Consider the following 144,179-nt stretch of genomic DNA (forward strand, 5'->3'; position numbering starts at 1 on the left):
TTCCAATTAAATGAAACAAAGTTTTATTCGTTTGAAACTATGTTTTTATTAAACGTGTTTTAAATTGTTATCAATCCTTCGTTTCAAAAATCTATTGCTTAAAAATACAAAACGATAATGATTTTGTTTATCAAATTTAAATTTAACTATTAATCAATTATTATTTTAAACGTCGATTAAAACGTTTTAAACGCGCAGTAAAACGATTTAAACATACACGTCTAAAAAGTTGTCCAATCCTGTCTGAGAATAAAGTATAATAGGTAAGTGTATTATTTATAAGCAAATAGGAAATTGGTATTATATAAATATCATACTTATATGTTACGTAAATGGTAGGTATATTATATAATATTTAAATCTATAAAATTGGTAGAATGCTGTAGTAGAAGAGAACAGCTTGTTGAAAAATGTTACGGTCGTACTATTCTTATAGTATATAGACAGTAGTCATATATTATAGACATACAAATAAATAACAAACACAGTACTTTACAACCAACATAAATAAAATCAATTTATTAGTTTATTATTATTTTTTAGGTCTAAATTTGATAATGAAAATAAAGTGAATATCGTATAAAATATTAAAATTGCATATCTTAAAAAAAGTTAATAGTTTCGAAATAGTGATGAGTGTTCATTGTTTAAGTTCTGTCCTAGCTGTATGCTTATACCTATGTTTACGGATCTGGACTTGCTGCGATGGTCAGAACTTCGAGTTTAAATTAAATCAAAAGTAACTTTTAGATTATTTTTTTAAAGTGCTCTTGACCAGATCTTTGTAAAATAGTTCTGGACACGCCTATGTGATATACGTATATATTATACATTATAAACGTCTTATAAATATTTGCTGACTGAATATATTTAAAAACAAATTATTGTCAAGAATTAAACATTCGGTGTGGTTTCGTGATGTTACTCGACGGGAGGCGATAACACCTCCTACCCTCTACCTATAACTACCCCCCGAGAATAAAGAATCTGTATATATTTTGGTTACCGTGTATAAAGCAAAGCCACGCCCTTGCGCACGAGTCGGCCGCCGAGTGCGTTTATTAACTTAAATTGGGCCTATATATATAGAATCAAGGCCCCAGGGTGCTACGATATAAATAAATACCTACACACCCTTAGCGCCTACACGATTTTCACCAACGGGCACCGCCGTAAGTGGTTACACGACTGCTGCGCTGGCCGTAGTTGCTGCGGTCAACGCTACGAAACGGAACCGGAACAACGGAACGGTTCGCTCCGGCGGTGACCAGTTCGGCGAACATGACGGCGGCGGCGACGACGACGGACAGGCCGAGGACGACGAGCAGCCCGCGCACGTGCCCGATGGTCACTCCGATGCTGTCGGCTTCCGTGAACGTCCAGTCGCGAAACTCCCGAGACAGCCATTTCTTTTGCAAGTAGTCCACCACTCCGTTGGTGAGCAGCGACACCATTCTGCGCAGGAATCGACAACGGTTAAAACCATATTGGTTCATAATTATGTTACAATAGCGACACGAATTCATAATAATAATAATATGCACTCGGTAGCTAAAAAAAACATTCTTGGGTATGCGTCTTCTTCACGTATATGTAGGTCGTAGGTGACAATGGTAAGCATTTTATAATAGTGTAAAAAAAAATATATCGCTTCACTTGAAATCGTTATTTTCTCCATAAAAGTTCTCGTAACACAAATTGTAAGTACAACTAGTACAAGACGTATAGTCTGTAGTTTAAGGAGGTCTTTTTCGGATATTTCTCGTAATACTTTTATATGACCAATTTATATTATCCGGATTATAAATACTTGGACTTAAAATATCGGGTATTTTTGTTTGATGGTTTGATATAATCTCCTAACTGAGACTTGAAAATTGTAAATAATTATATGATATAATATTACCATACACTCACGTATCGTCGTAAATTTAGAGAGTATATTATTATAGTACAACATATAGGTTATATTACTTCAAATGCCCAATAATACTTTTACTAATGTAGGATAAACTACATATGGTTTATCATTTAACTATAATTTTGAAAATAAAAACAATGTTTAACAATTAGGCCGACTTTTACGCTGGTAAAATATACTTCATTTATTTGAAAATGCCACAAGCTAGTTGTGATAGTAAGCATAATAAGGGGGGGGGGGGGGTGCTTTGAGTTCTTAGCACGTCTAAGTAAAAATAATCACGCTTAAAAAATCATTAAAAAAATTGAGGCGATTATAATGTGCACTCAAAGTATCCGCAGGTAAACGCAAAACCACACATGTTAACTGAACCCAAGTTTTTATCAAGTGTAAAAAGAAGACATGTTTACTGCAGTGCCCAAGTAAAATTTTAAAAACGTATAGCCTTACATTTTTGCAAAATCAAACAATCAAAATTACAAAATAATCTCTTAAATTAATTACTTTTTTTTTAATATAGCTTGCTTATTTCTTTTTTAACTATATAGGTATAAATATTTTACCATAGAAAATATTTATTGAAGATCCACAAATTTTTATCACAGACCAATGGAACAGAACATAGTAGAACTATTGTAGATACATTTGCTGAGCCTCGGTTTATCTATAATTGAAGAATTTCAACGTATTACTATCCTCGAGTTCAGAAAATGTATTGTTGAATATCTATAGTCTAGTTCCAAATGCTTAAGACACTATTAAAATATATCTGAAAAGTCTCGGCCTTCTGGGCACGGCATGCTTGGGAAATTTGAAAGTGAGTGCAGGTTATCATTGAGCTATGCAACGCGTCTTGTCGTTCATATTTTTGTTTTATTTTTTATTTTTCCATAATCGTTGCCGTCACTTAATTTTGTTGATGCGTCCGCCGCAAATTTGGTTTTGTACTATCGTGGATATTGGTTGGTTTTTTTTTACAATATTTGTTGATTATTATACTACGTAATTTGTCATTATGTCAGACGATTTAATCGATTACATTTTAAATTATGGAATAATAAATTACACATATGAGTTTTAGTATTAAAAGTTTGAAAAATATTTTATATATATGTTTTAAATACATTTTATTTTGTTTCTAGTTTTTATGCACAATATAATATTTTTGACAGTATAGATAAAATAAATTAATAAAATAGTGGGAGGGTAGCGCCATTGTTTTTCAACGTCTACTCGATTTAAAAGACTCAAGCTTCACCACTGTTGATACAACTAGGTATTTCAAATAACAAAATGGGTATATTATGTGATAAATTATAAACTTGGAATTTATAGTGTTTAATGTATCTCATAATAATTGTTTAAATTAATTATCAACTTAACTAAAACATTATGGTCTGGATATCTCTAAAGATGGTAGAACTTTGATGAACACACGCCTAAAAAGCATAACATTCCGTGGGGAACAAAAAAAAAATCGTATTATTGATGGAAATTCGTTAAATAGAATTAAATAAGTGGCTTGGCGTGGCGCGTTGGCTGTTACCAGTCGCGGAATGCGACTGGGAGTAAATAACGGCCACAGCTACTAGCTCCCGGATGGGTGACCGCCCGGGTTCATAGTAGTTAAAAACCTTGCCACACATACACGTGTTTGCTACCTACCGTAACAACCGTTAAAACAATCGTAAAATAAACCTACTGTACCAACCTTACTCCTACCACAGTTCATAACCCCTACAACAGCTAATGGCAATAGTCGCCGGGTTTATTAAATAAATGTGGTTCTAATTTGGTATGGTTCATAAAATTATTTTGATAAACAGAAAATATTGTTACCTAGTTAAATGAAAGTTTCATTGTAGGCGTATAATGCAAATAAATAAAAATGCAATTCGGTAAATAAGTAAATTCTAGATAATTTTGCATATAGTTTAAATATAACGATACTTATTTTAAACAATTATCTGTGTAATAATAATAAAATAATAAAAATACGATCAGAACTGTTTATATTTTTGATGGCTGAAAATGAAAAAAAAACTCGTAGCAAGGGTGATTGCTCGGGTGACACTTTGTCTCTACGTACAATATAATATTCAAATAGTTACCATTCAGTTAAATCTTAATTACAGAATCGTTATTGCATCCGTTTATAAATCCTATTTAAATCGATTTCGTCGCATTTATAATAGTAAGTAAAATACAACGGTCGATCTTTGAATTATGTCTTCTGAAATGAATAATAAAAGAAAAAGGGCATTTTTGGATGATGATGCTGACAATTTTATCAGAAAAATGCCAAAAACTTTTAACATTGTCATAAGTAAGTATATACTAGTAAATACGTTTTCACTGTTCCGTAACTAAATTTTTAATTGCTCAGATAATGTGAAATTCTCTATTATATTATAGTCCGGAATTAATTTCATATACCCATAGAACATCTAGTAACTGGTAACTCTGCAAGTTGACCCCCCCCCTGAATAATAACGAAATATACCGATGTAGTATTATACGGTTTCGATAATAGTGCTTAACTTATTTTTTTTAAATATAATAGTAAATCCTGGAATAATTTATTGGGAGGGGCGCCACTGCGTATACAGCGCGTAAAATCTTAGGAATTTCGATTGTATACATCAATAATTAAGTATATATATTGTACCTATATCTATTATACTTATATAATAATATAATATTAATAATGTTTCACGCAGATACCAAGGAATACAAATCACAGGCTCTTTGTGAAGAAGTAAATACCTATCTATACATATAATATTAAAGTCTAATGATTGGGCAATCTCTGACGTGCTAAGTATAAATTTATTATTATAGCGTACAAAAATTCCGCGTGATCGTGATTGTGCGTCGGTGATTATTATAAGTGACGACGATTCATCCGAGCAAGAGAGTAACTCTAGTCACTTGAACAATCACAACGCCGCGATACGGAATGAAGATCAGGTAACAGAGAAAATATTTTCGGTTAATAGTCTCGGTGTAGTAAATACCGTAAAAAGATATCGGAACTGCTAGTGGGCACTTCTGTAAGGCGTTCACTCTTCGTGGTCGAATCTTCGCTTTCAGATGATTTTCCATGTTTCCGGATTAATAGTAAATTAATACTTAACATATCAGAGTCCACAGAGATTCAACCATGAAGAGTGAAAACGCCTTGCAGAAATGCCCAATAGCAGTTCCGATATCTTTTTCATTAGTGCGTGGCAATCCAATAATTGAAGTATAAAATTAGTTATTTATCACTTTAATACAGGACTATTCAGGACTAGTTAATGTGCACTAAAAATAATTAAAATACGCATTTCTCGTGTACCTATACGTACGAGAAACATTTCCATAGATACTTTTATTCAGTTATGAAAATCAGTGCCTGTTAAAACAATAACTTTAATAATTACTTGTTTAAGGCACGTGCACACTTTGTGGACGGATCGTCTACCCACAAAAAGTTAGAAAATCCTAACTTTAGTAAGTTTTAGGACAACGATATTGATGATGAAACCTCGGCATCAGCGAGTATACCCACCGAAAACCCCGTCCTCCAAAGTACATGTTTGGCAGAGACGATTGAATCATCATATGAGTGTGTAGAACTATTATGTCTTATTCATAAAGTATGTATCTACTTATATATTAGACACTCATCGTCTTTCTATTAATTTATCATTACAAGTTTATAGTTTTGAGTTGTTTTATTCACACTGCTATGCACAGTCTTAGTAGTGAAGTAGAAAAATAGTTGTGATGTATTATGATCACACGGCGTTTAGAATAGGCTTTTTCGCTACACCATTGACGCGTTAGTCTGTTTTCCCAGAATTGTATTACTTTAATTGATCTTTAAAACTTAAAATACAACAAAGTACCATAATATAAGCGAACGAGTAAAACTATTCGTGCAAGTAAAATGTAACAGTTATTCAAATTAGTAACTAATATAATAATATTTAAACAATAAATATAGTATTTTATGGTATGACGAATGATTAATACCTGAAAACATGGTTGGAAAACATTTGTATTGTAATTAAAATAAACAAAGTTTTATTCGGTTGAATACTATGTATTTTTAAATATATTAAACGTGTTTTAAAATTTTTGAATAATTTTCTTTTTTAAATTGTTATCAATGCTTCTTTTTTTAAAAATGTATTGCTTAGAAATACAAAATTATAATGTATATTTTGTTTATCAAATTTAAATTTAACTATTAATTAATTTTTATTTTAAACGTCGATTATACGTATACACTTTATAGTACATTATAATAATATGATATACGAAAATTTATATTTTATTTTTAAATATCATGACCTATACACTACACACGAATTATATATATTATGGCGTAAGAAAAAATATTTTTGAAAGTCGAAGATAATTATTTTAAACACACTGACTAGTGACTAGGTATATATTTTGTTTTCTATTACTCTAAACAAAAATCAATCTGAACTTGTTTAAGACCCGTGCACACTTTGTGAAAAAATCGTCTACCCGAAAGTTAAAAAGTCATAACCGTAACTTGGAGAACTATGATGCCGATGACGAAAACTCGTCATCCGCAAATGTTGAACACGCCGAAAAACCAGTCTGCCAAACATGGAATATAGCAGAGAATCTTGAAACATATGTGGAACATAAAGTAAGAACTTACTTATATATTAGACACTCATCGTCGTTCTATTAATTTATCATAATAGTTTATAGTTTTAAGTTGTCTTATTAACACTGCTGTGCACAGTCTTAGTGAAGTAGAAAAATAGTTATTTATTACTATAATAGAATTCAAGACTTATAATATTCAATTAAAATTATCAAAATATATAGCTAAAATTATTTTTATTTAAAAAAAAAAAACCCATAGTAGATACCTACTTACAAACATGTTAAAAATCTCAAAAATATAATTGATAGGGAGAGATAATAATAACCGGTGGGAACGCTGTAAGATGGGTGAAAATAAATCTCAGCCAAGGAGGAAACCATCCCTGAATATATTGATTCTCTATATTTATATTATACTTTTAATTTCATAATCCGAACTTGTTTGAACAAATTGACGATCGGCATAAATTATAAAATATTAAATAACGCAAACATAAATAAATGTGTATTATATAATATATTGTAATTTGTACATTTTAAACGCATATAAAATATAATATAGGATAACACATAAAATTGCTTTATTGAAAAAAATCGGTACTTACAACATCATTTTGTGATCAATATGTGACGACGATCTAAATTTTCTTATACACAGTATAGGTATATCATCCTTTTGAAATAATTAAATTAGGTACTTCGCTGAGTATACGATATGATGGTAAATCGTAATTTGCAGATGACACGTCTCAAGTATTCATCATTAGCGGATATATTTTATGTTATGACATTTAAACAATTTAAACATAATATTAATATGCTCTTCTATTCCACTGCAAATAGCTAAATATACCCATTTTATCATAGTTCCACACACTCGTATGTTTCAATAGCGTCTCTGCCGAGCTTCATGTTCAGAAGATGGGTTTTTCGGCGGGTACAACACTCGCCGATGACGAGCTTTCATCATCAATATCCCGGTCCTCCAACTTACTATAGCTAGGATTTTCCAACTTTTTGCGGATATATTTTATGTTATGACATTTAAACAACTTATACATAATATTAATATGCTCTTCTTTTCCACGGTAAATAAATAAATATACCTATTTTATCAGGTAGTTTGATTTTAAACACGAAATTCAAAATTGAATTATTATGCCTATTAAACAGATCGGAAAATATTTTAAACGTGATTTAGGCACGAGTACGGAATGTCGATTATTGCGATAAAAGTATGGCTAAAGTAATTGCCTGGGATTGTGATCCGACGTCCAATGTCTCTTACGATTGGGGTAAGATGGATAAACAATTTCCAAAATAAAAATCGTAATCGGCAGAACCTGATGTTTGTTATCGATTTATCCTTATGGACGTAGTAATTCTCTTGTTTATATTGTATTGTTTATATTGTTTATATTATTGTTTATATTGTATCATATTTTGTATTGTATCATATTTTGTATTGTATCATATTTTGTGTTTTATTATATTTTGTATTGTATTAAAATTTATATTATATTGTTACATTAATTGTATAAAAATATATTAAATTTGTTAAAAAAAAAACATGTAAATTTTTTTCTAATGTGGTAATATGGTAAAAATGCAATAAAAAACCATTCTGTTGTAAAATAGGAGACGTGTAGCGTGTACGTACTTTGTCATTAATAGTAGGTACCTACGTACCTACTTCACTGTGATACACGTGTAAAATTTGAATTCAGTGATTTATCAATCATTGCATAATGCAACGTTTCTCAAACTGTTGGTCGCGACCCACTGGTGGGTCGTCAGTCAATTTTTGGTGGGTTGCAATATTTTTGAATTATATAGATTTCAAGACATTTATGTTAAATTAATATTAAATATACTTATTAAATATATTATTATGTTATTAAATATATAATATGTACTCTAATATGTACTTATATTATTATAGTAATATAGTACCAAAAATTACGTGGGCAATAAATAATAATTCGTCGTATATTTATTTATTACGACGGGCCTCATTATTAAAAGTACATTATTTTGTAAAAATATATTGATTATAAACCTATAAAATAATAAATACCCAATAAAAGTAATAAACAAATTTTGTTTTTTATAACTACTTTTTGAAAAGCTAAACCACGTGGGTCGAGAACGATTTTTTGGGGGAAATTTGGGTCGCGGTACAAAAAAGATTGAGAACCACTGGCATAATGCATACGTAAAAATATTCTGAGCGAAGGTCTGCCAGCCTATTTATTATTACTAAGACTCGTGGTTGGGCAAGTTAATAATTTTTTTTAACTCAGTTAAGTTAATATACACCAATAACAAAAAGTCAAAAGTTAAAAGTTAATTTAACTATAGGTTAACTCAGTCAAGTTTAGCCTCATTACCACTAAGTTAAGAAAAAGTTAATTTGTTTATACAACGCTAGCGTACTTAATTTTTTTTCCAACCCAAAACTAATAATTATAGACCTATAGTTTTATATACTTTATACAGTATTTCCATAGAAGTTACATTCGAATGATATACGTTTTTAACTCTAAACAATTCACGGAAAAACATTTTTGACATGAAAACGAAATTGAGAAGTATAATTAAATTAAAAACAAAATAAATTAACTTAACTTACTTCTTAAAATGAAAAATTAATTCGTTGATTTCACGTTAGTTAAAAAATACATTTAGTGCGTTAACAGTAGTTAAGCTAATGAAAAGCCAAAAAAAACTAATTAAGTTAAAATAAAATTAACTTTTTAACTTAATTATTTAACTTTTTAACTCGTTAATGCCCAGTATTGAATTATTATATGCGCTAAAGAAAAACCAGAGACTAACTATATACATTTCATGTACCCCCCCCCCCCCCCTCAATATACCACTGTGTGTACCTACACTGATATTTACTATATATTATATAAAATATCATAATATTATACGGTGATTAATGATTACAAACAATTTATAGACTTATTCAATCGACAACGGATTAGCACACCTCCGTAATTATTTATAATACAACGATCACAGTTTATTCCTAAACAAATATTTACACATTTCTCGTTCATTATTATTTTATTAGTGAATTGTAGCTTTCGTTTTGACGTCATGTCAATTACATTTTAACGGTACACCACACATTGTTATACATAATAATATTATAGCTGGTAAGTAGGTAAAATATATTAAAAGACATTTATTTTGGTTAGCGATAACTACCTACTCTAACTATATACTACTTTGAATTAGAATTCAAGAAGGAAATATCTAAAAAGTAATATATTGCAGTATAAATTATCAAACATGCATACTTGAAATAATAATCAATGTGGAATTTTATAGTATTTTTTTTTTGTTTTTTCACCTGAAATTACCATTGTTTTCGGTGCGTTTTGGAGAGCGAAGAAAAACGATAAGACCATGGCCGCCGATTTCCGATTGAAATTTCGAAACGAACGATCCGTTTTGCAGCAAGGTATAGTAGCGTGTGTGTCGGCCTTTTGCCTTTATAATACGACGTAAACTGCAGAGTTTTCGATATTATATTATATTATATAATATATGGTTCGGCGTCACTGCAGCAGCTGCCTTAGACTTGCGTATTATTATTATCGTAATAATATATTGTAATGGTGTGACACCCGTTATTACCTATTGTAATAATAATATTATAATATCATATGAAAACAGTAACGAAAACGACTGAATTCGGTACTAAAAAAAAACACTAATATAAGCGTGGTCACTTTACAAAGTAATGTTGAATTAGGTAATTTTTTAATTTTCATTGAACCTGCAGATTTCATGAAATTGATTTTGGAATTTTCTCCATTAACGTATTAAGGATTTTAGAAATTCGCAAGACATTACAAGCTTGAATAATAATATTGTTCAATCCGTTAAGCAAATTCATAGAATCGGATTTAAGCTTATACCACCTTTTATAGACGGTTCTTAAATCTATCATAAAATATATATAGGTACCTTAAACGCGATGAGCCAATAACTCGGAAATTTAATTCTACTCTATAAACCTCTTGGCACTTAAGAGGATTTATATTATATACAACTTACCACCCACGCCTCTTATTAAATTGTCGCTTGTTCCGTCGATTATTATTATTATTTGTTGTTATCGGAGAACGTCTTATCGATTAGTCGGCCGACAGGCTGGCGTAGTCCTACGTTACAATAGTATTGTTATAATAATTATTAATCGCACCGCGCAACTCTATCTGGCGGACGGGTGAGGCCCGCGGGCCGGAACCGATAGTCGTGCGACGGATCGCGCCAGTTTCCGCCCATACATACGCGACCGAATTGGTCGTAGACCCGTAAACTAGGTCTGTGGAATTGATGATGCGGCGGCGAACGAAAGGCCGGAGAACCCGTCCGGACGAACCATACCGGTAAGACGTGGTACCTATCCACGTGATATTATTATACCGCAGCATTATATTTTTCGATCGGACGTTTTTTTTTTTTTATCGTCCAGTGTGCGCGATCAGCGAAAAATTCGCGAATTTCCATTCGCCGGTGTACTATGTATTATTATTATTATTATTGCGCAGAGAGAGGTTATTGCAATGTCGAAAAAAAAAATGATATACGATATTTTTTACTCGAATTTTAAACGACGGTGGCGTGTCGTAACCGATAGTCGTGCGACGGATCGCGCCAGTTTCCGCCCATACATACGCGACCGAATTGGTCGTAGACCCGTAAACTAGATCTGTGGAATTGATGATGCGGCGGCGAACGAAAGGCCGGAGAACCCGTCCGGACGAACCATACCGGTAAGACGTGGTACCTATCCACGTGATATTATTATACCGCAGCATTATATTTTTCGATCGGACGTTTTTTTTTTTTTATCGTCCAGTGTGCGCGATCAGCGAAAAATTCGCGAATTTCCGTTCGCCGGTGTACTATGTATTATTATTATTATTATTGCGCAGAGAGAGGTTATTGCAATGTCGAAAAAAAAAAATGATATACGATATTTTTTACTCGAATTTTAAACGACGGTGGCGTGTCGTAGCCGTTTTCCGGCGCCTCGCGACATCGTGTCCCCGTGGGTCGAGTACATAGGTTGACCGTTGATACACTATGTATATATATATAATATATGATATATTGTTTTCTGTATAACGCGAGCACGGGGTGGTTTTAAATTCTCAGAATAAACCCAGTGGGGGGTTGTCTGCATACATAACACGGCGTAGGTATACCTTAGGTGAAATATTCATATTTTTGTTTGTTTTCTTCTTCTTCTTCTATTTCGCTATACGACGTATATTATTATACTGCAGTTTTTCACCTTACTATAACCTTGCTATTAATTTAACACGAGACCCGATCGTCTTTTCAAATATTTCGCATGACGTTTGTTAAGACCATAATATTTTGATTTTCAGCTGCGCGTCTATATAGTATAATATAGTGACCTATGATTTTAGGTTTGAAATCTTAATGCTCTCGCGTTAGTCCGCGTGGTCCGATATCGCACTGCTATTTTAAAACCGGCAGCGTGTATATTATAATATATTATGATTAATGATTATTGTCTATTATTAGAGGTCGTGATTGTACGAGTGTAGATGATATATGATTAAATATAATAATATATAACATAATATTATGCACGAAATAGACGAGAAATGTCAGTTGACGAAATTAAAATTGATAAGATTAATTGTTAAAATACGTAATTATTATATACGCTTTCGTCGAAAATAGTTTCGCGCTTTTTACTGAGATTTGGATCTTCGCGTTCGAAAAAAAAAATTAATTGGAAAATTGGTTTCAAATATTATATTATGATTTCATAGCATTAAAAAGTTTATGTTTCCCTTGGAGGGTTTTTTTAAAAAAAAATAGCAAAAATGTACCTATTTAATATTTAATAAATAAATAACTGTCGCCGTCAAAATATTATGAATTATGATAATAGGCCATATCCATATGGTAGGACAAAAGTACAAAACCAAAAGGTACATAATAGTGTAATACTTTCGGAAAACCTTAGAGGTTTTTTTGTTCCACATATATAGCACATAGGGCTTTAATTTGCTTCTTGGCGATATAACGATATCGTCCATATCGGCTGCCATGACTTTTTTTAGTGTAATGTAATGAGAAAGAACCACATTATTTTGTATTCTATTTCCAAAAAAATGGCACAATATTCTTCCGAAGATTCGTTAATTTTGAATCAATTTATGCAAATAGTAAAAAGTAGGTAAGATTATTTTAAATACACTTATAAACATAATAAGCTATTATATCAGGCTTCACAATTATTTTCGCACAGGGTCTCTCATTTTTTTTTGTCCTAGACCTTAACAATTCTAAAGGCGGCCCCGAATACGGGTATTTAGAGCGTCGTCACCGCGTATATTATAACATAATTTAAGAGAACTTCGTAATCGTATGAGTTGTATCTATCTTACTAACGCATAATATACCAAAATATACGTCCATCAGTTGTCAATTTTGTGTTGTTACCTTAAATATTTGAGTGAAACGACCCAAACTTAAACGTAAGAACATGTTATCCGTATTCAATCGGAGGTGGTTTTTACGATATTTTATTTTTAAGCGAATTATATAACCGTTTTTAAATATCTATATATATAAAAAGACTTGTCCTGGGTGATTCATTATCGTCTAGCCGGAACTGCTGAAGCTATGGATATGAAATTTTCAGTAAATGTATTTATTACTATGTATAGGCGCCCTAAGAAAGGATTTTTCGAAATTCGCATTTTAAATAGCTGCTCAAACAGGGACATTGAGGTTCAAGATGGAAATTGGAAATTTTATTTTTATTTATTAATAGTTGCCATTGGTTACACTCTACAGTAGAAATTAGTAATTATTTATTATTGGTTGCCATTGGTTATTCGGGCGGATCAGGTACAATAGCATCAATTCGAATTATATTATAATATCAAAATTAACTTGGTATAACTTCGATAATTTAGAGTTAAATCCTACACTTACGTACAAACAGCACTGGGTCCGCGACCTACCACAGATAAATTGCCCACCTGATATTGCCTACCCTATTGCCTATACTGCTGCTAGGCATGCTGAGAGTTGTATAGATAAAAATGAATGGATGTGTGTAGATTAGACCTCTGAGAAGAAGATAGGCTAATTTGAAAAGTGTTAAATTTGTTTTTTTTTATTTATCGGATTTTAGTACGGTTGCGTTAGGCTTTTGTATTAATTGATTATATTAATTCACCGTGGGTGGAATTAAGTAAAAATTACAAACTTGGTACAATTTTTATACTTTAAAGTTAAATCATACACTTACGTACAAACAGCACGGGGTCCGCGATCTACCGCAGGTAGATTGCCTACCAGATAAAATACTGCAGCAAATCAGAATTTATTCCGGTCAACAGAAAAGTTAGAATAAATTGTGAACACTATACACCATACACCGAATATTAAATAACGAATTGAACAAAGTTTGAGTCTTATAGAATTGGTGCATTTAACGGGCAACGAAGTGCCAGCGGGATCAGCTAGTTATAATATATATACATATATACCCATAGGTCACTTGAAAATAAAAATATCGTAAAAAACCTAGAACCAACTATAGAACGCGGATAATATGTTCTTGTGCATTTAAGTTTGACAATAGGTCGATTCACTCCAATATTTGAGCCGACAGCACAACATTTGTGACTGCTGGACGTACATTTTGGTATTCATCATAAGCGTTAGTGTGGCGGAGACAACGACGTCCTCTATACATACGTAAAATACTTCAGTCTTCAGTGGCATGGCGAACTTCGTTAACTTTTGAGGCACAACAGTTTATATTGGAAATTATATAAGTAATAACGCATTTACGTAAATGGTAACCGAGAAAGATTGGCTTAGGCTTAGTGTGTACTTAATAAATTATTTATTGCGAAACAATTTGAATTATTTGTGTGAAATAACCCTAGTCTCCGGGACACCCACCACCCTTTGAACAGAGGCGCGTGCCTCAAATTAAGTCCTTCGTCACGCCACTGCGCTATACTTACATCTCGTTTATCGGTGGCGTGTACGGCGATCCCTTGGCCGTCAACACCGATGCGTAAGCGACCGCGTGACGACCGGCCACCGACATGACTCGGCACCCGTTCTGGTGGCTCATAGCCCTGGCCATCACCATGGGCGTCTCCAACACCAATATGGTCTGATGGGTGCACACCGACTTGGCCATCACCTCGATGTCGCCGAACTCGTACTGGGGGCAAGGTGGCTCGTTCACCACTCCCAGCCACCGGTCCATGATGGCCGCATCCGTCTCGTTCGCCTTCGGACGCGTTAACGTTTGACGAAAATCGGTGTACGACACGATGAAACAGTATAACACGACATAGTAATAATATAATAGTATATTATATTATACTGCCGGTGGGAACCATGAACTAAGAAGACGTCTTCTTAGTTCGTGGTGGAAACGTAATAAGTACATAGATTAAACATACATTGGATAGCCAACGGCTGCGTAGAATTTGGAAATCGTGTCCTTGGTGATAACACATTGCTCGGGTTGAGCCGGGTACGGATTCTCGGGTACAATGCTATGATATTAATATGTAGAAAACGTCTAGCAGCGCCATCTACTGTCACCAAATTGTTGTTTCCAAATTCTACATAGCCGTTGGCTATCTATGTATGTTTAATCTATGGTAATTAGTAGTACAGACTGTCGTGGAATTATATAGAAGTGAAAATTGATAAAACATATTGTATACGAACATGCGCATAAAAAATTTAAAATATGCAATCATTCAAAATTCACTGATGTACATATTATAATTTATATTTTTTTCTACCGTTTTTCTAGTTCAATCATACTTACTACTTAGTACGTTGGTCACTGGTAACAACAAAATTTTAGTAAATATAACTATAGGTACTATTATTTTTAGTAAACTAGGACCAAATTGGGGCATGGTGGCTCGTTCACCACTCCCAGCCACCGTTCCATTATGAACGCACCCGTCTCGTTCGCCTTCGGACACGATATTATCATTAATATTTGACGATAATCGGTATATGACACAATGAAACAATATATGACATAATAATAATATATATCATATTACATGTGGGAACGTAATAAGTAGTAGTACTATCGAACTATTATGCTATAAGTGAAAATCGATAAAACATATTGTACATACAAACATGCACATAACAAATTTAAAATATGCAATCATTCAAATTCGCTGATTTACATATTATAATTGATATTTTTTTCTACCATTTTTACGTCATTACAAATAATAGTACCTATATATAGTTACATTTTAGTAAATATAACTATAGGTACTATTATTTTTAGTAAACTAGGACCAAATTTTTTTTTGGGGTGCCTCGCAAATTTTTTGTAATAAATATAAATTTACATCAATATTTATATGAGTATAATTCATCGAGTATAATTCACCAAGCAATACTCATGCACACCACAATTATTATTTATTTTAATAATATGTATTTATTCAAATTCTGATTAAAATTTTTAAATATTCTTCAGTACTTGCCATGTTTTTAAATATTTAGATTTATAAGTACAACATTGTCTTAATAATTGACGGTAAAAAAGATTGTTTCTCATTTGAAAAAAAGAAGTTGGTATCGCCAGGTTAGGACGACGACACCCCTTAAATGATATAACAATTAATCTAATAGCATTTGTCAAAATATTTGAAAAACAGTCGTTCGGCCTACTCGGTTTTAGCTAATTTTATGCCTCCTATTGATAAAAAAATTTTTCGTGACTCGTCATCCAATATTTATATATTATATATTTGGGGGGGGGGGGGGGTAAGCCCCTCGCCATAGCTAGTTTAGCCCGTGCATGCTTATAAACCATATACTATCATAAATGCACAAGAAAATTGAAAATATTATGTACATATATCGACATTTAATGAAACTATACAGAACTTAAATAACTGAATTATTGAATAGAGCACGGCTACAGTACCTACTCAGAAATAACGACTGTAAAAGTTGTATGCACATGCTATGTATATACGCAATGCAGTCATGTCATGTTAAATTATTACTAACGATTCATGCATGGCCATATTTACCTAACCCAACCTAATGGTTAATTCAAAATAATTTTAGATTTTAAAATACTCGAAATTCGTACCGTAATGGTAAGGTCAGGTTGGGTTAGGTCGACTATAAGGCAGTAGGTAACATCTCTGAAATACATCTCTATTATAATTTTCACATATTGCACACGGCATTTATCTCGGATTATAAAGGATATTTATATTTCGTGTTCCATTTTTATACGCGGCACCACATCCCACATATAGATATAATATTATTATGATGGCGGTATAATATGTTCATACGACAACATTTATCTAATTCTAAATTGAAAAAAAAAAAATAATTTTCTGTTTTATATTATACAGGTTAATATTGTATATTTAAAACATAATATTACACAAACTTTAATTTCATATTATCCGATAGTCATAAAGTGCTGGACAAAGTTCTATTATAAGGTAGGTACATTATAGCATTGATTATACATAGTACTATTATACTATGTATAATCAATGGTTATAGGTATATTTACACCAATCAGAAATTCGATATACCGCAAAAGTGCAAAGGAAAGAAGTTATAGGTCGGTAAGGTGATTATAGTATTTTATTATTTGAATTTTAAACTATTAATTTTAGTGTGTTTGTCAAAATCTTTTTTTTACATTTTTACACATTCATCTCAACCGTTTACATGCAGTTGTCACTGGTCATTGATCAAACACTGAAAGAGGAGAGACCTAATATTTTTTAATCGTTCTGTGCGCAGACAGAGATTAATTATACACATTCGCTTTATTTATCGCTCGATTCCTCTTTTTCATTATGTATTTTTAACGGTAAAACTCTCCGAATATAACAACATTTCCTCCAAAAATGTAACATTTTTAAATAAACGTCAATAAATCGATTCCGTCTCGAAAACAACGCGTTCACGTGACCATGTAAAATGTGTGTGCTTTTAAATAAAGTAAAACGTAGGTATAATACAATTAAATATTATTGTTGTATCATGATGTGTTGTAGTACCTAAGTGATGATCATAGCTCATAATATATATTGCAATATCGGTATACATAATGTTAAGTAAATCGTATATTTTGAATATTATGTCGTCGTATGTATATGAGAACTATCACTTCTCATACATTTTTTTTTAAATCTTAGAGTGTCTGATCATGAATATTCTTATATTTTCCTGATGATCACAAGTATAAAATTAAAATTAAATTGTTTCTTTATATTTATAAATACAAAACTAATAAAAATGTAAATTAATTAAATAAGTTTACAATGTACTTCTCAAAGAATATAGCTTTATTCGTTATATTGTTTCTATATAGCCACCAAAATTCAAAATTCTACACACTCTGTAGGCGAGATTTAAATTAGGTCAGTCAATAAGACCAACTGCAGAACCTACCCAGGTTAATGAGTTTTTTTTTTCAAATCAGCGCCACGGTTAATCACTATACGCGATTACGAAAAAAAGCTAGAAAAAGGATTCAGCGTGGGAAAAAACAGAGATGGCCATCATAATTATACAGTTCTAATAAAAGAAACCAATTTTTCGAAAGAAAAATAAGAAAACTTTGATTATGCGTAACACGACGTACCTATTGTTTTTATTTTTTATTCGTTACTTATACGAAAAAAGTTACATTATTTTTAAATTTGTATATTATAACTTTCAAAGTTTGATAACTTTTTTCGTAAAAGTGATATCAAAAAAATAATACTTTTCGGTTATTTTCCCATATGTGAAACCACTTGTGAGTTACTTTAAACTAGTATATTTTATTACTTAAATGCATTTAAATTTTCATTTTTTTTTTTAAAATTTATCTCGGATTGCCGATAACAAACTCCTTGAAAAGCGTATGTTGCGGCGTAGGTATAGGTAGTACTCTTAATATTATTATCATAAATAACATAGTAATATAGTCACTTTGAACAGCAGGTATCCAAAGCTGTTGCGCCGCACGCACAGCACGTGCGTCCGCATCCTGGCCACCGAGTCCAACGACGGTATGACCAAGTCGGACTTGTCAACGGTCAACCGGGAGAACAGGACGGCCGAGTACGACGTGCTAATGCACAGCCCGAACAGTAACGTGACCCAGGATACGACGCGCACGGAACAGGCGTTGATGTTGACGGTGTGAAGTCCTGCGAATAATAATAATAACGGTTTTAATGGATTGCAGTTACGGAGGCGTGTCCAGGACGGAAATTCAGGACAGGCCAGGTTATAGGAACAATTTGAACAATATTATAATATGCACAATTTTTAATTTTTGTGATATAATATAGTTGAATTTGGTGAAAAATAAACGTACGATTTCTTGTTTTTAATTTTAAAATATTTATTTCAATATGGGTGTGTTACCATTTACCAGGCCTACCCGCTGGACATGCATCTGATTGTGTAACCACTAACCACTATATGCACATGTGTAAATGCAGCGAAAACGGTATGAAATATGTTTAGTGGTGCAAGTAAGTAACTGTATGAGATTAGCACTGTTGAAGAATATTTTGTTTTAACTTGCAAATGAAAATTGTTCTCTTTTATTTATAATATACATTTTAAACTGTATGCAATAATCATATTTGGTTATTTTCGACTTGTATCGATAATATTATGCATAATGAAATATTTTCGGTAAACATTATTTTTCTGTAGGTGCGGATATATATCAGATATATCGACAACATAATGTAACTTTTAGTATGATATATTTTTAAATATTGTTGAGCCACTTGGTCACGACACTGTAACGATTCGAAAATCAGCAAGTGGGCGTTTAAACATGGGCAAAAAACCTCGTGACTGAATTTTGGATTTTAATTTATCAATAGTCTTGCAGAGCGATTGTAGACACTTGGAGGTAAAAATATTCCTCTTTCGTGTACAATATAGGTAATATAGGTACTATAGGTACAGTTGACAAGAATTTAAACTGTTGAATTGTGTCACTGCGTTATCTGTGCCAGTGCAGCGTTTATTGTTTTGGAGACAAACTATGCGATTTATCACACGGACGCCGAAATCACCATTTGGGACCTACAGCCGCCGTTTCGATCTAAGTTTGTATACGCGTGTTCATATACACATGTAACAATAATGACTGATGTACCTTGACTGCAAATCGATCCCCATACGACGAAGAAATAGGATATCAGGCTAGGAGATTCGATGGCCGATGGCTGCTGCAATTGTACCTGCTGCACGGGTACGTCGTCCGCCGACGGCATTATATGTCTGAAACACAATAACTACCTATTATATTATTTGTACTTGAATACTTGAGGGTATAAAGGCGATGTGTTTCCGACCATATTTGACACTATGCAAAGTTCAGGTCAAATCGAGAAGATTTCACTGGGTCGTATAATAGACCATCAGTTGCTCCATATTATTATCACCCCTTCTCCACCAAATCTCCTTTAAAATAACCACCATTGTACAAAAAAAGTACGCACCTACATCGATTTCCTTTCATATTATATATGATAATTTTAAACATATATTTTCCGTCTCATTCATTCCTTGAATCGTTGAAAAAAGAGAGAGAGAGCACTCTCAATTGTAAGATCTCGTATTATCATGCCTAAATATATTTATTGATGTCATAAATATTATCATTCTTTCCAATCGAATTCCGCCGTAAAAAACCGTCGTTAAAATATAATATTTGAAATGTCTGCTCGTTTATTGCAAATACGCACGAACTGCAGGACAATAATAATAATATAACATATTATAATGTCAAATTGACAATTTTTTGATAGACGATCTTCTGAAGTGGGTAAGAAGAAATAAAAATTACGGTTTATTAATTTTATTTTCGCGCGCAAAGTTCGAAAAGTCAACCTGGTTGGAGTGGACGTAAAGCCCAACCCAGGGCGTCAAAACGGGTTTGAAAAATTTTACTCGGTTTTTAACATGAAACCCGAAACCCGCATAAAATTGTACTCGGTTTTTAACACCAAACCCGAAACCCGCATAAAATTGTACCCGGTTTTTAACGCCAAACCCGAAACCCGCAAAAAATGTTACCGGGTCTGCAATACGAAAACCGAAACCCGCAAATAATATTACCCGGTTTGCAACACAAAACCCAAAACCCGGAAAACATTTTAACCGGTTTTTAACACGAAACCCGAAACCCGATTTGATTCCATGGTACCTACAAACTTCAATTGACACAACCTATAACCAGAATAGTGAATCATGACAAAATGAATGAAACCCGACAAATATTTGTACCATAAATAAGTGATAAGAAATAATTTGAGTTTGAACCGAACAACGATTTAAGTATATCCATAGAACAATATAGAAGCGAAATTCGATCAGCTGATTAGGGTCTTGGTTACCTATGATCTGAAGTCTGAACCTACGAAAAACATGAAAACGGTTCCACGCACCAACATGATGTTAGACCCATGGTTACCAATATTATGAAAACGGTTCCAAGACTACGGCAGGGTAATTCTACGCGGGATCGGCTTGTTTACCATTTCCCATAGATAATATAAGAATGGATAGGACATGCCTATACCAGTTCCATATGGGGCCGTATGCTTTTTTGGGGAAGAGAGAACGTAAAGAGAGAAAGACGATATGGGGCTTTTTAAGGTTATGTGCAAAACTATTTTATTAAATAATAATGATAACATGATAGGTAGTCAGTTATATTTAGATATTTGTCAGTTTGTATTTTGATTGTTGTGCCACTTGTGCCTGGAAAATTACTCTAAACTTTGTTAAATATTTAAAATATTTATTATTATTTATCAATTATCATATCAATATTTGCCTCATATAACCTTAAAAATAGTATCACTAAAGTTTCATGTGATAAGTTCTTATGTCCTATCCATTCTTATATTATCTATGCCATTTCCCTATTTCACGTATGCCACGCCCGCCTGGCGACCGTGTTCAAGGCCACAATCGCCCGATTCGGCCAATTCGCAGAGTTTTATACCCCTGGTATACCTTAAATGCTGTGTCTAGCACAGATATAGATAATAAACTAGATTGCTAGGTTCCTGATGACTGCTGAACCAAACGGCAAGCACCAAAGCACAACAAGCGCCCAGCAGCGGCAAACGTAAAATGACGAACTGTTTACCGTTAAATAACGGTAATTTTCAACGGATAAATGACGGAATGACGGATAAATAACGTATTTGGACCAGAGTGAGAAATTCATATACTCAAAATACGTTCTGAACTATTTCCAATGCCTGACGGTTGGTATTAAAGTGTATTTTTTTTGATTTGAGGTTAGAATTCGAACTCTTGATTAAGATTATTAATTATAATTTCTTATCACGGGACCCAATTCTTATCACAAGACCCAGCTGTCCCCATCCCTAAAATCATACCTATATAAAAAATGGCAAATTGTACAGGAGACTTTTTTTTTATATTAAATAGCTTACAGACTACCGTAATTTATAAGTAATCTTCGGTCACATATAAGTACAGTGAAACTTCCATATAACGAAGTCGAATAAGCAGCAAAAAAAATTCGTTATATAGAGGAATTCGTTAAATAGAATTACGTATTTTTTTTATTATTTTTTTATTATGTATATTGTATGTATGTAAAAACAACATCAAACATCATATTACAGTTTAATTTAATTTTTAACCTTAAATATAATTTAAAAGAAATAATCAGTAATAGTTTTGTTTGCTTATTATTTTTTAAATTGTCCTTCTTTCGTAAAAAGTTTCTATATCGTCAAGTTTTAAAAAAATCACTTCTCCAAGCTTTCTATACCTCAGAAATACAATCTCGCAGAGTAATTGTTGTTCTCTGTTCAAGAACTATGACATAAACTATCAATTTGATAGTGACAACATTTACAAAAACTGGTTTTTATCGAATAATTATTTCGTTATATAGAAACATCAGATTGGTTATTTGGAGATAAATTTACGTGTAATTAACAATGAAGGTCATAGTTCTTAAAAATATTTCGTTAAACAGAAAATTTCGTTAAATGGAAGTTCGTTATATGGAAGTTTCACTGTATAACAAATTGTATTCGAAAGTTTTTGTAAGTTAGATTATTTTGAGATAAAGCTTTATTAAATTGATCATTTTATTAACTAACTATTTAACATTAATAATATTAACTATAAAAAAGATAAAATCAATGATATAAAGTTCCTAGGTTACCATAGCAACCTCATTATTTTTTTTTAAATTCTGAGCGTAGCGATGAATGTATTAAATTTACAAGATATACACATGTACTGATGTATATACATGCAGTTAGGAGAGTCCTTGATTTTTAAAAATATTTGTGGCAACTCAATAAAGATTATTTACAATAAATATAACGTAAATCAAATTATTATATGTATCTTAATAATTTTTAAATGTTTTAGGTGTCTTAATAAAGAAAGTGATCCGAGTTATTGGAAAATTTAGTTCTGTGTAAATCAACACAAATTTGCCATACTAACTATAAATTAGATGAAACTATCATAGCTCTAAAAAATGTTTCATTAAAAAGTGAAACTGTGAACACATTTTGTAAACATTCAATATTAAATTAGTTCAAAATATTTGGTATGTTGACTAATATTTATATTTAAATTTTTTATTATGGTTTCACTATAAATGTTTTTATGTGTTTATGTGACAAAAGGAAAGAAAAGCAATTTTCTCAAGTTACTCACATAATTGTACCAAAAACAAAAATTAATACTTGTGATGTTAATTTGGAATGTTTAACTAGCATAGCAAATGGATTATTTATAATCAACGAAAATTGTAAGTATACTTCAAATTTTAAAAGCTCTTATAAATAACTAAAAAAATATTAGCTCTGAGTGTTATTGCAGGGTAACTTTCCTCTTCACGTCTTCATGTCTTGTATATATTAATTTTTTTCGCAGATATGCTTATTGTAAATACGATTACCAATTGTATATAATCCAATAAATGTTAAAAAAAAAAATTATTAGCAACTGAGTTTTGGATTTATTAAAATTCAATATGACTGGTTATTCAAAAAAATAATAGTCATTTTTTAATTTATTGTATTGGGATATGTTTATTCACGTTAAAGCTAAATGTTTATAATGTTGATATAACCAATGATAATTCAAGAAATTGTATGGTTGAATCAATAGATTATCTGTTCTGACTAGTATTATATGTAATAATTGTTTAACAGTTAAAAATTATATTATTACAATTTATTACTTTTTTATTAGGGATTTCTGATTCATTAGACAAAAATAAACTTATGATGTCAGAAAATTATGAAGTCAGTGGAACAACATTGTTTACTGAATGTAATGGCCCAAAGATATCACGAATAAGCAAACAAAAACTGGTAAATATATAGTAAATATAACTTAAACATCATTACAAATTCTAACTTAAGACGCACGTAAAACATTAATATGAATTTAGCTTTTTTTTAAGTTCACTTATTACAATTTATGAGATATGAGGACCCTTTATTACATATTCAAGTTTTTTGACACCAAAAAAATTATTTATTAACAATAATTGAAAAAGAAATTGAAAATTTTCTCTTACCAACCAGTGGCGTAGCTATCAGTTATGCATGGTGACTATTTCTCAATGTGGCTTAAGAGTTTGGCTTATGTAAATTTATGTCTTTTTTAAACTTCAGAATTGTTGTATATTTAAAAAAAATTAACTGATATTTTTGTTATACAGTATCCAAAATGATTTGATGGCATGAACATACATGTATGTGGAAGTAATGGTTGGAATCAGTTTACACTTGAAAATTTAAAAAAATTGGTTGCTGAATTTGGAGCTAAACTGTTAATACGTATTACGTATGCCAAATCCAGAAGACTGCCCTACTAATATAATACCATATCATTGCCGTAATAATGATAAAATGTTTCATGTTTCTAACATTATATTTTATGCAATGGATTCAAATAGGCTTATAAAGTACAACATGAAACATTTAAAAGCTTTTCATATTTCATGGTTTATGGAAGCTGTACAAAAGTATAATATTATATAAAATGGTTATCTATATCCAATTGTATAATCATTTGAATACAAGTTTGTTATGTAAAAACAATTAAATTATATACTTTGAAATAATAAATTGTCAAAGAATGTGTTATTAAAATACATAAATTCTTATTGTCTATAATATTTTAAAAACATTTTTAAAAATTTGTTTGTTGATACTTTATTTACATTATTGCTTTTTTTAATTTTAGCCCCACCTCAATATTATACCAAAGGTAATCTGCTTAGCCCCCCCCCCCACACCCCCCATTTATCTTAAAATTTAAACCCTATAAAAATATCAACATTTACTTTTTATTATAGTATACAATAGTTGTTAACATGTTATTCAAGATCCATTTTTATTTTATTCATGGCTGTAACTTGTAAAATTTGCTCAAGTTCAATTTTTAAATCTTTTTCAATACTTGGTATGGATAAGTTACTGAAAAGATCTTGATCCATTGTAGATCTCAAGTAGGTTAGGTATTTATTGGCCTTGTAGCTGAAAATGCACGCTCAGATGTTGTAGAGGAAATTGGCAACTTGAACCATTGTGTACAAGATTGGGATAATTGTTTTGGATAAATTTTCCTGTATGAGATCTAAATTTATTTTATTTTTTTATTATAACAAAATTAATATTAAAATACAGCTATTTCATTTTTTAAATCACATTTATTGATTTTAAATAATTCCTCAAAAACACATTAAAATATTATATTAGGTAGTTTATTGTATCAGTTAGCAAATAATAATAAGTTTATTATTTCCATCAAAAGACAATACAATATAATAATAATATAAGCATAAGCTTAATTTAAAAATTGATGGATATCCTCAAAAGCCGATGGCTGTGCTAGAGTTCCATAGATAATAATGTGGTTAAAAAAAATTTAAACTACAAGAATTCTAACAGATCAACTTAATTTTACAATTTAAATAAAGAAATTACTAAAATAAAGTATGAATATAATTATTATAAATTGAAATTTTTTTGAAATCATGTACATTTAAATCATGATCACAACAAAATTGTAGGCATTGCGGTCCAAAAACTGTTCTAATTTTTAGTACAATGACATTTGACTTAGATTTAAACCTAGTAGAATAATTGTCTTGGTACAGCAATGTCATCATTAAAATTAATACATTAATAAACTAATATTTTTAAGGTACAAAGATTTTAGGCATAAGGTTATTCAAGTCGGTCAAAAAAAAAAAAATCTTTTTTAGACCCTCTGCTGTGACAAGATTATGAGACTTTAGATAGTTCGATTTTAATGCTGTAAAAATAATAACATTTCTTAACATCTCCTCAAAATAACGATTGGAGTTTTTTTTAGAGTTTGAACTTTTGAAAATATTATAATGTTTACAAATTTCAGTTTTTACAACATTTTTGTTTAACCATATGCATTGAAGAAATTAATATTTCTAAAAAATTCTTCGACCGTTCTTTAGAGGTGTTGATAATTGTTAGGATTGTTACAGAATCAAAATCGCTCCAACCTAAGTCTCGCAATTTTTTCACAGCCGAGGTATGTTTTTACTCGAAAAGTAACAACCGTATACTTTTTCCTAATTTAACATACTGACATGTGCCTGGGAGTGCGAGAACGGCGGTTCTTAGAATGTGGATATAAGTCGCAACGCGTTGACATCATACACCTTATACTCTAGTCATTTTATATAAAAACCGTTTTATGAAAAAATTTTTTCCAACCAAAATAGGGCAAAGAATTAGTTTCATATTAATACTTTTATAAAAATATTTTAGTATATAGGTACCTGCCTACTACTTACTTACTCAGTTAATAGTTGTATATAACTACTAACTATTTTTTTCTGATTTCTAGTTTTAGAAAATGTAAGCAAATTGAAATGAATTACTTTAATTAATGATACAACCATATCATTGAATTTAAACTGACGTTAATTAAGAAAATATGCTATATGGCTTTACAAATCCCCCGTATATACTGTGAAAAATTAGAATTTTTTGTCGGAATACAAAACGAGTTAATCGTTGAGACGCATTATCGGAATTAGAGTAATCTATTTAAGTGAAAAATAATTAAATAAACATTTTAAATTCATAATAGTAAATACATAGTACATACCTATATTTAAATTTAATTACGTTTCTTGAAAACACTGTATCTTATTATTTTTAAAAATAGATTGTCATCTGTTATTGAAATTTACCATTAACCGACAACCATCCAGTACCTATATGCGTCAAACTATCAAAGATAATAACGAGTAAATACATTTTAAAAATAAATTTTTGTACAATTTTAAAAATATAATAATTATCAAACATGAGGGCCATCCCGGGGGCATATTTCACGAGCGTGAGTTCATTTAAGCGCATTTCGAATGGCTGTCCATTGCATCATTCGAGAAATCTTCAACGTCCCACTCGCACCCTCCCTCGTAGGTGTACACCAGATAGTCAAACTGTTCACCGTAAGCTGCGAAGTTGCACGTGAGCGAGTTCCACAGGCACCCTTCTTCCCGAGCGAAAATTAGGCACTCCAAGTGATCGTTCAATGCGTTGCTTCACGTATCCTTGTCACAGGGGGCAACCGTTTTGCCGTGCGTAAGCCAGGCACTCCAGGTGACCGTTCTCCGCCGCTCTACTGCACGTATCCTCGTCCCAGGGACACCCATTTTCCCGTGCATATTTCAGGCACTCCAGGTGACCATTCCACGCGGCGTTGCTGCACGTATCCTCGTCCCAAGGACACCCGTTCTCAAAGGCGTAAGCTAGGCACTCCAGATGACCGTTCAACGCGGCGCTTTTGCATGTCTTTTTGTTCCAATGGCACCCGTTTTCCCGTGCGTAAGCAAGGCACTCCAGGTGACCGTTCAACGCGGCGTTTCTGCACGTAATCTCGTCAAAGGGACAGCCATTATCAAAGGCGTAAGCTAGGCACTGCAGGTGACCGTTAAACGCGGCGGAGCTGCACGTATTCTGGTCCCAAGGGCACCTGTTTTCCCGTGCGTACAGCAAGCACTCCAGGTGACCGTTCAACGCGGCGAAGCTGCACGTATTCCGGTCCCAAGGGCACCTGTTTTCCCGTGCGTACACCAGACAGTCCAGGTGACCGTTCAACGCGGCGTTGCTGCACGTATATTTGTCCCAGGGGCACCCGTTTTGCCGTGCGTACAGCAGGCACTCCAAGTGACCGTTCAACGCGGCGAAGCTGCACGTATTCCGGTCCCAAGGACACCTGTTTTTCCGTGCGTACACCAGACAGTCCAGGTGACCATTCAACGCGGCGTTGCTGCACGTATATTTGTCCCAGGGGCAATGGTTTTCCCGTGCGTACAGCAGGCACTCCAGGTGACCATTCAACGCGGCGTTGCTGCACGTATCCTCGTCCCAGGGACACCCATTTTCCCGTGCATATTTCAGGCACTCCAGATGACCGTTCAACGCGGCGTTGCTGCATGTATCCTCATCAAATGGACACCCGTTCTCAAAAGCATACCTTAGACATTCCAGATTGCCTGATTTCGCAGCCAGATCACACGCCTTACCTCTGAAATCGTCCAATCCAGGCAAGGTGTCCCAAGGGATGCCAATCTCGTGTGCTAGTTTCAGACAATCGATGTGCCCGTTGAACGCTGCCTTCTCGCATATGTGTTCAAACATCTCGTCGTCGAAGGCGAACAGAGACCGCTCGAACATTGTCTGCCTATCGTTGTGCTCGTCTTGGATTTTGTCAACTTTGAATAATTCTAACAGCGACTCGCAACAATTTCGCATGTCGATGTCCGGTGTGTGCAGCAAGTCAAACTTGTCACGTTCGACGTCGTTGCACGCGTAGTACGCCATTTTCACAAGGCTAGGTAGTTTATACATTTTCTCGTTGTTCGATGACGTCTACTCCAAACGTTTAAGAATAAGTACCGATAAAAAGATGAACCACCCGAGTTCACTATAACAATTAAGAACTCACGAGGAAAAACAAATGTTCAACGATAAAAATATTATTGATAATAGACGTGTGATCGCTAACACGATATAGGCAAACCAGTAAAGCGTTATGAATCTAAGATGGCGCACGAATAACGACATTGAAAATCAAAATCAAAATTTGTACAATGTACAAACAAATCAAGCGGTTCTCATTGGTCGGGCGACCGCACCGCCACAAACTTATAGCGGTCAACTATCGAAAAACTAGCGTTAGGAATACCAATTTTAATAAAAAATATCTAAGTGTTGGCGAATGTGGTCACACTGATTTTGACGGAGTTCCAACATAGAACAAGTTGCCATAAAAGCCATGCTGGTTAGACGTATTTTGAGGTTAAAAGTATTATTTATATGACACTCGGGGTTATTTTTATGGACTATATTATTTGCTTGGACCATATAAACTAGTTGGTTTATAATAAACTAGTTAGTTGATATGGTTAAGAGTTATTTTAAACTAGTTTAATACATTATAATGCCATAACCTTAAACAACGTCTGTAGGACATAGATAATATAAGAACTTAACACTTGAAACTTTAGTGATACTATTTTTAAGGTTATATGGGGAAAATATTGATATGATTATTGATAAATAATAATAAATATTTTAAATATTTTAAATGTTTAACAAAGTTTAGAGTAATTTTCCAGGCACAAGTGGCACAACAATCAAAATACAAACTGACAAATATCTTAATATAACTGACTATTATGTTATCATTATTATTTAATAAAATAGTTTTGCACATAACTTTAAAAAGCCCCATATCGTCTTTCTCTCTTTACGTTCTCTCTTCCCCAAAAAAGCGCACGGCCCCATATGGAACTGGTATAGGTATGTCCTATCCATTCTTATATTATCTATGCTGTAGCGCAGCCTCATTAAGCGGATTGTTGATAACTGATAATGCTGATAATTTCCCCCACTTTGTGCATCGACAGATTAGGTTGTATAATATACGAGTATAAAATATAGCGTCGAGTGTAATGTTGCCGAACGTACCGAACATTAACGAACCTTTATCATTGAGTGGGAGATTCGCGGATAGGACGCGTTTTGGTCAGGACATGGTAATGTTCTCTCGTTGTCCAGAGTATAATACCGTGACTGGGACCACGATTAAAGATATATATCTCATGTTCCACAATTATTCGTTCCAATGGACATTTGACCAAAAACATTTTGGAACAAACATTCATTAGAACCAACGTAATTTCAACAAGAGAAAATTGGAACAAATGTTTTTGTAATGTAAATCTTTTTGAACGAATGATAAAACAGTTAAACGAAGAAATAGCTAAAATCAATAACTCTAAAACTCTTTGAGTAAACTTTACACACAATTTTACTAGGTATAATTTATCTAGTTCGAACGCTAAACGTAGTAATAATACAACCATTGTTGCCGCCGCAACATAAAAACATTATAAGAATATAGGACATCGGTCACGGCGGAACAGCTGGACACACACTCGCATATCACTATTTGTATTGTTTTATTATTATTATCGTTGAATGTGTCTTGTGGGTTATATAATATGTAGATAAAGCCAGAGCATTATCGTACGCCGCCTCGTCGGCTGCCGAATAATATTTTAACACGGCCGCCGTGATTTTTGTCTCGCACCGCATGTTGTCGCGGCCGTATCGATGTAAGTATGTCATTATAATTTATAAAGTGTTTATTTACTCAAATAGTAAAATGTATAATTGTATTTTTATAATTGTGAGCGCCAGAAGGGCATATCGAGATTATAATATTCATTATTAAGTAAAATTGTGGGCACGAAACGCCCTTTTATATTATATTTTGTGTTGTGCGAACACCAACGTGTGGTGTGCAGTCAGATTTATTTATATACTTATTTTATTATTGTGCGCCATAAGGGCAATACGTTTATGCTATTGTGGCGCATCGACGTTTTATATTATATAGCCATAGGCGCAAATCGCCACCTTTTAATATTACCTAATTATTTTATTATCGTGATTTGTGCGTGAATTGGCACCTTTTATTATATTTTGTGTGCGCCAAGCGCAGGACATATTATTATATTTTGTTTTAGTACAGCAGTTTTAGTCCAGCTAGCTATAGTCTGTGCTCCACAAATTGTGAGTTATTTTTATTATTATTTATTTATTTACCATACATAATCAATTATTGGGCCAAGAGGGTTGTAGATATTTTATAATTATTACTAAATTTGTCGTGCCAGAAGGGCCGTACATTATTAGCATCTTTATATTTTATGCCTAACCTGTTGGATCAGAAGGGTCACATGTTTTATACGTGGCAGCAGCTCAAATAGCTCTTCTATATTATTTATTATTATTATTTCGTTGGGCCAGAAGGGCCGCATATTATTGTATACGATCTTCAGCTCAAATAGCTGCGTCAATGTATAATTTATTTCGGTTGGCCACAAGGGCCGGTCATTTATTGTAATAATTATTATATTTTTTATACATTTGTGTTACGGCGAGTTTTATCATATAGATATTTTGTACTGCCGTTATTTAGAATTGTGTATTATACAGCAACTTACCCACCAGAAACCGTGTTACTATTTTTTATTACCTATTTGCTTAACTGTATACACACACATATTCATACACAAATACACATAATTACACAACACGCACTACATGGCCGACTGCAGTAATTGCTAGGTGATCCCGACCACTACTGTTCGGACTATTACACCATCACACACCCAACTTGTTCTCCATATTTCTAGGACTTAGGTGTTAGTGGTGTTAAGAGCCTAGTTGGTGTCCGGGCGCGCGTATTAATAATTGTAAGTTCCCGGCCCGCACAACCATAGCAAACGAAATACTTGAATTTCATCCAGCAGCAAAAGTTCTATGTCTACAGACCCCGAAAAAGATGTTTGATTTTACTTCTACACCACAGGCCAAGAAAGCGTCTGGTTTATATACAGATGTAATAACTCAAACACAATAAATTAGTATATTGTGACGATCCAAATGATCTAGTTACCAGATTAAATCTTTTAACATCATCACAAAGTGTTGATATTACTGGTGTTAATAATGAAATCATACCTATTTTAGAAGAATTAAGTGAGACTGATGAGAGGAATATTATGATATAACGACATTAGTAAATATAGCATAGAGCTACATCGACCAGCGAGAAAAATATTTTCTAGGCGTAGGCAACTAAAATATATTTAAAACCAATAAAAAGTTTATTGATGGCCTCTGGCAAGCTTCTTATTTAATGGATATGCAATTCTAAAAAAAATATGGATTTAAATACAGTTATTTTAGTTGTTATAGAGACATACTCAAAATATGTGTGGCCGTGTGGGCCGAGTCGCTGAAAAATAAAACGTGGAAAGAATTGATGTGTACCGGCGCGCTGTTATTCCCGGTTTAAAGAATAGGGACGTGTTTTGAAAGAATTAATGCAAAGATACCGTTTGAAAGGTTAAAAGATATGTTTATTAACTTATTATAATGATTTTCTGTATAAAATTAAATGAGGTTCTGGCTGGACACCTGTGTCTACGAGACTGCCCGAGGCGGCCGTGACCAAGGGGCCCTTCCGTGCAACGGCCAGGGTGGGAATTGCTGGGTCAGCAGATTCCTGCTCGAGCACCCGGCCCCGTAGTCACGTACGCCAGCATACATATCATGTTGCAAAATAATACACTCTGATATGACTATATACTACGCTTACATATAACATGCCCCCAGGGCCAAACCAGAGCAGTTCCAGCGACTTACTATATTATGCTAAAAAAAAAAATGCATTTAAGAATAAGTACCGATAAAACGACGAACCGCCCCAGTTCACTATAACGGTATTAACAACTCGCGAGGAAAAACAATGTTCAATGATAAAAGTATTATTGACGATAGACGCGTGTGATCGCAAACACGATGTATCAGTAAAGCGTTATGAATCTAAGATGGCGCACGAACAACGACACTGAAAATCCACGGTACGGAGTAGGTACAAACAACTCAATGAGGTATTTCGATAACTATTTTTAATCTAAAATAATTTAAAATCCATGAAAACAATTAACAAGTACGAACTATGAAGTAACAAATAGTAACTACTAACAAGACGTTGAAGACAAACAAGTAACGAAGAACTTCAGTCCACGTAGACTGCGACTGCGGCATGGTACAAACCCGGCAGGGCAAACGGGACACACGCCCAGGGCCTCGCGTATAATATACAATAATATAATATATCGTGTAAATAAAATATTTCCAAACATTTTCGCAACGACTTAAAATTTAAATACGTCTCAGATAATATCAATGTTTATATAGTAAATACGATCAGGTACTGTATCAAGAAGCTAACGATATAATGTGTAATTGGTTTTAATTTTTGTTTAATTTTAGTGTTGGTATTTATTTTTTCCTCGAAATGACGACGTCGACAATAATAACATGACATATAATAATATAATATAATAATATAATTTTTAATATATATATTATATTATTATTATTATTATTATTATTATTATTATTGTGACTTGATATAATTAATTTAATGACATGAAACCTTTTAGTATAAAATATTTTCTGACATTAAAATTATTTTTATCACTTATATTTATTTTTAACTATAATTTTGTTTACGATTATTTCTCCTGGTGGTGGTGATTCTCATTCGTCATATCTCATATTACATTTTATTTAAATATAATTACACCTATATTTATTTTTATCGTCATCAAATATTCAAATCTTTGCAAAAACAATTAGTTTCGATGTTTACAAATTGTACATTGCAAAATGTAAATGCTAATGTATGTTTAAGAATTAAGAGGACGCAATACCCTGTGTTCTAGAACAGTATTTGTCAAACTGTGGGACGTTTACCATGGAAAGCACATAAGTAGTATGCAAACAAATTTTAATTATTATAAACATTAAATAGTATTTGATATTAGGTGGTTATTAGTAGTTTTATAAATATCGACGGCGTTGATGTCGTTTGTATTCGTAGAAATGTATATAATCCCTAAACAACCTTTTACATGTAAATAAGGTACACATTTTTTGATAACAAAAGAAAGTTATTTAGTCAAGTACGTAGAAATTTTCGTAATGGGCAGGTGGTCCTCGTCTAGGTACCTATAAAAATATTGAGAACCACTATTCTAGTGTACCTATGGATTTCGATAATATAATATTGTAAATACAGGGCCTCGCAAAACCTGGGAACGGCACTGAATTGCGCGGCAGCATCCCAAGACCATCTCCTTAAGTGAGTAAATAAAAGAACAAATAAAAATTACGGTTTTTAAATTTTATTTTAGCGGCAGAGTTCGAAACGTCAACTATAGCTGGGTCGGCGCGGACGGGAAGCCCGACCTCTAAGCGTGCGGCAGGATCCCAAGACCATCTCCCAAAGTGGGTAAATAAAAGAAGAAATAAAAATTACGGTTTTCAAATTTTATTTTAGCGGCAGAGTTCGAAACGTCAACTATAGCTGGGTTGGCGCGGACGGGAAGCTCGACCGACCTCTAAGCGCGCGGCAGGGTCCTAAGATCCTGGTACAAAGCTCACGACCATCCTGGAGGGGTGAAAAACGGTCTGTCACACACACACCCACACCCACACACACACACACACACACACACACACACACACACACACACACACACACACACACACATATATACTACACTATTGATTTTACCCCTCTCTGGATAATGTGTACGGAGACCCTTTTGTACGGGCGCGTTATATATAGTACGAGCGTTTGCAAAGGTTACATTTGCATATTATTGTACCGGCTTGAATAGATTCGTCTTACTATACATAGATATTGTTGTGTAATATTCGTTTCGGCCGGCGCACCGTTTCAACCGAATGGCCGAATCGTTCGCGATTTAGGTGTAGTAATAAAATATAATAATTACGAACGATTATTCATAATTTTTATGTGACACGAAATTCTCGAGTACACAGCTGATCTAAATTAGCTGACCACTGCAACGACTACTCGATTTGTTTAGTACAATAATAATATTCCCTCTCGAGGATAATAATATGACGTTCGCTGCTGTAACCAATATATTATACCCGTTCTGAAAATAATAATATATCACCATCAATAGGAGAATTTTTTTTTTATTTCACTACATTTAAAATTCTAGAACGTTTGAACGAGTCGAGTATAAAATAATAATTATACTATTACGGCTACACGTGTGTATAATGTATAGCGCAAATATTTTATGAAAACGTTGTTCTTAGATAGGATTATATTATATTATTATACGTTTATAATAGAACCACACACTTGAAAAACTTGTATAAAATATATTATGTGTTTGAGGAGTAATTTATTTAAAACTTTGACGTCGATATCCCTATACCTACACAAACCAAATGGCGTATACAAACGGTGTATTTACTTAAGTTATTTAAAGTTTGGATAAGATAAGTAAATATTTATTCGCCCGCAGATCCATTGAGGTCTTTACGGCACTACTGAAATGGACGACGAATATAGCAACGAAATTATTATATAAAGATAGTTTTATTTTTATATTTTAGTCAAAAAGAAATGACATTTAACGCCGTTTGATGTAAAAACAAATAGAACTAATTAATATATTAATGTACCTTTTCACACGATATATTGTGATGTATTTTTTTCCCGTATCATTTTAATGAGTTCGATATCAGTTTTAATTTGTTTTATTTTAATAAACATCACTGTGCAATATCATATCGTTGGAATTTCGCAAGCACAAAGTTTCAATAAGACTGAATAAATATTAATTTAAATGTATCACCAAAATAATACATAATAATGTATACAATAATTATTTTTAAAAAAGGTGGGCAAGTGGGTATCGATATGCTGTATAGTATAGCTATAGTGTCGACTGTCGAGTGGGATCACTGTAATTGATGTGTCAAATTTGAATTCATTGCATACGCAAAACGATTCTGAGTGGTCTGTCAGTCTACATCAAGTATGTATTTTGATATTGCTATCATAATATATTATTGTTATTCACTTTTTAGTTTTTAGTCAATACTACCTTACCGTAGAACAGTGCGAAAAGGTTCGTGGAGATTGTATACAATTATAAATAGATAATAGCTTAAAATTAATCGTATTATTTTGAAAATGACATTGCGTATAGTAAAATGTAAAGTATACATACAACCATACAAGTTCTAAGTCCCCGCGAATAGTGTTTTTGAATTGCAACGAAGTGACAGACATCTTTATTCTTCGTTTAAAAATCTAATTCGACCAAATTTGGACTTAAAATGTCTATAAAAAATACTGTTTATATGTATATTTTGTGGTTACAATATTAACTACATATTATGGGTTATGAGTAATCTTGTTTTAAATTTTCAATCCTTAACTATAACAATTGTTTGCAAATTGTCGTGATATTGATTAGCTAGTTTTTATTAAAATTTGAACTCATAATGCTTATAAAGAAATCTTGCTATGGATATCTTTATTATTTTTAAAATGCTATTAAAATAACTATTATGAGGAACCACCTTATATCAAATTTTCAAACTTTTTGTTCCAGCGACATATTTTTTTTTTGTCCATATTTATAGAAATAAAACGAAATCAAAAATCGAAAATTTCTCATGCCTATAATTAGCTCAAAAAGAAGTCAAAAACTCTTTCTTGTATGGAAAATTTTCAATGTTCATTATTCGTTTTTGAGTTATCTACCTATGACAAAAAACAAATTAGGTTTTGCCCCCTATCCCCCCCCCCCCCCCCCGAATCAATATATTCATCGCTCGACTCAGAATCTAAAACCGCGGAATTTAGTTTTTATGCGTATACCGCGGTATTTATATATTATGTAGGGTAGGTACATTTTTTCGCCGCCGGTGCAGAGAGGAATAAAAACGACCAATAATCGATTTGCTCGGACGGTCATAACTTATGAATATTTATGACTCGTAACTGCAATATATTATGTATTATATATAAGGTATACCTACTATATATAGATACCGACCTTTGGTCTCTGTATAATTACACGCTCGCGCGGCAGTAGAGGGTGTGCACACGTTGCCGTCGCAGCTTAACTATATTTAGCGGAGTACTATATTAGACGAGATAAACGCAAAATGTACCCAACTATACTGAATATCGTGCGAAAAATGTCCCTTTTACACCGTCCGTTTATAATATTATTAATATGTCTTATCGCATTCGACACCGCAGCAGCATACCTGATTTTCACGACCAACCACAGGCACACGACGATCACGAACATCGTCAGCAGGAACGCAGCCCATACTTCCGGGCTCCAAGTCTCCAAGTACGACAGCGAAGTGGCCCGGTTGACGGTATACTTTGCGTAGAGTTCGTACCTGTAAGCAGACACGTTAAAACAATAATATAGGTTATAGTTACTTAGTTCTGTATTATGATATTATGTACTTCATGTGAAACGAAAATACTGCCGCCGTGCAGGGTACCTATATATAGTGTTATTGTAATATTTTGTTATAATTATTAATACGACATGCGGTGACGGACTAAATAATGGCGGGACCCTAGGTGGTTAAAATTTCGTGGCCCCTTAAAAAATTATTATATCTATATACTTATTTCCTACTCAATAATTAAAATTACCAGTTTTAATAATAATAACCAACTAATTTTAATGAATAAAAAAAATTGTTTATTATTTATATTCCACTAAAATTCTCATTAATTTACATAAAAAATTAATTTTATTTTTTATTTTTTATACAAATTAAAAAAATTGATTTAAAGTAAATACTAAATTGTAATCCTTTACATTTCTTTCTTTAAATTTGAACTTCAAATATTTACAGTGGTCGATGAAAGGTTGCAACGCACGACGACAATGCCCGTCGCCGCCCGATAAATGATAATCTACAGACTACAATAAATATTATCAAGTACCTATTTATAATTTGACAAAATCAAAAAAAAAATGTTACTACTTACAATATACATGTACAGTATGATTTTCATATTAACTTTTGTTCCCTATATAAAATGGATAATTAAAAAAAAAGTTTTAAATGATTATCTGTTTTTACGTAGCCCCTATAACGAGTGGGGCCCCTCGAGGTGGGTGTCTATAATTCACCTAATGGTTATCCGGCACTGGCCACTATCGAATATCGTACATGGGTTTCTCAAATTTAACTTAACCTGACCTAACCTTTTTTTATTACTATAACTTGACAATAAAAATTAGATTGTGCTTTTAAATTTTCAATATTGCTGAAATCTTGAAATTTTTTAATGCACATATTATATTATTATTTTGTCTACTTATTAATAGTGCACAATAATATATACACATGTGATCATATTATATTATATTAACAATAAAATAGTGAGCATTGTTATAATGATATAATAATAATATTATGTGTATAAAATATAAGACATGCGCAATAACGTAACCATAAAGGGTATACGGGACACAATAATATGATATAATAGTATATTATATCATTGCTAAGTTTTTATGCAATTCCACCGATTTTTATCACATCGACTTGCACGTTGCAGTATAGGTACAACACACCAACGTGATTGGTGTTTACGGAGACTCGTTCACGTTTCAACGGCGTTCGTGATATTGTATACTATGATATTATGATATGCTTTCGAGATTTTACGGTATACGGTATTGCTATAAATATAACAATTCGTATCAAATATACTTATAGCAGTTATATAGGTATGTATAGGTAACGCGTTACCCATTGTAATACAATCAAATGCACTTGCGCAGAAGAAACGCGCAGTAATATCGAATTTCAGCACGATATAATTATATCTATTGTAAATTTATTATACGCTATTATTATGACATTATTGTAAAATGTATGGCGGTGTGTAGAACGTTGCAGAAATCGCACGTATTCATATATTATATCAAATATTTGCCAACGAGAAAAGTTATCAATTTATATCAGTTTTCGAATCGACAAGCACTCGCGTTGCACTGCTGCAGCAAAGAAAATAATTACCATACGAGTATACAACCATAGGAAAACATACAGTATACCTCCACTTTGTATACGCCGTGCACGAAATTAATAGTGACTTACCACGTTTTAAAAATTGGAATCGAGAAGTCGAAATCCTGTACGTCGGTAGTGGTGACCACGATCGGCACCAAGAGGATGTCACCGGTGCTTTCTTTCAACATTGATTTGCCCGCACTGAAGTCTCCGCGCACGTAATTGCTCCTGCTCGCAAACAGACATAAATAATAAATTATTACTTAATAGATAAAAAAAAAACTTAAACTTAATAAATATTTTTTAACTTGGTTTTTGGAATATTAAATTAATTAATCAAATAAAATATAATTTTTACAAATATAAACTTTTAGTGCATATTTCTGAACCTTTAAAAGCATATTTTCAATGCATATTTTGCCAGTTTTTAGTGCATAAGTGTATACTTATTCAGACATTTTTAGGGCACGAACTTACGAGCCCTGGACATAATCATATTAGTAGGTATACGTATGATATTATACTATTATATTTCACGCTAGTGTAATATTATTTGAGGGGGGGGGCAATGAGTAGACCGCCTGGGGAGGCACTCCCCCGAGAGTTGGGCCATGTTTTGGTATTATTATTGTATACAATAGTTTTTGAATGAGATGATCGGTAGGTAGGTATTATAATTAAATACAACCATACAAGTCGAAAATGGATATCACAGTAGAAAAATATTCAAAAAGTTGATAATGTGTAGGCGTGAGAGGGAGCTTTCCGTGTTGTAATAAAAAATTTAACCACCCCTACCTGTCACCACCCTTCTTCGCACATCAGGTACGCCCTACCGTTACACGTTATTAATATAAACACTCGAAATACACTAACAAGTCCTTTAATCGCGTATTTATGTACACCGCGTATACTATAGGAACTAGTTGTTACCCACTCTGTGAGGTCAAGTGTATAAAGTATTACTATTTGTAAAATGCCATTGCGTACAGTAACATTTATAATATACGTAAAAGTCCCAAGTCATCTATGGTTATATCTATTATTTATTATACATTCACCTGACCAAAAATACCTATCGTTATTATAATATTTTATTGATATATTCGATGCGCGACAAAAACATTGCTAGTAGGTAGTTAATACTTTGCACGGGCCCTCACAAGGACATGTTCAGTGTCCACAGAGCCCATTGTTCTGTTGAAATAAATAAATATACAAATACACTCTAATACGTGAAAAAGAAACAATATTTTGTTTTTGTATAGACAATTTTATTGTGTATTCAACAAATGTAATTGTATAATATTTTAAGTACAATCGAAAGTTTAAACTCAAAGTGGCCTAATTTTGAACAATTTTTGAAATGTAAACCACTCAAAGTGGCCTAATAGAAAAATAATAATAAAAAATTATTAATTAATAAATATTATTAATAAAAACACCAGACAAGACTCAATACGCGGGGGGGGGGGGGGGGGGAGAGAGTGGTGCGTGATGGCGAGGTGCTTGCATATAAAGCAATAAGGCTGCTGGTCACCTCTATACGTTCTTGCGGCACATCCCGAAGGTGGACGAGTGCAGTCGCCAGCGCGTTTGGTCGCGGGTGACGACCATATCTCGACGGCGGGCGAAGGCCACCGCGGGAGCGATGAGACGGGTTGACGCGGTCAGTTAGCGATCTATACAGTGCGCATAGACGATGCGCAGGTACTGATGAAGACGACCGATGCGTGACGACGGCGACGGTGACCTAAAACACTGAGCGAGCAGATGCAGCAGCCGTTGGAATCGGCGGCGACTGCGGAGACGCGACTCGACCGCCGATTGCCACTGGACGAAAATGGGAGGGGATCGTCGGTCCCGATTCTCTCCGCGTGATTTTCGCCCTGACTCGACCGCGTCACCATCCGGTGGCCGTCCTGGAACCGCGCGTCGTCGTTATCCGTTTCCACGAGTCCGGCGATGCTGACGTCCATATTATGTTCCTAGCTCAGCTGTATCGCAGTGTGTTTTGCAGTCTCCGCCGCCTTCGTGCACTCTGCCATCGTCGTGGTACCGTCGGGGCGGTATCTTTGCCCTCGACGGTACAGCTAGTCACCGCCGCCGTCGTCGTCGTCCGTCACTCCTGCAGGGCGATCGGAGCAGCCGGGCCCGCGCCCGGTCGTCAACTGGTGGTCTCGCGTGTCAGCAACCGCGCGACGCTGGCAACCGCGATCTCGTCATTCCGCGGGTGGCCGGACAACGTATACGTATACAGGGTGACTTATCGCCGGACACCGTAATAATAGTGCTCATTCGCGTACCACTCCTCCCCCGTCGCCACCGTCTTATATATGTGTCTTCATCTGGGGTGGGAGGGGGGGGACTACACCTACATTGTACATCGCAAAGACCATATAGATTCTGCAAAGACCATAATATAATGTTGCGTTCTATGAAAAAATACGTACCATAATGATACGCATCGTTATACACTTATAAGTTATATATTGTACATTTGCGCATAGTAAAAAACGATGTAATTATCGCAATGTATGATATAATTAAGTATGAAATAACAATTTGTGATGTTCAAGTTCATAAATAAATAATATTATACCGTTTCGGGCGTTATTCGCGACGGATAAACTCAAACAATATAGCCTGTGATATAATTGAAGAGAAAATATGTCATTACATGTCTAAATATGAAAGAAAAAAAAACAGGTCGTCATTAAAAAAAATATATACAAAATTATTATTTATTGATAAATCGGTCAATTTAACGGCGGCGACAATAAAAATTAATTGATGATCACCGGGCTTATAATAGAATAGAATGCTCACGGCCGTACTGGTGGTCAACAGTCGCGTTGTCCGAAACATTCCACGTTTCAGACTGCATAGGTATTTACGCGAATTTATAATACAACATAGAGACGAGCGGCGGTAATCGCGACGGCCGAGTTTTTACTTCTTCAGATTTATTTTAATCTTTTTATATAAAATATATATATATGTATATGAGGTTTAGATACGACTCGCGTAGTACGTAGTGCATAATGCTACCTCATAATATACTTCAGAACCTTTGAATATAATAATATGTACGTTGGTGTATGTCACATAATATTGTTATATAATATGGATAGTACCCGTTTATGCCGGCTACTTGTCGAGGGCGAATAAATCACTCGAACGAATGTGTGTGATGTCAGTGATTTCGACTGACTGATGGCGAGTAGACTAATGAGAAAATAGAGAATCTTTAGATAATATTATATTATTATAATATAGTAATCACGGTAACTTCTCAACATATATACACGATGCTTTATAGAGAAATACAAATCATCGATTAAGTACATATTTTATATAAATATGACTCAACCTAGTTCGTTTTGAACGCGGGGGCTTCCCGATAAGTATGTCCCCCGTACTACTACGTGTATATTATTATAATATATGCGGCACATTATATTAATATGTCATGATTTAAACGTCTTTTTATTTACAAATTTTATCCACCGCTTTGCTATATATAGGTGACTGATATTATTACTGCTGTTTTTTTGTTAACATATTCACTCGCGGTAATGTAATACAACATGTTGTTACTTACACCTACGCGCGAACGATACACATTGTAATATTCGCATTAATTACACGTCGCATAGCCAGTCACGGCTGTATGTATGTATATGTGTACACGCGAACCAGTTGTCAAAATAATAATAATAATGTCATCATCTCATAACCGCGGTCGTATGACGAACGGAGACGCGAACAGTATAACGCGCTGTGCACACACACACACGCACACAATATTACCTGTCGTTGTTTGCTTGACATCGATTTATCGGTCTCGAACAGCGGGAAAGGGGGAGGGGGGGGGGGGGTTTAAAAAATGGTAAACACCTCGTTTCACAATTTAAAATTCGCAAACACACGCGTGTATAATTGCCCGACGTACGCGCGTGTATATACCTATCCTATACTCACTATATATAGCCATGTGTGTATGTATATAATTAACACGTTTATGTATAAATATAATAATATTAAAATGTACGCCGCTGCACCGGCACCACGAAACGCGGTACACAATTGTAGCGCTGTTCTGGCAATTTTTTTTTGTTTGACGATGTTTCGGGTTTTACATATTTTTCAATGACACGTTTATTGTCGTGTCGCATACGCCGCCGCGGGTATATATTATCACCGACCCGACCGTGTTACTCTACGCGCCGCGGGAACTGCGGCGGGCGCCATCGCCGTAATATATTATAAATTTCCAATTAACCGTCGTTGTTCGTGCCGCCGACGACGAAGCTGCGAATAGAAGACGCGTAGCCCATTATTGTATACACAATACCGATATTGTTTTACCTCCGCAGCTATTCCGCATCGCGAGAGCGCCGCACGATTGTTCGTCGTCGTCGTCGTCGTCGTCGTAACAACAGCATAATATATAGGATTGTGCACAGTCGTCACCGGGTCGGAAATCGCCAGCGACGCCGCCAACATGATGGGACATTGGATTTTCGTCCTTTTGTGCTTGTCGTTTGTCGGACAACTAGTGCTCGGCGTAAGTAGTCGTCCATGACACCGTGGTACATGCAGCAGTTCATATTATTACTAGTGCAGTCCACTGCAGTGCCTACTTTATAACTTATACACACAAGCGTAATAAACTCCAATTGATATATATAGGAACTTCAATTAATAATAACTTGGTGCCGTGCTGCAGGGGCGCCCGCGGAAAATCAACCCAGTGGGTACAAAATCAAATGTATGTTATACACGGATATTCACATATTTACATTATTGTACACTGATTTTTTTGTTCATTGAAAAAATCCCAGTGGGTGCAATGGCACCCACGGCCCCACTCTGCGGGCGCCCCAGTTGGTATCGCTATAAGAGACCTGATCGCATCCCAATCTGTTGTGCACTTATTGAAATCGTGGTTTTAGGCATCTGCAGCCGTTTGAAGATCATATTATTGTATCCGAATATAGTATTATGATATATTATATTCGGAAATTTTGTAAAATGTTAATCGTTACCTATATATTATCATTACTATAATATTAGTAATATTTAGTCGAGTGCCTATACTGCACATTGTACTGTTGCATATTATTATTCGGATGGTTTTTAAAAATTATAAGATTAATTTAGGTATACATAGGTATTAACATAGGTATCACCTACCTATGGACATCTTAAATTATATGTTAGTATAACCTATATAATATAGGTATCCATTCAACAAAATCTAATATACTTTTATAGTTGTACAATTAAACTTTTTTAGTATAGATACATATCATAATGTATACGTCTGAGTGGCGTAACTGGGTAAAAATTAGGAGGAGAGCAAAATAATTTATTCACCTAAATCGAAACCATAAACTAATAAATTGTTTGTTTTTACACAAGTCTTAAAACACATTTTATGGCTTTCAAACAAATTGTATAGATATAGGCATTAGGGTAGCCATTATTGTTCAATAATATTTAGTACACGATAATTCGTTAAAAAACTGCTATAAACCTATAAGTTTGAAAAAAAATAATGTGATGATAACCCAGTAATCATAATAAATTCATGAAATAATATTATTGAGTTATTTTGTAACCCAGATAATACGATAATGCAAACGTTGACAAATGGCAATAGGTCAAATATTATTCAACAGGAGCAACGGGAAAATGTTAAATGTGTGTACCTACTTTATAGGAATAATTTGACAAAAAAAAAAATATTTTTATCTTATAAAAAATGTTAAATGTATGTTAAAGCGAGGGATAGGACAGCAGTTGCGCCTAAAACAAAATTTGTATTTTAGGGTCAGTTAACCAATAATTGCGCTTCTTATTTTTACAGTCGATGTATCAATTTGTGTTTACCTTTTATTTTTATTCTAAGTTTTATTGTTATTAATAACTAAAACAACACTTAAAACAATTTAATATAATATAATAATAACAATTTATATAGATTGAAAATAAAAATTAATATAATAGATATGTTAAGGTGAATGACGACATTTGGTGAATGTTGACATTCACCGGTGAATGTCACATTCACCGAAATTTCTGGTGAATGTCAATTTCTTCTTAGATGTAGACATTCACTGGTGAATGTTGACATGCACCATCTGTTTTTGGTGAATGTTAACATGTTGTAAAAAAAGATGAATACCTAGTGATAAAATAATTTTTACAAACCATAAGTTATTTTATTTTATATTATAAAAATTATTTGTTGCAACAAGATAAACTGTTATGACATTTTGAGTTACATAAAATGCCTGAGGATCTACAACTACACTTCTTCGATACACACTTTGCCTTACAATTGCATTCCATGTACCCCTGTCCACCTGTTTGAGAAATTGAAGTGGAAGCTTCAATCAGAGAGAGATAGGTAGTGGGTACGGGCAGACAGCCAGATACCGTAACGTTGAATGCCTAAATGTCTATGATAATATTATATAGATCATTAAACACCGTTCGATTAAATATTGTGTGAACAATATCATATCTATAAACATTTACTATCTTAACGTATGACACAATAACGTCTATACTCCAATTTTAACTAAAAATGTCTAACATTCACCAAAACTCAATTGTGAATGTCAACACTCACCGATAATCGTTGCGAATGTTGACATTCACCGGTGACTGTTGGCAAATTTTTAATATTCATTCAAAATGTTGACATTCACCAAAAACAGCAGTGAATGTCAACATTCACCGGTGAATGTCAACATTCACCAAATGTCGTCATTCACCTTAACAGATATATTAATATCGATAAATTGATTGCTGTGTGACTGGTTAAATATATTTTGTTTTCGAAAAATAAAAAAATTGTTAATAATAATTGAACTGCTGTCAATATTCTGTAATAATATCGAGACATTAATTATGAAACGTCATTATTTCATTATTATTAAAGAACTAAAGTATGAATTTGAGACATTTGAGTGATGGACGGTAAAAAGTTTTCATTATAGTTACCTATTAATCGGTCTAATTGGTAGGTACGTTGCACACACTATTATGTATACGGAATAACACAATGATGATAACAGATACTTTTATGTGACCATTATTGACAATATTGTCATTTATTTATAATTCACCCTATAATATGGCTTGTTGGTATATTTACTAAAATGTTACAATCAAAAAGTGTAGGTACTAATACAAAAAATACCTTGTTAGATTAGCTTGAATCGTATTAGTTTGAACTTTGAGTATAGTTTGATGTTATAATATTGACCGTTTTCAGCAATTGTTATACCAACCCTGAAAATGACCTAGCGCAATTGGTCTATTGAGCCTAAAGGTTGTTTAGAGCGCAATTAGTAAACTCTCATGTTAAATACTTAAATGTGCCTATTGCATTTTTTATTTATTTTAGAAGATTTTAAGATGTCTAGGTACTGATAAATCTATACGGGAGGGAGGATGGTGCCTTTACTCCCCTCGCGCCCCTACAATTACGTCATTGCCTATACCTTCTATAAAGGTATCAAGTAGAATAAAACAGAACCCAAAACTATACTCAACCGAATTTCGATGTCACAAAGGTTTTCAGAAAAATTTGTTGATTTTGTCATTTGTTTGACCATTTAATGGGAGATTCTCATTTGAATAAAAAAAATATTGTACATTAGGTACTACAGTGCACTCTTTAAAGTTTAAATGATGTTAGTCTGTTAAAATTTGAAAACATGGTTTTTAGACACAGCTGCTAAAGTATATTACACCGAAATGCTCGATAAAAGGATAAAAATGGGAGTGAACGTGCTTAACGAATTACCCTTTTAACACAATAAAATTACATAAACCCCATATGTACCTACTGTAATTCGGCGGTATGCTGTTTTCTTTTAATTGTTTACGTTCTAATTTAGAGTTTGTTTCCACCAATCCCTCCGAACGCTCAAAATCCATCACAACCAGACGCTGTGCCTCCACAACAAGAAGTAAGGAACGTGTATTCTTAACTGTCTTAGCAGTATTTTATGTACATTTTAAAATTTAATGTACATAGTCTAGTATTAATCATAAATTGAGTATGATTTAAGGTCAATTGGCCATTAAACAATTTAGCCACACCTGAAGTGATCGTCGTCGGAGAAGCAGCCACGCTCAATACCAGAAGTCTCCACATGGAAAAAACTAGAGACAAGCCATTGGAAACCAGTCAAAAATCGGAAGAAATATTACCAAAAGTCATTGTTATTGGCACTGAACAAAAAGCAGTCGGTGAAATTGTAACCAGAAACAATGCAGAAATGGAAACTAAAAACTTATCTTCGACCAACAATGGATAACACCATACCATTGATCACATTAAACACAATGTACAATTTTTCAATTTTTCAAATTATAAAATATATCAATTATTACCTAAAAATTAAAATTGGAGAATGAAAATATATATATTAAATTACCTGATATCCAGACGTTTTTCAATGATTTTCCAAATTTCACCTACATATCCTGAGATATCATTAATGTTACCGTCATCCGTCAGTAACAACAAATAAGGTGGCATCTACACATCAAACATATCAATTATTAAGAAAATATAAGACATTTTAAAAAATTTTAAAATTTATAATTTAATAAACCGTTTAAAATGTGTTGAATACAATTTTACGCCTGCTAATAAGTTGGTATTTGAATATAGATTAACTAAAGGCTAAAAACTATTTAATCTGTATCTAAATAATTAAACATTTACTTACATGATCAACTATTACATTGAGCGTCTTAGACATTTTAAAAAACTATACTGGAATAGTGGAATACATAATGGTTACACGACTGTTTACAATATTAAAGTAAAACTAAAAAGCTCAATATAAACATTTCAATAATAGAGATAGGTCAGTTTGATAATACTATTCAGTACCCCCATTGTAAAATTGAATTCTTTTTTTGAGGTATTCACAATAGTGTAACTAGGTCATAGTAAAAAAAATAAAAAATAATAAGGTTAAATTTACCCATATGGGCTATATATTTTTAAATTATAAAAAGAATTAGCTCAGTATAAAAGTCTAAAAATTCTATAGTATTTACATGTACAAGTTAGTAAAATACACAGCAGTAAAATGTATAAAATACAAAGTACATAGTTGGAGAACAACAGTGAAAACATAATATATAAAATAAAATACACTATAATACAGTTTATAATAATATGTGATTTCTTAGTTATTCTTTTATATTGTATATAAGAAAGCTAACAGGCCTTGGATATCTTTGTTTTGATCGTACAATGTTGCTGCCTTCATAACTGTCTGGCTGCGTGGGATAATGTCAATAACTGTACATGATAACATAAATAAAAATAAGTAGGTAAATTAAACAAATATTAAACAGAATCAAATCTAATAGTAATTATATTATATTGAGTACCTATGTAGTGGTTAAACATGATATAACTCATAAGTGACATAAATAAATAGGATATAGGCGGGGATATAGGTAAACATAATTTTTTTGAACCAACATTTTAATTGTTAAAATTTATCAATATTTGATTATAGGGGCGAGCTATGATAATAAAAACAATATCAAAAATGTATCCCGATTATTAATAGTTCATATTAATTTGAATTAGTATGGTCTAACTCAAATTTACTAGTTTTTCATATTACGTTCATTACATTTGCTATATCAATATAACTTTTTTTTTTGGAAAAGCATTTGAAGATTTTATTATAAGCACTTTAAAACATGACAATTTGTGCTGTAAAATGTAACCAAGTTAAACAGTATAATGTTATATACATATAAATAAAAAAAAATTGTAACCTACTGTTACAAATAATTATACTAATTTTCCTAATGACAACAGATATTATAATTATTATTTAAAAATGTTAGTATCTAAAGTATGTTTTTTGTAGTGTGAAATTTTAATTTTAGTTATATTTAATTTATTTAAATACAAAATTATAAGACTAGATTATTGTATTTTAATCTTGGTAGATGTCCTAAATTATACTAAAACCATATTTTATTTATCTGTACATAAATATCATAAATACAATCTTCATCACAAAATACCAAATAAGATAAAATAACAGTAGATGCATAACACTTACGTTTGAAATTGTTTTCATTTTCCTCAAAAATGACTTTGTAATCTGAATGATTTTTTACGTTTTTCATGGTAATATTGATTATAGTATTTATTTCATTACTTTCAATATTCATATTCAACTGTAAAAATCGCTCATACATGTTTACTCCAGTTCTGAATGAATTTATTTCTCGTTTAAGTTTTTTTAAACTTGTTTTTTTTTCTAAAAATAAATAAGTAATAACGTTTCAGATAAAGATAATGAAAAACCAAAACATTTTCCTTCACACGGACATATTGAGCGTGGCTTATCATCTTTTTTAAAGAATAAACAAAAATAAAATGTACAATGTATCTATATAAACAATATGTTAAGTTACCTTTATATACTTGGGTGAGTTGCTCTTTGGTTTTATTTATCACATCATTCAACTCAATTTCTGTAGCTCCCAAACTATTACATTCATTATTAATAGACTCCAAGCGATCGCTTTCTGTTTGCAATATCTGTTGTTCACATTTGACTTTGTCGGATATGTGTTGAAGTGTATCACGGCCCTTGCTAATTTTGTTATTTACATCTGAGAGGTTTTCTAAAAATAAGCAATGCATAACATTTATAATCTATAAGCCATCTGGCGTTATAAAATACACACTTAATGTCTTGCTATATTCGTCTATGTCCTGTGTGTATACTTTCAGTATATTATCATCGGTTCGTTTTATTTCATCGATAAAGTTTTCCTTGGCATTTTGGTAGGCTAATTCATAGTCTGTGATTATATTATCAATATCAACATTAAAATATTTAGTCATAGTGGAAACTGAAAATAAAAACCAATCAATATAAAGTTAATTTTTTACTAAGCAAACACAATTGTTCTTTTGCAATATAGTTTAGGTTCTTAATAATTATTTTAGAACAAAAACATAATGTGTTAAATCGTATTCAGTCAAATTGTGACATTTTAAATTGTATGGTAATGTACATTTCGAAAAGGTAGTTAATATGGTGTAGATGTGTAGTTGTCTGATGGATTGTGCGATGATGTTTAAACAATATATCACTCTGGTTGACATAAAGACATAAGGACATAAGGCAATATTATTGTTGTTGTACATACCATTGTAATATTGTATTATTATACATGTTTACAAAACTCTTTTCGGAAACCGCAACTGAAAATGTATAAACTTACAAAAATCATTACAGATTTAACACAAAACTTACAAAATATTAATACGCTGATGTCGGCACAACCACGGATACGGGTGAAAATAAAATCGATGGTTCGTCAGATGACCAGCTGATGTGATGATGGATCAGTAGGCAGAAAAATACAACTCAATGGCTGACGGCTGTTGTAATCGATGGCTAATTAATAATTATTAACACTTGACACGTCTTGACAGTAAGTTGACGAGTTGACCACGGATCCCTTGACTCGAGTTTTCCTTGTTTATCTACGCTTATCACTGGTTCCTAATATTCCCATTAGCTGTTGTCGTTGATAAGAGCAACGATAACGGTCGTTTGAATATTTGAAACGATTACACCGGTCATGCGCGTGCGCGAAGATTCCGCGGAACTGCGTCGCATTACGCCATCTACGTTTTCCCATCGGGATTCGCGTTTCTTTTCATAGCTACACTCTAGTCCCCTAGATCCCGTTTACAATATTAATACGGATTATAATATTATGATATTATTATTTTTTCAATATTTTACTACTGAAAAACTACTATACAAGGTTAGTACGCAAAATTTGCGATGTTGCACGTAGGCAGGAGAAAGAGAAAAACAAATAATGATCTGACATCATCTTAATAACAACAAGAAATATCATTGTAACAATTAGTTATTATATAATATACAATTTGTTTTAGCAAAAACCTACTGTACTACTAATGGATAAATAAATTACTAATAACAATAAAATAAATGAATATATTCACTATTACTATTCAGTGACCGGTGTTAAATAATTTTGTGCTTGGAACTTAGCTTTTACAAAACTGGTCCAAAACGGGTCGTTCGTTTCGAAATTTCAATCGGAATCGGCCATGTCTTATCGTTTTTCTTAGCTCTCCAAAACGCACCGAAAAGTATGGTAATTTCAAGTGAAATATCAAAAAATAAAAAATAATAAAGATAAAATTCCATATCGATTATTATTTTAAGTATGTATGTTTAATAATTTATACTGCAATATTACATTTTGGATATTTCCTTCTTGAATTCTTATTCAAAGTAGTATAGTCAGAGTAGTAATCGCTAACCAAAATAAATGTCATATATCTCCTAATAATATTATATATTATAACAATGTGTGGTATACCGTTAAAATGTAATTGACATGACGTCAAAACGAAAGCTATAATTCACTAATAAAATAATAATGAACGAGAAATGTGTAAATATTTGTTTAGGAATAAACTGTGATCATTGTATTATAAATAACTATGGAGGTGTGTTGATCCGTCGCCGATTAAATAAATCTATAAATTGTTTGTAATCATGAATCACCGTATAATATGATATTTTATATAACATATTATATCAGTGTAGGTACAGTGGTATATTGAGAGGGGAGGGTACTGTCATGTACATAGTTATTCTCTGGTTTTTCTGTAGCGTATATAATAATTCAAAGCTGGACATTAACGAGTTAAAAAGTTAAAATCAGTTAATTTAATTTTAACTTTTTAACTTAACTAGTTATTTTTGGCTTTTCATTAACTTAACTGTTAACGTACTAAATTTCTTTTTCAATTAACGTGAAATCAACGAATTACTTTTTAATTTTAAGAAGTAAATTAATTTATTTTGTTTTTAATTTAATTATATTTCACTATTTCAGTCAATTTCGTTTTCATGTCAAAAAATATTTACCGTGAATTGTTTAGAGTTAAAATGTATATCATTCGAATGTAACTTTTATGGAAATACTGCATAAAGTATATAAACACTATAGTCTATAATTTAGTTTTGGGTTGAAAAAAATTAAGTACGCTATAAACAAATAAACTCTTTTTCTAACTTAAGGGGCCTCGGTATGGCATTGATTTAAGGAGAATCATTTAGGCAATTTCTAATCTCGTCGTCGCCACCTGAGATCTATGTGTTAGCCGTAAATGATAATTAGTGTGTGTGGCGTCCATGCGGATCAATTTTAACGGTACACGCAGTGGTCGAAGTGGTGGTGGGGGTTACGGGGGGATGGTGGCATCCCTCTACTTTTTTGTACTTACATTTTTCACCCCTCTACTTATTTTGTCTAGAATAACGCATCCTTCCTAAGACTTGTGTTGTAAAATTAAATATCATATTTATATTTATATATAAGAAAGTTTTTTGTTTTTTCGGTGAAAATAATATTGTTTTATAACACCGAGGCCCGGCTATATCGTGTTGTTTAGTATAGGCAGTTTCGCCTATACTAAAAATGATAAGCGTTGATAACAAATGTTACGTCATACTATCTGCCCGTATATTATCACAGAAAAATAACAATATTGATGATAATAAGTAGGGACGTAGCAACTAGCAATATGCTAAAATATCTAAACGTAATTTCTGACAAGATCTTGTTGATAACTAATAAGTAGATGTGTAATATGTGCGAGTCGATCAATTTCTAAATTTAGCACATGGATAGAATACTGTTGCTCCTTAAGTTTTTTTTTATTTACTTTTATTACTTAATTAAGAAAAAGTGATGCTAAATGAAGTAGAAAAAATGTTTTACTTGAATATTAATAGATTTTGTTATATTACATATCATATTTTTAGTATTAATTACAAATTTAACTATATAACCTTAAATCTATACAGAAAAATATTAGAAATAAAAATCAGTTTTGACTAAAATTTGAAATAATGTATTTATTTGTTTAATTTTAAAGATTATTCATGATAAAAAAAGATTGTAGTGTTTTGATGCATAAACAAAACGTGAACTATAAAAAAAAAATACAAAAAAAAATATTATACAAGGTGCGAAGAATGTTATAATATCAGGAAATATAAATTGTAAGGCATCTCTCCACTTATCTTGAGCCATTTCGACCACTGGGTACACGGAGTGCTCTCGCACGCACATGTCAGTATGTAATATTGTGATCATGAAAAAATGTTTATTTTTCACTCAAACATACGATTCTAATTCCAACAATCCGTCGAAACGATTACCTCGATTTGCATTCTGATAAAATATTCTTTTTTTCCACAACATATACGAGGGATCGATCGAAGCACATTTTTTTTAAAATTGTATTTATAGTTAATTAAATATTTAAGTTGGAAATTCTGAATTTTTTTACAATTTTTATTACAATTTTTTTTTTTCTTATTTTTATAATTTTTATTTACAATCTGTTACAATAAAATGAACAATAAGTAAAATAGATAATAGAATAAGTGGCTTGAGGAAAGGACGGATTTAAGAAGCCTTCCAGTGAAGACACTTTGTCTTGTGTTATTACAATTTAAATAACAAAAATTAAAAATGTGGCTCGATCGTTTCTTTGTATATAATATTACGGACAATCCGAATATTTTTTCGGAATGAAAATCGTGATAATTGTCAACACGTATCGTTGGAATTAGAAACAGTAGTTTTTGACGAAAAAAAAAGACGTGGTAGTGAGGCCCTTTAATAAAAAGTTGACAAAAAGTGTGTATTAACTTTAAACTTGACCGAGCTAACCTATAGTTAAATTAACTTTTAACTTTTGATTTTTTTTTATTGGTGTATATTAACTTAACTTAACTGAGTTAAAAAAAATCATCAACTTGCCCTTACTTGTCTTAGTAATAATAAAAAGGCTGACAGACCTTCGCTCAGAATATTTTTTCGTATGCATTATGCAATGATTGATAAATCACTGAACTCAAATTTTTTCCTTCAAAATTTCAATAGTAGGTACCTACTATTAATGATAAAGAATGTATACCGTACACGCAACACGTCTCCACACCTATTTTACAACAGAATGGTTAGGAAAATAAATATTTTTAGATATTTTTTTTTTGTGTTTGTCATCACCTTTTAGGACAGTAAAAGTGCTTGGATTTTCTTCAACAGTAACTTTTCTGATAGGAAATTGAATCTAGCAACTTCTTTATCTTTTACTATCATATCCTCTTCCATAGAATCTAAAATACAATTAAGTGTAGAAAGTAAAACCTTTATTAATATTAAATTTCCCAAAAACTCATAATGGTAATAATATATACCTATAATATTTAATATATTATTTTACCTAATAAATTGTAATATTGTATTATAAATTTATAATTTGTAACTAAAATTGTATTACAAATAGATACAAATAACTCTATATTGGTGTTAAAAGACGTACCTCAAAGTTAAAACTATAAAAAGATCAAAATATAGAAAAATAATTTTATAAAAACTATACCTAATTTTAAATACATTTTACCATAATAGCTAAAATCGTTATTTTTCATTAAAATATACAATTTTGTCAAAATTAGAATTTCAAAAAATAGAATGTATAAAAAACTAAAACGCACTTTTGAAGAAAGCATTGGTTATTACGATAATATGATACAGTATGCACTTGAAACACATTCGTAGTTTGGAAAACATATATAGACATATTATAATAGTTGCACTGTGCAGGTGGCCTTACACGATCATTAATAATTATAATTGAAACGATTTTATCCATTATTTATCTTACTAACCGTATAGTCTGTGGCTGATGTTTAAAACAATTCCCGATGCTATTTTTGTATAACATAAACATACATTATAATGGTGCAATGGTTTGGTGTACAAAATAATACTATACCCCCGGTACTCGGGTTCTTAAGTCTTACCATTATATACCATTTGTTCAACCGTCTTCTCAAAATATACACGATGATATGAAGCATGAGGCCGAACAATTTGTTTAAGAATTACAATTGATCTGAAATACTCCAGACATTCCAGATGGGCTCTACTTTGCATCTTCGCTAACTGTTCGTACATAACGTTATATTAATAAACAAATGCGAATTTAAATTTTATTTCGAAATTATATTGTTCTTTTATGGTTTCTGACGGTCTGTCAGAAATTCATAAAAAAATGATAAAATATGCTGTTGAGTGTTGACCATTGTTATTTTCAAAAAAATAAAACATAATTAAATTATTAAAATGATGCATACATGTATCTAGTTTTAAATGTATATATATTTTTTTTAATTATCATTAATCACTGACACAATGTATCTACGTCCTACGATAAGCACTACTGACTATACTGTACCTATATAAAATCGTCATCATGCTTATTTGAAAAAAATGTATGGTCAACCGGCGGTGCCGAAATTTTGATGGAAGAAATGATTTGAGAAGTTCAAATAATAATAATAAACAGTAGGTGTTCTACATTTTTAAAGTCACCTGCTCATATTGTTTGTATAATACAGTAAAATAGACATTAGACATAATATGACTCGTTTGACAGAGTGGTTGGATTAATTATTTTTTTTTAATGAGCAATGATCTATGCTGACAATTAGTATGGTGCAACTAAATGAAAAAAGTAGGCAGTTGTTAGTTAAATTGTTTAGTTTAATAAGTTGATCACACCGTTAACTATATATAGACCACGTTATGCTACACATATAGGCAACCGTATGACGATAACAATAATTATTTAAAATTGCTATAATAGTACCTAATTGTATAATTCACTGAAATTAAATTTCGTTTTCATAATATATAGAAATTATTTAAGTATTGTTTACTAGCGCCGTCAAATGTTATTTAGATGTTTTTTACTTTTTAGACGCAATAAATGCATACAATACCAACCAACCAATATAATATATTATTTTCATATAATTTAAATATTATAGTAGGTATACCTATCTACCTACCTACCTACATATTATATTATTAGGCGTATTATAATATGTATTTACAGATATATACAATCTATGTATTGTATGGTAATTTTTAACAATAAAAACAATACAATTGTATTGAATGAGATGGACAATTTGTAAATACAAATATTTATAACAATAATAGTTGCCAACTGACGATAATTTGTTTTTATAACATTTGAACATTTTCACTAAAGTTTGAAATATATATCCATTGATTTTGTATATTTCTATATACATTTTAAAAGTATTTTTCACAAAAAAAAACTATTAGGCAGGACCTATACTCGATTTAATTTTCCAATCACAAAATTCGAGTGAGGAATTTAATTTGATCTCTGTGATGGTTTTAATAGCATAAATTAGGTAAAAATATAAAATAATACGAACTATAACACACTGAATGTCATTAAGCTCAAAGTATAATATTGCGGTATTTTACAATATTAGCATAATATTATGCATAGCACACTAGCACAGTGATATGATTTATACCTACGTATAAATTTCTGCTTGTCTGTATTGCGTTAAATCAATAATTATAATATAATATCATATCGATATTTGTGTCCAGGTGTATTCGTATACATAATTTAAATTTACTTGTACACCATCTGTAATCCGATTTATAGTCAATACTATTTTTGTGTATCGCAGTATCGGACGATATTGAATTTAATTTATAATAACTGTTACGGTAGTAGGTTCTAGACTTTCGTTTGTCGAAAAATATTTAAGTAGGTAACATTCATTTTTTTAATGTAACAGAAAATACCATTAAATTATGATACGGCGGCGTAGAGACATCATATAATAATAATAATAAAAAAAAAAGTTATTTACAATTTATATAAAGATCTCAATTTTCTCTTTAAGCTTTATAAGATGTACTAAAATCAATTAAATATATCACAGCCTGAAACATAATTTGTAATTAATTTTTTTATAATAATACTCTTTAGTAGTGCTGTTATAGTTTTTATGTATTACGACTACTATAAGAGAAAACGGCGTAAAAACCATTGTTTTCTTGTTTATGACTTTTTGGCTGTTGCAGTTGGAACTGCTTGAAGTAATTAGTAAGGAGAAACTCTGCCATCATTCAACACAAAACATGATGGGTGAAAATGAATAATGTCGATTATTGGATGACATTTATCGATTTCAGCAATTGATCGATTCGATTTTATTTTAATAAAATATAAATAATATTTTATGCATTTTATTAATAGTTAGGATACATTTAGGAATATTGGTTTATTATTACTATAATATACAATAGGTACTAATTAGGTATGTTGATAGCTTACATATATAATAGTAAATTCGTGTAGATTCTAGTCACTTGGAAAAAATGCATAAGTATACTATAGAATATATTATATTATTAAATGACGACAAGTTGGTCACATAATACCGTCGTCTTTTGAATAAATTCAAAAAGGTCAATTGAAGAAAACTGTTTGGAAACGCAAATCGTTTACGCGAATTTCCTGTCTTCTTCGACAAAATGATACTTTCGAATTGTAGCGACGTAAATCATTAAAAAAAAAAAAAAAAAATGTTAAGATACGATCAGGGAATTTATTACTTTTCAAAATAATATTATACGACGACATTTACATATTATACCTACCTACTTCTATATTATGTAAACAGCGTTGTTATTTTTTCTTCTCGAGTCCATACATGATCGTGAATTTCTAATAATTTCAAATGGTCGTGGTATACTGTGGTATACTGTGGTATCAGACGCATTCATATACGGTATACTCAACGCGTTTGTTTATGGCAAGTAGCGGTGTATTATAAATGTGTATACATTTTTTAGACCGTAATTATTATAAGATGCCGCGTTATGGCAGGTTTGAAATTTTTCCAGAATATTCCGCGACGACAAGTATCATAATATTTACACGAGCTGCGTGTGGACGTAAGTATATATACTTACGTCCATTTGCGAAACCTGTGTGTTTTCTAAATAATGTACACGTAATTTTTGACATTTAATGGCTGCTTGGACTGATAATAGTATACAATACACAATATTATAAATGGCCCGTTGCACTTTCCACGCATAAAAACAACGTGTGGTGGTTATTATATTGTTAATATCAGCGAGCGCCCATAGTAATCTTTGTTCGTAAACCTCAAAATTATTTCGTACCTATACGATATTTCCGACTCGAGTGATTTTGCCGGACAAAATATTTCAATAAAATAGAACATGATGTACATATATATGTTTTGGACGTAAAACACGTATATAATACTTCAACGTTGTGTTTAATGCACGGCGTGTATTTGTATATATTATATAGGAGGACATTTAGTTGAATTTTTTTTGGGGGGAGGGAGGGGCGGCTAGCAATAATGCTGCCTATATTGAATAACCAACAGTCTTGTAAAGTATTTGAGTAAATGTATTTAAATACTTTTATAGTATTTAGAATACTTTTTAAATACTTTTTGGTTTAAGTATTTGGAAAGTATTTTAAATACTGTCTTGGACGTATTTGTATTTGAAAATTCAAACAAATTATTCGTCGGTTGTAACATTTTTTTTTTGAAAATTATTATACTATTTTATTTATAAATTATAAAAATATTTTTCTTTCATAATTGTTGAGAACTCCTGTCCCCTAACTCTGTATATCCACATCATTTATATTTCATTGAGAACTGTTTAATTAGATACCTATTATTAAAAAAATTTCTATAATATAACAAGTTTTATTTATTTTCATTTTTCAGTATACAATTGAAAGTGGTACAAAAAGTTCTAATAATACCTAGGTGAATGTATCATGAAAATTTTAAATTAGTAATTACAAAATTAATTTAGCAAACTAACTAGTGGAAAAGTAAAATAAAAAAAAGTATTTGAAAAGTATTTTAAATACCATTTTTCTGAATGGATGTATTTGTATCTGTATTTAAATACAATTTTAAAAGTATCTTTTACGTGACTGATAATCAAAGTTTATAAAGTCACCACACCCCGATTTATATTTACACCAGCAACGGATGTACACACAATTTAATTTTGGGGGGGAGTTGAAAATTTCAAGGAGGGTCTCCCCTCGATGTTCAACTATATAGTGTGTCCCGTATCACCCTTAGTATCTCCGTGGAAAATCAATATATTTAAATGCAGTTTTTTTACAGTCATAAGTATGAAAATTCTGATTAAATAGCATAATATTCGATTATTTTTTTTCAAAAATCCAAAAGTTATCAAAAAAATTTTTCAGCAAATAAGTTTTTTTAAAAGATAGCCATTTTGTTGATCGTATTTGATCTGTTTTTAAAACAGTTAAAAAAAAATATTTTATATTAATGAAAATTGCCCAAGTTAGAGCTAATTATTAATTTTAATTTTAGCCGAAAAATCAGCGTGATTGTAAAACATACGAATCTTATTTTGCTAATGCCGTATGCATAGGTAACATAACTATTATTCTTAGAAATTCAAAATAATAATTAGCTCTAACTTGGGCAATTTTCATAGAAAAAAATACGATAAAAAAATGTCTATCTTGAAAATTTAAAAAACTTATTTGTTATATTTTTATAAAAAAAATAATCGAATATTATGCTATTCAATCAGAATTTTCATACTAATGACTGTAGAAAAAACTGCATTTAAGTATATTTTATTGTCCATTGAGATACTAAGGGTGATACTGGACTTCTGGGACATACTGCAGTATACATGGATCTGTTGTGCACTTACTTTAATCTGAGGCCCAGTCAATTAAATACGGGTGTGTATTTTGCCTAAAGACAAAATACATAAATTAAAAGTTAGGAATGATCTTTTAGGAGGTTACTATTTTGTACAGCAAGAGTATATACAATTTTACGTGATAATATTTATGTGTGTTTTTTATTTTTGTTGTAGCTCGTTAGCAAATAAAATAGAACTGTACAATTTATCGGCTCTATTCCATTTGAGTTTACTCGCCTTTTTTTTTCACGCATGCGAAGTAGGTATAGTGAAAACGTTGTGACAATACTGCAGTTCACTACGTATACACCGCGGTGTTTCATGACGTGAGACTGTAGAAGTTAATTGTATAATTATTGTCATAAAGTTTTTACCGCGTACTTCGAGTGTGCAAAAAAAAAAAAAGTGGATAAACTTAAATAGAGTGTATACAATACAACCAGAATAAACGAAAATGAATAGAATAAGACGTAGGTATATAAGACTATATTACGACTTGGGCTGCTGGGATTTCATTATTTCAATGCCATAGAAAATGCCGAGAAATTCCCTAAAAATATCCTATTATACATTTATACCTTCAAAATACACAACAATTTTTTAATTTTTAATAATTTTGATATAAATTCGGTTAAAATGATAAATTAAAGATATAATAAATTTAAATAAAAATTTAAATTAATAATATTAAAATAATATTTTTAATTCAAATTTTGAATTCAAAAACTTCAAAAATGACCCAGAAATTTATATCGTCAAAAAATTCAAAGTAAAAACTCCTTGTTCCGATTCAATATTCAAAAATACATGAAACGTGTATGTTATAAAACAAGCATCGCATAGCTATAGGTAATAGGTTTGGAAAACAATGCAAAGTGCATCAAAAACCTAGCCTCGGATGACCTTGGATATTTCTAAAAAAAAAAAAAAAATATTCCCTCTTGATAAGACTATTTCTATTGTCTCGTAACGATAACTGCTTTTAAGTTTTTATTATACAAAGTCTTCAGTGTAAAAGTCAACGTATATATACATAGCCACATTAAAGCTTTTGAATTTATATATACTTGCAGCGTTTCTTAACGAATCAATTCATACTTAACGCGTGTGGTTCTGTAATAACGACTAATGAGTAGTTACCATTAGTATACCAATATACCATTGTTTAATAACATAATATATCATAACGCGATGACAAAACTACACATTAACTATAATAGTATACTATACGACAGACTTGCCGTTTTGAATTTTTCGGTTTTTTTTTGTTTATGCGATAGAAGGATAGAACTATATTATATTGCTCAAGTCTTATATTATTGTACATTATGGTCCAAACGCGTAGTCACTATTGTGACCAAAATTAAAGATTTGATCTCATATGTCTTTATAAATTATGAGCGTAATTTTTTTTACAAACCAGAATGACAGTCAGTAATAACACACGCATACCCGTGGCAAGGTTATTAAATGTAATTAGAACATTGCACAATAACCAGCCAATGGAACACTCAACTTTCTTGTACCTACTTTATTTATATATAAGCAGTTCGTTCTCGGCAGTTTTTTTTTTACGATACTGTTATGCACTTATTATACAGCTTAAAGCGTGTGTACAATAATTATAATACATATAAATAATATTCACTGTCCAATAAAATTGCACAGCGCATGTTTATTATTTTCGATCAAATACAGTTTAAAAATAATATAATAATAATATATAACTAATAATATTACACGCAATAGAAAAATAAAAAAAATTTGTATTTGTTTGTTATTATATATGTTGTTCGAAAACGATATTTTTAATTTTCGACATATGTCGGCATGCTATTATTATTATATTCACTTTTAAATTAATCGTTTATCCCACGTTTTTATCGTTAACAAATTATATAATATCACTCCTATTCTTCTACGGCGATTTAAATAATAATTAGTAAAATGGTACTTATATATACCTCCACGAGAGGCGGTTTTATGGTCAAGATAAAGCAATAAATGTCGTAAAAGTTATTTAACTTTTTTCGAGTCATAACAATAATGTTATAATAATATGAATTAAAAATAAATAAATACAGTCTGATAGAACATAAATCGTATAAACGATTTTTTTCGTTTTGGTCGTGTTGATTCGATTCTTAAAATTTAATTTTCTTTACTATTTTTAATCAAAAATCCTCTCGGAAAACCATTTTTTTCCGTTGAAATAACACCACGTCACGATATAATGGCTATAGTACTTATAAACATAAATAGGTAGGCACATTTGGATTTAGAGAATATTATGTTTATTTTGTTTACGATATACAACATATAACACGTGTAATCTTTCAAAACTAAATTAGGATCAAACGCATTAAGTATTACGAATTTGAGAAACCGAACAGTGAACGGTCTGTCGGCTGTAATAAAACTATATATAGGCATAGTATATAATATGATGATTATTTTTTTATCTATTATTTATCTACTCTAGGCTAATATTTCCGGGACGAATTAATATATACATTTTACTGCTCAGAATTGCGAAATATTCTTCAGTTTACTCTTTTTACGTAAGTATTATAAGGCACTGCGTTTAAAAACGAACGGCTTGTTGCGTTTAAAGTTTTATAGTAAAAATTATACGTTTTATTTTCAAATAATAACTCATTATTTTAATGTCGTTAATATGTTTTTTTAACTATCGATTTAGAGAACATTTCAAAGAATGTTTTGAATTGTTTTGTTCGTTAATTGATATTTACGATGCACTAGTGTCAAAAATATTTATAAAATGTTAAGTGTTTCTTACGTTTAGTGCGATGTTATAGCCATCGTATATATTTGTATTTTATGTATATAGGTACTTCTCATCATCTATTCGTATATGAATTTAAAATAACATATATTACGCGTAAAGTAAGTAATAAACTTCTCGGATGACTTTCAACTAGCTAATGAAATGAATATGCATAATAATATAATATTGTATACCTATATATCATATATTGATATATTTAAGATTATTATTTTTTTTTTTATTAATGTTTCATTAAACGTTAACCGCATATTATTATAAACAAAGTATCGTAACGTATGTTCGAATTCCATTTCCGAACGATGAGTTATATAATAACACGATAGTGTTGTTGACAAAATATCGGTCGATGGGATATAGTATAATATACCTTCTAATAAAATGCGTATAATAAACAATTATAAATCGTCTCGGAATAGAGGCCACACCTCACTTACCCGTCGCCATCTAATGACAAGAGACGACCCACCCAAAGGCTCTACCTGTGGTGTCCAACTAACTATTAAGCACATCCTATAACCGAATGCAGGAATCGTCAAAAATATCGAGAGGAAACCCTCTGCTCCACACATCTTCACTAAATTCTCAGTCCGGATCTCACTGCAATTGTAAACTTGTTTATGTTTTTAAAAAAAATGTAATTTGTACAATGAAATTTAAACCTTTTTAATCTTGAGTTTAAGCCTATAATAAAAATACCCTAAAATATTATGTTATAACACGTTACACTGTCGGACCAACGGCCGCGGTCTTTGTGTTAAATAAATAAAAAAAAAAAATGCCCATGTATCAAGTAGGTAGATGTATGTTATGTTATGCAGGTACGTGTTCATAATATTGTACCCACACATAATCGTATACATATATAATATTCTTTTTTATCTTTCTGGTCATCGACTCGGCGAGAGTTAAGTGCCTGCTGAAAAACTGCACCGTCCGAATAAAATGTATAAAATGTTATATCGACCGAATATTTTCATCCGTTTCCCGTATGCGATACACATACACTATATTATATTACATTTTGTCCGCAGATGGGTACAGATAGGAAACCATATACTAATTATCGGCTTGTCCGTGCTAGATACCACGTGGGACATGTGGGTGTACGGAGTGTAAAAAGTATTACATGAGCGTATGTATATATATATACGATTTTATTTTATTATTTTACGGCGATCGTCGGCGTTCGCAATGAGTTCATTGGACGCGCATTTGTGTATATTATTAATATAATAATATATGATATTTACATTGTAGGTAGGTATATCGTACAGGGTGTTTATCCACAAAGTACAGCTGGTTTGCACGTTTTCAGGTGTACATTAATGTTGTACGATAGGTGAAGTTATTGTCATCGACATTGATATCTTTTAAGCGCAAAATAAAAAAAGCTAAAACCGTTATTTTTGTGAATCATCAAAAATGCAAAATCGCCTTATTCCTTTATATCTGCATACATATACCTACTGTACAAATCTAACATCTGAATAACACTCCCCTCGCACACGTCTCGTGCGCCGGCTCGACCCATCCGTCTTACCTTTTGATTTTTTCTCTCGTTGATGTGGTTCGTCGTCAGACCGTTAAACATTTCTCTTGACGTTGTCCTGCACACGTGATATTATACACACGCGAGATACGTCGTTTGTGTGATCGAACAGAGCCCGTTTACATTGAAATATTTAATGCAGTGGAATAAAAATATGTACAACTATAACGACATGGACGTTTTAAAGTTTAGGCTGCGAGACGGAGGTACCATTATAATAGTCGGCGACCCCTTAGTGGGTGACTATATTGCGGTCACGGGGGTGGGTGTGAGGACAAACTGCAGCACCCTGTATGTATAATAACTATACAGTAGGCATACCCAGGTGTATATACGTGTCGGGTTTTCATAATACGTTTCGTATAATATGTATAATCGTCATTATCGTTACTATAATATATTGTAACAGTGTACGGGCGACGCGTGAGTATAATATTTACGTAGGTATATAATATAATACACGTAATAATAATATTGTTATTAAAAATCTAGAGTTTCAACGGGGCACGTATCGAGTATAATAATAATAGTAATAATATATATATATAATAATAGTGTAATAATAATACTATACGTCTATACATTATAAAGTGTATAGGCCAGTGATGGTTGTGCGAACGGGTTCCTGTACAGTTATCCGCCGCCGCCGCTTCTGATGGTGACCTTGTTGTACAAACAGTGCGTAGTTTTGCGACTGTACAACGACACACACATAATGCATATTATTGTATTATATATTATTTGGTTTGTCATTTTACGAAACGACATTTTATCACAATAATATCGGGTGATTTATGTATAACAATTATAGCCGTGACGTGATGATAATCACGATCATCACCCCTCCTTTAGTGCTTTGACTATTATAGCCGCAGTGACATCCATATAAGTTTTGATTTTTGGAATCTTTTAGTAAACCATTATAAGTTACTATAAGGTATAACATTTTCAAACACTTAGGTACATTATAATAGTATTTCGTGCTAATGTTAATTGGAGTCCTGTGTCAGTAAATTATTTCCTTTTTGACCGAACATTTTTATTTAGATGATTTTTTTTGAAAATGATTGTATTAGTATTTGAATCGATGCCGGAACGAGTGGTTTTAGAGTTTTAAACCTTACGAACTTTAAGAACGGTGTGTTATAGGGTCAATGACTATAATACGTTTTGAAGATACGGGGCTATGGATATGCATAAAATATTAAATAGATGTATAATAATATGTACTATAATAGGCTAGTATTTATTACACTACGACAATTCGTATTAATTATAAAATATGTACTAATAGATTAATATTGATTTTTATAGTTGAAAAATCACAATAATAAACATTATCGTCCCATTAATACAAGTGTAATATAATATACAATGGCCAAAGGATGATAACAATGAAGCGTCGAATGCTTATTTGAATTTCAATTTAGACGTTGGGTATATCATTATTTTTAAAATAATCATCTGTTCGACAATTTTTTTGGTAAACAATGGCGATCTTCTTTTGAAAACAAGAAGTTTTAATCGTCACAAGGTACAGGTAAGTATACATACTGTTTAAATGAAAAATAAGCTATATCGATTTGAAAATATATCGTCTTTACAACAAGTACCTACATATTATAGCAGCTATGCTAGAATATTTCAAAATCAGAATCCGACCAAATGCTGCACTACATATTATGTATAATCGACGGCAAATCGGGGGCGAGCGTGTTCGGCGAATCACCCTGTATAATATAAGATGTTATAGTAGTACCCACAGATATAAAATATTTTTATGTAAAGTATTTTATATCTGTGGTATAGTACCCATAATATTATGACGTGCAGTGTGTGTGTGCCGCCGCAGCTCTTCCCGTCGAAACGATGTTTACATTATATACACATTTATTGTGTGTACACATAGGTTTTTTTTTTCATACAGGTACCAGCTATTACCTATATTTAATAGGTACCTGTGTACGGCCACACAATAAATTGGTATACCTACGCCCTTTCCTGCAGCGTGTATAGTGCGCCGTTGCCAGTCATTCCGAAACGATACGACGACGACGACGACGACGATGATGTCGTGATTCGCATTCAAACGGCAATTAGTCGGTTAATTATTCGTGCGGTATACGTAATTATAACATTATCATAGGTATAGGCATTGTCCGGGCTGACGGTCACGGTGTGCGCGAGCAGCGCGACGAGGAGCCCCGGAATTGGGTCGTCTACGCCCCCACCGGGATGTCAATTCAGGTTAGACGTATAATAATAAAACAATGCATTTGGCGTACTGTGCGCGGATGTGTTATACTGTTTATTGTGGCGTTTAAGACGTGCGGCGTACGACTTCACGTGGTATATGCGTGTCTGCAAACGTCTATTATTAATATCGTCGTGCAAATCGCCATTTAATTAACCGTGGCGGTCGCGGAATCCATGATCACTCCGATCACCAAGGTCAGGCACGGCTTCCACGCCTCCGCCAGAAGCGCGACTCTGTCAGGTTCGTCTGTCGTCGGCAATCGGTCCTCGATCATGCGCGTCAGTACGTCTTTGACGACCTGCAAAACACACAAACATAATATTATGACCACGACAATATTTATCATTACGAGACACGAGTTTATGACGCCGGTGGCGGATCCGGGGGGGGGGGGGGCATTGCCCCTCCCGATCGCCGTATTTCCCCTTTGTTTTACACTGCACTAATGTTTAGCCAATTTTTGTACTTTTCGTACTTTTGCCCACCATGATGCCCCTCCCAAAATTAAGCCCAGGATCCGCCACCGTATGACGTTTGCTATATGAAATATAGGTACGATATGAATCGCAGGCGATTAGCGGTCACTTGTATCGGGGGGTAAGGGGCAACTTTGTTTGTACACATAACGCGATACATGAACTATAATAAAATTTGTTGACTGAGGGGGGGGGGGGGGATTATCAGGATTTTTCATAGTAATAGTGTCTACTTTTTTTTTTCGTATTTTCAATTTGTTGCCATAGTACTCACTCAATTAAAAATATATTTCCGAAAACGATGCGTTACTTTACGATACGGTGTACAATTAATGTACATGATTGTTTATTATTTTAATATAATATTAAGGGGGCTGCAGCCGGTTTTGTCAAAAGTCAAAACTAATGTAGATTCGACCAATCTAAACATTAATTTTGTTTGTTATAATGTTTTTTAATATATTTAAATTCCGTATCATAAAATAAACCTTAAAGGGGCTGAAGGGAGCTCCAGTCAATGAAAAAAAAGTGACTTCTAGACCAATAAGCTAGACAAAACTGGAAGAATTTGGTTTGAAAGATTTTAATTTTGAAAACGGATATGATTGATCAACAAGTTTACTAGGGAATGATAGAGGTGATTTTGAATATTCCAATTATTGTTAGTATCATAATGGATAATATAAATACAAAAATATCATATTTTTTCGATATTTTTATTCTTGGATATCATATAGCTGAAAAAAAAATATTCAAAATCGCCTCGACCATTCCCTGGTAAACTTGTTGCTCAATCATGATCCGTTTTCAAAATTAAAATCTGTCAAACCAAATTCTTCCAGCTTTGTCTAGCTTATTGGTCTGAAAGTCACTTTTTTTTCATCGGCTACAGCCCCCTTAAGGGTGATTCTTTTATATCACGCGAATATCTCAGTCGTTTTATCGGTAACAAATATTTTTTTTTTACTGAAAATGGTTTTTAACTTCTGATTAAAATTTACAACTCGTTAGCTATAACTACTGGTTCGAAATTTTATTTCTATATAGTATATATACGTAGGTACAATAGTACTATCGATTTGTAGTGAAAAAAAAAAAATAAAAAAAAAAAATAGGTTTTCAAAAACGCTCGTTAACTGCAGTTGAAAGAATCGTCCGGTATGACACGTTTCCATCATGGTCGTACGGCAATAAAATACGATATCCGAGAATATAATAATATTGTACCTATTATTATTATGTAGAGCAGCGACACGGAGAGAATCAAAACTGTCGATATCGAAGAAAAAAAAATTCGGGACCTATTGTATTACATTATAATATTATTACAATATGAATGTACGCAATATATATATAAATATTCAATTATTACGGACGTCCTTTCTGAAACAGTCCCGACCGCGATATATATTTACGCGCTCGAGTGTCTATTATAATATTATAGTCATGAAATAGTCTATAATTTAAAACGCATATTATATATATCTACCTCCTACCTATTGAGCTGCAGCACGTTTGATCGGATTTCCGTTAGACCGTTTGACACGTCCTCGTCAGATTATTACTCCGCGAGTTGTACACAGTTATGTAATCGAAACGCGTTTCTATGACTCGCTAAAATTTACGATACCCGCAAAACACTTCTGAATCTTCTTCCGTAAATTTCATCGAGTTTTTTTTTTTATTACGGTACGATTGTATATATTATTATTACAATGTCGCCCCGTTTCACAGTTTTTAGTCTTCTAATCCAGTGCTTCTCAAACTGTTTCGTAATGCGGCCTCTGAATTCAATGCAAAATCGTTACGGCCCCCCGAGACGTGGATTTTATTTTTCCATCAAAACCATTAAAATATTAACGAATAATATAATTGTTTTAAACTGTATATTAAATTATGTTTTTTAATTCACCTTTGATGGGTAATCAAAATCGATAACTTCAATTTTAATAATCGAAAACAATTATGATTTTTTTTTTCATATTAGCATCACTTAAAAATAGGTAACTTAGAATAAATATATACAAATATTTCACGCCCACACATCCCCCCCCCTAAAATATACAAACGGCACTCTAGGGACGCCCACCTAGAGACACCTACCGTTTGAGAAGCACTTCTCTAAGCTATATATATATCGAAATAATGAGGCTTCGTTATAATATTGTATTACGATCGTGTCCTGTCGGGCTTTTCAAGTTGTGTTACTCAATATTTCCATCATCAAAATATTAAAAGCAATAACATAATATAAGGTCGAAATGTTATCTCAACTTAAAATTAGTGTTACACTTGCAGCGCAGATCAAATAAAACAATTTGTTCAATCTTTGGTTGTAACCTATATCTCCCTCGAATAATATACCCAGGATAATCATATACGGTCTACTTTACGACTAACGAGTGAGCTGCTGATATAGGAATAAAAACAAATCTTGTGTAAGTTATATTATATACTATGTAGTTTATAATAACAATATTATTTACTATTAATTTCACGTCACAAGAATAACCAAACAGTTTGGAATCATTAATTAATCACCGGACCAATGAAAATATATTCAGTTAATAATATTATTATTATTATTACACTATATAGTGGCACGAAATTAACATAAAATATGTAAATCATTATAATACACTGCCACATTTCACACAATTAATTGTTTTAATTATGATAATTATTAGTGTGTTGCATACATAATTATTCGTTTCTTTGTTGAAGTATTGATATGAATATTATATATGAGCACTTATGTAAACTGCCATTATAATTTATTGAGTCATACTTTGGTTTTCAGAAAATTGTAGGTTTTATTTTTATTGAAAATATACCATTTTTATACAATACATAGGTACTTTATACCGTACACGTAATCATCTAGTAACATAAATATTCAATAAGTAATAACTCATATACTGCAGTTGATTATTATGGATCATTTTTTTAAAACCATCATGCATATATATACATAAATATTAATTAACTATACCTAATCGATTATTGCGTTTAGTAAAAATGTATATATTTTGTATAATACACCAGATGAGATTGTACAGTTCACAGTTTTTTTTTTTAAATTACTATAGTTAATATTTTAATTCTATTGAATATATACACGATCGTCAGCAAAAGATTAAAATATAATCCATTAATAATAACAGAATTAAAAAAATCGAACCAATAGATTACCGTATTTTTTTTCTTCGCAAAATTTTTATGGATGATTTTTTTTTTTGTTAATATTTACCTCGAAATGTTTGGCCGTGAGACGAAATTTGCGATGTTTTTCTCCCAAATCCACTAAGATCTTGTGTAACTCGTCGGGTGTTTCCAACAGTTCAATAGCGGCGTTAAATGCAAATCCAGTCCTGGCAGAGTGTGCCAAAAAGTGAACGTTCGACTCGAGCTCTTCAAATGGAACATGAGCGAAACGATCGAATTGTAATTGATACGATGGACTCCTCTCGAACAGACTTCGGAAAAAATTGTATATGTTATATAAATCCATAATTATGTGTGTACTTAAAATACAATTAGAAAGTATCACTTGTATATACTTGGTATAAAACGAAGTCCAAAATCCATTTGAAACAATCATCGGCCATGATTGTTTCACCAGAGCCGTCTGAGACTCGTTCAAAAATCTTGAGGACTTCATACTAGTTATGAAAAAAATACAATGACAAAATTAGTAAATACGCTTTTTGTATTACTTATATTATTATATAATTTTTAATATTGTTTAAGTTTAGATAAGACACGTAGGTAGTTGAGAGTTTAATAGTTAAAAGAAAAATATATAATAATATATTTATATTTTTTTCTTAACTATCTAAATATGGAAATCGATTCGTATGAAATACATAATAAATAGATAAATAACTAGAAGAAGCATATTTCGCTCGTTAAGTATTTATGAACTTTCTGTAAATAAAAATAATGAACGAAACACAGTCTGCAGCTACAGGTTGTCGATAGGTATTATATTTAATGGCTTATTATGGTTAGTTTAGGAACATTGTCATTACTCATTATACGGTGATCCATTAATTAATTCAATTCATACGTTATTTCGAAATATTTTCTTCCTTGCAATTTCTTTAGGTACTTGGTACTTCAATATATTTTATAGTAATCACTCAACTATCATAGGTATAGAGCAAATAATTTGCTATACATTATTACTCTGCCAACAAACTATACAGTTTCAGTTTCATATATTGCCGTTTTTAAATTTGTTTTTAATAATGCGTAAGGTTAACGATTGGAATGGCCGAGTTTTTTTGTTTTGCAATCAGTGAGTATCGTTTGACTTTAGCCATTACAATACGATAACGTGAACATTTTCTAAACTGCTATAATAAGCCCGCATAGTCGTATTGAATTTACTGTGTTATTTCAATACGACTGTGTTTTATATCAAAGGCCATATTAAACCATTTAATGGTGTCAAATACATAAAATATCCTCAATTAAATAATAATATAGAATTTTAATGTTAATGAAAACACGCGTAGATAGTAGTCTGTAATAAATATACCACCTACCTGTTGTTTACTGTATGCAATTTTCGTAATTTATTTGCATATTTTTTCGTTTGTTTTCGCTGCTTTTGTATCAAATAATAATTGTTTTTTTTTCAGTACGTCTTTATTCCTACAAAAATCACTACTTTATAAGTCCATGCTTTTGTCGTAGAACTTTAAAACCTTCCTAAAATATACAAACGCGTTTTCGAGTTATACGTCATATTATACGTATAAATGTATATAATGGTATAATGGTCATGGAAATAAAAATCATGTTGACATTGATTCGGAGGAACGAATTTGTTGATAAATTAAGAATATTATTATAGTTTTAGTTGTTTTAAACGCGCAAAGGCTTATATAATGCGTTTCAACACTAGTTTTTAAAAAGCTGCATCGTTCCTGCCAAGTGCGCATCCCTAATTGTTGATGTACAACTCGAAAAGGATAAGCACACTTCATGTCTTCATTTACTTAAACGTCTTAAACTTTCAGTAACTTAATAAATATTGTGTACAATAATGTACACTGCATCTACATTTTTTCAAACATTATTTTTGTGGCGTTATAATATATATTATAATTAATTTTTTGAAGTAATTATTGAATCATTCGATATAAAATTGATATTATGTTACAATATTATTAATACTATTTGTTGGATGATTATACTATAGGTAGTAATTTATAATACTACCTACCTACGTGGCTACGTAGTCCAACAACGACTATTATTATACTGCACTGATACAGTGAAACCTCTGAATAGCGGACACTCTAGGTCACCAACATTTTGTCCGTTATTCGGAGGTGTCCGTTATTCAGAGGGGATAAATTTTTGAAATTTATTTGTATAATAATGTACTAAAGTACTATGTATTTACATATATGTATAATGTTTTTACTTATTATTTATTGTAAGTTATTACATTTTTATATTTTTACAAATTACATATTATTATTTAAAGTATATTTTTACAATCAAAATCAAAAATTATTATTTATTATTTATTATTACATTTTTATATTTTTACAAAATACATATTTTAACATATTTTAAAATTATTTTTGTTTGAAAAAATCGATGAGCTTTGTCTGTTTATAACCGTTTTCGTTTTAACGTAGTCCTCGCGTCGAAAACCGTCACTAACTGACATACTTTTGTCATAACACATAATCGCTTCACCGATAACCGAATTTGTCATAATCGTATCGTCCCATAACGAGTTTGTTATCGTAATTATGTTACATTATTACAAGAGTGCATACGAATGTGAATACGTATTACAGATAGGCATATTACAGATTGTATTTTCAAATAATGATTAGGGATTTACCATTGTTTTAAAAATTCCCTAATAAAATAATGTCCGTTATTCGGAGAGTCCGTTATTCGGAGGTTTTCCTATTGAAAAGTAGTGAAAATGTCCCCGTTCCCCAAAAAAACGTCCGCTATTGGGAGGTGTCCGTTAGTGGAGGTTTCACTGTATATGGTCAGGTAAATATATAGTTCTATAGTGTTTTTTAATACAACTATTATACTGTATTTAAAATATTATATTAGTTTGTTTTTTTTTTTTTAAATAAATAATTGGAGCGATAATTGATGGAAAATTACAACTCCGAGACACGTATGTAAGGCACAGTGCAGTCTAAACAGGAAACACTCTAAAGATTTGTCGAGTAGCACGTGGGTTTGGTAGTAAGTAGGTATAAAGGACATATATATGTACGCTAAATTCTGACACTCGGCCAAATTATTTAGTCAGGCGTGTACGTACGTATTGTAATTGATAAACTGTAAAAATGTAAAATAAAGAATACGGTAGATGATGGTTTTCATCTATAATGATCTTGTTTTGTTGGCCAAGCCGAAGACGTGTCGATTTTGTTGTTTTTGTCAACAAGTCGCACGTTTAGCTATGGGACAAATCACGACGATTCGTCGCTTCTAGGTCAGCATTATAATAGCAGATACATCGATAACATTAAGCAGGAACAATTATCCGCATCGCAACCTCAGTCCGTTTCTCAACACATTAACTTGTTATAAAAACGTACATTTTTAAAATAATCGCGTTTAATATTATTAAACTCGCTGTGGTAATCCGAAAAGTTTTGATTGTTTTTAAAAGTTTCACGACAAATACTTCATGATGAATTCATCTGTGCAATTATAGTCACATGAGTTTTGATTTTTATAAAATGTCATTACAATATACTATTATATAATACTATGCGTGGTGTACGCATTCAATATTGTCTAATATATAATGTTGTAATATTTTATAAGTCGATCGTGTGATTTAATGTGAGACAGATATTTTTTTATAGTATTTATATACAGTGAAACCTCTAAATACCGGACACTCACTTAGTAGACATTTTGTAGTGTGTTCCCAAAAAAACATCCGCTATTTGGAGGTGTCCGTTAAGGGTGGTTTCACTGTATTATAATGTATAGACAAACAAATTACGACTAAAGCGTGTGCAGTAGTATCGTTTGATAAAATAATAATATTATATACTTCCACGACCGTACCGAGCCTGAAAAAAATTGTGCAGAATGACGGGAAGTCGTCAAACTATAGACAAAAACAAAAAAATGCCAGTCAAACGGTACGACGGTCGTACGCAATTAAATGTTATATTGAATTCTTCTCACACACCACGCACGCACATCAAGAGAAAAAGAAATCATTATTGTTAATTTTTTATTTTATTGCGGGAAACACATTATCGTATTATTGTGTATAGCGCTGTATATAGTTGGTATACGCGGTATCGGGTATACCATTAAATTATTATACCCTCGTCGGTGGTTTTGCCCGATCTGGAACTCGTCGGACGGGATACATAAAAAATATAATATGTCAACATTCGATTTGATACACTGAGCATAATAATATATTATATACATAATATATCATGTCCATGTAGGACATTTTGTTCTAAATAGATCGTATTTACCTATATACCTATACACCTGCAGTATACCAGATACCTATATATACCTTAAGGTATACCTACAATTGGACGAACCCGCGACAACGGTACTTTAATTCAAACGATCTGGTTTCAATTTCACACGTTAAACCGCGGACAACAATATTACACAGAAATTCGCGAGTTTAGTTCGCACAAATATAATGCACTCTGCGATGTACCAGCGAATCGTTTAGGTACACATGTACACTATTGAGATTATGACGATTAAACAAATAAGATAACAATATTAAGTGTCGAGTAGGTGTGATGCGTGTACCGTTTTCGCCTTACTCGCTGTGACGTTGAAGAAAAGAATCACACAATTATTATTAATTAATTATCGTTGTTTATTGTTGAACAATGACGTACAGTAGGTACAATGGAAAATAACTGCACACAACGCATTATCATAAAATATTGTAACAGTCGCTGTTTCGGTGCAATTTTTTTTTGTGTACATCACCGAGAAAGTATTTAGAAATATCGCTGCTGTATACTTTTCCGGCTCTTTACAATACTATTCCGTACACTCTTAAGACAAACACGTCGTAACGATCGAACGGAAAGTGATGTATTTATTCATACATTACAGTATTATAAATATAATATACGATTATTATCGAGAAAACAATCATATCATATTACATTTCTGCACTTGTTGATTTATAGAAAACCGTTTACGTTTCGTTACACTGCGCCATTGCACCAATGTGAATCGAATTAATTGAAATATAAATGACACCAATCTGTGTGTATTGTTTCGTGCTTGAAATGCTGGGCATAAAATTGTTGCTGACCATATTACCAACGCGTATTAATATTATTGTTTTATTATAATATTATAGGTATAATATAGAATAGTATAATTCTACTATAGAATATCATAATATCAACCTAGTAGGTATCAAAATATACAAGTCAAATTTAATGATAACCGACGCGTTAGTGATGATGAAATTACTTAAAATTCTTATCAGTTCTTTAGTATTCTAGCAATCTAGCGCATCATAAAACATTGACGACTTGCATTACATAATATTCTGTTATCTACCTAAATTATACATAGAGATAATAACCAATAAGTATTTTTGAATAAGGTTAAATAAATAATTGTATGCTAAAGAAACTATTAGAATGAAGAATTAGTAAAACTGTAAAATATTTGATACTATATGTAAAAGTTTTTACTATTACTGGGCGGTTAGGAATAGGCTAATCGTAATTTAGATTTATTTAAACGATCGAGATCATTATTGGATAATACGTATTGAATATTTTATGGTTGGCATAAAAAAAAACCCGATGGAACTGTAGTATGAATGAAAAATAAAATATCAAAACAGTTTATACAATAGACAAAAATATATCGAAAAGAAACCGGTAGTATACCTAAAGTAGTAGAGGTTTTGAACACAACTGGAATATTTTATTCCTATTGAATACAATGAATAATGATGTTCCAAATTATACTGCTGCAGTATGTCCCAGAATTCGAAAGTCATCATTAACTATATACTGCGGGTTAGGAAATTAATATTTTTAAATAGCAGTTTCATAGAAACTGATACCGTAGGCTGCAACATTTCAAATATTTATCATACTTCCGGTTTTTTAAAAACTTTAACAATTTCCTTAGTAGATAAAAAAAAAAAATTTTTTATAAAATATACAGTATAAATTTTACATTTTGCAAGTGTAATATTATATCAACATTTTGATAAAAATCGATCTAAAAACTAACTTTTAATAATGCAGAATTATTTAAAATATATCGTGCGCTATTTATAACTGCAGTTAAGTCGTTTGACCAGTGATTGGTAGAGTTATTTGAACTATAGGTGTTATCGTACTTTTAATGTTGATTGCAATAATCCTTCTGGATTGATATCATGGTAAATCGGACCAAAGTTCGTTTTTCAGGTTTAATACGTAGGTAATTTATGTATATTTTCTGGAAAATTGTATAAACGGCCGAATAAAAGGGCGTTTGGGGATCGAATAGAGAGGAAATCATAATAAACTCACGAATTGCAGGTAAAATCTTGTTTAAGCACAGTTACATTTTTCGAAATAAAATATCGGAAGCACACAATACACAATATATACTGTCTTAGTTCGCGCAAGTTTGACGGACAATTCGAATTATCTTTAAAATTATAGTTTTAAGTTGTAACGTAGGTATAACCTTATCTACGACTATTACCTATGTATTATATTATTATAAACGATGTACAATGGATCTCAGATTAAGGGGAGGGATAACACCAGGGCACATCCCTGATACCCGCGCGTCCCTTTGTAAAAAATATTTATTTTTTAATGCATTTCACAGAAGTTTCAAACAATTTTAATAAAAAATGTGTAAATGAATATTCACAATAAATTTATAATATTTGATAACAATATGATAATAATATGTGTAATTTAGTGAAAGTAGGAATTGCGAACAATGCGTGATATTAACGTGTACCTACTTAATATTTATATTAGGTGTTTTTTGACCTATTTGCAAGAGGTAAAAATATTTTATGATAATATTATGACGTATTACGTTTAAAACTGATTTCGTTGCTGCGGTGGTTGTATATAGGTAGTGGCTATAAAACGTAAAGTATATTTATTTAAGCAATTTATAATTTGTGTATAATATTATGTGTTAACATGCCTAATTATTTTTGCTAATCTTGTAAATCGTATAAGTTTTTACTTTAAATGGTACAAAATTACATAATTATACGTACAGACGGAAAAAGTGGTAATTAAAAATGTTTTGAAACGAGAGAGTCTGGTGGGTGTTCCGGAGTCCAATGGACCTTTAATCTGGAGTTGTGTGTGCGTGCAATTAACGCGGAGTTGTTGAAAATTAATTAATATCCTAACCTTAATTTAGAATTTCTATAATAGTTTTGAACTTGCACGACTATAATAATTGGGCATTGGGCACTGGAACAAAATATGTGTTCGTATAGAGACGATTTACGTACGAGCAGTGTACCACGCACGATGATGTCGTCATTGCCGTGGGAACGCTTATGAATTTTGTATGATACCGCCCCAGATGTACAATTTTGAATTGAGCTGGCTCGGAAAACGCTTTGTTGTTGATTTACTGCAGGTTGAATCTACGTACTATAACGTTGTCGATATCATAATATTATTGTATTGACATTTCCTGTGACGACGACTGTATTATAATATGACGTGTATCATACTTATTTGTCTGCATCCGGCGGGGGGAGAGGGACCGCATTACGTCGTTCGCGGGAAACAGTTAATTGGTTTTGATGACGAGTTGTGTAAAGCATAATATTATTATTATTATTATGAGGTGTGGTGGTGGTCTGGAGAGGTGTGACGATCGTAACTCGATATTTTTTACTGTCGTACAGTGGTCTCTAGTCGAATGAGATATGAACAACGGAGTTACAATAATCTTGAATTTTTCACTACATAGTACACGACGACCATATTATTCGAAAATCGTCTATAAATGTTATTCAGCACCGGTCAACATTTGAAAGGCATCGTCGTGCAAACCCTAAACGGTATTATTATTTACAGGAAACAAATATATAAGTGTTCGGTATATTACAAGTTCGATGTAAACATCAAATAATATTATTATTAAGACGATGTCTGCAGCGCAATGTTTGTTTTCTCTCAGACCCACGTGCAACAAATAGATAAAACGCGTTTTTTATGCAAACGTTTTATTTTTGAATGATTTTTCAGTGACCGCAGTTGAGTTGAATCACTTATTATTCAAATTTTCGAGGATATAGGGTTCTATATTTTATTATTATTTTACTTAATATTCGACTTTGAAAATAATTTGGAAAATGTGTACATCGAAATGGAATACTTTAAATGGATAACTAAATTTATTGTTGATTCGAGACAATATTAATTGTACAAATCTATCGATGTCATACTCTCGAAAACATATACTATTCTCTATGATTTCACTCTGCGATTACTCAAAGCCACAAAAAAATCCGATAAGTGCTTTTCATCCGTGTGGGTCAGAGAGAGAGAGAGAGAGAGAGAAAACAAATAGTGGTGCACCGACATCCTTAGGACGAAACAGATTCGAGCAGTACTATTATAATGGCCACTCACACACACAAGGCTGATCACGTGGTTGCCTTAAAAAAATACGGACGCATTATAATATTATATTATTATTATTATTATACAATATGAGCGTATTGTATTTTTCGTGTTGTTTATAAATGGACTGGGGGGGGGGGGGGGGGGGTGGGCGGCGGCAGTGCGCGGACGGCTGCGTGCGGCCACATAATAATAATACAACTACCGCGCGAGTGCGTTCTGGGCCCCTCTCCGTCGGCCGCCGCCGCCGCCGCCAACCCGACCGCACTTCCGCCACCGCCTCTGCCGCCGAACGGGTTCTCCTACGTGGAAAACGATCGTCAAGTGGTCGTGCCGTGCCGCGGCGAGGTTTAGTTTTTCAGTAGTACTCCGCGAACAGCAGGTCACCGCGCCGGCGACATGTGCGCGTCTCGACGGTCGTCTGCCCGCCCGTGAAAAACCCGCCCGAGTCCCGCCACCTGCCCGCCGACTTTTCCCGGATTTAGTGCGCGATTTTCCCGCGGACGATCTTCTACAATCGGTCAGCCGCTCGGGTAAGCAGGAATCACGGTGTCAATAATAATAATAATATTGTGGCATTGATTTTAAATGTGCCATACCTATATCATCGGTCGAAGCACTTATTCAATACCGTGGCAATATTTCGACGATAAAAAATATTTCAAATTTTATAAATTTGTCAACTTTTAATGTTCAATGTATAATATTCAAAAAATATATTGAAGACATGCTTCGACCGACACAAAGTAAACTTGTATATAAATTCAAACATCTTTACATTTTTTAAAACGAACGACTCGAAGTACCTCAATTTTTGTCAGGCGTATACGCGTGTAGGTATAGCTATTTTTCCCATGTTCCACGGGTGTTAGACAAAGACAGACAACCACCGCTTCCAATCCCCTTAACAATAATTACAGTCGTCGAGTTGCGCACAATAACTCGAAAACTCCGATAACTCGATTTTTTTTCGTATTGCTCCTTTAAAGTGTTTTCGAGTTGACGTGTACGACGAGGTATAAAACTCGAAAAATGCACGAGTCGAATTTATTTTTACTCCCCTCGAGATTCGAGTTATCCGCGCGAGACATCACTGTAAAATACAGTAATAATATTATAATATAATATTGTCGATCGTTTTCGAAATATATTGGACGGTATTGGTACCGTACGAACGGATTTCGATATCAAAATAATAATAACATAATATGGTGTAATAGTACTACGCATAGTCGGGATGAGGGTTAATATATACCGATCGAGGGCGGTGGTATCCAAATTCGAGTACCCGATATTGTAATAGTATCCAAAAAACTGATAACGAGAGATATCTATATGATAAGCGAGTAGTGAGACGCGAGTATAATAATATGATCTGCGGGTAAAAAAAAAATTACGATTTTCGGTATTTTTAATTTTTGGTCGTGCCGCTGGTAATCTCTCGCTGCAGTATACCACGACGGAATACGAGAGATACCTCTACCAAGGTATATAATAATCCTATTTTATGTCGATTCCACGCGATCGTGCTTTTATCGCGTCGATAATATACAGTTATACACTTTATACTTTACGCACACGGCGCCGCCGTCCCGTGACATACATTTTTTTTTTATATACTCGTGATTTCACACAGATTTCATTTTGCAACGGAAAATATAATAATTATGTTTCGACAAAATAAATATACACTACGAAGACACGCGATGTACCATACTCGCACAGGAATATAATATTATCACAACGCCGCCGCTATTATAGATTCATATACGCAACAGCCATACATAATAAGCCAATAGGTACCTATATTTAATTAAATAATGATTTTCGTTCTCAACGTCGCCGCATGTATAGTATCACGCCGAGTTCATTATATTTTTATCACACGAAATTACACGTGTCACGGGCCTAAACCAATTATATCGTCGTGTTCGTCCGGACAATTTGATATATTAATTATTATATTACATTATGTACCTACGCGATTGATTAGCAATAATAATAGGCCGTTGTTTTTCATATTTGTTTTTAATTTCTTTTGCTAATAGCGGCGCGCACAGTCATCGTCAGTCGTCCGTATTCGATTCATGCAAATTATTATTTATTATTATTATTATTATTATTATGACGTTTAATTGTTTGAACAAGACGTGTTTCGCAGGAGTCGTTTTTTAAATCGAAAATCGTATCGACGAGAGCCGCGCGCGGGTTTAATTTTACCGCACACGGAACGCAATAATATTTTCAAAGTTACTGCTCGTAGACTTGTGGTTTTTAATGCGCGTATAACCCGTATGGTCGTAGCTGGGATATATCTATATAGATACTGGAGACAATAGACTATGCCTATATAGAATAATAACGTAAGACCATACGTTAAAACAATAGTATTATTTTAGTATATATTACACGGTATTTTCGCGAATTCTTTACTCGAAACTTGAATATTCGTCGATGATGACCATTGTGCGAAATATATTTTACACGTGCAGAAGCTGAAATAATAAATACCCCACGAGGTTTGAAAATTGTTCCGTGGCGGAGACTGACACACACATAATATATAAATAATATAATATGAACGAAGTGAATAAATGTATACATCACACACACGCTTATAAATAAAATGAGCCAACCCTACACTCCAACACACACACACACGAAACAAAAAACAACCGATAACGTGTACGACGAACATCTGTTATAATTTTATTTTACACTTTTATTATTGATTTATAAAAATACTTAAATTTGTTTTCGTGCTCGCATAGACAAGCGAGACGACCAATGTATAGTAATGCCTACATTACTATTACGAATTCGTATTTAGAGTCTATAAAACACTTAGCAACAACAAGTCACGGTCGATGAAAAAAAGTTAATTCACTTTTCGCGGAGAATTTGGGTTACTATACTATATAAGCACGAAGGTATAAAAATATGCATATATTATACATATATATATAACATGTATACAACAACTCACCTATAATTGTCTGTTGTTTTCAAGCCTAGCGCTGTAAATTGTAATGTTAAAGGTCAATCATAACTGAGCATGTTTAACTATATCCAATTATTAGACTCACGTACTAGAAACTCGATAACACTAATAATTATCACTTCCCACCGCTACTGCGATTTTCATTTTGATGAGTTTCAATTAAAAAGATTAATTGATAAATAGAAGACAACAATATTCGAGTATATAATATATCATATCATCTTGCATAACACTTGATGAGTTATTTTCGTAATTTAAATTATAAGCGCACTGCTGCTGCAGAAGACCCTCGGACGTATTATGGGTTCGAGGTCTATAATATTGTCGAAGGAAAAATGTTTTCTAGTGGAAATAGCAAAAAGATAGATTTTTTTTATGCAACATATACACACGAGTCTACAGTTTTTTTTCTGTTCAAAGTACCTATACTCGGTATTGTTTCTGAAATGTCACCGGAACAGGTTTTTCAGATATGAAGCCCATTATTGTCAGTATAGAGCTGAATTATAGTGATCAGAGTTCGTATTGATGTGCGAGAAAATTTCTCTTTAAAATGCCGAGGTGAATGTGCTACATCTCGCCGCAGCAATACGCGTTATAGGTATATATATATATATGTTGTGTAGCGTGCTGTTAGTAGTGGTCGCAGAAGAATATAATCCGCGCGTAGTTCTGCCGATTAATAGAGCGTGCTAAAATCCATTAATTACGGAATATTATTATTCTTTGCGGTAGAAAACGATGCGCTTTTGATAAGAGTATTAAATCAATTATTTCATTAAAAAAAAAAAAAATAAAAAAAAGAAGCACTATGAGCAGTGTTGTTGTTGTTAACAACACAGAGAAAGCAGATGGCCTTGTTCGGATGTATCTTATGATGGTGGCCAGAGTGGACATTACTTTCAAAACAACTAGACCTAAATCGGCGGCTCTTTGAGGGTTCTACAATAGTCGAGTGCCCGGCCCAACCGGTTTCGTCTGTATTGACAAAAATAAATTTTACTTTTTCAATTTTTATGCGTGCACACCACCACACACGCGTGTACGACATATATATATACATACATACATACGCATAATATATTATTATATACGATTATTAGAAAGCTGCAGGACCCGACTTGGTCGAAACATTATAATAATAATAATATTATAATTATTGTACTCTTCACGTTTTCGCAGACGTTCTGTCGCAATGAGCACGGATAAACGAAGCCTGTCCGGCAGCAGGAAGGGCAAATTGAGGTATACGCTCAGAGGAGGATTCGACTTCGATACCATGGTAAGTGTCTGTGGGGGCAAGACAACCTCGTAGCACACCCACCTGGGGACGCTCGTCGAGAGTGGGCAGTGTATTAATCGAATAAATGTTTTAGGGCCATTCGAGATATCACGAACTGCGTAAATTTGTGAAAAAGGGCAATGACTTTTGCAAGGAACTCGGAAATATTATGCAAGAAAGGTAAACAACTATAACGAGGAGTGTCGTATTGAATTATTTACACTATAATATTATTATATGATTTATAACATACGCTATACGATATTATATCATCGTTTTTTTTTTTTATTTTTTTTTTTACTACATGGTTTATATTATTGTTTTGTAAAACGATTTAGAGTGGAACTCGAGTTGCTCTATGCGAAAACAATGTCTAAGCTCTCTGTAAAACTTATGAAAGCCGCACAAAAAGGCGTCGGTTCCATACAAAAAGCTTGGTTAGTGATTGGTAAAGAGATGGAATCCGATGGTCAAGCGCACCGTTGTATGGCTAATTCATTGGAGGACGACATAGTGAAACCACTTAAGAATTTGCAAGAAACGCATTGCAGAATAAAAAAAACGGTCGAATGCAATGTCAGCAAAACCAGTAAGTTGCATTATAATGGGGGAAAAAAAAAAAGTTAATAAGCATGGATAGTAACATTGGTAATAAATGAGATATTTAATTTACAGACAGTGGCGTAGCCAGGATTTTTGTATTAGGGGGGGGGGGGCTAAGTATACAAATACAACATGTCTTTTATTTACACTTTTTATTTTTTTATTTATCTTGATAAAATTCTAAAGTCAACACGGTCAATGGGGGGGGGGGGGGGTTATAGCCCCCTTAGCCACCCCCCTGGCTACGCCACTGTAATACTGCAGATAATATATGAAACATCTCAAAAAGGACGATTCAGTAAGAATTTAGATTATGTCGGAAATAATAAAATATGTACATTTATAGTCTTGTCTTTATCTTAACAGGAATCAACATTAATTATTTGAGTTAACCACTATCTTTTTTTTCCTCTATTAATAAATGTCCTTATAAATACATTACATATAAATAACGAATATATCAACTCCTTTGAGCCTAAGCTTGTGATGGAATAGAGTTAACATTTGTATAGTTTGTTCAACAGAAATAAAAAAAACGACTTATCAAATAATAATTGATACATATTTACATTATGGTTAGTTAGATTGACAGTACAAAGAACAAAACGTATACTCGAATGATAAATATAACAATATCGACTGATTATATTGCTATCCATACTGGCAATTAATACTAGATATATAAAAGTAATAAAACTATCAATGAACAAAATAAAATAAAAACTAACAACATCAAGAATGCAGACTATTACTAATTGTTAATTCGGAAAAAGGCCAATTATAACTACCATTCAATAAGCCGGATAATTTTTTTTTTTCGTATAAAATTGGTATTTTGGATCTACTAAATAGTTCACAAAAGATTTACCAAAGGATTTTTAGAATATTTTACCGGTATATCGTTGGCCCTATTGAATCTTCGAGCGATGTTTTATGCAAAATCATTCTTATTATATATTATTTTGATTGGATCGCAACATTTTTATATAATTATCCTTGATATCTACTCATGTTAAAACGTGTTCTACTGAGATACTAGGTTTGTGTTATAAGTTTTATAGCACAGAAGGTACTATAAATTAGTTGAGTTTTTTTTAAAATTATTCTATAATTTTTCAATGTTTAATCTTTAATGATAATGATGTATATATAGCACTGATTTCAATAATTGACAACCAGTATCGAAGTAGTAATAGAAATTTGCTTAAAAAAGTATTGTAAAATAGGTGGTTTAATATTAGGTGTATAAACATTAACTTATACGTGATGAAAATACATAAATATTAAATGAAAAACTTTAATATTATTATGTCTTAAATGATTAGAAAAGTGTATGAACAAATGGAGAACCGATGAACGAAGAAGTAAAAAAGAAAGTTTTACCGTGGCTAGAGAAAACGAAAAAGTTCAAGACATGACAAGCGATGCTTCTTATTCGATCCTTACAAGTAATTCGAATTTAATCAAAGACGCTACAAAAGTAAGTATTTAGGTTTGTGTTGTAAGTTATACGCCAAAATAATCAAAGCAAGTAAATGTTTTTTTAGTTGGAAAACAAAAAAAGAAAATTGGAAGAGTCTGTAAAAAAGAGTTACACAGAATATTATACGTATTGTGTTCGAACAGCTAGAGCCAAGTGAGAATATTATATTTTACTTAAGCAAATTTTAATTTTAATTATAGGCAGGTACTAGGTACTAACTACATTATTGCATTACAAACATTTTTTTTTTTAGATTCTGAGGGATACAATATATGCATCTTATTGAAAACAATGATGTGTGTTTTTAATTTTAAGATTTATGCCATGTTTAAGAGCAGAAAATGTGCTCCAATTTTAAACGCCGAGGGGGTATAGTTTCTGGTGTCATATTTTTTCTAGTCAAGGCCCCCCCTGGGGGTTAAGGGGGGGAATTAATATAGAGTATATATTAATATATAGGGTACGTTTCTTTAAAGTTGGGAAAAACTTACTTAAAACACCACGAAAAAGATGGCATTATAATATATGAATACAATGAATAATTTATTATTGATAAAAATTCGACGCGTCTATTACAGCAAGTGACCTACCCAATCTAAACATATACTATACAGCGGAAGCGAATTCCTTAGTTTTACTATGATAATTATTTTTATATTTTCTACTTTGTGAGGTTGCAATTTGCAATCGCTATTCTTTATTTCATATTCCAGAGCACAACATAAAAAAAATATATATACCAATGTAGAAAGTGTATAGTTTTTTAAGTAGTGTTTGATATTGTAATTATATAAATTGCATGTTTTTGAACTGTACACATCAATAGACAAGGAATATGACCGCATTGATTTTTTTTGGATTTAAGTTTGCAACCAAAGTGACCCTCAACTGTTATCATTGTGTCCGTTTTCCGCCAAATTTATTATATTATACAATATTTTAATTTCCGCCAAAAATAATTACTATTATATCGTTTTAAATATTTTTTGAGAACCCCTTATACCTCGTATTATTATTATGGCGTATTAGCATTAACAATTTTCTTACATTTTTGTACTTTTTTGTGTAATTTGGTTTTATAGTTTAATGTATTTCGACGCTAAACTATATAGTGATTTGTGTTATATTATTTAATATTTAAAGTATTAAATATGCTGTTAGTAATACATTTCAAAGAATTATATAACCATAAAACTTTGATTCTTTTAACTTATAAGCAACTATAATAACTATGTTATATTATTAATACGTTTATACGCTGTGTATCAAATGTAAATGGGAAATACAGCGGCAAAATTATATTAATTGATGGTATAGAAACGATAATAAGTGAGGTGGGGTGAGGTGCGTACAACGTAATCATTACGATTTAATGGATTTAGGTTCAGGGGTTCTCAATAAATATCTAAAGTAATATATTCATTTATTTTTGCGGAAATTAGAATGTAACCTTGGCGGAAGGCCCGTGATATTTTATTTGCACCTATAACAATACGCAATAATAAATGTTCACAGGCTCGAATGGGAAATGTCTGTAAACGACGCGGAAAAAAATTTCATGACATTGGAGGAAGAACGTCTGCTGAGGCTGAAGGAGTACGCTCACCACGTGTCGCAGAGCTATCAACAGTTGGTTCCGAAAATTTCACAGGTAACTTATCATCGTCGTGCCTATATACTCATCACCTCACCCGACTCGTCGCATACATAACTGCCGCGTTTTGTTTAGGTATCGTCGCGACTCAGCGAACCGACGTACGAGTGCGACGTGTCGCAAGATTTCACGATCATCACGGATACGGTGAACCGGTACGACGAAGATCTGAGCGTCCAAGTGCTGCCCGACTTTTATCCGGAACACACGAATCTGGCGATGAACAAGAAGAGAAGAATATCGGTGAGCGAATTTTCACGGGCGTTTTCCCGACCGCGACGATAGTGATAATCGTTCGTTTAAAAACGTACAAAGTCATAATAATATTATAATTATATAATAATATGTATAGGCGTTGACGAAAATACTGCAGCTCGTCAGACAGGATTTGGACCGAGAGAGGCGCAGCAAAAAAGGCTTGGACACGCTGGCCAACGCGATGCACCACCACGCTTCTTCCGGTTTGAAACACGACGACTCGCACAAAAACGTCTACGAAAAACTTCACCACGTTAGTCCAGAACGCAATTTGTTCATACCTATATCATTTGTCCTTATCGGGACCCGCGCGGGCGTCGGGCACACCCGTCGAAACAACGCTATATTACGATGGTTACAACTGGATCTTCCTTATTCGGAAACGGATGATATGTACAGGGCGATTCGCTCGAGAGCATCACCCAAACATGTTATACGTACACGACGAATCGATTCGAATTATTATCGTTTTTGGTATTTTTAAGTATAATTGGTACCTATTTACTTGAGGATCGCATTTTCAATTATTCACCCGACTTCTCAAATAATCGTAGCCCGCCGTATCTTTCAAACCCATTATCACGGACCTATTACGCATCCTTAGTACGAAAAGTTGAATCACACGAAAGCGTCTCGTTAGATTATTAGATTTCGAATTTTATAGAACCTCAAATTAATATATTATTTTTTTAAATTCTGTGAAATACACGTCTTATTGCTTTACATGTGTATTTATTTTGGGCACATCAGATTTTAAATAGATGAAAAGTATTGTTTAATTGACTATAACGCGTTTATAGTCGTTTTTATAGTTGCGCAAACAATAATATAATATAACATACTCATTTCCTGCGACGTATTTCCATATTGTGCGCAGTGTGTGCGATAGTTTCAAGCGATAACGCATTACACACACACATAATGTCTATTTACTACAACTCACATACAGCCCAAATGTACACATGCCATGTTAATTGCCTAAATTTTACTCCTTGAGAGATGCTGCGCTCCAACACTCTCTAAGAGGTACTTAGCTATATTAAAAAATATCCTAAAAACAGAATAAATTTGTACGAATTCGTCGTGAACGGATAACGCGTGAGTGCACAGCGTGCTCGGTGCATCACCCTGTATAGCGTCATAACCGCACCGGTTTAGATTTGTTTTTAAATTATTATCATACCTATCGGCTCGTTATGTAGCCACCTGCGATTTAAGGCGCGTACGAGTCGTGTCACACCGCAGTAGCAGTAAACAACACACTCGACGCCTAATGATTACAATAATACTGTCATGTCACGTTCGCACTTTGTTTTACAGACGAATTTAATGATACTGTACTTGGAAGCGGTCAATTACAAAGTGGTTACGGCTCTTGCCACTCTGGAAGGTCACCCGCCCGCCGCTTCCAACACGTTCTCGCAGCACATCGAGACGACCAGAGACAAAAACGGACATCAGATGTCGGTGCTCAAAGTACGTAGTACCCACGCAGATCATCGGTCGTCGCCGCCCACCGAGATTTATCGGACGGTCGGCAACAATATAATTCGGTCGGCTCCGCGTGAAAAATATTTCAATCTTTTATTGTTGCCCGCGGGCAAATTGGGTTACGACAAAAATATGAAACGTTTGAATGGTACCGGAAATCGGGCGATTAACTATTATATTATATGAATCGATCGAAATAGCTTGTAACTTAATAGTAACTCAAATAAATTCGATTTGTACACATATATTTGATTGATTCGACAAGGCCTTGCAATTATAAAAAAAAAAATTAAAAATACGAATATTATACACTGCAGTATGGATAATAAGTTATAACAGTAATAACCGAAACTACTATTTTTTTAGAATGACGTGATACAATTAAAAAACATATTTGATCATAGTATAATAGTGACAATATACAGTGGCGGATTTTCAACATTCTTCTGGGGGGTCCTAAAAATAATATGTATTTCAAATGTATTAATTTTATTTTTATAAAATTAATTAATTATTTTTGTATATATCAGTGTCGGGGGGGGGGGGGGGGTCCCCCGTAAATCTGCCACTGACAATATACCTCGTGATACCTATATGCTCGTAATATTATATGTTCCCCGACAAGTAGAGTATGAGGAAGTTCATAAAAACATCGAGTCGTGGCCCATATATAATATAGTTACCGCGGTACTCCTTTTACGAATAAAAAGGTCGACATCGCGGGGGCGGCCGATTGCCGCCGGACGTCCGATTTATCATCAATGGTCGACCGTCATAATATTAGAATAATAACATATTGTTCTCTGTTCGTTTCATTCAGATGCCAGCGGCGGTGTGCCGGAAGCTGACGTCCTCTGCAGCTCCAATCGACGCCCTGCTCAACGAGTCCATGTGGTCGGACCGGGGATCCGCGGACGGCACTGACATCGGTGGGCAATTTATCCGTTGCGTTTACGCGAATCTCTCCGGATCGAGTTCCGACCTGTCCCCGACCCGTTGTTGGATATGTTTAGACCGGGGACGGGCGACGGTCAATAGGAAAAAATTGATCGATGCAAATCCTTAGGCAAACCGTACCAAATACTATAGATATCAATACCGGACAGTCAATGTCAAAATCCTTGCGACAAAGGATTCCCCCCAAAATCGTAGTGGTTGCCTTATATGAGAAACACATTCCATGTCGGGGGGACAAAATGTGTCGTGGTTTTTCAATCGAACCGTCCCGTATTCTTATTTATAGTATTTGACCGTATCTAGATATTATTATAATATTATATATTGCGCGCATGCGTCGTGCACTCGAATCGTCGTCGTGTTGTGATGACATCGGTAGTCTCACACGTTTTAGTCAATTAGTGCCATAAATACCTATGAATTATTATTTTTTGAACACGAATTATTTTGATTTCCATGTTATTACAATTATATCGATCGTCGGTGTATGGTTTTATTTTATTCGCCCGATCTGTCGTGTGAATTGTGTTTCAAAAAACGAAAAACGTTTCACCGAAAAACACGTATTCGTCTACCACCGAAACGTAGTTATAATTCTCCACGAAAGGGTTATTATCATAACGGTTTTCCACCAATAAACTGTCTCGATATAGATTCACAAAGGAATGCAGACTCATCGCATATACAGTTTAAACAGATATCAATCGCACAACGATTCAACGGGCTAGGAGCACCGACAATTTAACGGTTTTGGTTTTATTGAAAACGCCGAATGACATAATTTTATTGATGACTATTATCGTCGAGGTGTATGAATATTATAATTATTTCTTTTCAAAACTAGCAAACGGAAAACAAAACAAAATAATTCTAAGAAGTCTGTATAAAAAGTTTCTGTATTATATAGGTACCTACTATATTATGTTATTTGAAAAATACATAAATTCAATTATATTATTATCTAGGTACATCGGATTAATATTCCCATGCAGCGTATATTGAAAAAAAAATTTATATTTTATCCGTCGTGAAACATATTTTTACTACTATAGATGAATATAACTGCACATTGATTTATGCAATATAGGTTAGATGAGTTTTATTTTAGAGCAGCTATGCACTAAACTAATATGATTCAGTACTTACTTATAATCTTATAAACATAACGATCATATAGATTATAGTTGTTGTAGTGACCATATACCGTGATGCTTCCAATCATATTACCACGTGTTATCAAAAGTATAAAAATTGTATTAAAATTAAACTGATCGGTTCATTGAAAATTTAGAAACAAATTATTCAATTGTTATTATATCACTCGTGATATTATCATCTAAACCAGAACTGTATAGGTTAGATTACGTTAATATAAATTTATGATATTTTGTAGTACCATTATTGTCTGTTATTCCATATAGATCTAGTATACTAATCAGGAGGATTTGTTTGTATATAGATGATTTCTCTAGCGACGAAGACGATGCCGATGACGACGACGACGACGAAAACATAAAAAGACCTCGTTGTAAGGCTCTCTATCAGTATTCAGCGAAATTAAACGACGAATTGAGTTTAGAACCAGGCAAGTCGAACATTGACATCACTTTCACCGTTGTGATGCACAATCGAATGATGTTGTTTTATTCATATTATTCTGTTTTAGGCGACGTTATACACATCCACAGCAAAAAATCCGACGGCTGGTGGCTAGGAGACCTGAAGGGCGCTGTCGGAGTATTCCCGGCTACATACGTTGTAGAAATTGACTGAAATGTGTTTAAAATATTTATATTGTATATAATTATAAGTTTACCAAAGATTATTAGAGCCTAACAAATCACACACAGTTTATAACATACCTTTATGTACATTTTTTGTTAACGTTTAAGTATTAAGTATAATCTTATACAGGTATAATATTATTACAAAAATAAAACATTTTCTTAATTTTGTAATTTTTTTGTTGTTATTGTTAAATCATATAAAAAAAAAAATGTCACATGTTTTATACTCATATTGTAGAGACTGTATAGGTACTTAAACTATATCGTACGTTTTAAAAACAATAATAATAATAATAATAATAATAATACAATACCACGATAATAATAATAATAAAATATTGTATATAAATAAATTACCACAGATAAAGCTCGCGGGAGGATTATGACGGGCCAGAGGATAGGGGAAGGGCGATCTGCGGGAGGGAAGAATTAAGTCGTCGATGGGAATGATTTTCGGGTGACGAGTGGGGTGTGGGTCGCGGGACGAGTCGAGGGACTGGTTTGATCGTAAACGAGTATAATAATATAATAATATTTTACACCTATACAACAATATTTTTGTGATGACATTACAATATTATAAGGCGCACGCGCGACGAGATTTTTTTAATATAAACACACATCATAATATTATCATCGCATCATTTCACGTAAAAATAACAAATGATTGTAATAACGATATGATATGTGCACGGTCGGAGGGTGGGTGGGTGGGTGGTTGGTCTCACCACACCTGGCACTTCTTGACCGGGTTCATGTTGGAGCCGAGCGGACACCGGAAGTCGTTGCTGAAGTCTTCCAGGTTGGAGAACGGGCCGATGATCCGGAAACGGCCGGGCGAGTGGAAACCGGTGGTGATGCGGTTCTTGAGGGTTTCCGGTCGGTACTTGGAGCACCACACGTTGGCGGCACTGACCCAGAACATCTGCTGAGGTGTATAGTCTTGGAGTCCGGGCAGCCGAGGTTCGACTCCGTGTCGTTTGGTCCACACGTTGTACGCGTAGTACGCCTCCTTCACGCCACCGTTGTCCGCGATGTTCTCGCCCTGCGTGTTGATGCCGTTCAACTGCGGAAAACAATAGCCGTCGGGTTAGATGGTGGGTTTAAATAAGCAATATTACTATCGGCAGGTATGATGCAATTCGGGGAGACCGCAGACGAGCAAAATATTTTCAAATACGTTTGATCGGTGTTTTTTTTAAAATATCAACGCCGATCGCGTATAAAAATCTAAGGGCCGTATGCTTAAACTAATTTTGATAGTTTGAAAAAAAAATTGTGATAATAACAGCAATACTTAAGGTAGTTCTCGACTAATCTTAGTTTAAGCAATACTTTTTCTTTTTTTAAGCCAAAGTCTCAATTATAAATCTCATTTGAGTCATAAGTATAGCTTAAGCTATAGGTACCAATTCTTAAGCATCAACTATGAGTACGGTCCTAAGTCTTCTACGCGGCGAATGTTAGAATTATGGTACGAAATAAGGGATTGCGAAGTACCAAAGACAATAAGATGAATATTGTAATGTTATACTCTGTACGGTCAGAAATATAAATTTATAATTGCAAATTATATCAATAAGAAAATTTGCGGCTATTTTATAAGGCGCAATGTATAGGCAATTTCTTATCTTGTCGTCACTTACCGTGATCTTTGTGTTAGTCTAAAAACGATTTTAAGTGTGAGAGTGGTTTATATGTGGGTGAACGTTTGCAACTATGTTTTGTACCACACGTACACGCATGGTAATCGAAGGCACTCAAAAATATTTTTGTACTTATGCGACAGTAAATAATGCCAATAAGCTGGCGAATAATAAATATATACTTAGTACCGATTTTAATTTTTAAAAATAATTTGAATTTGATAGCCTTTTCTCTTTGTTTTGTAGGCTATAGATTTTCGATATTTTTGATAACTTATGTAGTATGATTCAAAATTATTAATTTACTTAATTTCTCAAAATAAACATGCACTTTAAAGGGCGAAAAAAAGTTTTTATTATAGAACAAGGGCTAAATAATTCAAATTTTTTTTCAAAACCAAAATTAGTCTACTATAACTATGTTTTTTTTTGCCAGCTTATTGGTCTGAATGCATAACAAATCTAATCGATAGAACCCCCTTGAAAATAACAATAACGTGCGTTTTAAATTAATGATATGAATGATATTTTAATATATTATTAAAACAATATCGGTATTGTTATTTTAGATAAAATATAATTTGTAATTGGTTTTACACGTCAAAATTGTAGATTTGAATTTATCAAAATAAATAATGTTCTTACCACCCCCACTCATGTTTAAGTCAATGACTGTTTGGTGCAGTGGGTACACATTTTTATGCGAGGAAAATCTTTTAACAGTATTCGTTCCGAACGAGTAACAAAAAATTATCACATATTTTCGATAAATTTTTCGAATTCATATATCGACTGTTTGGCGGAATCTATAACGGCGAACAGTTATTAGAATTTTGAACATCTGGGTATTCGATATTCAATAAAAATTTAATTTTAAACAAATAACAAAAATTCAACCTCGAAGCTAATGCGCGTAAAAACGTATTGTTTTAAGAAACCTATATACTATTACACACACCTTGAGACCGACTTCATGAGCCGTGTAATTTCCATACTGTCTGATGATGCACAACGCCTTCTCCAAGTAGCGTTTCTTCGTCTCCTCCGCCCACCAGTCCACCAGGTTACCCTGTTTGTCGAACTGTCTGCCTTGGTCATCAAAACCATGAGTGATCTCGTGACCGATTACGAACCCAATGGCGCCGTAGTTCATGTACCGAGGACGATCGCTGGAGAAGAACGCGCCTTGCAAGATACCAGCGGGAAACTCTGGAAAATGTACAATCGCGTATATTGCAGTAAATATATTACATGGTTGTAATGATTCCTATATATTTCATGTGTGTTATTATGTAGGTATAGTAATTTAAATTTATATGTCATAGTGTTTTTTAAAAAACTATCACATTTAACATTATATAAACAATTAATTTTTTTATTTTAATTCCGTTAAGTGGTCGAATAAATAAATAATAAATTAATAAACTTCTAGCGTTCTATATGTTACAATAATTTAAAAAGCGGTTTGATTTGTGCTGTTCCGAAAGAGACAACCAAAATATTGTGAACGGGCAGAGAAAATAATTATTGTTTGATGACCACTGAATTTTGTCGTTTCATTTAAAATTTTTAAACGACTTTAATTTTCGGCAATTAGACAACACGGACTGACACCAAACAATTAGGTAATCGTATAGTATATATATTGCAATATTACTTACGGATACTGTTTTCAATAGCACTATAAAATGCATTTACGATTGCCGTTTTACTGTGAGTAATCCAATCCGATTTGTTAACAGGTTGCCTTAATTTCGAAAAGCTGTAGTCGGTGCCAAATTTGGTCAAATTTAATATTGATGTATAATAGTCACTGTCGTTGACTTCAAGCTAAGAACAAAAATAACAACATATGATATTAATATTATTAATCAATAATGCTCACAACAAAAACTATTTTTTAAATATTTTAATCATATTATAGATCGTTACGCTTCTATGCGCTTTAGTTAGGTTTTATATTATGTATAATTAATTACATTTTCATAGAACGCATTCAACTTGCTGTCGTCCAATAACTCATCGGGGTATGCAATGTGACTGGTCATCGATTTTGCTTTGTCTATCGCGTTTTTCCTACAACGAAATAAACAAAAATAATGACATCATAAACTTATTATTTTATTGTCAAGAAAGAGATGCGCATATGAACCGAATGTCGAACTTTACCTCGTTTCGTCGTCCATCCAATCGATTGACGCTAATATTTTGTACATTTCCTCCCTGATACCGTTCACCATTTCTAAAGCGTTTTTTTTAGCGTTTTCGTCGAAGTACCGTCGTACGTACAACGATCCAATGGCCAGCGAGAAACTTCCGGAACTTATGTCCACGCATTCCTTCCATCTGGGTTCTCTTTCAGTCCTGCCTGAGAGCTCTGTGCTGTAATCCAACTGTCTTTTTCTCATTTCTTCGGTCAGATAACTGACGGACGCCGCGGCAGCTCTCCAAATCACGTAATTCGCTTGGATCCTGACGATAAAAATCAAAGGAGTTCATATAGGCAATTTAAATGACATTTTGAGAACAATTTTCTTAGTACTATAATAATATTGTTCAATACGTAATTACGAAATTGATAACATGGAAAATTAATTGAAAACATTCAGACGCAGATCATCGGCTCGTATTCCAGCTTTTATTATATAAAATGTAGTAAGCTTGATATTTTGGATCAAATGACATATTCGTTATTTAATATAATACCTAATGTTTAGAATTTATTTTAAGAATTTATTTTAGGTAGAAAAATTGACTTTTTCACATTTTTTAAACAGCTGTAACATTTTTCATTATTTCCAAAACTATATTTTGTTATATCCAAAGAATTTATTATTCACTTTGAATTTTGTCTTTATAGCCACTGCAGTAATAGAACGAGTAGTCGCTTTTTTCCGAGTGTTTCGCATTACAATTTGGAGGAAATATTTTTAATTGGACTTAATATTAAAGAATCATACCGTACGACAATATATTTATGACGACCTAAGTCGTGCACATCAGTTGCATATAATTTTACCTCTTAGGCGTATTGCTGAGTAAGGCTTCGAGGTCCGACAAGTATTTCGGCGAGTTTACAATTATGATGTCGTCCTGCCGTATGTTCAATGGGTTCAACAGCTTGTTCAGGTACTCTTGCCACGGTATACTGGGGAACTTTTGTTGCAGGTCAGCGATCTTCATCGGGTTGTACAGCTTGGCGGCGTCCCGGCGCTCTTCCAGCGGCAGCGATATCTTGGCCAACCCTATCTCGAAGTCCAACGACTCCCTCAGCTCCTTGGTGGCCCTCTGCCGGTCGGCACCGAACAGCACCGCGATGTCCACCATGTACTTGTAGTACGCGGCCACGATTTTTTCGTCGGTGCCCTTGACCAGGTACTCCCGGCTGAGACCCAGGGACGCTTGATCCAGCTGAAATGTATGTCGGTCGGGCGCAAAAAATACCCGTCAAAACGCAATTATAACACACACTCGACGCAATAATAATAATTTTAAAAAAAAAATTGTATATCATGTAGATCGGCTCACGTCAATGGCTCTGGTCGTGGTGTTTTTCAAATCCGTGCTGATGGAGAAGTCGATGAAGTAGTCCACGCTGTAGCCCGCCACTCTGAACTTGTACACGCTGTCCTTCCACGTGAACTCCGCGTCGTTCCATTTGTCGGCTTCCAGCACCGGCCATCCGCCGAGGCTTTTCAACATTTCCTTGATCGGTCCCAAGCCTTCCTTTTCGATTTTTTCTGTTGACATATACATTTTTATAGATTATAATATAATACAATATTAATCGATAATGTATCGTCGAGTGTTAGGTGCAGACTGTACGATATATGTATACTATAACTACAATGTTATACGGCTGCGATCATATTATAATGCGTACCTTTGTCCATGCACGATTTATACAGCAATTTCGCCATTTTGAACGGTTTCTGTTCGTTCGGTTGAATGGGTTCGGTGACGATCATTCGCAGCTTGTTTAACAGCGAGTCGCTGATCGCGCTGAACGTGGTCTGAGACGTCTTGTCGTCGTCGATGATGGTTTCTTTTATGAAATTACCACACGCGAACTGGTAGAAATCGTCGCAAGGATCTACCGTTGGATCCATATTGTTGATCACAGAAGCCGCTATATAAGTGATGATATCAGTAATTTAGTACCATAATATATAATAAAGCACACGTGGTTATATATTTTATACCAATTAAACAACGATATAAACATTTTATTAAAAATTTACCACAAATAAGTATAATATTATCAATCGAGCCGTGTATCGGACGAATTATGCTTACCAGCTTTCACACAACCGGTGGTGAGACAAATATTGTCTTTTTCGTATTCCCTGTTTTGGAACAGACTTCTACCTCGTGATTTGCCAATCAAACCATTGTTTTCAGCCGATATCGACGGAAGGCTCTCTGCGGAGGTACACAATTGGTTTAGAATATTATAATCATAGTAATAATAATAATATGTAATAATATTATAATATTATAATTTAATTATAATATGTACTATAATAATATGGTAATCATTAATATGCAACGTGTGAATAACATATAGTTTTGCTGGATGTAGTCGACTTAACGTTATTATAAATCATTGAAGTATATATTGGTCATATTTTTAGAATATTATTACAAAATAATAACTAAACAGCAGCTATTAAAGTGACCATTAAATAAATCGTTGTTTTTTTCATATAATATATAATCACTAAAAATATATAAGGTACATTGTAGTAGCGATAAACTGCGCGTGCGCCATTAAGAAAGGTTATATATTACTAACGTCCAACTGGCTCTCACTTCGATATTATGATTTAATTGCAAAAGTATAATCACGACACGTATATTTCACATGACCATTATCTTCACTTCTGTATAAATGTATATATATTATATATGTATATATTTAGACTATGGAGAACTTCAATTTGCAATTAATAAACGGTGTGCGGTGAATTCACATTTAATGTTCACAAAAATGGATGGTAAAAATAATATTTTTTACATAGAATAAATCATTTTTGTGTACTGCTATAGGTTAAATGTGATTAGGTACAGACGTACAGTGTGATTTCAGGCAATATGTTTTGATCAAATGATAGTATTAAATTAATGATATTTTTGTACCTATTAAACACCGTATGACTTTCTATAATAGCACTTATACAATTTATAATTTACTATAATACTATATAACATAATGACAGATAAAAATATATTAGATGATATTTTTTAGATGAAATAATACATTAAAAACACGACGCACAACATAAAAAAATATCTTATGCCAAATAATCATTATATTATTAAAATGTAATATATTTCCATTTACATGTTATGTATTTTATTTTAATCATTATTCATTGATGAACAGATGTATTATATTAATATTGTTATGTGCTGCATAGAAATGTTGAAACTGATGGCTATTTATTATGGGTCTACCTACATCATCATTAAAATATATTCAAGGCTCATACCTATATATAGGTTATGTTTATTTACAAAAAATTAAATTATCAAACGATTACGGGAAAATATTATCGTAATGTATTCTGAAGAAAAAAATGTAAAAATACGATAGAACACGTGCAAAGACGAAAACGAAAATCTTCCGGGACTTCGAGGAAATTATCAATAAATATTATTATTTACACGTGATGTTTTGTAATCGTTTTGAAAACTATAATGATATTACACGTGGTATGCTATATAATATTATTTACTGCGGAAATCGAAAAATTATAAATTTCCTGTCAATCCTCATCGACAAACTCCAGCCGGAGGTTGCGCGTCCAAACATCGAGCGATGATTTTTTAAATTTTTATTTTCTCGTAATACGATTAATACCTACTTTTCGTTTCGCACCTCGTCGCAATAATATATGACTATAATATTCTGCGTTTGAAAATCGCAACCACCTGCTGCGAGTAATAACCACTGCGAATACGATTCACGAGATGCGGCGCTGGTTATTACCGTTTGGCGCCTGCACCGGTTTCTGCGAGCGTTTAAGTTTTATTTCACTACGGACACGTTTAAGTTTTTTTATTTTAGCGGACACGTTTTGTTGCGGTCCGTTATAAAGTAGAGCACAGCAACGGGTTTGTTTTATAATATTATGGCTATATGTCGACGACCCAACGCGGTCCACAACTAGTTTATCATCGGGTGAGCTTTGTTTTTAACGTGTGTAGGTAGGCATACTATTTACGGGTCATATTAAAACAATGTGATAATTTAACATAATAATTATGTATTTATATGTACCATTGCGCCGACGTAGGTATATCTGCATCCTATCGGTCCCATCGACTCTGCTTTTGTATTAGAATTTGATCAATGTAACGCGTATATGTAAGTATAGGTATAAAATGGGCGTGTGTCTAGAGTATTTGAAAAGTAATTATAAATACTTGAGTAAGTACACAAAGATAGCATTTAAATGTGTCACATACATATGGTATCCTGTACACCTGCAGCTAAAATCGATATCACTTTGTCGTACAACATTAAACGAATATAATATAATAAAAGGTATTTTATTATGATATTATGCACTATAAAATATGTCGACGACCGAACGTGGAACTAGTTTATCGGGCGAGTATTATTTTTAACGTATAATTATGGTATTTACGGGACGTATTATAATAATGTGATAATGTAACATAATTATATTATATTATGTGCGACCATAACATATTATAGTGCAGAATCTTATCGGTACCGACTTCATGCAGTAGATTCTTATTGAGTCAAACGCGTCGATGTCTCGAATTTTCGTAATCTCGAATTCAATTGAAATAATTATACCATATTATAATAGAACTCGATGTCTCGAATTGTTTTCTGTTCCCCCCGAGTTTTGACATAATGAGAGTTTACTGTAATATCATTGTAACAAGTTACTAAAGTATACGTAGGTACCCTATATAGGGTTGTATTTAGAGGATTTGAAAAGTACCTATATGCTATATGATATATAATACAAGTAAACTAAAATTATAACATTTAAATGTGTCACACGTGGTACCCTATAGCTGAACCTGCAGCCATCACGCCGCCGTTACATAGGCGTAGAGTGATGAATTCATATAGGGGGCTATGTCCTCGCTATTATGTTTATATAGTACATAACACAAATTCTAAAAATGAAACTAAAAAAATGTAAGGGAGGGAGGGCTAAACAAAATTCTAGGAGATATGGCCCCCTTAGAGCCCTAACCATTCTATGCTTATGCGCCGATATCATATTTTTTACTCGCACCAATATGAAGTGTAACAAAAAGACTTGACGAAAAAAAATGATGCTACTTAAACGTATGACAAAAATTGTTAACATTTTATGATTTGTAAATAATTTAAGAAATATAGGTACTCATGTCAGCATATTCCCCAAAAAAATATTTTGCAAAAAGTTATTATGTTCCAAATTTATTGATCAAAAAAATATTGATATTTAAAAAAATAAAAAAAAATAAGCTACTTGACTTAGATAAATGTATTTTTATCAAAATTGTTCTTATAATCAGATTCACAAATTGGCTATTTTGAATATATCCAAAAAAATTTAAATCAAATTTTAAATTTGTATTTTCAGTGTTAAAAATAAAAATAATTGTTTGTACAATATTAAAATTTGTGTGGCGCAAGTGACTTTAAATTATATGTATAAAAAAAATAATATTTTAAATATTTATTAGAACAAAAGTTATTCCAAAAGTCAGTTATATCTGTTACACTCTGTATAATAATATATTATATAATAATTAATAATATATATGGTAAATATACGTGCGTCCTACATATAGTCGTTACCAATCAAGCTTGTTATATACGTCGTCGCTGGGCTTAGAAATATAAATCAAACGTTAAACGTTATTCGTCTTACCCATGTTGCAGCTGTGGTTGAAGTACAACGTGGACAGAGCTAGGGCCAAGAACGAGGACGCCAACAGCATACCGCCGGCGACGATGGTCAGATTCCGTTCCAAGTTCGTCCTCCTCTTCCACCATGTCGGGTTTCTGAAACGGACCGAAAACCAACTGTTATTACGAGGTAATAAAATCATAATATCTTGTAAAATGTACGCGTGTTTGATGTGAAGTCTATAGATGACTATAGAAGTGCGGTTTATAGACGCAGCTTACAAGTCGTATACACGTATAAGCGGTTATAATTGCGAGTAATTAATAATTATTTATTATGCGCAGCTGGTGAACGCGTATTAATAATCAAGTACAATACGGATATACAGTTTAATATTATAATATTATATATAGCTATATATAATAGTAATAAAAAGTTTAGACATAAAGTTTAGACGCGAAATACAGGAAAACGTCAAGACGACCGTTTTATTCGACTGACCGTTACATAACACGTCCACATTAATTATCGTAAATTATAATATTATATTATTATAATAATGTAGTTAGGTATGTATAGATAATGATTATCGTTGTTTCAGTTGTTGTAATTCTTATACGTGTGTGACGAAGACAAATTGCCAATATTGTATTATAAATTAGCATATTAAATTAGATATATAGCACCCATAATGATATTTTGCAATGCGTATCATGTGTCTCGTGTCCGTATGAGGCGTTTTTATTTGATCTTAAAGTAAATGTCCGTCATCACAACATGCAGTGAGCGTCTGGAGGATTTGACAATTATTATCAATCATTTATTTATTATGTGTTTCGTTATAAATTATAATATTCACTAACTTGTTCACGCACGTTTGTATTTTATAATAATTAAAGGGAAATCAATAAAAAAAAATCAAAAATGTACTTAATTATATATATATATATTTGTTTATCCAATTATGTATTTCAATAATTGATCCCATTATCAACTGGTGTAGTGAATGTAATATACAATTTTTTTATAATATGTGCTAATTATTAATACATACTATACATAATATAATTCGGGACCAGACTGTTCCGAGTCCAACAGGCGAATAATTCGATTTAGTATTTACTATGAGTCCAATAATATGCTGTGACTTATGTATTCAAATCCTACAGGTAGGTACACCATTTGGGCTGTGACCTTTACATATATTATATTCTACTAAACGGCTGTACAATAAAATGATAACGATATAATATTATACACTAAACAAATAAGAAGACTGTCTGGGGTCACGTGTTCCTCAATCATCATATACGCCTTTAAGAATTTTAAATCAGTTAACATATTTAGTTGGGCTTGGAGATTTGCATAACTTGTAACTTATTATAATATTATAATGTGCATATAAAAATGGGCGTGCGCCGTGCGATATAACAGTATAATATCTAAGTTTTAATTTTAATTTTTGTAAATCAACAGGTCGTATCCTCAGACCTGATGAAAATAGGCTACAAGTAATAATATTATGCATTCAGATTATTAATTCGTAATTCATAGATCATTCGTTTGTGTATTACATACACGCGTGCACTTAGATAATTTTCGGAGACTGATATAAAGAAATCATAAAGCCATTGGTTACCTAATACAATATTAAAACAATATGATACGAGTGCCTATATAGCTGATGTATTCTACTTTAATTATTTCTTAATAATTAGTGGAATGTATTGATTAATGACTTATGGATGATGCCGATTTGGTTTTGCCCAAAAATAACCGTCATAAAAATATCGATTATTATTATTTATGAGTTGGGCGCGATTACCGGCTGCACCATATATTATTTTTTTAATACTATCACTGTGTTGACATAATATTATCGGTATAGCAGTTTACCAATGATATCGACATATCGTGACGGCATGGTTAATACTTGGGGAAAACTGCAAAAACGTTAGGAGGAAACGATCTCTGCAATGGATTATACCATATATTATTATTACGCGCAATCACTGCAGCCGTCGATGTTATATACAATTTATGTAAATCAATTGCAGCGGATATAGTCGAGGTGTATAACAGTAATAATAATATAAAATGTGTTATATTCGGTGAAAATTATGACGAACCTGAATACGTGAAATCGACCATAACCAATCGACCATACCCCCATGTAATTAAACGGCCACTGTCTGCGTTTAATGCTTTTTTTTCAGCTGAAAATCAAAAACTAGAGAGAGAGAGAAAAAAAACGAAAAAGTGAAAACAGGAAAAGACTTGTACACATACATAACAATATTATTATTATTATTATTGTGTATATTGTATTGTAAATGCCTCCGCGCACGTACGACGATCATCAAATGTATAATATAATGGTGTCCACCGACCTGAGCAAATTGTGTGATTTGTCAAAAACAAAAGCTTAGTCTATTAGAACAAAGACTCGTTTTCGGACCAAATTTTTGAATTTTCGATCGAGTGACCGATGGAATTCTGTCAAGCCTTGTGAAAATCGCGATGCACAATAAAAACGTTTTATTCTGAACTCCCTCCGTAACCATGCGAACGCGGCGTTATGTATTTCGGTTCTACATTGTGTTGACGGTTATTGTGTAAGTACATAATATAATATAATATTTATCAAAAAGTCAACTAAAATATATGGGTACGTTACTTTAAAAAAATGGTTTGACTAAATATATATCGTAAGTCCGCGTGACATTTAGCGTCACGTATTAATATTAAAATAGTATATTTTATCGTAGATTATACAGCTATTGTTACATGTCATAGTTATTTATGTTATATATAATTCCTCCCACTTTCCCATCCGTTGAAAATATAAAGTTTTTTTAATGAATCGACTTTAAAGGTGGAAAAAAAAGGGGGACAAAGCATACAATCGGGCACTATAATTCATATATTATATTGAGTACTATAATAATCGTGATGATATCATTATTAGGCGCGAAAACACAGTCTGGACCAGTTTGGACTACTTCAAGATCAGTGACCGGGGAACGGGTTTGGTCAGCACGAAAAAGGAAATCCAATTTTAAAAAGCCGTTTTACGTATTTGTATAGAAATCACGAAAATATAATATAACTATCGCATTTGCGTACAATTTACCGAAATTTAAAACAAACCGTAAAAATTATTATACATTATCGCATAATTGTATACGCGTCCGATGGAATTCTGTGCTGCCTCGCATCATAATATATATATTATAAGTACTGCAGACGCAAGGTTTGAACCATATACTGGGTACATGTTAACGGTTTAAGACGCAACATGCATAATATTATGGTCTTGCAGTTCTTTATGATTACGTCGGGTCGAATTTATACCCCGACTGATTTGATATTATTTCACGACCAAGGGAGTCCTTGGGGGTGACACTGATATATTATTATTATTATTATTATGTATTGTAAAGGTACTTATATGTAAGAAAGCATAAGTACGATATATATGACTACAAGCGCATTGTATTACAACTACCTATTGGATTTATAATCTATGTACATAATAATAAATAGGTTATATTATGTATTCGTTTTAATAAATTAATAAATAAAAATATTATGTGACACGTGACTGGATCTGCAACTGATTTTGACGACATAATCGCTCGGAACCGATCGCGGTGATATGATATTTGGAAACGTTCTCTGAGAAAAACTATTGAATGAAACAGAAACATTTGAATTCAAAATGGAATAAGTAAACGTATAGAAATGCTGCGAAAAAAAATCTACCTGATTATTAAAATCCAAACAAAAATCTAAACATCAAATAACCGAAAAATAACGATCAAGGTTCACATATTATAATATAAACGCGAGCTTTAATAATATTATGCAAAATGATCGCATTTCTGTAAAATATTAATTTATTCGATCGGAATAAATATAGCGAACAAGTTGTCACCTTTTAAACGCATTTTATATATAGGTAAAGGTAAGTACGCACGCGTATTTGTAGCCTGCAAGTGTTGCAATAAGCAGTAAACGCAATAATAACTAATGAAAAAAAGCTATTTGGCTTTAATTCAACGCGTTTAATTATATTTTATTCGTTGTGAATCATTAATTGTAATAATAGTTTATTATTTTAATACTATTGTTCTATTCGCAGTAATATAGTTTACTTTAAAGCCAACAAATATCAATTTTAAGGGCGTAAATATTCATTCCCTTTATGGATGTGTTTATTGCATTATGCATAAAAAGTAATTATTATCGATGCGTTCGGTTTTTTTTTTGTTAAAGAAACATAAAATTTATACGATTTGTATTAACTGCGTTTATGTCTTTCCGAATGTTAATATGTATTCCCTATCATTCTTATCACGAATACCGAGTACCTATTATACGCTTTTAACAATAATTAACGACACCTCAATAATTAGCTATAACTTAACTATCTACGCCATAGTTTGATAGCTACGACATTACGTGCAACAATATCACGTTCTGGTCTACGACCAATTTCATCGTCCTTCACTATATTTTCACCATTTCGAGCATGGGTGAATCACATTGTTTGTTATTATTAGGGCTGAGGACTTCTATAGTACTCGAAATCCTTAATATAGTACCTCAAAATATGTATGCGCATATTCGTTTAAAAAACATATATTATATGCACTTAAAATATGCTCTAAAAATCTAATACTAAAATATAAAATATAGAACCTAAATATTATAATATTTATGTGAAAATAAATATAAAAATATAATATTTTAATCAACTGATTAAAACTTGAAAAATAATAGCTCGTTAATCAACCAACCAAAAATTATAACTGATAACCTAAGTTTACTCTCTACAATCCTACACGCCTCGCGATGTTATCGGCCAGATATAGTGAATTACCTGACCGATAATATTAATATTACCTACATTTATAAGTTTACCGTAGAAATTCGGAAAATAATATTTTTTTACAGATTTTTACGTGTTCAATTACCTATATTTAATATCGACACTTTGCACATTTTGTAGATACCCATGTCCTACATATACCTATGATCTTAATTTGTTCAATATTATACAATATCAAATATGCATTTATAGAATATGCAACAACGACAAAATATGCAAAATACAATTTTGAATATAACCTTCGTGCGTTATGAAACATATAATTTATACATCACTCACATATCGTTCTGCGATCTTTCTAGACAAATGTGAAAAAACTAAAAGTCCTCAGCCCTAGCTAGTTAATATACTATTATAATGATTATTTTGATGAATTCTTGCATATAGATTTTTCATAAAATCTATATTTATCAACTCGTGTGAAAAAATACAGTCTCGTGTTTGAAATACGCTCTTATGAGTGTTTAATTTCGTCCACTTTAATTTGTACGTGAATTATTAGGTAGGTATTGTATTGTTCTTGAACGTATCGCAACTTGCAACACACTATAATCAATGCACACATCATTTAATATTGCATGTACGGGCTAATTAAAAGTTAATTTTTTTTTAAATATTGATTTTAATTACAGAAGGGAGTATAACGTGATCAATTATTATAATAATATGTTCTGACGATGGTCCGAAGTTTTTTCACTACGATTTTTGAAGCTAAATAAATCGATAACATAAAATATTATACGTTAAAACATTATCGACGAAGACGCATTGATTTGGTTTTAATCGTTCGTAGTTTTTTTTTTTTAGATATAGGTATCTCGTATAGTTACAGGCCAAAACGATATTTTCAAGACACCACCGGTTAAGGTCGCTTAATTAAGTGTTTTTCTTATTCCTCGCGCAGACTTCTCCGACGACCTTTGGCCTCAGAATATAGAGACGTTCCGGCCAATTGCTTTCTATCCTTCGAATTGTGAAGCGCGAAAACCACCATCGCGGCCTTAACTAGTGACCAGAACTGGTGTTTTAAATATTTAATTAAACGTGTTATTAACTATATATTATACACTTAAACACGATATTATAAAAACCAAATGAAAATCTCGCGCGTTGTTGGTCGATATAGCGTATTGTAGGACTGTACAGTGGACTGTATTAATATTATTACACGTTAAAATTTACATTGTTAAACAGTATAATTATTACAGTGGGTATTATGCGTCACGACCCTTAATCATGGAACATTATAATATTATTATGTGACAGTAGTTATTGAGAACTGCAGCGTTTAAAATATAGTTGCTTAGGTTATACCGATTTGTCCGCGTCCACGATAATACTATATTGTTAGCCCATAGAGATCACATCGAGTACCATTAAAGCTATAAAATATTATTGTGAGCCATTAAAGTTGAATAATAATATTATACAATGTATGATATATACTATATAATAATATAATAATATGTCAATTATGTAGAAATATGATTAGATGCGATTGACTATGTGTAGTAATATTAAACTATCTATGCACATTAAAATACCTCATTCTGAGGACAACGCGAGCTTGGAATAATGTTCGTTACACGATAAAACTGTTTTTTTTTAGTTTCTACTGATAGGTATTTTTATAACACTATATTGACTTTATTTACTATATTGACTTTCGCTCGGATAACTTATCGATTTCATTTTCATTGATCCACGTCAACTTAACTACCTAGTTAACATTACGATAAAATGTTAGACCATCATATTATACTATAATAAGATTAAAGTGATCAGTTAAAATGTGAACAGTATTATTGTTACAACATTATAACATTATTGCGATGCTCGGTTTATCACCGAGTTACAAACGATCTTGTATTTTTAATGTGTCAAACAGTTATCAAAACATTTAGTTAATATACATTTCTGTACGTGATCTTTTACAATATCCATGCTAGAGTAAACTCAAAAATAATATTATAATATAATATAGTCATGCTGTATCATAAATGTATAATTACTGTATAACACATTTAGGTATATATTATCATCGTTTATTCGTAAAGCGAAATTATTATAATTATTATAAAATATAATATCTTATATAAATTTGAAATTGCAAAATAATCGTAATATTAAAAAAAAAATTAATATTTTGAATTTGTATTCACTTTCATTTTTGAATTGAAATGTTTGTTAAAATCGAACGCACTCACAATTGAAACGCACGTTTTCCATTCTGAGGACGTTTGACATTGACCGAATTGACAGGTATAAACCAAACCGAGAAAGATCGTTGGTTGAATTTTAATTAGTCATTAAACCATCAAAAATATAATAATATGTTCACATTATTTTATATGATACCTAGTGATAAACAATGAAATTGGCAGACAAAATGCATTGTTTACACAAGAAAAAACCCAGCTGGTCCATAGTATGAAAATCTATTGTAATAAATGACATTCTCTTGTGTTTTTAGTTAAATTATTTTAATTCTTAAGAAAAAAGTATAGTTGACTAATCAAATTAATTAAGCACAGCAGCTATAGCAACCCTTAGGTAAAATAATTGTTATTTTTCTCTAACCTGTGTACTTGAATATACTTGAAAAACTACCTATTGTTTGAAAAAATAATTATAATTTATAATTATTGTTTTAATATTATTATTATTATTATTAAACCCTGAGAAGCTTGATTTTAAAAACAATTTATTGTATTTGTGTTTAATAATATATTATTATACTGATATGATGTACGAATATAAAATAACACAGTAGTCAGTATTATTATGTCTCCTTAAAATTTGAATAGGTCCCCAATGAAAAACCTAATGGTTAGGTAACTAATATATATATGTCTGCATATTAAAAATCGTTAGTCAAAGTTTTTTTTTATAAACATTTAAAGTTCAAATTTTGATAGAATTTCTCAAATTCAAAATTTAATATTTATTTTGTAGTTGAACATTTATAAAATTTTTTTTATTTATTTAGCGTACACGACCGTGTAATTCAGTATATTTCATTACGCAGACGCGCAATAATGATATAAATATCGAGACTTGTTAAAATCAATATTGCTACAAGAATATAAATAATGAGTAAAGGAGATCACGTGTTCAAATAATTAGGGATAAATACGTATAATATTATCATATTATATTTTGTGAAAATTAATGTCCTCGATGGTCGTTTATGCGGTTAGTTTTCATTTCATCTCCATAATAATTGATTCGGAGTATGAAGAATATTATAATATAAAACAAAATAAAATCAAATGAAATGTCTCTACGATAAATAAACCATGGTAATTAAAAAGATATTATAATATTCAATTTGTATAATATTATTTTTGAACGATTATAGTATTGAATTGTGTATTTGATTTAGTTGTATATTAGTCAATTGATTTTATATTCTTGTGCCTATATCATGTTTATAACATATTTTCAGTTTGCTTTTACATTTATTTGTAATTATTGTTATTTAATATTTTATTCGGAACTTTGAATATCTACTATCGAAAATGAACATTTTGATATTTTATAGGTACTAATAAATATTTTGTATATTTATATAATATAAATGATTTTTTTTGGTTGTTAAAAAATATCATGATTATAAACACGATTTTAAATAATAATTCAAACAACCCACAGACAACATTTTAACCCTTGACAGACATCTCCGTTCTATACAGGTTGTATACGTGTATTATGTGTTAGTCATACACAATGTGACATAAAAACTTATTTCCTACCTATACCAATTCTGAATTTGTCGTATATAGTCTATACTTGCAAGATCTACTTTATCTTTGATTTTTTTGATTTTACTCTTCATAAAAGTTTAATGTGACGATTTTTAATTTCTAGTTTTTTTAATTAAATTTTTTTTGGATTATTAAAAGGTAAATTAAAATTTGTGAGAAAATCTAACTTAAGTAGGTAGTTGGGTAAGTTCAAATAATTTATTCTCAAAATACTTATTTTTCACTAAATCAACATCGAAAATAGAATATATCTACATGTTGCGCGGGTTAGACGAATACAGAAAATCACAGCTTCCAATCCCTTATAATCTTTGTGTCATCATATACCTAATATATTGTATAATATTATAATAGAAATATGTATACTCTCAATACTCAATACTCACAGTTAATAGGTCATACACGCATATTTACACGAATGGTTGTTAAATCCATTTGTTAGGTTAGTTTTTTTTAAGTAAGGTAAAAGTAATCGTTTCAAGTTAATGAAATAAAAAATAAACTTTATTGTGCCTGAAAACACGAAAGGTATTATAGGAACATTTCAGCGTGACAAAACCGTTTTTTTTTTACTTTTGTCATATCGTTTGTCGTTCAAACTGCGTACTAATTGCGTATTAATGGAAAGATGGTTACTGATAGGTACCAAATATGCGATTACGGTACAAAAAGTAAAAACCTCGTCCCGAATTCCAACGTCTAGATTAAAATGTTATGTTATTAGTAAATTGTTATTACATATTTTTATTTACCGACAGTTAATAGCGATATGATGTAATAATAATAATAAATAAAAAGCTCGTGATTTGTATTTTATTTGTTCAAAAAATGGCACGTATCGTATTATTATACTGCTTCAGTTGACTAAAATAGTTGAAACGGAATTAATATAATTTGAAATCGATGATATCATATTATTATATACGGTACCGTCGTAAGGTTTTGATCCAATTAGATTATTCGATAAACGAACGTTTGTTTGTTTGATATATTTTTTAAGTTTTTATACATCTTACTGTGTATACCTAATGCCTATATATGTGTGTATTAACTACACTACAATATAGCGTGAGTATAAAATAATATGTATTTTGAATAGTGCATTAGTTCACGCATCGATTATAATAATATCATCTTATTTAGAATGATTAATTTTTCGTTTGTTCTTTTTTTCCAGTTCGTAGTTTTCATAATTGCTGTGTAATTGTATTGTATGTAGGTACATCGCAGGTTTTAACGTATTAAAACCAAACACATAAATAATAAATAATTGTTTGGCGGAGAACAATAACGATATAGGTATACGCTGTACCTACCTTCGTATATGATTATAATCGTTTTGATTTAAATATTCATAAAAGACCTTGGTCTGTCCCATGGTCCTGCAGAAACAGCAAACCTCACGGTCATAAGGTAAAATATAATTGTATTATTATTAAGTCCTCTGCGGACCCGAACCTTTTGGACATGGTCCAAATGTCTCTCATCTCACGAGAAAACCGGATTCGCCGTACTTGTTTTAATTCGACCCTATAATATGTAGGTACTACATTATTACATTACAGAGTTCAAACGATATAATATATATTATATATATATATATTGTGAATACAATAATAATAATCGGTCAACGACACGAACATAATTAATTTACCGCATTTATCGTTGGCTATAATATTTTAGACTCGTGCCCTGCACACAATTTGCGATGCGTGAATTTAAAAATTTAAATCGGTATACCTATATTGAAACAGTGGTCTTGCGTATTATCGCGATTTCATTCTTACGAGCACCTATAGGTATAATAATAATAATAATAATAATAATATGAACACTCTGCTGTGGTTACAGGGGAATCTCAATATAACTCGAACGTCTTTGAGTCGAACTTTTGACGATGACTTGAAGAAATGTCTTGAATTTTAATATGTACAGACAATTTTTTCTATAACTCTAATTTTCGATAACTAGGAATTTATTATTTTTGACCGATTCGAGTTATCTAGGTTTATATTGACAGTCTGGGGTGTTATCGTTTCGATTCGGAGTGTATGATCTTGTGTTATTTTGCAGATACCTTTATACGTCATATTATACCTTTGGAATAATGTCTGTATAATAACAAATGTTTAATATTATGATGCACGATATAAGACAGTACTATCACAGAATAGATGGAAATGCATCTATTTTACGTGGTACTACCTTAAATCATGATATAATATGTGACAATACGATATATGATAATAAATTATGAATGATTCGTGTTAAGACTTAAGAAGGACATGTATTCTATAGGTAGATACCATGCCCACTTCTACCTTTAACCCATCTATATCATCAATAATCAAACTGATTATAATACTTGTAAGTTATTATGATTGTCACGTATTTCTTTCCGACTCCCAGCCGGAGTAGCAAATGAAAGAGATTCGAATCGACACATATATAATAATATTATAAAAAAAAAAAAATACGAAAGTACGGTTAAGTTGATACATTTACTTTTTATTTTTAACTGTGGTTACGACAAAATACATAACGAAACTAGACGAAACACAATTTTCATTGTATTAATTTTTGTATTAATATTTTTGGTGTATGATCGGAATGAACGGTTTTAATCACTTTCTCTTCCACGCGCATTCAAGTCAAAAAATATGAAGAACCTATGCGGACGTCCGATAATATTGTATAAGTACGTTTTGTTAAAAATTTTTTTTATATAAATATAATATTATAGTAATATTAACAATATAACCAATAACCAGGGGCTTTCTCTAAACTCTCGCTATCCACGACAAATTCTTATAGTAATCATATTATTATGATATACATGAACATAACATTGTTTAAAATTAAATCTATTAGAAAAACCGATCTAATCAGGCGTTTATTATTGTTAAACGACGACGATTATGAACGTCTATTTACGATCGATCTCTATAATAGTAAACGTATCACGTTATGCCATAGTAGTAAGTTATGTAAGCGACGTGGGTTTCTAAGACAACAATACATACACGTGAAATAACGATGCAAATTTCAGTGATATAATACCGCCGGTGTCGTATACGATGACTTAGCGTTAATTCGTCGTCGATTGAATTTTTCGGAGCTCATCGTCTGAAACGATCACTTTAATAATAATATAAAAATATGACATCACTGAAAGTGCACAACCATAATATACCTAGGTACCGATTATCGTTATAGCATCGTGCATTTCGTAATGACAACTTTTCCAAACAGATAGGATTTAAAACCAGTGCTGTCTCGAAGTTTGGTAAATTTAAGTCCACCGAATGACGTTTAACGTCTTCGAAATAACAGTCGCCAAAATATTACGAATATCCATTATATTTCAATACGAATTTCACTTTTTTTATAGATATTACTGGAAAAAAACACTACTAGACGACCATGTCGCTGTTTAGAGTTTGAACAATAATTAACGATAGTAATATTGTCTATTATTTGATTTTGCAGTGATATACCTTGGAATCATCAATAATGGAATATAATGTTTTATAACTGAATATAGTATTTTTGTATTAGTGTATCGATGACGATATTGACTTGGAGTGATGGAATGACGCGGATATTGTAACGGGGCAAAAGTCGGGTGCAGTGTAAAATAATATTCACAGCAGTTGTACTGAGTGCACACGTCGTATAGACATTTTATAGATATATACTTTTTACCAGCTGCGTATCCACTTGATTGTTGATGGCATTAGACGTTATTGCCGTGGATATCGACGATAGGTACCTACGACTAATACGCGGGTAATACGATATTTTAATGTTATACCGTTTCGGTATTAATGTAGGTTAGCAGGTTTCGAGACGAGTGTAGCGTTTTATATTATACTTGCGCTGTTTGTTCGCATTTCGGTCTCTGCACCGGTGTACAACTTTTAGAAAGCATAATATATTATAGGTACTACCTATTATTAGTATCGCATATCGCGAGAAAATATGCGTGAAAAAAAAAACAAAATCCATCATCATATCGCGGCGTTTTTCACATTCCGCGTACACCATTTGTAAGGCAATATACATCATAATATATTTCTTTCGAAACGCATAATAATACGTATGTATAATACCTGTACAGCACAGTCGTTGTTGTATATTATACCGCAAATTCGTGCCAGACGCAGAATATCGAAAGTTTCGTCAGTCTGTATATGGGTGCCTATTGATACGAATAATAATAATAATAATAATATATATTATTACGATGTTATTATATTATTCAGCCGTAATATTGTATGACTATAGATCACAGACGGATCTACATAATAATGGATCTATGTACTCGATGATGGTGGCAGCGGCGTTGGATTCGTCACGATTTTTTTTTTGACTGCTCGCGGTTGCAACGGCTTAGTATGGAGCAGAAGTGTATATAGCATGGGGCTATAGGTGAAACCTTCCAAACCTTACACTTCGCCACAACGACGCCAGATCCGATGGCCAAGCTTTTTCTGCGTTTTCGCAAAAATAAATTTAAATAATAATATTATAAATTATATTTACCCACACCGCGAGTTATAACACATATGTAGGCACACGTGACTACTATTATTGTTGTTTTTTGTTGTTGTTGTTTCTACTGCCGAGCTGTTGCGCGAGGCACGTCTATATATATATATATATTATATATGTACCCACTTGAGACACTATTTATATATTATATTATTAATTTTGACGGCTCGCCGACGTGTCGAAAACCACAACGCGAGAAAGTCTCTAGTACGACGTGTCTCGACGGCGGTCAGATCCGCCGCCGACACCTGTTTATTTATATATTACTATTATTGTGTACACCGCGTGAGTATAATACGTTTAAGTAATATATTGCACGCCGTTCACATGTAGGAAAACTTTTGAAAGCGAAAGTTTACGCACACGTATCATATTATATATAGGTGTAATATTATAATATTTCCGTTAATTTTTTTGGGGCCATATACTAAATCATCTGGCCCTATACTAAATCGTCTTGGTGTGTGATATCTATAGAAAAGTGATCTTAGATATAATAATTGAATCTAAAATGTAACTATTCACAAGTGATCAAATTCATTTCGAATCAATACAAATATATAAAACGACTAGCTGTCCCGCCCGGCGTCGTCCAGGTCAAAGGTTTGTATTTTAAACAAATATATTTGTACAACATTTGTATGCCGCATATTTCTTCTAATTATAATATCAATATAATATGTGACCGATTGCAACCATTTTCAGGTCCAATTGTGAATCTAAATTATCCAAGGAACCACTCGAACACACACAAAAAATATCATCAAAATCGGTCAAGCCTTAAAGTAGGAGTTCAGTGACATACACTATACACACGGACAGAAGAAATATATATATAAAAATTTGACAAAGTTTACTTCTCGGAGGAGAGCCCGACTCGTTATATTATTTTAAACAGCTAAATAATAATCAAACATTATTTGTATGAGTTTAGTAAGAAAAAACCGTCGACATATCTCCTGTGTTCATTTTTATTCGTCCAAAGCTCCAGAGCACCTCTATTATATCGCTTTATATTATGATGTATTACAATTTACAATTTATGGGAACATTATTTTTGTACCCACGCGCAAAACGACTATCTAATCGTTCCGTGGGAAAATCGCGAAAACGATGGCCAATGTTATGAATGATGACACTCAGCTCACCGATATTATATTATATATTATAAATACGTGCTTGAGCCGCAGGTGGGTTTGAGTCATTTGAAAAAACGGCTAGAGAAGAGAGATATTTTATTAGAACATATTATTATTTTAACCCATATACCTATATATGCAGGATTTAGATAAGTTATAATGTGACGCAATGGCGTAGACATGATTTCTGAAAAGAGGGATCAAAAAAATAAAATGGGAGGGGAAAATTGGAAAATCATCCACCCTCTCAAAACATTTTACTTAGGTAGTAAAATATTTAACAATAAGGAACAATGAATATAATTTGAATTGATTCAAAATTCACATAAAACACAATATGGAAGATTATCCACTCCAAATCCAACAGGGGGAATCTGACTCTCCTCTTTGTATACGCCACTGATGTGACGGCTGTATAATATTATATTCAACAGCCGAGTCTATAGTCGTCGACGATAAAATTGTGTACAACAATTGTGATAGGTCGACGAAATATTATTACTTATTTACTAGTTACCTATAATGTGAATAATACGGTGTACCGTATTATGTACTTTAGAGCTTAGAATACGACGAACGGCAATATAGTATAAGTATGGGCTGAGGCTGACAAAACACATTGTTTAAACCTACCTATTACAGTGAAATTATTGTATTAAAGTTATGCTAGGACTTCGTCATAGCAGAAGACAGAACGTTTTGTATTTATATTTTTTTATTTATTACAATAGTTATAATAATATGTGGGGGGTTTGTTTTAGCAGCCAGCAACCGAAAAAATCTCGAAATGTGAGACTGCAGCTTCGTCTGCCACGAGTTTAGATCTATACGGCATGGAATAAAATATATAATAAAGTGCACAGCTACGATACAGAAGTCTGTGAAATTAATATTTTGATAATATTATGCGATCGTCGATGACGCGTCTATAAAAGTCAAAACAATTATTATTAAAATTTCACGACTAGATTTGTCGCGCAGAACTATGTCGGTATCGTTATATAAGTGTACCTAATATAGGTAAGATGCATACTTATGCCCATTATGTATAACTTTTCAATATTTACATACTTAATCAAGCCAATTGTAAAAATAGCACATATATTTATAATAACGATAGTGAAATAATTAAGAAGATAATAAGCGTGTTTTAGACCCGAGACCGACTGAGCCGAAACGTGCGATGACGACTCAAAACAATAATATTAGCGACAGAAATATTATGATAAAAATCGTATTTCAATAATATCTAGGTATTTAACCTATGGTATTATAGGTACCTCCTATAAAATACTACGCACACCAGCGGTGGAGACCAACTCGACGGGGCTTATAAACGTATTATAGTGTTCACGCAAAAATTGAACCACGTAAAATGTATTTTAAAACTGTAGTATGAAAATTCAAAATAATATCAGAACATTGGACGATAAAATATAATAATAATAATAATATGTTATAGTAGGTAGCACATTTTATGGTTTTAAAATAAGACAAATAAGTCACAGACGGATTCAATCAAATATAATATCGTCACCGAGTGATATGTTTTTTTCTACATGTGTAACAACTGTAAAAAATAATATTTTCTTTAAAACGGACACAATTTATGTTACTTTATTAAATATTAATTAAATAAAATGTTACACGGTGTAAAAAAGCCAAATAATTCGTCCCTGAAAAAGCACGTAAAATTGAATTTTGTTTTTACTCTACTGAACATATTTAGCAAAAGTGGCTTTTAATAGAACACTCGCTAGATTCATTTTTTGTATTTTCTTTTTAGTTTAAATTGTCGAGACTAATTGTTTTTACAGTCTAATAATAAAAAAATTAATTTTTATAAATTTCATCAACTAGACGGTAAACACAATTTTGTTAGAGCGTCTTTTTGGACCGTACCACCGTAACTCGATCCAACCTCTAAGTTGGTGTAATGGTGTGTGATGAAGTGATTTTTTAACACTTTTCTTAAGTTTGGTTTCACGTCTGTCTGTGATCAAATCTTGCGCGCTCGATTTGAGGCACTTTTTGAAGATGAAAAATTCTGAAAATTGGTATAGACCTTGGTCTTGGATGACAATACAATAATCCGTTGTCATTTTGGGACATGGACCAAAAAAAAAAAAAAGGATTGTCCCCACGACGTCGCCGTAATATCTCTCGCAGATATTGAACTTGGGACAGAAACTATTCGTACAAGGTCAAGCGTACGTCATCATTAGTAGAGTTCGTAGCCTCGATGGACTACGTATCGAAGAATTGGACGCTTCAAAAATAACGGGCAAGACATTCTGTAACGTTGACGCTTTGGATGAAATCGACAGAATGAGACAACATCGTCCCAATATCTCGGAAGCAATTGTAAATGACGGACAATAAATTATAAGTACTGTCAAATAACAAAATATATAATACACATAATGGTCTCATAATGAAATTGTTAATATAAAAAAATTTCAATTGGTTGTGGCAAACAAAATAAATGTCTTGTCATTTCACGACCACATAAACTTATTTATTTATAAATAAATCATAATCACCAGTAGTTTGATTATTTTTGTTTCACAAACATATTTCTTAAACGTTTAATAAAAATATTTACTTTCAACTAAAAAGTAGAAAATAAAAAATAAAAAAAAAAATTTTAAAAACACACTTTTCCATAAAAACATTTAAAAAAAAATTTTAAAAATTGCACTAAAAAGACAAAAATAATTCTCTGTACTTAAAAATAATGAAAAATGTATTGATGAAAAATTTAAAAGTGTGTGGTGCATCATACAAAACATTAAAAGCCGAGCTAAGTCTCACATACACTTCTTTGTTCAATCCTGTTTATAAGATAGTGACTGGCAGTATATGTCAAGTATAAGAGCAAAATAATGAAAAATTTACTGATGAAAAATTTAAAAGCCAAGGAAAGTCTCACATACACTTCTTTGTTCAATCATGTTTATAAGATAGTGACTGGGAATATATGTCAAGTGTATGAGCACCACACACTTTTAAATTTTTCATCAATAAATTTTTCATTATTTTTAAGTACAGAGAATTATTTTTGTCTTTTTAGTGCAATTTTTAAAATTTTTTTTTAAATGTTTTTATGGAAAAGTGTGTTTTTAAAATTTTTTTTTTTATTTTTTATTTAAACTGTATTATTATTATTCACGTCGCAGTTAACAGAGCGGTTCGCGAAGCTTTAGTCATCGGCCACCCCCGAAGGCATCATATTGTACACCGACACACGTTGACACGTTGAGCATAATATATACACATCACACATAGGTATTATATCTAATGTATATCTAAATATAAATAGGTATATAGGTATCCATGGTTGTATGAGATTTTTGCATCCTGAACGTAAATAAACGCTACAGTACGCAAATACGTAATGGGAATTAATAATTCAGTTTTGTGAACACAAATTATAGCCTCACGAATTGATATATTCAACGCCTGCAGCGTAATAATTTTCAAAAAAAATAAAAATTATGGATCGGAAGAAAATACGCGATACAGCCGAAAACCCGTATAATACTTTGAATCGTTATAATAATTATTATGGTCGAATTATTACAGTGCTATTAAAATGTGCTAAATATTAATGGAGATGTGCACAAAAAAAATAAGAAATATGCTTAAAAAAAATGTTTAGTTCCTAGTTTTTTTACAATTCTCTACTCGTTATATCTGAAATACATTTACAATATAGCATTACAAAATAGCTATGGGCTTCGAAGAATGAAAAAATATTACGTTGGTCATGACTTCATATGACACGGCCACAAGATTGAAATCTCCAATCAAATAATTATATTTTTAAATTGGTACATTTTTAATCGGGTAAATTATTGTGAAATAATTATATCAATCACCATACAATTTCACCAAACGTATACACTAAATAATTTTAAAATCCGGAAATACTCTCTTATATATAAAAAAAAAATTGTAAATATATTCAAAAATGGTCACTAAAATGTTTAGTATGGGCCACTATGAGGGTTATGTCACTGGACAGCCTCCCTACTCATACTAAATCATCATGTAAATATTCCGTAATTAATGTATTTGCTTATTGTACATAATATATAACAGATTGTAAATTTTCTATTTTAAATAAAAAAAATATATATATGTTTAGGAACTTTAGCTTAACCTAGCAATAAATCCTGAAGTCCTAGATATTATTCTATTAATATAATTACTTATAATATAATTATACTGTTTTCTATAAAATTACTATATTATCAATCATAAAAATAACATATTTACTTGATCACAATGGTCGGTTGGTTGGTCATTTCGACTGACTGGTGATATTATCCCTGTCGTCGCGTCGTGTCGCTATATACTGTCGGTCACTGTTTAATGGTATAATATTTATGTACTGGCTGCAGCACGCGGCCGACGGATTCCACGCTACCTAACGATAATAACAATATAACGTTAAGCAGTTGAACATAATATTTTAATACCGACAACAATAACAATAACAATAATAATAATGCTACGATGACACGCGGTCGTCGCGGCCCGTCCGTCCGTCCGTCGGCAAACAGCGAGCGGGCCGCCGCGGCCGAGTCTTACAAATGTTTCTTTAATTTTCCTGGAAAATCACGAGCGACGGCTATTACTCGCCCTCGCCGTACACGCGCATTACACCGTCGAGCGTGGACAGCAGCACACAGTATTCTATCCACGGTCGACGGTGCGGCGGCGTCTTATTTTTATGGGAAAAAACAAAAATTTGTACGCACCTCGAAGGAAAATCTAAAGACAGATGAAAACACGTCACGTACAGAAAATGTTTTACGATATTTTTTATAATAATATTATAATATTGTGCACCGGCGGTGGTGGTGCGTCGACGGCGGAGCGCGCGTTGGTGTCGCGTACTCGGTGCAGCGTGCGATGTTATATACTGCGTCCGACGGCCGGCGTGACGAGAGTGACGGCGGCCCGAGAGACTGCGACGACGACGGACGGACGCGGCGCGGGTCGTGTCGCGACGGTGCGACGGCAGCAGCGGGAGAGTGTATGATATACGCTGCTCGTCTAATGGTATTGCGTCGTCGTGTTTGAGTATAGAACGACGTTTACGCGCCTTCCGCAGACGCCGTGACCGCACCTGAAACTTTAGGGTCCGAAACGGCCCCTCCCCTCGACGACCGCCCTCCCCCGCCCCAACCACCACTCGGCGGAGTCGGCCGACCGACCGACCGACTGACCGATGGGCGCAGGTACATCATAATATTATTTTTATACGAAATTATTATTATGATATTGTGCACGTGACATTATGACATTATTATTGTGTTGTACCGTCGCTGCAGTCACTACTTTACGTGGTGGGGGGAGGGGCAAGGGTGCACTCGTCCCCACCACATATATTCGGACATTAATTTTTGTTGTTTTTGGACGATTTTCTATTATAAACATACGTAATTTATTAATTATTATAGTTTAATTTTCCAGATGAATAATAATATTTTTTTGTCGTTGTCGTAATTGAATTTGCGGATTATATTTTAATACGCTGCGTTTACATCGCTACTGCCTGAAAGCTACCTACTCGTACAGGTGAGACATAAAAATAAAAATTTTAAATAAACTTCTATATGCGTCAGTTTTAAATGATAAAATATTTAAAAATGCTCACTAATAATATTATTATATATCATTTATAAATAATAATTGTTATGAAATCGTTAAGTATTTTATAAACATTAAATATATATATATTTAAAGTTTTTTTATAAACTCGTTATTACGTGCTCATACATTGTATATACACATAACCCATTAACAAAATAAAAAAAAATTGTCCCACATTTCAAATTTAGTCACTTATTATTATAATGTGTACCTTTACGATTTCGACATTTCGGGGAACTATATTATAATGTAGTCTATAGTCTAAGCGAACCCATGGTACGCGTTACAAAAGTGACAAAGTTGGTCAAATTTTAACAGTACCTACGTGAAATTAATATTTTTATTTAGTTGTTCAATCTTGCGTTTAATGACAAAAATTCTTTATTATTTCTAAACAATATAGGTAGGTACTAACTTTGAAAGCTCGGAACTCACTTGAGAAAAATGTGTTTATTCCATATAGGTACACTCAAATGTCAATATTTGTAACAACAATAAATTGTGAACATTTATTTTCCATGATGAGAATACGATTAAATCAAATGTAAACATTTTTTCTAATTATTAAATATTATTCCTAAAATATAGATACATTATTGATGGGTGAAACTAGTGCTACTTGTATTTCATTTAAACCAACAATCAAAACAAAAAGGTTTAGCAGTTCGCTACTCCTGGTGTATACCGTAAAGTCTATACCAATATTACCAATGATTATGTATTATTATAGTCTAATTAGTCTATAAATCATATAATATATTAATAAATTATGTCAATAGGTATTCACTTTTGGGTAATTGGGTACATAGGTGTTTGTGTGAGTGTGGTAGATCGTTTGGAAACTTGGTACATTTGAGGGAAATTATTTCTTACTACACATTGGGACCTACCCAATCGATATTATATAAATGCCGATTAAGTTTGACGTTTGTGAATTTTCAGCTGTTGATGAAAATCTGATTTTTTTTCTTTCTGAACTATTTTTAACTTAAATATTATGTTTTTTATTAATCCAGTTAAAGACCAGAATAGAAGCCAGAAGCGTCTGATATTATGATAACATTATATGCGCGAATAGAAAAATTAATATTTTATCGAATTCACTCGATGACATCATTGGTAGGCAGTTAATATTATTTAGTGCTTTGTTGTAATATAGGTATACATTTTATTATGAGTTTACTGAGATAACATATTTTTCTAAATGCAATTATTTCAAGTCGCACAATTTAGCCCTAAGAGTAGGTAGGTATGAGTAAAGTGTATTATAATCCGTCGGTTTATCGCAGGAAAAAGTGCATGCGTAATAGGTAACTGTTTAGAATTTTTAATGCAATTTTCGGTACATATTTGATGTGTTTTAAAACGTGCACGTGTTCTGCAGCCATTTATTTATTTTTTTAACATTATAAGTACCTAGGTAATAGGTTGTAACCATAATATTATTATTATTATAGTTGTACTGTGCGAGTTAATTGACCAATAATTACGCATCAAAATTCTATTTTCCTAACATATAATTTTTTATGTCCTCGTACGCAATTGATGATTACATTACACACATTAATGGTTCATGTACACCTACCTATATAAATATATTATGTATCTGAATAATATTATATAATATACGCACGCCACACACAATCATACACGCATACGCATATCATTTCAACTGCTATCAAACGCGGGCGTATAGTATTTGTTTTGTTTTGCTGACGAAAATAATTAATTCAAATTACCTACAACTGTCCGAACGAGAAGAGTTCAGGGATAAACGGTTTCGTGTGCGGGTACTCGCATGATTAACCATTATGGCGTATAATATAGTCGTACCCGATGTGTATTTAAGTAAGTACTTCGAGACGATTTAATTCCCCGACGAGAAAATAATATGTTATTGTTTATTTATTTTTTTGTTATGTAATAATATTGGCTATCATCACTATCATAGGTATACCGTCTGCACTCAGGCGAATCACCAAGCATTAATTCATTGAAATTCTGATATTTGTAATATTTAAATATATTTGAGGACCATATTTTTAAATACTTAAACCTAAGTCTTGGTACAAACTTCTCTTTTTTTCCAGATGAGAATCGTTTTTTTTTTTATCGTAAACTGTTAAGGAGAGGTTTTTTCAAGGTCGGTGTACCTACATAAATTGAAATTCGAACTTTTATAGTTTCAGAGTCGTTAAACTTTGAGTAGGTACCTGTTGAGGACAATAGACCGTGATTATAGGCTTAGAAGCCCCCCACTATATGATGATTCAAAGTTATAGTAATTATTATTAATGTATTAAAAATTTGTAATTAGTAATAAGTACTAGACTAAATATTAATCTATTTTATATTTGATGTAAAACCATTATTAAGGACTATAATATTGTTATCCTTGGTACATAATATTATAAGTTTAATAACTCTGAAAACTTCTCGTTTGAATTTTGATTAATATGTATCAACGTTAAAAAAAAACTTCTCCTTAATAATTAATTATAAAAAGGGAGGTTTTCATCTGAAAAAAAGAAATTAGTGTTGGCACAAGATACTCCATAAATGGCATAAATAATCTAAAGATTTGAAAATATGGTCTTTAAGTATACTTAAAATACCAGTAAGTATACTTAATTTAAAAATTAAAAAGGTCAAAATTTGAATAAATGCATTATAAAAGGATAAAATGGGGTCAGCAATGAGCAGCAGTGTTAAGCATTTGCATAACAATATTTTATCAGCCCCGATGTCGTAGTATTTGGGCACTATATGACATGGTTACCGGTATGACGGTTTAAATAACTATATAATATACAATGCATGTGCATTTAATTTAATCATACATTTTCTAAACAATATTATTTATTAGGTAAACGAACGACTTTTAATTTCTACTTAAATCATTGTATATGGTACAATGGGTTTGGGTTTTCAGTCTTTGGAATTTGAATATAATTATTATACAAATATAATAGATATTACAATCATAAGTGATATTAGTAAATAGATTAAATCCACAAGTCGGAATTAATTGAGATGGTTCGGTCATGTTATATGATGAGTGGTGACGGTGACGGTGGTTATGGAAAAAAATGTTGAAGGATAGAGAAGCAGAATATCACATGAAAATTACTGAAGTGAGCAAAGAAGAGGTATTGGGTACAGAACCCTATGAAGTTGTAATGCAAGGGTGGCTAAACCCATATAATAGGTATTAGTTGAGAATTTGGATTGGAAGGGCGAAGAAGAATAAGAATAATATATTAACAAAATTATATGTTATATACATATATACAGTTTAAATTCCAAAAAGTGATTGGTTGTTGTGCACAGTGTTAAAAAAATATTTGTATCTATTAATTGGTATGGTATACTATTATAATAGTACCTAATTGGAAATGTAGTGCTAAAATCTAATATTGCAGTAGTCCAACAATGTACAACAATATCATTCGAATGTCAGAATGTCGTAAATGAATATTGTGTAGATATCTATTAATATAAGTATATAAAGATTGATGAAAATACTTTAATGGAGTAATTGAATTTCAAATAAATTTATAAATTTTTATTATATTTATATAGATTAATAAAACCAAAAATGTGTAAACAAATATTAGAAAAAAATCCGTTATTTGTATTACTACCTAGGTACACATTTCAATTCAATATGGTTAATAGTTTAGTAATAAGTAATAACAACTAATAGGTTTTGTATAGTTGTCTTAAATTTATTTATTGCTTGGTACGCATATGTTTAGAAAGAGCCTCGTACTAGCCACATTTTATCTGTAGGTACTTACTGTTTTTTATAATATTGAAGACTATTAAATACCTAAAATATAGCAAACGACGCACTAAATAAAAAATGTAAAAACAATAAATTTCTTTTAGAAGAATTTAGATACAAATATCCATTAGTGAATTATGTTCACTAAAACTATAAAAAAAAAAAAAGTAGTTACCCATACTTTTGTATTTGTACCTTCGTAACTCTTAAGTGCTTGATATTGAAATAGCTATAGACGATTATTAAATAATATTATTGTTCTTTATTAGAATGAGGCAAAAAATAATGCTTTGTAAAGGCAATTTTTTTTTTTGGTGATAGTAGTAATTCATAATATCCTTAAGTAATTTTTAATGTTAATTCATTAATTATACCTGCCTACGTCATTACCCTGTAGACAATGTAATATATTTATAAATAGCGACATTTCATAATTACACGCACATAGTGTAGTTATCACATCATAAAAACATGTATTGTCCATATTGACAAATCGATCATCAACTTTTCACCACCTGTAATTAGTACCACGTTTAAAGATACATAATATACCTTAACCATGGTTATGGTACTCGCACGGTATCGAATAATTAAAAATTCGTATACGATATGTATCACTATATATATCGAATTCATCCGTCGTGTTTCCATTATTGTTTGGTAACAATCTTAATTTTCTAGAAACGATACTCGCATAATGCTGGAACAAAAAGTGTTGCGAATTTTTTATCCATGAAAATATATTTGTCTTTCGTCTAAACATTTATCGAGGCCATTTAGTATTTAATTAAAGGTCAAACATAAAATATTTGGTAAAAAATGATATTCGTATCTTATCGAAATACAAACTGTTAAAACAAAATTAAAAACTAAAGTTATTCTGATACGATTTGTAATTAATGGTTCAAGTCAATTAAAGTAATATAACGAATAATGTTAAACGTTATCATAATTTCACCCAAAGAAAACTATTGTTAAATTATATACGTTTATTCTGTCGTTGATTATCATAACGGTTTTATACCGACTACCGAGTAATGAGAGTTGGCAATTGTTTTAAAAATTGTATCGATACGCTTCAAACTTATAATAAACATATACCTACATATTTTGTCAAAGATTTAAGTTTTATGATTTCTATTATTTTCAATTTCAGAACGAAATAGATCAGAATATCAAAAGACATACTGTATATTTTGTGAATCTAGGTATAGTAAGTACCTTGTTAATTATCTAGATTTTTGAATTTATTTTTTGCGAGAAGGCAGTAAATTAAAAAAAATTATAAATTCTCCAGAGAACTATACATTTTTTATCCAAAAAATAATCGGTTATTGATTCCACTCTTTTGCCCCTTCAAAAAAAAATCATACCTATTGTAAAATCGATGTATTGTGATCATTCTTCAAGTGTATATGTTATATAATTATGACCCTAATGTAACTCGTAAAAGTGTTATAAAGAATCAAAATCAAGTACAATTTCAATTAGTATCTAATTAAACAAATAAAACATGGACAATTTCTAAATTAATTCTAAACGTGGGTGTCTGAATAATATAATATAGAAATAATTATATCAAAAATTTAAACCACCATTTCATTATTTTATAAAAATCTGAAAAACAATTGTATTCGTTGAATTAAATAGTTACGTATTTAAATGTTCAGAAATTAAAAAAAAAATACAATAGTTTATTCTCTACTAGAACACAAGAAAAAATGTAAACAAACATATTTGTTGACTTTGATTTTATAAGTAATTACACACAAGTTCACATGAATTATTTTATTTTATGGTTATATAGAATTGAAGTATATTATAGGTAAATTCAAAATTATGTATATTATGGTTCTTTAAAAATCAATATTTTAATTTAAAACTTTATAGTGAAAATAAAACGAAAAACGCCAATGTGAAATTGAAGTGCACAATTATTTTTACTAAATACCATAACATTATTACAATAGTCAATATTGAATTCTGTCAAACAAATTATAATTAAATTTGTAGAATAATTAAAATTCATTGAATAGTGTTGGAAGGCCTTCATCTGTTGAACGGCTTATTAATATCCTTGAACGATTAAGTCTTGACCGAAAAATCCATTTATAAACTATGGATGACCTATACAAATTATTTTGGGTGTCGAAAAGGAATCTAAATATTTGTATCTGTGGTATATTTAATTAAAGTTAACAGTTTGCTTTGTATATTGAACATAATAATATACGTCTTATAATAATAATAAAAATAATATCATTGAGATTTTAATAAACTTTTTCACCACTGAGCTGAATCAAACTAAATCATTGAAATAACATTATATAATATGCAAGTATATAAATATTAAATTTATAATATTGATTTTTACTACAAATATTAATGTACTTATAATTTAATGGATTTTTTTAAAATTAAAAGCGTATATTATTACATTGTAAAAAGCGAGTATAATACCGACATAATTTAAAGAAAACGAATCATTTTTGATAATATGTTTTATTGTTTTTTAATATTTATATTTCATACGGTACAGATTTTCTAAAAACAATATTTGTTTTATAGTTTCTATGCACATGTGGTTATGTGTTTCGATATTTTAATGTATTATGATAATTTTAAAACCATTAACTGAATATATTACAATTTAATGTACTAAGAAAAATTAAGAAGTTACTTAGATACAGATTTTATTATTATTGATTTCTTCCGCATAGAATTAAACAATTCATTGAATTATAATTCGTTAATTAGTTTAACCTACCAATATAATTTTGGTTTTTGGAAAAATAACTATGTTCTTAAATTTGAAATCATTGTGATAAAAAAAGTTATTATATACTTTACAATATCGACATTATTATTTTTCATATAACACGCAGTGAATAATTTGAAGGGGTTTGGTGTAGGCAATTCCAACGAAGGAAAAAAAAACCAAACAATTCGTTAGAACCATCTAACTATTTTGAAATCGATGACGATAATATTTTCCAAGTTTAGCTGAGTTTTGTTATAATATACAAAAAAATTGGAGCTTTTGTTTAAAGGTTCAGGTGAAGTATTCGTCACTGCAATTAGGGAGTCGTTAGGAGAGACTGGCTTAATATGACATATTAGGGTAATATGACACATTGATGTTTTGATTAGAATAATTGATATTTACGAACCAAATTGGCTTTAAATACATGACATATAATCTCCTACATACAATTATTGTATACAATGACCACCGGTTTTGACCTTATCAGAGAATTTGATAGCAAAAATGTAGTTTTTTGTCTTATCAACTTTTTTTTTAATAATTTTTAAAAATTAATTTTAAAATATAAAACTTTATGTTTTTTAAATTTTTTTTATTCGAAGTTGAACATAAAAAGGCACGCTATATTACAATTATTTTATAAATAAGCTTATTATAATGCTTTTGCCATAAAAACTTTGAAAAAAACTTGTATGATATCAGGCAAAATGACATAGTAGGTACATTTAAAAATAAGTGAATTAAAATTATTTGTTTGTATTAAATGTACAATTAGACTTCAGAAATATGTGTATAATATAAATACAAATATGCCGCTCACGTTGCATGTGTTAACTAACATTATTTCCTTCAATTTTTTTAAATTAATAAGTGGTAGATATATGTCATATTAAGCCAGTCTCCCCTATATGGAATAATTAAATAATATTACCCAAAAAACAAAACTGCTGTTAAAATTACACTGAATTTATCGAAATCAAATGTCTAAATTAAATAATCGAAAAAAAGTTCTAGAAAACGAGTTTATTGCATTTTGCCTATCACCGCTGGCCCTGTTTGTGCCCATGAGAATCCATTGTTCGACCGCTTATAGAATCTGCTGAGACAGCGTTTCAGGGTTCCCACAGTGGATAAATGTAAACTCCTACAGTCCAGTGGATCCCAAAGTGTGTGACGCGGTGTCTTTACAGGGGTGCCACGGAGCCGTAGAATTTTCGTCTGTTCTAAAAATAAATTTGTAACTCAAATGGCAGTAACGTGACGAAAAAGATTACATATAATTATAAGTAATGGAAAAATATTCAGCTTTTATAAAAAAAACTATTTGAAGAAAAACGAACATAAAAGGCACGACCAAGAATTATTTTTTCATAATATGTTGCAGACGTTTTTGACCTCTAATGGAGTTAAAATCTCCTAAGATTTGAAATCTATTTTTTTGATCACTTATCACTGGTCACTAATTACTTATTATCTGGTTTGAGATGTACTTTAAAAATCAAAACGTTTTTATAATATTATATGCATGGATTCGAGATCTGGTCAACACTATTGCTCTATCTGAATGTATTTCGACAGGAAAAAAAGTCTTATTATTGAGTAGTCTTGCTACAAAAGTTTGAAAGCGAACATTGGCAGTTGACCAAATTTTAGATTTCAATAAAAGATGAATATCTCCTTCTAAGCAATAAGGCTCAACGTATTTTTGGCAGTCGTTGTGATCAAAAGCAAGTTGTTACCTATCGAACAAAAATCGACGTGGAAAAGGAAATGAGATTGGATGTGGATATTTTGATTCATAGATTTGGAAAATGTGCATTCTTCTGCATGCTCATCCATCCCATTAATTTAATATAATACTATAATACATTTATAAATCTTAATAATTAATTTAAATCTATAAAAATATATAATTAAAATAAATTAATATTTCCCTGTAGTTAACTGTTACAATAATTTCTGGTTTTTATTTATTTCTTATGACAGTCATGCCTATGAAAAATTATTAAGTTCAAAAATGGCGCAGTGGCTGTGAGTGAAAAAAAGTCTGAGAACCGCTGTGACTTAAACAAATAACTTTTTTACCTGAAAATAAAAGCTGGTGTATCTACTACACTGACCTTTTCACTTGACGACATAAATTTAAAATGTCTCAAGAACCTCGGTCATTAGGGAAAAAATATAACTTTTATTATATGTTTACTTATAAAGAGACTTAAAAAAAAAATGTTTCGACAAACATATTTCAGTAAACATAATATAATTTGAGTAGTCTTTTTCATAAATAAACTGCAAACACATAACGAACGTTTTCATGCACTGTGTATGAAAATACGACAGAGGTATCGGAGATTCTCGAACATATTATACATTTAACGACAATCTCTTCCTCTCTCTCTCATGACCTCAAAAGTCAAAGATAAATTACTTTGCGCGTTAATATTAGTGAATCGGAAATTGTCCGACGAATTGGCTGTTTTATATATTTGTATATAACTCATTTGGCTTTTATTATGTAATAATGTATGATAATCATTACAAAAACTGATACCTATTTGTATAAAAATAATGAGACTGTCTTATTGAGATTGTTTAACGTGTATTAACTGTTGTATTACTTACTGAATACAAAAATAAGTAACATAGAATAATTCTTATGAGTTACTACATTTTAAAGTGTTTTTAAAATGGAAATGAAACTAATTTTGTATATATAGTGATTAGCGTTGTCCTAAATTTCAGACAAATTATTTCGTTTTAAAATTAAGATAGAAACCGTTATATTTAAACAATGGAATGTTTATTACCGGCTACTGTACTTTCCTATATTTTAATTTAATGCATAATAACATTATATTGATTATAATTTTCATTATATACCATATATTAAAACAATACCTAATCAATAATAAGTCACAAGCTTACCCACTTCTCGCTAACTCAACTAAAGTGGATTGTGAAAAAGTGGTGGAAAATAAATCAGACATAGTTCGAAACATTTTTTAAAAAAAACTCAAAATTGTATAGAAATTAATAATCATATCATTTCATTTTTTTTAAAAGTTTTTTTTCATTATTCGTTAGTAACAAATATAATACGCTTATATTAACATTGATCCCCTTACTTAAAAATATATAAATATGTATTAAACTTAACATTAGTTTTAGTAGAAGTTGGTGGCAAATCAATAACAGTTCAAACAAAAATAAATTAATTCTCAAAATATATTAGGTATATAAAAATGAATAACGCTAATTTGAAAGTTTTTCAATCATATTAAATTAAATAATAATAAATCCTCGTACTACACTGTATATACATTTATTTTTATACAGTAATATTATATAGTTTAATACATACCTATATTAATTTCTGTGTAGGTTTTTTATGTTTAATCTAAAAATGAACTTTTAGATAGTAACATAATATTCATATTATTTTATGTCTTGTATAGATTCAAAATCAATTTTTTATGCGTTCTCGTCTTGTATTATTTTTTGTATACACCTGGACATAAAATCAATATGAACTAAAGAGGGTCAAAATTGTCAGATGAATAGCTGTAATATTTTGTAATTAATTATAGAGTTACTGATAAAAACACGTTTTCGAATTTAATTTAATTTTTTGATTTTCTAAAGTTTAAATTAAACCAGGCTTCACTGTTTAATTCTAGTTATTATAATCACTTGAATTTTATAAAAAATATTTTACCTATATTGAATTATTGTTAAAAAAAAATTCTATTTAAATTGAATAGTGCACCCAATACGGATAAAATAAAGCCATCATCGCGTCGGGTACATTTTTTCACCCAAAACTTGTACCGTTTTTATACAATTATACCAACTATATAATAATTGTACAGGCTGTACAGGTAATGGATAATGAAAGAAAATAAAATATTTATCTGAACATTATAAATAATGGTATACATATTATTATGCAAAGAAGATGTATTCGTCGACAATTTATATTGATCGTGTCACGATGATGGTCATCGTGAAATAACAATATATCGAAGTCGAACAAAGTATAATAATGTTATGACCACGGTTTAAGATATATCTTAAACCGAGGTTACGACCAACTATAGTAATTATTATATCCACGGTAATATTCGTATAATATAATCTCTAATCATTATAATTACTTGAATTTCGTAAACATATTTGACTTATTATTGTATGATTTCATAGAAAAAAAATTGAACAGATAAACAAGACGTAGTGTGCACTCGAAACGATAAAATAAAGTCATCGCGTCGTGTACCATTTTTATATTTACCTGTACAATAATAGCACAGGTAGGTAATGGATGAAAAGAAAATATTTATCTGAGCATTCCAAATAGGTACATAATATTATAATATGCAATGAAGACGTATTCGTCAACAATGTTGTTCGTGTCACGATGGTCACTGTGAAACAAAATGTTATATTGAAGTCGAACAGAGTAAGTATAATGATTTTACGCTATAATAATATTATTATCGGTGGTAATATTCGCACAATAATATATTATGTTCTCTGGCTTAAGAAACAACCGTGTTCGATATTCGCAAAATAAAATAACAGTAGTTTTGCTCATTATTATGTACAACTGCCGACTATGTGTGGATATAATATACATTTAACTTTCGAAAATAAAGTGATATGCAAACGGTGTTTTTTTTTTTCTATAGAATATAACAGCTTTTGACAATGACAACCAATAAATGTACTGTTTTATACTTTTATCTCGTTATTAGAACAAAACCAGTTCCGTAAACTTAACAACATTTTATTTCTAACTGTGTCGTGCATATCATTTTTCAACTCCATTTGAATGTTGTACAGCGATTTATTGGTAAAAAATATACGAGTATAAAACATATATGCATAGGTACCTGTCTTTTTACAATATGTGTTTTAATTATTTCTAGGTAAACAAAAACAAATCGACCTACTCTATTGCATTTGATTATCTTCAAACGGTATATATAAAATTTTTTTTATCATCATTATAATTAGGCTTCAACAGTACAATATAGTTATTACTTATTAGCCTAAAAAAAATGTACTCACAAACAATGAGATTTTAACAATACACTCATAACGTTGGTTGGTATATTTTTTTACATATTTTGTATACACACTACATGTATGTTTGAAATTGATAATTTTTTTTACATAATTTATTCTGAGTAAACCACGATGAACCTTAGTATCTTAGTTAGTCAAACAATTTTTAATTCCTTGTTCATGAATAAGGGGCTTGAAAACTGGTTTCAGAAGGTCGGTAAACCTTAAAGGCCTTGGACAAAATAACATTGGTCCACCAAGTCACGGGATAACTGAAAGAAATGTTTACAACCGCAGGTCGTATTTATTTTCCATTTAACTAACTGTAGTTGTTATAATTAAGTAATGTGAAATGTTAAAACATACAACACGAAAGTAAAATAAAATATAAAATATAAAATTATTAAAAATGTAAACTCATAAGGATTTCATAGGGATTCTCTTTTGAAAAATGGAAATTTGTATCGCCACAGGACAATATTTTAGTGGTGCAAAAATAAATTCAAGAATTTGAAAAAATTGTCCGAGTATATAATTTTTTCAATTCCAAAAATCGGAGTTTCAATTAATTTATTATTAAAGGGAAGAAAATTATGGGGGTGAGCATGCTTGGTGAATCACTCTGTATAGTGTTCATAGTAAATGAAAGTAATTATATTTTTTTTTATGTAACAATGCACAATGTAAAGTACTAACTATACTTACTAAGATTAATCAGTCAAAGTCTAAAATCATCACTTTGTCTTAGAGTAGTCAGAATAAATGAACACATATTTTCTGACGATATTCATACTTTCACCTAAACGTGTTGCATACGTAATATAGGTAGGTATTCCATATTTTCCTATTCGGAATACTGGAACAGATGTTGAAAGCATATTTTGTACGTCTTGTTCTAACGGTTAAAAACGAAGTTTTATCAGCTAAAGACATTTTTAGTACTCATTACCTACTATTTATTTTTTTAACTGGCAGATAATTTAGGAACTAAAAATAAAATACGTCTTATGGAAATTGAACTATAATATTTTTAATAGTCTCTCTTTTAGCCATATAATACAGTACTGAAGTTATTTTACATTAATATTCTGAGTGGTATGACAGAGTTGATTAAAGGAACTTATCTACAATACTAGGTTTTCGATATTATAATTATTTTAAGGAATGAACTACGCGGAGCAGATTTGAGCTGTTACAGTTACATTTAAGCGTTTAACTGTTTAAAACGTCTGTACCTACATAAAAAGAAACGGCATATGAATTTCTGTTTAAACTCTTAAAAAAGAAGTTCTCGTAGAATATACAGGGGCGGAGTGGCCGGTCTGGAAATGGGAATTTTCCAGATGGCCTGGACCATACTATGGCCTGGTGGCCTGGCCATTTTGTTAGATTTTTTTTTTTTAATTTAATTTAATTTACAAAATATTAGTTAATGCTAAATGCTAAATGTGTCAAAAATGTGTGTCTATTAAACTATTGTATTACAAATATTATTAATGTAATAATAGAACATTGTAATAGCCTCGTACAATCGTATACTCGTATGAGAAAGCTTTGGATATAAAATTACAAAATATTTGGTACATAAATGTAGACATTAAATAAAATTAAAGCAATATTATATTGATATAGGCTGGTTATTTTTATAACATGACACCCAGATTCGACGTATTTTCACCTGTTGAACCGACAAGTTGTTTATCTGTACCCTTTTTCTGTAGACTGTAGTAGGACTGCAGAGTGGCGACGAATATAGCAATGCGCCAATGCCTAATGGCTAATAATAACTAATAATACTAATAATGTCTAAAATATTAGTATTTATAATAATATAATCAATATTAATGATAATACATATTAATTTTGTATTATTGGTCCCTTTACTTTGGTCATTGTTATTTTTATAAATAATATCTATAATAAGCCCAAACAAATTAGTCATTAGTGTTTGATATTTGTACACTGTTCACTTGTTGTTGAGCGTGTCGACAGTGTCGTTTATTCACGTTTTTCCTTTTATTAATCCAGCTGTTGTTAACATGTTAATTTGTTTGCTCTCTAATGAAAATTTAAGTTATATATTATTGATCGTACGATATTATATTGTAATTATGAATAAAAAAAGGAAAGGGGTGGCAGGAAGAGATCGCGAAAAAAACAAAAAATTACTTGCAAAATGTGCTGAAAAATGTAATCAATTAGATTCATTTTTTCTAAAAGGTATACCTACCTAAGAACTGTGTAATATGTTGTTATAATGTTTTAATTAAATATAATTTATTTGCAAATGCTTACCCGACATTAACTATAGCATATCAATATATTTTAACCCTCCCTGTTACGCAAGTTTCTTGTGAAAGGTCATTCTCAACATTGAAATATTTAAAAAACCGGCTGATAAATTCAATGACCAATGAACATCTTGAGTCTTTTATGCTAATGGCCATTGAAAATAAAATTCTCATGGAAATTGATAATAATATTATCATAAATGCAGTTGGTGAGAAATCTAAACTATTATTTAAATTATTATTATAAATGTATAAACCATTTTTAATTTTTATAATATTGTTTATAATTTATGTATTTATTTATTACTTATTACCTTATACCTACTATACCTAAACCATGAAAACACGATATATAATTATTAATTATTAATATTTCGTTGGTTTCAACTATTAAACTATGCCTACAAATTTTATTTTTCAGACATTCAGGTATTAGTAGTATATTAATAAAAGGTGGGCAATTTAATGAAAATAATTAAGTCTGGCTAGTTAAGTTAATTCAATTAAATTGCTTTCAGGCTTCAGTTAAATTTAAAAGTTAACAAAAAAAAAAAATTAACTTAACTCATTGAAAAAAATTAATTTTTTTTTCAAGTTATAAATTGCACTAGAATTAAATCTACTTATATAATAGTTATGAAATAGGTGAATAGAAAAACAAAATTCGAGCGTAGAGAGAAAAAAATTTTTGGTGGGTGGCCTGGATAAATTTTAAACTCCCGGCCTGGATTTGGTTCCCACTCCGCCCCTGAGAATATACATCAACTTTATTGAACTATATTATAATAGTTCAACTTACACTTACACATAGAAATCATACACCATTATTTATATGTTTGTTTGAATACATATATATTATGTTATTTTGAAGATATTATTTTATAACTGTAAAGTCGTTTGTATATACTTGAGATGTGGACGAGATGTGAATGTTTATAAATATAACAAGAATTACCTTGTCTTTGAAAACCAGAACTATTAACTCGAATTACCATAGTATCATATAAATTATAAATATGGTGTACCTGGTAGCATAAGAAATTATTACAGTGACAGATTAAAATATTTTATCCGGACAGTAATTAGTATTATTAATTCAAGCTTTTAAAATGGGGTATAAGACGTATAGCGCCAATTGTCCGTATGAACAAATATTATTAAGTTTTGTATGATTTGCTTATACCTTATAAAAATATGTATTTGTTTTTAATGTCATGGTCAGTTATTGTTGACATGCCTCGAATTAACAATAAAACTCATAGTCACGAATTCAGATATAAAATACGACTATATAATATGATATACTTAGAACAACTATGGTATGTACCTATATTACCTATATATATATATGTAAATGTGCGTGTCTATACTTACTATTACCAGGTATCATAAATAAGATAAAATCTTTTTCATTCAAAATAAATATTTATTTTTTTTATTAAATTTCTCTTTTAGGTTAAGTCAGCTGATTAGGATTCATTCCTGTTTTTGACTCGAAATCGATACGCGGTTATACTATCTAGTTTAAAATGATTTTCTTCAGAATTGTATTATGACCTCTTCGAGATCTATATTGTGTTTAACTTTAATTTAAGTTAGTTGTTGGAATTAAGTTATTATAAGAGTATGAAAAAGTAAATTATAATAATAATTAATTAATAAGATTGTTAAAACATTTGTTTAAACGGTTTGATTCAGACAAATTGTAGGTGTATCTACACAAATTGCATGTTGCAATATAATTGACGTAACGTGAACATTTTAGTACTTGTCTAAAGCAACGTTTTGAGTTGTAAACAAAAATTGTGCTTATGACGACATGCACCGTTAAAAACAATACGCGTGAGTAAAATAATATTACTTTAATTTATAATAACTACGGTTTAGTGGTTAACGACTGTGAATATTATTATAGTTTATACATAAATAATACAGCTTTTACCTGCAATGATGATATCGTATACCTCCTAATATAATAGCCGTTGTGAAACACACGCACCACCGTACACCGGCTTTTCATATTAATGTGTTGTTGTTGCGCGACTATTTTCACAAAACGACTTAGGTACAATTAGCCATGTACCCGCCGCATATAACGTCAAAACGGTAGTTCTATTGACACAATATAATAATCATATATTTAATAAACAATATGTCTCGCGAGTTGTAACAATTCCATAAGAGCCAGTCGTCTGCTCTGAACGTGTTCGTCCCGGGTGCTATCTGAATATACGTCTAACAATAATTTATACTACGACTATGTTAGGTATGGACTAAGATAAATCGTTCGTGTAGTCGACGCTGTATTAACTATTAGGCGAGTATAAGCTCTATTATGTATTGTTTATTATGTTTTTATGATGCCTACAACGATCGTCGGATAACAAACGCGGTTACGCATGTATACCTAGTTCTGTACAAGACATTTTTAAAATATCATTCGAATACATTTCAATCCGAATACGTTATAGTAACATCTATAAATGCGTATTGTTATTATAGATTTGGTCATCGTGACACCTGTTACATATTATAATGTGTGTTATACGAGGAAAACTATTTTATTTCTATTTCGGTTGCAGTGGCATAAATGTTCTGAAAGGTTAGATATAAAAATTGATATTTTTAAGAAACCTACACATTTTTTTTTAGTGAAAAATTAAATATAAAGTTATATTTCAGAGAATGATAAGGTTAGTTTTTGTCCAATTTTTTTCATGGTGCCGATTAATAGGAAGAAATGTATAATATAGTATAGTTATGGTAGTTATGGTAGTTTAAACTAATGTCGAAGGAGCACATAATATATCGATAAATTAAAATATGATAATGATAATTACGAAAATGATGATATTATAATAACGGTATATATATCGACCGAGTACGCATCATCTATATAAATCGAAACGGCCATCGATCGTGCGAGGTCGATTTTCGATAGGTACTATTGAAAAGTTGGACGAATACTGAATAGTATATTATAATATGGAAATAAATTTACTATATTTTAATAAAGCGTGTTACAAATTATAATTATCTGCAAAAACCTTCACTGTCTTATATCGGCTACCAAATGCGAGCCTACATCGTGTTTGAAAAATTAACTTAATATGACATCACATTGTACGTATAGCCTAGACATAATATTTTACATTGTTTCCGCAACAAATTAATTTAACGACGCGTCGACGATGAAGACAATAATATATTATTGATACAGAGTGATTCATCTAGCATGCCGCTCAGCCCAACTTTTTCTTTCATCAATGAATTCGTTTAAACGCTTATTTAAGCAATTTTTAAAAGTTTTCTTAAAGGCCGTTATTTTCAAATATTAAGATTGAAATAAACTACGCAAAAACGAGAACCACGCTTTTTTACTGTAAATTGTAATTTTTTTTTTTAATTGTATTTTAATCGAAATTCTAATCATAATTATGATTATAAAACATTATACACGCTGTACTTATCCATGGTAATAGGTTTAAACTTTAAAGACATGAGGCTTATTATAATGATAATATTAAAATTGTATAATTAAGGTATAACAATTGACCGAGTCAGTATAATAACTACCAAGTACTTACTACTTACTAGACGTCTATAGCTTTATTCACTAAAATATGTATTTATTTTTACTTAATGTACAACAAATATCAAGTATTATTATCCTAAATCCACAAAGTTTAATAACTCTGAAACTACTCACCCGAAATTTGATCTATTGAGGGGTCATCGCACTTACAAACAAAATTATCTGCAGTAAAAAGTGTGTATCGCATCGTTTGGTTGAAAGATATAGCCTGCACAGGACACTATCTTAAACGGCTGAAATGGTATATGAACCAAATATACAAGTAGGTACCAGCTATCTAAAAATGTGGTATTACCGAGGGTAACTTAAAAATTGCAAATATCAGAATTGTAATAAATGCGTAGTATTAAAGAACAAAAAGGGGAGGGGGTGAGCATGTTTGGTGAATCACCCTGTATTATAGGTATACCGAATATTATACGGTACAATCAGCGTCAGAGAATACTAAAAATTAAAAATTAACGTATGCAGGGCATCGCGTGAAACGAAACGTGAAACACAGTTTTAAACTATATCGATGTTGTTCTCTCGTTTGGAATTTGGAAAAAAAATTCTCGTGCGATAAAGTATAGGTAATATACGAACAAGCGGGCTGTATGGTGTATTATAATAATATTGTTATGTGGCCATATGTAGGTACCTCCTACTCGCTTCGAGATGCGAACGGTTTCGAAACGGTTGTCACGCCAAACGTCCGTGCATCGCGCTTCATCATCATAAATGCATAATATAACAATAATAATATCGCGATATTATAATTATGCGCAAAGAAGCGCACAGCTCCGCGGTATCATGATAAATATAAAATATTATAACAATAATAAAAATATGTGTAACGTACGATATAATATATGATATGTACCTATATGATAATATATATAGTCACTTTCGACTTTCCTACACGAGATTTTCCTTGGTCGCGTAGTAAATAAAATAATGGCAACAATAGGCCTCGGTAAATATGATGATGATGATGACGGGGACGAAAACAAAAAAAAAAAAACCCGAACGTCGGCGGGAAAAAAATGCGCACACAAACTATAGACGACGATGTGCCGCCGCCGTCGACTGACTGGGCACGTTTGCAGTCTATAACATAATATATAATGTATATTATTTATATATATAGGTCCGGTGCAGCGGGTCGCTGTGTATTTTTGTCTTGTAATTATTGCGGAAATCGTGTGTAGAAAAACCGCTGCGGGGTTTCGGTGTGAACTAGTTAAGCAAATGACCATTTAACTTATATATTATTATATTTTTACATTGTTTTTTTTTTTACTCACTCTCCTATATTTCTTTCGTTTTTCCCTCTAGTCGGCGGCTACCTAAACCTATGTACCACATAGCTTCTTCCTCCCACCGGGCCGCGTATATATTGTCCATAGTCCCATATAGTTCATTGTCGAATTCGTTATAGTCACCGTGTTTATTTTTTCTTCTCTCCGATTTTTTTTCTCCTCTCTCCGTCTCCCCGCCGCCCAGTCTCTCCCCTCCGCCGCCCGCCATATCCCGCAGCTACCAACTGCTCCCCTCCGTGGAGGGAAAAATGACCGCGTGAAACGGCGAATTTCCCGACGACGCTTCGACTACTCTATATAGGTATAAACACCGTACCTACTACTAAAAATAATAATAATGATAATAATAATAGCAGCAACGATAATAATCACGACGACGACCGTCTTGAGCGGGGGATGACGAGGGGCAGCAGCCGCGAGAGCGGCGGCCAAGATCGATTTTCACGTCACTGTCGTCGCCGCCACCGCTGCCGTCGCCGCATAGTCTCGTTCCGTCGACCACCGGCCGCTAAATCCGCGCGTATATTATAATACCGGCCACATACCGTCCATTGTAAACCAAGTGTATACCTAGACCCGGCCGCTTACCCGACTGCTTATAACCCTGACCGCGGTATACCAGGGTCGCACGACACCCGCGTCGCGGTCACGCCGCCGCCGCCGTTACACACGCGTCATGTCGCCCGCCATGGCGTTGCTGCTGCTGTCGTCCACGTCGCTCTTGGCGTCCATCACCGCCACGTCGGCCGACGACTGTGTGCTGGACCTGGCCATCGTCTGCCTGGACGACAAGTTGCTGGTGTACGTCAATTGGCTGGAGAAGCGGGACAAGCTGAACGTGGTCGGTGACATCGTGACGATCGTCAAGAAGAAGGAGGCGGGCCTAGCCGAAGACAGGTCCAAGCTGCAGCCGCACAACACCAAGCCGCACGTGCACCGGGTAAGCACGTCCCTGGGACCGGCCATCGACGAGTACTTCGACACGCACACCATCCGGATATCTCTGCCTTGGATACTCGACGACGACATCGATCTGGAACTCGACCAGCAAGGTAACTATGGGTATATATTTATCACGAGGTGCAGGAGCCGTCCTCCAACTACATACCTTTGATTGTAACACAACGATCTGCAGATGTAATTTTCACTACCCCGCCGCGACGTATGTAATGGTAGTGGGTGAGCGCGATCGGAGGTTGGAGAAAATATCGTGTCAAGTCACATCGCGGTCGACCGAGACCCACGCGACGGAATATATTATATTACGACGAATGGTGTTTGAAACGAATTTAGAGATCAAATTCATATTTCGTGTGACGTGGTTGAAACCGCTATTATAGGTACTTAAATATGATGTGTTCTAGACTTATAGAGGTTAGCTTTAACGTGACAGTAATGACGCGCCGCCGCGTTTATATAGGTTAACGTATCGCATATTACGTAGGTACTTTATAAATGATTTAATATTGTATAGTGCTGCAGTTTACCTACGAGGGGTGTTATACTCTTATACCAACCACTTATACCTGGCTGCTGCAGGTTACTTGTTGACGAAATCGTCTTCGTCGTCATCATCGTCGTCGTCGTTGTTGTTGTTGTCACCGTGTAATCGACCCACGCTGCGATAACACACGAATGAGACGTGAACCGCGGTTGGATTTTATTCGGTCAACGATCTTTGTATTTTAATCTCGAGCGACTATTTCTGCTGCAGCACCGTCGATTATTTATCGTGGATATACAATGTCTCCGTCGTTATCTATTACAATATTTGGCCTTTCTGTATTGTTATATCGGTCCAAAAACGCAAAAGATAGAATCACTATTGTAAAAAAATATACTGCAGTATTGTGTATATGGAAATCGTAATTTTGTATAGGATAGGTCTCTTCCGGTTAATAAAAGGACAAAAAAATTGTGTATGCGACAATGAAAATGTTGCAGAGGTTTATACATCGAGAAGGGACGACATTTCAACTCATTATTATTGTATTAACGTGTATCATTGTATTCATTTGACATTTTGTTCGATGTTCGAATGATATTGATTACGATTGTAATTACAGATCACGAGATATTTATATGCGTTCATTATTACGTTTTCCTGTATACATATTACATATTATGCCTATAGGACATAATAAACTATTATGTCACATCGTATTTACCGTAAAATGATGTTTTATAAATCAAACTCAGTTTATAGGTCCATGCATATCACATACCATAAGGAAAACGATTTAGCATTATCAAAATATAATATATTATATTATATTATTGTAATTACGACGGTCATAATTGTCTTATTTTGTATAAAATTATCACTGTCGACACAGATAAAACAGACGTCACCATCTTTAATGCCCGGTAAAATGTATAGTTATTGTTCAAATCACTTCAGCATTGTACCTATTTTAATGTCCCTCTGTTATTTATTTTTTTTGTTTTTGATTTCGTGGAAAAAATATTCAATCTTTTTAAATCAAAACTATAAGTTTTTTGACCTGGATGGAATTTACGTGCATTTAATAGGATATTTAAATGGTTTCATTTAAACATAATAATACTTCATGGTAATACATAATTTACTAATGAAGTTATAAAGACTTATAAATATATCACTTAAACTGACTGTTTGTGATTAAGTCTATAATTATTGGTCTTTGTTAAAAACAAAAATTATAAATCAGTTTGAGTTGCGATAAGCTTTAAAGTACAATTAATAATAATTAATAATTTGTGAGAAAATATTTCATACATAATAATTAAATACCAATAATTAGGAATAATGTAAACTTTATCATACAATTTTATCCTATTTTAAAATACACAAATTTAAACTTTTACTCGGTTATATAAAAGTAAAAATAAATTAATACCACAAGGAACTTTATACTTAGTAATTACAGTTATTATTCTATACAAAAAGTTTTCGTTTTTATTATGTAAATTAATTATGTGTTTAAGTATTCATACTAATTTTCAAACCATTATAAAAAAAAAAATTGTACATTTTGATCGATCGACTTTACTGCTGTAAGTTTGTTCCAGATTTTATTGAATTTCCTAAATAATAATAATGATTTTTAAGTGACAATAATTAGTACATTAGTTTTTAATTGAACGGAGATCAAATGATTATACATGTGGTGATTATATGCAAATTATTTTGTGGCAGTTGAAACCTTAAACATTGTTATATAGAACTTCATAGACACCAAGGGCCGTTCTTCCAATGTCCGGTAAAGTGTCGGTTACCGCTAACCGACTGATAAGAGATTTTATTACCGACAGAATTCGGCCGGTTAAGTTTCGGTTAACCTTAACCAGACATTGTAAGAACGATGTTCTATTAATCCAAATTGATATTAAATTTAAAGATTTTCTTTCCCAAAAAATCTATGCTCTTGTAGCTTCTTAATTATTCTGAATGTAGATTTGATGAAACCATCTACTGCCGAGAGGATGTAATTATTTTCCCAATTTTTAAATTCAAATATTTTTGATTTGGTTATTTATTGGTTCGGCACCGCCAAGTTGATATCAATTTTTGGTTGAACATTTCAAAAATGAAATTACAATACGTCTTGCAACGTATTGTATAACATGTAATTTGATAAGTTATTTTACGAGTTTAAAAATCATCTATTTAGAGTTAATTTAAAATGAATAAATTATTGTTTTTCACTGTTTGTTATTTGATAAGTCAAGTGCTAAGAACTATTATTACGTACGTCGTATTTCGATGAAGTATTGTATTTTATACAGTCAATATTATTTTATAAATTAATTTAATGATAATAATAATCTATTAATACGTTTGAATGTCCACATTACTTAGATACCATTAATATTACTGAATGAACAATGACTAATGAGTATTGTACATTAGTTTTCGACCAATAGTATTATGGTTGGTGTATTACAAACTCATAAAAATATATTCTACCACCTACCTTGCGTGGATAATTTTTCTTCTTAATTTTAATATGGGTCACTGAACTAAAAAAAAATAATAAATAATATTGTGAAGTCACCGGAACAAAGGGGTTAATAAAGGCCATCGAATAACAAATTAAACACACGAATGTTTTTGATTTTGTCTACCCAATCAATATCGTGTGTGATTGTATTAACAAATTAATTAAAATATATTTTTTTTTACCAACAATAATTATTACGTGTGGAATTTTTCGTCGGATCCGTTATTTTTACGGTAAATGTTAATTTCATCGTGTGACAGATGATTAGGCGTTTCTCGCGGATGGAAATTAATGGAAATACTGAATTAAACACCGAAGCTAATGTGAATAATCTGTCATTTTAATAAGATCGGTATTTATTAGACACGAAAAATATATTTTTCTAGATTATATTATTATTATATTACGAAACGCGTGAGATGTCCCTGCCATTCTGCTGTACAGTGTACACGATTACAAAACGACTCAAGTTATTATGACGTAACATCAAAATCTTAAATCTGAACTCGTGTGACGCGTTGTGGACGATCAGACTGCATTTAATCTTCATTACATATACGATTAGTATATTTTAGAGTAGTATATAAGTACTAAACATGTCAATATTTTGCGTGGGTATATTTACAATGAGTACACACACGCGTAATATTCCCTACGCGAGACAGATCTCGTCATTTTTTTACTGCGAACGATGCGGACATAATACAACAACAAATACTATTATTATATAATTTATATTATATTGTTGTGGACATAATAATACGTATTAGTAGTCGGATATTTGTGTTACGCAATTATATTATATTAATATTTATGCATTACTACTACTGTTCTTACGCGTGGATGGACTTCAAGTATCTGAACAAAATATAATTCCTGTCCACTGATATCGTTGCTCAAGCCGTGTTTATTATTTCAGCAGACTTCTGAGCTCTGTAAGCTTCTAAAATATAACCCATCAATAATTTGTTTTCAACCATTCGGCATCTAAAATTATAAGCCCAACAACAATTATCACTCTCAACATTGACATAATGAAAATTGTTTTTAATATGTACATATATGCTCCAAGGGTAGCTAGCTTTTAGAATTCTGAGAAGAAATAGAGGGTTAAGTTTTGGAATTTGCTTAGAAACGTACATCAAGTTTGAAAGTCAAACCTTGGAAAACAACT

General features: G+C 31.9%; 8 protein-coding genes across 12 annotated transcripts in view; 3 read left to right on the top strand and 5 right to left on the bottom strand.

Moving 5' to 3' along the window:
* Positions 1 to 557: 557 nt before the first annotated feature.
* Positions 558 to 47,251, bottom strand: LOC132941841 (glutamate receptor ionotropic, kainate glr-3-like). Of its 2 annotated transcripts, none has more exons than XM_061010049.1 (7): positions 47,154 to 47,251; positions 38,779 to 38,919; positions 36,910 to 37,050; positions 19,788 to 19,912; positions 18,596 to 18,816; positions 14,608 to 14,882; positions 558 to 1,455 (listed from the first exon to the last, which is right to left on the bottom strand). In XM_061010049.1, the coding sequence occupies exons 2-7, from the start codon at positions 38,877 to 38,879 to the stop codon at positions 1,155 to 1,157; spliced, it is 1,164 nt and encodes a 387-aa protein (XP_060866032.1). In that variant the 5' UTR covers positions 38,880 to 38,919; positions 47,154 to 47,251; the 3' UTR covers positions 558 to 1,154. The 2 variants fall into 2 exon arrangements, with proteins under 2 accessions (XP_060866032.1, XP_060866031.1); XM_061010048.1 differs by lacking the exon at positions 47,154 to 47,251 and adding an exon at positions 40,232 to 40,585.
* LOC132941840 (uncharacterized) lies at positions 27,054 to 28,560 on the bottom strand. The gene is made up of 2 exons (XM_061010047.1): positions 27,333 to 28,560; positions 27,054 to 27,199 (listed from the first exon to the last, which is right to left on the bottom strand). The coding sequence occupies exons 1-2, from the start codon at positions 28,558 to 28,560 to the stop codon at positions 27,054 to 27,056; spliced, it is 1,374 nt and encodes a 457-aa protein (XP_060866030.1).
* On the top strand, positions 42,738 to 47,157 carry LOC132941842 (uncharacterized). The gene is made up of 3 exons (XM_061010050.1): positions 42,738 to 43,261; positions 46,611 to 46,682; positions 46,785 to 47,157. Exons 1-3 carry the CDS (start codon positions 43,199 to 43,201, stop codon positions 47,031 to 47,033), a joined length of 384 nt encoding a protein of 127 aa, XP_060866033.1. The 5' UTR covers positions 42,738 to 43,198; the 3' UTR covers positions 47,034 to 47,157.
* A 445-nt stretch (positions 47,252 to 47,696) lies between the features above and the next one.
* Positions 47,697 to 50,282, bottom strand: LOC132941069 (arginyl-tRNA--protein transferase 1-like). Of its 2 annotated transcripts, XM_061008924.1 has the most exons (6): positions 50,028 to 50,282; positions 49,921 to 49,975; positions 49,453 to 49,620; positions 49,177 to 49,389; positions 48,819 to 49,019; positions 47,697 to 48,034 (listed from the first exon to the last, which is right to left on the bottom strand). In XM_061008924.1, exons 3-6 carry the CDS (start codon positions 49,610 to 49,612, stop codon positions 47,931 to 47,933), a joined length of 678 nt encoding a protein of 225 aa, XP_060864907.1. In that variant the 5' UTR covers positions 49,613 to 49,620; positions 49,921 to 49,975; positions 50,028 to 50,282; the 3' UTR covers positions 47,697 to 47,930. The 2 variants fall into 2 exon arrangements, with proteins under 2 accessions (XP_060864907.1, XP_060864906.1); XM_061008923.1 differs by lacking the exon at positions 49,921 to 49,975 and having other exon boundaries at positions 50,028 to 50,281.
* A 15,791-nt stretch (positions 50,283 to 66,073) lies between these two features.
* Positions 66,074 to 81,557, bottom strand: LOC132942145 (uncharacterized). 3 transcript variants are annotated; one of them, XM_061010455.1, is made up of 5 exons: positions 72,075 to 72,095; positions 71,075 to 71,240; positions 70,085 to 70,186; positions 69,775 to 70,000; positions 66,074 to 66,346 (listed from the first exon to the last, which is right to left on the bottom strand). In XM_061010455.1, the coding sequence occupies exons 3-5, from the start codon at positions 70,183 to 70,185 to the stop codon at positions 66,194 to 66,196; spliced, it is 480 nt and encodes a 159-aa protein (XP_060866438.1). In that variant the 5' UTR covers position 70,186; positions 71,075 to 71,240; positions 72,075 to 72,095; the 3' UTR covers positions 66,074 to 66,193. The 3 variants fall into 3 exon arrangements, with proteins under 3 accessions (XP_060866438.1, XP_060866437.1, XP_060866439.1); XM_061010454.1 differs by lacking the exons at positions 71,075 to 71,240; positions 72,075 to 72,095 and adding an exon at positions 81,141 to 81,557; XM_061010456.1 differs by lacking the exons at positions 71,075 to 71,240; positions 72,075 to 72,095 and adding an exon at positions 70,556 to 70,578.
* LOC132942144 (nostrin-like) lies at positions 78,442 to 90,841 on the top strand. The gene is made up of 13 exons (XM_061010453.1): positions 78,442 to 78,687; positions 82,338 to 82,437; positions 82,532 to 82,617; positions 82,776 to 83,026; positions 84,366 to 84,520; positions 84,588 to 84,676; positions 86,039 to 86,174; positions 86,253 to 86,420; positions 86,530 to 86,688; positions 87,756 to 87,911; positions 88,747 to 88,855; positions 90,343 to 90,468; positions 90,550 to 90,841. Exons 2-13 carry the CDS (start codon positions 82,351 to 82,353, stop codon positions 90,654 to 90,656), a joined length of 1,629 nt encoding a protein of 542 aa, XP_060866436.1. The 5' UTR covers positions 78,442 to 78,687; positions 82,338 to 82,350; the 3' UTR covers positions 90,657 to 90,841.
* On the bottom strand, positions 90,659 to 119,625 carry LOC132942143 (neprilysin-2). The gene is made up of 12 exons (XM_061010452.1): positions 119,323 to 119,625; positions 118,838 to 118,988; positions 100,224 to 100,357; positions 96,613 to 96,738; positions 96,200 to 96,445; positions 95,845 to 96,056; positions 95,336 to 95,727; positions 94,486 to 94,788; positions 94,296 to 94,392; positions 93,978 to 94,146; positions 93,275 to 93,525; positions 90,659 to 91,736 (listed from the first exon to the last, which is right to left on the bottom strand). Exons 2-12 carry the CDS (start codon positions 118,864 to 118,866, stop codon positions 91,395 to 91,397), a joined length of 2,301 nt encoding a protein of 766 aa, XP_060866435.1. The 5' UTR covers positions 118,867 to 118,988; positions 119,323 to 119,625; the 3' UTR covers positions 90,659 to 91,394.
* Positions 119,626 to 139,440: 19,815 nt separating this feature from the next.
* LOC132941137 (uncharacterized) overlaps positions 139,441 to 144,179 on the top strand; it is a 13,221-nt gene continuing 8,482 nt past the window's right edge. The window contains exon 1 of the mRNA XM_061009063.1: positions 139,441 to 140,074. Within this exon, the coding sequence (XP_060865046.1) occupies positions 139,699 to 140,074 (376 nt within the window). The 5' untranslated portion in view covers positions 139,441 to 139,698. The remainder of the gene's footprint in view (positions 140,075 to 144,179) is intronic.

Source organism: Metopolophium dirhodum, chromosome 3 (genome assembly GCF_019925205.1).
Source record: "Metopolophium dirhodum isolate CAU chromosome 3, ASM1992520v1, whole genome shotgun sequence".
NCBI lineage: Eukaryota > Metazoa > Arthropoda > Insecta > Hemiptera > Aphididae > Metopolophium > Metopolophium dirhodum.

Coding starts and splice junctions, on each gene's coding strand:
- LOC132941840 (XM_061010047.1), bottom strand. CDS start 28,560: ATGTATAAACTACCTAGCCTTGTGAAAATGGCGTACTACGCGTGCAAC. Junction 27,200..27,332: donor CTGGGACGAGGATACGTGCA/GTAGAGCGGCGG, acceptor CTCGGGAAGAAG/GGTGCCTGTGGAACTCGCTC.
- LOC132941841 (XM_061010049.1), bottom strand. CDS start 38,879: ATGTTGAAAGAAAGCACCGGTGACATCCTCTTGGTGCCGATCGTGGTC. Junction 18,817..19,787: donor GGGATCGATTTGCAGTCAAG/GTACATCAGTCA, acceptor TATTATTCGCAG/GACTTCACACCGTCAACATC. Junction 1,456..14,607: donor ACGCCACCGATAAACGAGAT/GTAAGTATAGCG, acceptor ATTCCTGCGCAG/AATGGTGTCGCTGCTCACCA.
- LOC132941842 (XM_061010050.1), top strand. CDS start 43,199: ATGATGGGACATTGGATTTTCGTCCTTTTGTGCTTGTCGTTTGTCGGA. Junction 43,262..46,610: donor TCGGACAACTAGTGCTCGGC/GTAAGTAGTCGT, acceptor GTTCTAATTTAG/AGTTTGTTTCCACCAATCCC. Junction 46,683..46,784: donor CTGTGCCTCCACAACAAGAA/GTAAGGAACGTG, acceptor GTATGATTTAAG/GTCAATTGGCCATTAAACAA.
- LOC132941069 (XM_061008924.1), bottom strand. CDS start 49,612: ATGACTAAATATTTTAATGTTGATATTGATAATATAATCACAGACTAT. Junction 49,020..49,176: donor ACTCACCCAAGTATATAAAG/GTAACTTAACAT, acceptor ATTTATTTTTAG/AAAAAAAAACAAGTTTAAAA. Junction 48,035..48,818: donor AAATGAAAACAATTTCAAAC/GTAAGTGTTATG, acceptor TATCATGTACAG/TTATTGACATTATCCCACGC.
- LOC132942145 (XM_061010454.1), bottom strand. CDS start 70,185: ATGAAGTCCTCAAGATTTTTGAACGAGTCTCAGACGGCTCTGGTGAAA. Junction 70,001..70,084: donor TGGACTTCGTTTTATACCAA/GTATATACAAGT, acceptor TTTTTTCCGAAG/TCTGTTCGAGAGGAGTCCAT. Junction 66,347..69,774: donor TCACGGCCAAACATTTCGAG/GTAAATATTAAC, acceptor TGTGTTTTGCAG/GTCGTCAAAGACGTACTGAC.
- LOC132942144 (XM_061010453.1), top strand. CDS start 82,351: ATGAGCACGGATAAACGAAGCCTGTCCGGCAGCAGGAAGGGCAAATTG. Junction 83,027..84,365: donor ATGCAATGTCAGCAAAACCA/GTAAGTTGCATT, acceptor TTAAATGATTAG/AAAAGTGTATGAACAAATGG. Junction 88,856..90,342: donor CGCGGACGGCACTGACATCG/GTGGGCAATTTA, acceptor GTTTGTATATAG/ATGATTTCTCTAGCGACGAA.
- LOC132942143 (XM_061010452.1), bottom strand. CDS start 118,866: ATGACCAACCAACCGACCATTGTGATCAA. Junction 94,393..94,485: donor TGGATGGACGACGAAACGAG/GTAAAGTTCGAC, acceptor ATTTCGTTGTAG/GAAAAACGCGATAGACAAAG. Junction 91,737..93,274: donor CTCATGAAGTCGGTCTCAAG/GTGTGTGTAATA, acceptor TGTTTTCCGCAG/TTGAACGGCATCAACACGCA.